At 45.5% G+C, this 143,220-nt stretch overlaps 3 protein-coding genes across 8 annotated transcripts; 1 reads left to right on the top strand and 2 right to left on the bottom strand.

Annotated features, from left to right (window-relative positions):
* Positions 1-36,484: 36,484 nt before the first annotated feature.
* CCDC50 (coiled-coil domain containing 50) lies at positions 36,485-78,494 on the bottom strand. Of its 4 annotated transcripts, none has more exons than XM_030226961.2 (12): positions 78,331-78,494; positions 60,587-60,649; positions 59,136-59,265; positions 55,419-55,509; positions 52,577-52,685; positions 48,314-49,012; positions 46,768-46,874; positions 46,134-46,178; positions 45,523-45,627; positions 44,526-44,605; positions 43,425-43,522; positions 36,485-42,436 (listed from the first exon to the last, which is right to left on the bottom strand). In XM_030226961.2, exons 1-12 carry the CDS (start codon positions 78,377-78,379, stop codon positions 42,417-42,419), a joined length of 1,596 nt encoding a protein of 531 aa, XP_030082821.2. In that variant the 5' UTR covers positions 78,380-78,494; the 3' UTR covers positions 36,485-42,416. The 4 variants fall into 4 exon arrangements, with proteins under 4 accessions (XP_030082821.2, XP_050833786.1, XP_030082822.2 ...); XM_050977829.1 differs by lacking the exon at positions 78,331-78,494 and adding an exon at positions 61,525-61,590; XM_030226962.2 differs by lacking the exon at positions 43,425-43,522.
* Positions 78,495-89,763: 11,269 nt separating this feature from the next.
* UTS2B (urotensin 2B) lies at positions 89,764-98,857 on the top strand. 2 transcript variants are annotated; one of them, XR_001990285.3, is made up of 6 exons: positions 89,764-89,993; positions 92,154-92,255; positions 95,139-95,176; positions 96,475-96,568; positions 98,222-98,302; positions 98,451-98,857. XR_001990285.3 is itself a non-coding variant. In XM_009089147.4 (5 exons), the coding sequence occupies exons 1-5, from the start codon at positions 89,870-89,872 to the stop codon at positions 98,245-98,247; spliced, it is 384 nt and encodes a 127-aa protein (XP_009087395.1). In that variant the 5' UTR covers positions 89,766-89,869; the 3' UTR covers positions 98,248-98,857. The 2 variants fall into 2 exon arrangements, 1 of the variants encoding a protein (XP_009087395.1); XM_009089147.4 differs by having other exon boundaries at positions 89,766-89,993; positions 98,222-98,857.
* A 3,711-nt stretch (positions 98,858-102,568) lies between these two features.
* OSTN (osteocrin) lies at positions 102,569-138,641 on the bottom strand. Of its 2 annotated transcripts, none has more exons than XM_030227183.2 (5): positions 138,571-138,641; positions 110,354-110,452; positions 107,384-107,601; positions 103,534-103,630; positions 102,569-103,266 (listed from the first exon to the last, which is right to left on the bottom strand). In XM_030227183.2, exons 1-4 carry the CDS (start codon positions 138,595-138,597, stop codon positions 103,546-103,548), a joined length of 429 nt encoding a protein of 142 aa, XP_030083043.1. In that variant the 5' UTR covers positions 138,598-138,641; the 3' UTR covers positions 102,569-103,266; positions 103,534-103,545. The 2 variants fall into 2 exon arrangements, with proteins under 2 accessions (XP_030083043.1, XP_009087393.1); XM_009089145.4 differs by lacking the exon at positions 138,571-138,641 and adding an exon at positions 117,283-117,350 and having other exon boundaries at positions 102,571-103,266.
* Positions 138,642-143,220: the final 4,579 nt, after the last annotated feature.

Genomic DNA, 143,220 nt, shown 5'->3' with positions numbered 1-143,220 from the left:
TCCCTCTTCATCTAAATAATTTAAGGGATCTGCATCCCTTATCAAAGACTAATATATCAGGCACTGCCAACAAGGCACCCTCATTGTTCTTCAGTGCCCATTTAAAGTACATTCCCTGCTTTGCAGAAGAGCCATAGTGACTCAAAGATTTCTTCACAGAGCTGTTGCACCATAAAAAGCACCAGCACAAGTCTCCCAACAGAAATAGTTGTGATCACCTGCCCCAACGTGCAGCCCAGCAAAAAGGGAAGATCACCCAGAATAGCCAGACACTGTCTCATAATTGAGCTCATGTAAAACTTCCAGCACTTAAGGCTCCCCTCATCTCCAGATAAATTTTGAATTAGCCTCCCTGATGAGCTTCCATTTTTCATTTAACCAGGAATTTATGTCTTCAGCTTCCAGTCACCAAATATTACATCTGCTCAGATAGTGATGCCTTTGTTCTCAAAAAATCTCTTTCCCATTTGAACTCTGAGAACATCACCTCTGACCTCTTTTTTTGAAAAGTTTTAGCTCAAGGCAGGTTTCTCCTTGCTTGTGTTCCTGCACAAGCTGTCTTTGGAATAGTGCTTCTAAATGCTGGATATCAGAGCAAGAACAAACTCCACCTTCACAGATACACCCCACAGAGCTTTTCTGATGTCTTGCCCTTCTCCTGCAAATGTGACCTCCAGGGCACAGCCTTTTGATCCTCTGTCCTTTCTCTGGTTGTGGATGGACACAGCTCCGCACGACTGCTGCTGTCAGGGGAAGCTGAGATCTGCAGCAGCTTCTGAGGACAAACTTTGAGGCTGGCCCATTGAGGGTAAGAAAAAAAAGCCAGAACTTATGACACAGAGAGCAGACTTTAGATCCAAAGTTTTGAGCCTGGAGTGATGTCCATGACCTCTTTTTAAAGATAAGATTTTCAGAAAGGAGAAGGCATTGGTGGGGATCAGAGCTGTTTACTGTTCACAGAGCTACAAGTGAAGAAAAATGAAATTTCTCCTTTCAGATGCTGGTACCCAGGGTAATACCTCTTACTTATAAAAACAACTTACAAGGTGCTGGGAAAATCTTCCTGTCTCCTCATCATTCCCCCTGCCTGGGTGCACCACATTCACTGTAACAGTATGGAAAAAGAGAACCACGAAACATTATCCTGTCCTTAACAAAAACAAATGTAAGTGCTGAGGAAGGTAGTCAGTACCAATCACTTTAGAAGAAGCATTAATGGAATGAACTGCACTGAAAGCTGGTTTTTCACACATTTGCTGAAGCCCTGAAGCAAAAGGGTATATTTTCTTCCAGAACTACAGGGCTGAAACAAAGTACTTTCAGAAGACAGAGAAGAAGAAGAAGAGAGACAGAACAGCTGAACCAGAAGAATAAGAAAATTTTATGGCATCTTCAGCTCCCACAGCCAATCTGCCCCACCTGAGGCCTTTCATTTCATAATTCTTCCACTGAAACTGAAGCTCTCCCAGTCAATGTCAAGGAAAGAGAGACTGGATGCAGCTTGCATCCTTCTCTTTGCCATGAAGAGGGGGCAGGGAGTGCCTGATGATCCCAACATGTGGAAACATGGCTTTTGGTGAAATTATCTGCTATTAATTGACAGGGAGACTTTCCATCATGACCAGGCAGTGCAAGGACTGTACTACTAATTTCAATCCTTTAATGTTAATGAAAGAGAACTGTTGCTGTCGAAACCAATAAGGGATTTTTTTTCACTATGCCATTTATATAGTAGAAGGAATTGTAAAATAGCTTAATGATAGATAACTGTACTGCTGGAGTTTCCTTAGTTTGTCATTTCATACAAAAGGATCTCAGCCACCATAAAATTAAATTTCTCCACATTGCAATTGTTCAGCAATGAGACAAACCAAATTTTCTGCTAATTGAGTGCAGTGAGGTACTTATATATTCATAGCGAGCTGGTGCTTTCAGCACCATTGCACTCTGACTCTGCAGGAGCCTTCCCAGCAGCAGTGGGGAGCCAGTGGAGCTGCTGTGGAGCTGGCACAGCCACCAAGTCACCCACAGAGCTGTTAGTATTGGCTGGGAGCCCAGGATGCCACCTTGGTCTTGGTAGGGGCATTGCTTTCCTTCCTTGAGAAGCCCCAACCTGTTCTCTTGGGAATATTTTCTGGAGACTCCTTCTCCTTGCTTTGCAGAAACAGGACTAGACAGCCTGAAACACACCCTAATTCCTCCAACTCACCACTGGCTGAAGGTTACATTTTGCTAGATCAGGATCCTCCTGAACTTCAGAGCAAGTTATTCAGGAACCTCTAACTTGTAGGTTTCTAAACACAATTCCTCATTGCCTGGTACTAAATAAAAGGAACAATTTAAGGTAAGACACACTTCATGAATGCCTGTGCTTTGCCTTCCTTGCTGCAGTGGGCATGCTCTCTGGATTGATGTGAGCATTCCACAGAGCACCATCATCCTCTCCCAACAGTCAAAGCAAAACAGCCCTTAAATGCTAAATTTCAACCTCTCTCTCTCTCTCTCTACATACTTGATTTGATTTCTCCAGCATTTGACAGACTCTGATGTTAATTCTAGACACCCTTTCTTTAAAATCCCATCCCTCTCCTTGAGTTCTGTAACCTGTGTTTGTCCAATTTTCCCTGCCTGGTATGTCCAGGGGTCTTTGATATAACGAGGTGTCTGCAGTCAGACCCCAGTGAAATACCAGGGCTTTGGTCCTGTTTTGTTCCAGGTTATCCTGCTTCGTTCACCAGTGAATTACCTTTGCACATGAGTCTTCCAAAAGGAGAAAATGTGCCAGCTTTCATCTTTTCCATTATCTAAGGACTAGAAGGTAATGAACAGAAGAACGAGACATAAGAAATGAAGCCAGCTCGTAGCGGTACAGGGGAATTTGCATCCTGCCAGCTGACAGGTAACCAACAGGGTGACACAACTGCATTCTGCAAATCTGTTTTGTATTCACTGTTGTCAAATTTGCCACATCAGTCTAAGTTCCAAGACTTCTTAATAAGCCACTTACAGCCCCAGCTACTAGAATTATCCTGTTCAAAAATTTCCGGCTTTCATTTTCTGAAAGTACTTTTCTCATCTCCATGGTTGCACAGAGCAGCTTGAAGCAAGTATACATTGAACTCAAAATAACATATGTTTAAAAAAGCCTTATAATTTCAATCCTCTTATGATCTCTGAGTAATAGATTTGATATTTTTCAAAACTTGCATTTGGACAGATTGGATGTTAAATCTGTGTCTGTGAGTCTGTACATACATGTGTACGCGCACATGTGCACATGCCCATCTTTTCAGACACCATCTATCCAAAAGGACATAGATGAAAATGAAAAAAAAAACATAGCAGTGCTTTCAAAGATTAATTTGGGAAGACACCCATTCTAGTTCTATATACTGCAATGTTAAGAACAGAAGCAATTCACAAATGCCTGAAAGCCCCAAAACCCAGGCTGCTAAGAAAGTGCTGTCAGAGACAAGCAGAGCAATTTCCAGTTAACTTATTGTGTGAGGAATCAAAAAGCAAGGGTTAAAGGCTGTCAGAGGCCAAAGCATGAGCTTTCTATCCTCTAAAAACTAACTTGGACAATGCATTTGAGCTAGGTTTCTGCAGGTACTAAGGTATCCTAACTTTTTCTGATGGCAAATTCCCCTGAAAGACTGATATTGCTGTAGATCTACCCCTGCTCTCCCTGTATTGAGGGAACAGGTACCAATATAATGCAGTTCTACTTTCCCTCCTGTTCCAGAAACTATCCTGCTGCTTGGTCAGTGGGTTGCCAGAAGGTGAATTGGATTCCTCAGAATGGAAAGCGTGGGCCAGTTATTAATGATGGAATTAATTTTATGCACAGCATTTCAGGGAAGTGCATTCAGACATTTTTCAGCCCTTCATATCAAGGTCAGTTTTACTCTCCACATACAACAGTGAGCTTTGCTGAGATCCATGTGAGCTGCCAGCAGGACTCTGCTCACACTGGCTGTCCATTAATCCACGGATTAGTTTAGTCACTCACAACATTCTAGTTCCACTTTATACTTTCACTATTGTCTTTTATACTTTCTGTATTCCAGGAGTATTATGGGGATCTTTTATTAACACATACACACAGGGATGAGATTTAATCTCTTTAATTTATTATCTATTGTATTCCTAGTAAACCTTTCTTTCCAATATCCAGGCAGCACCCTGATGGTAAATCACTGCTGAAAGACTATACAGAACTGCAAAGTATTCTTTATTAAATGTTTTATTTTATTACTAAAACTCTTCAAATGTCCTTAATATATTTTTCAAGCTGTTTTCATTTGGCAGTGAAATGGCTGATCCTTGAAAAGCTTTTGTCTTAGTGCTTAAACCAGTGAAATCTGTATTCACTCCTAGGTGAATTTCCCATGGTTTCCATGGCAGAGATTATTGACATTTTCACTGGTTGCTATGGAGAGGGTCACTGCACACATTTAGTAGCCTGGGAATTGAACATGTCCAAAGGGTCTCATGAAGGATGGCTTGGTCTTGCAAAAGGGTTTCCAGCTTTGGCCAGGAGCTGACCTAGAATCTGTCATGGAGGGAGCTGCATCTTCTAAAGGTAAGGAGAAGTGAGAGAATCGAGGCCTTGTGGAGAAAGCCACACATTCCTCGAGCAGTGAAATCTGGGACACCACAACCAGTGAAGGTCTTGGCTCCAGGACTCCAAAGGGGCAAGCCTGGCTCAGTTCAGAGCTTTTCTCCAGGACACAAAGCAAGGCCCAGGAGGGCACCCAGCTGCAGCACAGCTTCACCACAGCCTGACCTGCCATGAGGTGTTCACTGCACCTGCCCACAGCTGCTTGTGCTGTGCAAATCCTCAAGCCCAGTTCTTCCAGAACCATCTCAGGAGCCCTCTGAAAACTGGACCCAGAGCCAAGCTGCCAACTTGTTTATTGATGAGCTGTTCCTCAGAGGGACTAAGTGAAATACCAGTTGGGAAAGACCTCACCAAGCTGAGAGCATTAGCTGGGCTCAGCGTGTTTTTGTCCCTTCTGGTACCCATTCTGACTGTCAGTTTGCCACAATGCAGTATATTAGTGATGCATTTCTATAAAGCAAGCTGAAAAATACTGACATTATTCTACACTGTTCTTGGATTCTTTGGAGTGGAATTGTCTTTTCAAACTGCCTAGACCTTTTAGTTTGATGTAGTACCATTTAGCAACCCTAAGGATCAACCACCTCACAAAGGAAACAAACCTCCATATAAATGTCTTCAGGTATAATATGGCTTTTAGGCCAGGATTTTTTTTTTCATGATATGGCCAATATTTGTCATATATGTACACTTCCAGACTAAGTTTCTCTAACCTTTTCAAGCTCCAGTTTTCAAGATGAACTGCTTACTTAATAGCCACCATCATAATTTCTACTAGGATTTTGTATAATTCATGTATTTAATTTTTAACTAGCAAAAAGTTCCTAAATGTCTCTTTTGAGGCCTAAAGGCAGCCAGATTTTTAGAGGATTTAAACCCAGGAGTCCTGAGTCTTGTTCTGTGTCTTAAGCTCCAAGAGCACAGCAGTGAAACCCAAGAGACTCATTGTGCCATCAGCCTCCCCATGGAGCTGGCAACTGTTCTAGGATGCCACAATTTTAGCAAGCTTTGTTGCCAGCGTGGTGTCTGCAAGGTTTCAGAAGGTTGAGGCCACACGGGGAGTGAAGGGCTCATCTGTCCCAAGGGTGTCTGTGCCACCCCTGCCTCCCTGCAGGCCTCTTCTCAGAGTGGGGCAGAGCAACCTGCAAGCTCTGTGCCTGTGAAATTCAGCAACAAGACTCATTTTCAAGTGACACAACCAGTTCTGAAATGTCAGAACAAACCAGGAAATTAACTTTCAGATCAAGAATAGCAGCTGAGGGTGACCCCCTGCAAGGCTGAAGCAATGGCACACCAGAGCAGGTCATATTCCAGGTCATATTCCAGAGACACTGCCAGGACAGTTTCTCCTTTTCCCCTCCAAAGCTCACAGCCCACATGGCTCAGGCTACCAAGGAGCACTGAGGCACAGAAGGACTCCCTGCTGAGAGCAATGAGCTGACAGCCTTGGTTTCTGCCCTGTGCCTTTGCAGCCCCACCTCCCTGTTCCCTTAGATGAGAATCCAAAAGAACCCATTCATACCCAAAAGAGGGTTCGCCATAGACACTGGGGAATGGCAAGAAGACATTTGCTTTTCCTCACATCTAAATTCTGGTCTCCTAGTTCTTTTTTATGCCTTGGCACCCCTGATACTCCCCACTGCAACCCTGCAGTCCAGTCCACCCACATCCTGCCAGCAAGCAGTGGAGTGGGAGATGGTGCCTGGCTGGGAAAGCACACAGGTGAAGGGCAGGTTCCCCCTGCCTTGGGTGATGGCAGCTGAACACCCCTTTTCCCATTAAGGCTGTGACTTCTTGGTGCCTTCAAGTTACCTGCAAGCTGTCCCTTGCAGTCAGGTCACTGCAGCCATCTCCTCCAGGCTGGAGCTGCAGCCCAGCTGTGACACACGAACAGCAGCTGGTGGGAGGCATAGCTGTCTGACAGCTCCATGAATTGGGCACACCAGGGCTGGGAATAAGGCTCCTTCTCTGTCACCACTCTGAAATGGAAGTCCATTTTTCAAAAAAATCCACAGATGGAGCTGTGGCTATATCAATGCCTTCATTTCCCCCTGCAAAACACACCCTGTGCACACACAGCAGCTCTGCTGCCTGGGGCAGTGCAGACCCCAAGGCCCCTGCAGCTGGGAAGAAAGGTTTATCCAGCCAGGGGGCCCAGTGGGGACTGACCCCCCAGAAAAAAACAGGTCCCTTGGATGTCCTCCTCCTGTGTGAAAAACCTTTTTCTTGAGGTAATTTAAAATATGAACACTGTTTCTGCCTTCCTCTTTCTCCCCACAGAAAATCCCTGCTTTTAACAAAGGCTTGAAAAGGGAGAGAGCAAAGGGCTGGACGTGTCAAAGGCTGCTATTATTACTGCCTCCTTGTGACAGGCACAGAGGAAGGTGGCTGCCTAAATTCCTAAGACAGACAGACAATGATAGGTAGCAGATGGATGGACGGGCTCCTGCTGGGAGCAGACAATGAATTTCATTTTGTTACAGCACATCTACTGCAGAAGGGGGATGATACTGCAGTATGTGTGCCAAGTTCCCTTCGCTGGAATGGATCCTGCACGGACCAGGCTCTCACACAGCAGAGATTTTATATATTAAACAGCAAAGAAAAAGGGCTGACTTACAGCTTTTGTCTTCACAATCCATTCACAGTAAAAACCTAACGGGAAAAGGAAGGCTGTCCCACTTTCTGCAGCGCCAGGAGATGCTTTCGGTATAACCAGTCCCTCAAGACGCCTGACGGGTTTGCACAGCAATCGCTTTTCCTCTCAGCGGAGGAGCACGAGCGCTCCCGGACAGAAAGTTGGGAGCGCCGGGAGCAGCCCCGGCTGATGGCAGGCGGCACGGTGGCACCCCGGCAAGGGACAGCCCGGCTAGGGGACACCCCGGGAGGGACAGCCCTGCCAGCCCCCCCGTCCCCGGCAGCCGGTCCTGCTCCTCTGAGCTGTGCCAGCTCTCAGGAGCCCCGGGGCTGCAGCCCTCCCGTTTTCCAGCGCTGTCCCCTCTCTGTCACAGCCGCCATCCCCTCCCTGCTGTCCCCTTCGCGCCCCCCCGATCCATCACATCCCGCCACCTGCAGTCAAGGTGAGATGTGAGTGACACGGGGGAAGGGGGAGGGAGGGCTTTTGCTTGAGTCATCTCAGGCACTGCAAGGCCTTTTAAATTATGTTGCCGCTTTGGAAATGGGTTTAGAGCCTTTCCGTGGTAAATCTGAGTCTAAGCACGCTGCTTTGGCTGGCTGAAATACGGTGTGTACACACACATAAATATCTCCAGGCTGCAACCAAGCCCATCCATCCCCTTCCCGGGGCTCCCTATTAGCTCCAAAATCCTGGCATGCAGCCTAAAGACCTTTCAAGTGATGCATTTGGGAATGATTGGTTATTATCTATAAGAAAAATAATTCCCTGGGCTGGGGGAGGCAACTCAGCAATGAAGACTAACATAATCCACCTTTGCCTGCTTTTCAGCTTCAGGATGTTCCCTAAATGACATGCCTGCACAGCACAGAGATGGGCAGTGCTCTCCTGGTCTGCAGAGCACCTCATCCTGTCGTGGCCAGCCAGACCATCCTGTTGGGGCTGTTGCTCCTCATAGAAAAGCCCTTTAAGCACTAGAGTTCCTTTTCCACGTGTTTTGTGCTATTAGGATGCAGATCACCTCTGCCTCCCCTCAAAGCTTAGAACCAAATCCATCTCCCACTGCAGCCCTTGCAATGTCACTGATGGCCCCTGGCACTGGAGGCTTTTAGGTCTCACTACGTAGGACCTGCTAATTATCAGATCTGTGGCTCTCACAGTAGTCTGTGTCATTTAAAATATTAAAAAAATAAAATAAAAAAGGAAAGAGCTGGCCTCAATGTAAGCAGTTAACTCCTTTAGCTCTGGAAAGTATTTTAATATTAAGGCAGCTTATTCTAAAAAGCCCAGAAATGCAAAAATGTGTAAGGCTGAAGGCAAGATGTGGGAGGGTACAGAGGTAAGGAAATTAGCTCAGAGCCCCTCCTGAATTCTTTTGCAACCTATTCCAAGCAAGATTGATCCCCTTCCTTCCCAAGAAAGGTCCAGCCCTTCTTTTCAAGTCCCCAGACCAACAAACATGGCAGTATTTAAAATCTGCATCCCAGTCCCCTAACCTGGGAACAGCAGCTCTTGCTCCTGATTCCCACTGGTGAATTAGCAGGGAGTGCCTGAGGGGAATGAGCTTGGAGACACACTGACAGCACTGTCACCCACAGGGTGAGCCAGCAGAGATTGGGCATTCCCTGGAAGGCTCCCCCAGATCCCAGTGAGCGCTGAGCAGCCCAGGGTGACCCTTGAGAGCGTGGCTGGCCCCGTTTGCAGGGAGGGTGGTGCAGGTCTGTGCTCTCAGCTCCCTGCCGAGGCAGTCTCGGCCAGGATGGATCTGGTGACCACCACTGTGATCTGCCCTGCTCCAGTGACAGCCTGCACACCCCACAGTTTAATTACCAGCTGGTATATTGCTCTCCAGAGACCAAAGGCAGCTGCTCAGCTGCCAGTGGCAGGGACAGCTCTGGTTTGCAAGAGAATGGAGTGCTCCACATGCACACCCTTTGAGCACATGTCCTACTTCCCGTGTCTTTGTCCACATTCCTGCAGAAATCTAACAGGCACTGAATGCCAGCATCTAAAACAGCAGAAGGTCCATTGCTGCTCAGAAATTTTTGCTCTTCTTTCCCCTCATACATTGACTGATCATTTGATCCCACTTTTGCTTTGTAATGAAGAGAATAAGGACAACGTTAAAGAAATGAGATGTGACGAGTGACCTTCCCTATAAACTCCATGGGCAGAAAACGAGGTTGAGCAGTAAATTAGAAAGTACCTGTCAGAGCTGCCCTTCCAGATCACTTGGAACCACAAGGGAGGAATTGCAGCTATCACCACGGCAACTCTGCAGACTCTATTTTATATTGACCTTAAGGCACTACTGAGTGGATAGTGCTAGAAGTGAAAATGGGTATGGATGGAGTGGAACCATACCTACTTCTCTGATTATCCTTCCTTAAGAGACTCTGAGATTCAATGGGGGAAAAATTCTGCTTTTTTTAGTGGCAGTGACCCCTAAGGACAGGAGTACCTGGGTCCTCTGAGTATTTCTCATTCTCACTAGAATGACAGAGGAGTTTGGTGCAACCTGGCAAGTAAAATCTTCTCCAAAACATCCATCACCAGCCAGTTTTAGTTGTCAGATTACAATAGATGCCTCACATTTCAATGCACAGCAACTATTTCCATAAAAGAATTAGAAAATATGAACTGAAGTTGCAATACTGCTTGACTTTTGGAAGGTTTTTTTAAATTTTCTTGCTTGGCACAAAGATCTTTTAACTTGCAGGTTGAAGCAATTTATCTTCATGATGCCACCTGCTGACCACAGGGAAAAGGTCACTGCTGTTACCAATGACAGCATCCCAGCAGAACATCCTCTCTTAGCATTTCTCCTCCTCCCTTCTCTCTTTCAAGAGAAGGTCAAGCATCACCTCTCCTCCAAGGAGGAGTGACTTTTAACATTTCCTCTTTGCATTAGGAGCAGTTAATGGAAATGGTAATAAATCACTGTTCATCTTCTCATAAAGACAGTTACAGCGAGCAAAACCCATCTGCCTCTCTGGACTCCCAACAAGAGCCATAAGATAAGGGGAAAAAATCATCTTCACACAAACCTCAATTTTTAATCCACAGCACGATTAAAATTCCTAGACCAAGGCTCTTTCACTCCTGTCCTGGAGGAGATGCTGGTGGAATCTGTTGTGTGGCATTTTTAGCTGCGTCATAGCAGTGTGTCACTGCTCTGGGCAGAGCCACTGCTCTCCATACTCCCCCAGACCCAAACAGGGCTATAAAGAACTTCTGATCTCAGTGTAAAGGACAAGGTGGGAGTGGGAAAACCCACATCAAATGGTTGACTGAAATCCCAGTGTGAGGCCACACCTGAGCTGGACGCAATCACACCAACCCACAGCTGGCCAGCCCCAGGACACACTGCCAGCCCCAGGACACAGACTGCAAAGCTCATCAACTTTCCTGGACTTAGGCCTGTAACAAGGTGTGGGGGGAGTATGGAACAGTCCCTGCCTCTGCCAGAGAAGAGAATTATCTTGTGCAGAATAGGATTATCCTGTTAGTCTACACAAAGATTGTACAGAAACACAGGTCAAGAAGATGGGAAGTGATAAAGATGAGCCACATCCACTCCCTGCTTCCTTTTTCAGACAGATTTTGAACTCAACAGAAAATACAGAAGAGAAATTCAGGTGCCTGGTGAAATGAAGGAGATGTGCAAACATTTAAAGTCTCTGACAAAGAGCAGTAATGGTAGTGCAGTACAGGTGCCAGCTGTGGAGCTCTGTTAATGAATTTCCTTTCTCTCAGATGTTAGTGGGTGCCACAGACTGGCAGTGCAACATATTTGAAACCCCATATGAGTGTTCATTGCATTTTTTAAGCAAAGCTGGTAGTGCTTGTATTTTATCACCTCATTTTTGTTATTATAGGACATTTCATTTACAAGGTATGTGGCAGGAAACAAGATGCACATGGACTTAGGTGAAGGCATATTTAAATAGGTTATGTTTAACTAGCATCTAAGTAGGTGACAGGTTGTGCTTAACATGTTTAAATAGGCTATTTACTTTTTTCAAGTTTAGCACTTAATCAAATGGTTTGCTTGGCAAGTATACAATGAGCATCCCCAAGGCAATAGGAGTCAGACAGAAAGTACAAAGATTGCCTTTTCTGGTGCTAAAATTGCACATGGATTTTTCACACACACATTGGCCATTCAAGCAAATCAGGAATCTCACCTGTCCTCACATGCTTGCTTGCTTGGTTTTTTTATTTATTTTTATGTGGCAAACCATTTGGAAAGCCAGCTTCCAGCTGAGCACATCCATCCCTGGGCCCCTGGAGCCATCCTGCAGCCCTGGGTTGCTGCCTGCTCACAGCCCAGGCACACACAGCCTTACAGAGGGAGCCTGGCCTTCAGCTTTCCACCACCCTCCTGCACTGGGGAATGCACAGCAAACATTAATATTGCTCCTGCATTCCCAATTTACATGTATTTCTGATGAAGGCCATCTCCAGTCAGGAAGAGAAGACTCAAATATTGAAAAGCATCAAGGCTATTAGGATCTGTACATCCCACATCAAACAAGATCCCCAAAATTTCAGCTCCTCAGGAATTGCATCATCCTACCCCTTCTCTGCCAGAAGTGTTCACAGACTTATCAGCACACTGATAAATGTGGGATTTTAGAAAATTAGTTTCTAAGCAACACTAGCAAGTGAACAGTGAACTAGCTTTAAACAGATGGCACATTTGTAGGGTGACAACTAGAAGTGATCACTGACCAGCAAAACAAAAGCCTCTCATATTTCTTTCCTTTTACTGACCATTCCCAGAAATCTTTGAGACTGGACTGGCATATGAAGAGTAAATCAGGGTGGGGGAAGACTAATACAGGTCTGCATTTCAAAAGTATTGGAGTTTGTTTCTGCTGAAGTCTCCTAGATTAGATATTTTACCACCTCCACCTAAGATCAGATGACCTGATGAAGTTACAACTCCTCATTCTGTTATTTTCTAATACTTTTCTGTCCTTAAATACAGAAGAAGGGGGCTGTGGGAAAACTTAAAATATAAAAAAAATTCTTAGAGATTTTCAGTATGTACCACAGAAATATAAAGAACTGGTACAGAAATATAAAGAACACTGATACAGCAGAGGTTGATAATTCCTCTGTTTCCTCTTTCCTTCTAGAATCTCTCTGTCATACTCAAAAAAGGCTGTTGTCCCTGACATCCCATGTTCAGTGGCACAGCTGTGACCTCCAGGCTGAGGAAAAAGGCAGGAAGGATATTTTGACTTACGAACCAAATAGGAAATTTTGCAGTGAAGAGCCTAATTTGTTTCCCTTTGTGCCTGTAAGAAGCCCATGAATAATCTGCTGTGTTCAATTCCATCAAGCTTTGAGGGTTGATGTAGGTTTCCTCTTGCTTTCCTTGAGTTGCTTTGAGGACTTATACTAAAATAATGAGGCATTTTAAAATTTTTCAACCTACCTAAACTCATCCATTTCAGACACTTACCTAACTGTGTCCCTCTGATCCCCTCACACTGGGAGGGGAAGTGAATTTGAAAGACAATAGAACTTTAAAAAAAAAGATTATTTTCTGAGGCCAACTCACTTTATGTCCTACTTTGTGGAGAAACAGCCTCTAAAACAGCACAGAGCAGATAAAAGCCTGAGCTTCCTGTCTTGCTCAGGGAATTCTGGTTTTATGGTTGAATTATAAATAGTTTTTCTTATTTTAAAACATGTGAAAGACATCAAAGAGACACAGCCAGTCCCACTCCCTGTGGCAGAAATACAGTTAGTAAACTGAATCTTTCCATGGACTAAAACAAGAGCTCCACAGCATCTTGGTCACTTGGAGCACTGGGAGGAAACCAAACCCTGGTTCAACACTGCCACGTGCCCCTGGATGAGCCCTTCCTTTTATCCACATTACTGTAATTCTTAGTTTCAGCAGGACACCTATACAATAAATGTATAGAGTATTAACCTCTGATAATGCCTTCAGAGGTTTTCAGAAACACCTTTTGTAAACACCCCTCCCCACAGAGCCTGGCTTTGGGGCTTTGCTTTGCCTTGGGGAAGCTGATCCCTGCTCTTGCTTCCAGGCTTTGATCCCATCATCATTCCTCCTCTGCAGGCTTTGCCTGTCCTTCCTCTTGCACAGAAAGGGCTTAGAAAAAGAGGCAGCTCCTCTCCTGAAGCTGCAGTTCTGGGGCAGAAGGCTGAGTGGCAGCTGCTGAGGACCCCCTGCCCTTCCCCTGCCCAGGACCCCCGTGCAGGAGGGGTGGAGGTGCCACCCCTGCCCTTGCTCCCATCACAGCCCCCCTGCAGGTGGTGCCACCTCTGCCCTGGGCACGGGGGCAGGGGCTGCTGTGCCCCAGGCAGGAGCAGGGCATGGCTTGGCTTTGCTGCTCAGAGCCTGCAGCTCCTCAGAAGTGCACTGGGTAGAGCTGCCCTTGGGAGGTGAGTCAGGCAGAGCTGCTGTTTGCCAGCACCTCTTGAGAGGCACCTGCTTTAGGCTGAATTGTTAGACAGTTTAAGAGCTATTGGACATGGGGCCAGGTTTTGGCAGGGCTGCTGCTGCTCAGGCCATAATCGCTCTGCCTCTCATTTGTTCTCATTTGCTCCAGCCAGCAGCTCCCATGACAACTCTGTGGCAGCACATCCTTCAAAGGCCAGCGGCCAGATAAACAAACTGGACTACCAGGTATTTCAGCAGCAAGTCTCAGCCAAGGAAGGAAAGACCTTGAGTCCTTACAATAGGGCAAGAGAAGGTAAAGCTCCCTTCCTCCCTGCAAAGTTTTGACTCTTGAAGGCAGTTGCTGCCTCAGAGAGGAGTCAGGATATTTGGGATTGCCTGGAGAGGAAGGAGTGGAGTAGGGTGAGCAACAGTCAGCAGCAGGAAAATTAAGGCACTGTAGGAAAACAGGAAAAATATAGAGTTAAGTAGCAGGGGAAATTCTCTTTTCCAGCCCAGCTGTTAGGTCAGTGGGAGGCAAGGAGAGAAGCAGCAGCAGCACTGGAGAGTTAGGTGAACAATCTCTGCATTCCAAGGTGCTGGGGAGCAAACACACCTCGGGATTTATTCTTGCTGCAAGTTCTGCAGTTCAAGTGTGAGGCTTCCCCAGTGAAAGCTGCCAGTGTCACCTGCTGTGATCTAAATCCCAGAGTCTCTCCAGGCAGGTGTGATCAGTGACCGAGGCAAGGCTTTGTTTGCACTCAGTGCCTGCTGCTGCTGCAGGACTCCTCCCTTCCCTGGGCATCTCAGGAACACAGGGCACAAGTGAGAAGATGTGTTATGGTTTTGCACTGTAATGCATGCCTGATGGCCAAGCAAATTTGGCCTTGGTGTTAAGGTAACCAAAGCACTATAAATTCCTTGGTGAAGGATAAGCCCTTTATACTGCAAAGCATGGGTGTTCAAATATATTTATCCCAGTTTAATTAGTTCTCAAAAGTGGCTTTAAATGTGCTTTAAGCCTCCAAACTGCTGGGGAAGCCCAATATTTTATCTCTGGGCAATGTGACAACAAATAACCTTAATGCCTGTTCTTCCACACAATTCCCACCTTCCCAGGGCTGAGCATGCTGTGTATTTTTGTTACTGACTGAAACAAGTTTAGTCCAGCACTCAGTTTTACAAGATCTACCTGAGAGCCATCAGTCCTGGTCAGCTCCATCTCCCAGCCATGGTTTGGACTGCAGTAGGAGAAATTCCAAAAGTATTCTTAATACTTAGCCAAGGCAAAAAAAAATGGAGAAGGACTGGAAATTCTTATGCTTGAGAGATCTGGATGCTCCAGACATAAAAATCTTATATGAACAGTTTAGAAAAGGAACTTTCAGAGGCACAGCAAGGTGAGTCAATCCTGTCTTTAAAGAGAAAGAAAGGCACAGACTTGTGGCCTTTCCAGCCTAATTTTCTCTAACTCCTGTGACTTCTATTGTTAGTACTTGCCCTGCTAAAATGGAGCAGTTTCTCATCTTCCTCAAACATTCTTTGCCAAAGACAGAGCAAGGAAAAAAAAGGAATTTTAATTGGAATCTTCTCCATTCACCTCCGGTACATCTCCCACAAAACAGAAAAACAGTTAAGGCATCTCTTCCTAACCACATTCTCCCATGAGGTTTTTGCAGAGAGGAAAAAACCCAGATCCATTAAAAAAAGCAATATTGCTTTTTTTATTGAAATGAAAAGAACTAAAATAGCTCTTTTCCCCACTGAAAAATGAAGAGGTGAATGGAGAAGCAGCAGAGAGGCTTTGTGGAGGCGTTTATCTCTGAACTCATCAAGATATCAGTGGGGCTAACATTGGGGAAGGACAAGGTCCTGTGTGCTCAACAGCCCAGAGCAGCACTGCAAATTGGGGAAGGCTTTGAAGTACAGCAGACTCCTGTAACCAGTGAAAACTCTGGCAGGGGTGTGGGGGTGGATTCAGCTAAGCAGAAAGCAATTTCCTTCTCAGGTAAATTCAGCCCAGGTATTTCTGAAGGCCACAAGATTGGCTCCAGAAAAAACTCTTCAGTAGCAGCTTCAAATGGATTATTCAAGCATTTTACATTTATTCTACAGCTTGCAACAAGTAAGGGGGTTTAATATGGTAGGTCTTCATTCCAAAAAGAGTTGCCAAATTCAAATTGGGGGCCAGATTTTCCTAGAGGAAACCAAGAGATGAGGCTTTTCTGTGGGATCATGCTGAAGTAATTCTGAAATTTAATCATGCAAACTCTTTGCAGACATTGACTTTGTGTCTCCATTCTGCAGCTGGCCAAGAAGAATGGTTATAAACTCTTGCATACACACATACACACTTACAACTGTGCTTTTTTTTTCTAGCTGATCCCACATAAAATCCCTTTTGGAAATATTAATCTGAGAATTCTGGCAAGAAACAAAAGCACTAAATGAACTATATGGAATGGAATGGAACTATAACAGGAAAAAAAAAATTGGAATAGAACTGAAAGCCACATGAAATTTCATCTGCCATCTCTCTTTTAAACTGCTCCCAACAAAATTCATGACTCTGGAAGATACTGAAAACTCACATGCAAGCACAGTCCACAGTCATCAATCCCAGTATTTTCTGTGCTAGGCAGGGTCTTGGGCTGGAACATTTTTCTCCTCCCACCCATGTTTTGACTGGTGAAGCTATCAAACTTCACCTGGTCTTCTCATTCCTTGGCAAAGCCCAGAAAAAAAGCAGCAGCTCACAGGGAGGTCAGTCACAAAACAGAGCCTGCCTTGGTGCAGACAAATCCAGAGGATTTTCCATCACCCCGAGTTCACTGAGCCCCTCTTTCCAGAGGCTTTTGGTACAAGTGCTGAAGAAGCCTTGTCACTGGTGCTCTATAGACACCCACACAGGCTGGGATCTCACAGCATCCCAGAGAGCAGAACCCAGGGGAATTCCAAGGACCAGAGCACACCAAGCACTCCTCTTGTTCCCCCCTCACTGTTTTCTAATAAAGGTCACAGGGGAAAAAAAGGGCTGCCTCTCAAGAAATAAGTTATTAAGAGGAAAGAAATCCCTTTGCAGGTTCTCCTGAGGACTCTGAGCTGCCAGAGCTGCCCAGATGGGTGAGTGACACCGTGCAGAAAGAGACAAGAGTCCTCAGGGAAGCACTAGAGGAGCCTTATTCAAGAGAGCTGAATAACGTCTGATATAGGAAAACTTGGGATGAACTGATGGATGACAAGGAAGGAGTTCAAACACAATATCCAAGGTTTTTTGTGTGAAGGTAGTGAGACATTGGCACAGTTGCCCAGAGAAGTTGTAGCTGTCCCATCCCTTGCAGGGCCAGATTGAGTGAGGCTTAGAGCAACCTGGTCCAGTGGAAGAAGTCCTTGCCCTAGCCAGGAGGGATGGAACAAGGTGTTCCTTCAGATCCCTTTCAATCCAAACAATTCTAGGGTTCTAGCATCACAGGACAGGCAACAACTCTCTTGGAGGTGGCCAAAAATGTACATCCTCTGAGGCAATGCTTATTCTCTTTGCAACTGCCTTAGGAGATTTTAGTTCAACTTTTTATCCTTTTCACTAGACATGTTCCCAGCTGGAACAAAATAAATTACCCTTAGCTATCCAAATGAAAATTAAAAAGCAGCAGTAAGACTTGACTAACATCTTAACACATTCTAAATTTCTTCCAAACCCGTATTATCATTCTGAACAGGGCAGTGTAATCAATCCCCTCCTACATTCTTTTCACTGTTCTAAGTAGCCTTTTCCTTTACTTATGGCTGTGGTGTTGCACACTTGCAATCTACCAGAAAAACCCTAAAATAGGAAAACTATTTTTGCTCTTTCCCCCATACTCATCAGGCACAAAAAAAAAAAAAAAAAAAAATCTGCAAGGTCACCTTATTCATGTGCCCTCAGACTGGTCTGAACAGTCTGACTCCCTGTTAACCAAAACTTCATTTTCTGAGAGTGGCACTGCTTTCAGTAAACCTATTCCCACAGGTAAGGACAGGCCAGTGAGTTTATTTGAATGATAGCTCCACATACCCATGCCTTCATCCTGAGAAAGCAAAGACAGTTGAAATGGTTCCTAATCTAAAAAGATTAGGTTTCTTCAATCCTGCAAAGAAACTAAGGGAAGTATAAAAATATCCATAAAATCAGGAGTGGCATGGAGACAGGGAGCAGGTACAAGCTGCACTGTCTCCAAATCAGAACTGAGGGCTATCAGACAAAGCCATGAGAACAGCTTCAAAACAATCTAAAGGAGGTGGTTCTACCTTAATGTGTAGTGCAGCCAAGGAGCTCAATGCTCTGGATGTTGTGGATGACAGAAGTTGACACAGGCTAAAAACTGGAACATTTCTCTGAAGAATACAGTCCAAAGACTGGCACTGCCTTTGCTCTACAAAAGCCCTGCACCACAGACTGCTGGAAGCAAGACTGTTTAGAAAACTGCCACTGTTCTTACCTGCATGCTGCTGTAAATGAGACACTGGGCTAGATCCAGCATGTTTATTCTTACATCCTTATGAGATTTTTTTGAACGAGACTTTTAAAAGATTGCTGGGAGTAAAAACAAGGTCAGGAAATAATGTTACTGAATCCTTTCAGTATTCTGCTAAAAACAGGAGAGGAAGAAGTATTACTTTTCCAGAAACTTCAATGGAAAATGGTGCCTACAATGTTTTTTCCAAATTGCAATCATGCTTCTTGTTCCAGTAGTAACCTTGGTGTCATGCCACGTGCTCCTCATTACAGTTTTGAGTGCAGCTTGCTCTGAAGTGTTACTGTGCCATTCAAAATGCACTTGCTCTTTATGTGTGTTCTCACACTGATCTGCTGGCTTGAGCATCAGAACACATTTCTGCTCCTCCTAATTCCTGCTTGCCCTAAAACTGAAGAGCTTTGCCCTCTTCTGTGTGTCACCAAGAGCACTGATCACAAAGACACAGTTGAGTACCCAGGGAAAGCCATCCTGAAAGGGGTCAGATGTTGCATAAGGAGTTTACATTCAGAATTTTGCAAGAATTTTTATTGATAAAGGTAAGTCACAAGAAGGAGGAGACCCAGAACAGCTCCCAGATCCCTGGTATGTCTTTGGGATAACAGGCTAGCACAAAACTTGTAAGGAAATATATTTCTAGTTATAAGATCAGGCATCACTAAGAGATTTTTTTGTGCTTGGAAAGTTCTTATATAAAAGTACGTTCAGATTTGCAATGGCATGTACAAAGGTTATCAAAACTGAAGTGGGCCTGATGCTGCTCTCTGTTCTAGGAGAACAGGTCTCTGTGGGATGAGCAGGATCTCCATCCCTCACCACTCATCGCTGGGGGTCTCAGCCACAGAGTGTGAGCTCTTCATGAGGCATTAAAAACAAAGGGAAATAAAACAAATTACCATTTGGCAACAGAATTTAGGAGAAAGGTCTCTCAATTTCATATTGAGGAAAGGTTCAGTTACACTTGGATATGGCTCTTGGCAGCAAGTCAAAATTCTGGCCTACTATTTCTCCAAGTTATGGGAAGATGGAAAAAGTTAAATAATCCATGAGACTTCAAATGATATTTTTTTATAACTACTGTGGAATTTAGAAGACTTAACCCAAATCTAAGGTGTCCAAATAATATTTCATTTCTAACCACATATCTGCAACATAAATGACATTCACAACCCTATAAAAACCCTCAACTCTTCCTCTTCTGATTTTCAAATTTATTCATAGGAGAACACTTCAGTCATCACTGAGCTGTGATTGCCTCTTGGGTGGCAGGCAGCACTTCAACTGCTCAGTGCTTGAGGATGCAGCCAGATGAGAGAGAGCCAAGAGAATTATCCCTGGGCAAAACAGCCCAGGGGCCCTTTGGCTCTGACTCTCCCTGACCCCCATGGCAGCGTGGCCCTAAAGCCTGCAGGGAGCTGGGAATGTGCAGTTATTCCAAGCAGGGTTTGGTCAGCGTGCAGCAGTGAATGCCCTGCCCTCTCCAGGAGTGGTGCTGGGTCATGGGAAGTTGAGACACTTTCTGTTTCATTCCTCCTGCCAACAGCAGCCTCCAGAGCTGCTGAGACAGTCATGACAGCACCAGCTTCAAGGCAGCTCTGCTGGGTGGGTGACAGTGCAGAAGGCCACCCCAGAGTCCACAGCAAGTCGAAGCATTAGCACTCCCCTGTCTGTGTCAGCACACTCCAGCTCTGGGTAACTCACAGCAAGCTGCCAGCCCAGCTTCTGAGAGCCTGAAAAATTCCACTGACACAACAAAGGGTATAGACAGACATTATGGGAAGCAAATTATCAGGATTACTATGGTAACAACAGGGAGAGAATGATGACTTCAAGGTCACAACAACATATGCATCTTGTAGGAACAGCTAATTGTCTGACTCTACTCACTGACACTCACTGAGACCACAACAGATTTTTCACTAAATACCTTAGTATTTGAAATTTGCTGCCTCCAGCTACTATTAACATATTTTGCATTCATTCTTTGAATAAATCTCCACTAATGTTTCCAGTTAAAGTTCACAAACATATATTCAATTTATATTTAATGAGACAGTGTGAGTTAAGTAAATGAGTGCTAATTAATTGAAGCATATGTATAGTGGGCTGAGAGGATTAATTAGGTAATGTTTGCAGAGAGCTCTGAAAAATGTGAAAAATTATCTAAACATGAACTGTACTTTGGAAGAAAGAAGGAGAGGGAGGAGATGAAGAGATACAGAACATTATATCTAACATTGAATGAACACCTCAAAAAAATGCTTGGCTTGTCATCAGTGTTGTCTGCAATGTGAAACTAGCCACACAGCAGTTAAAATCTGGTTAATCAGTTGGTACTTTCAGTTAAAAGTAAGATGGGCCAAATTCCCCAGCTCTGTCTCCACTGGGACAGTGCCACATAACATGACTAGCCAAAGTTATCCAGAGTCACTGGGCAAGCACCAGGAGGGGACAGCATGGCCCAAGGACAGGAACAGTGTTTGAAGAGCTCCCAGTGCTGGCTTGCTGAGTCCCAGTGGTCTCCAGCTAAATGTAGAACACAAATTTTTCTAACACTCCCACCCACTTCCATGGCACCCAGCAAATCCCTGAGCTGAGCACGGGGGCTCAGCTCCTCTCTGGCTTCAGGGCAGAAATCACCAGTGCTCAAATCTTCTGCTGCACCCCCTACACACATCTTCCCTCTCCTCCTTCCTCCTCTCAGTGATTTCCACTCCTGGGCACTGTCTGTGTACTTGGAGACCTGCCTGGCAGCATGAATGAAGAAAAAGAGCATTTAGAGCTTTCTAGCACAGTCTGCCACTGGCAGGGAGAAGGAAGCTTGGTCAGAGTTACCTCCACTGCTCCCCTGGGCTGTGCTGAGGCAGCTCAGACCCCACAGCCCCAAACCCATCCAAATCCACACAGCCCCAGGGCTGAGAGTCTGCTCTGCAGGCATCATCTCAGGGAATGATGGACCCTTGAGCCAGAGGCAGCCAAACTCCCCAACACTCAAAGGATAAACAGGGAGTATTTGTGGGCAGAGAGCCAGAAAGATTGAGTTTCTTTGGCTTTTGCCACAGCAGTTCATTCTATGCAAAGCTGGAGAGAAGGGGCAGAGCAAAGTGAGTCTTTGGGAAGGCTTCTTGAGACAGTGTCATTGATGAGGGCAGTAGAATTGATGTAGGTTTCTATCAGAAGAGCTTTCCAGGACAGCACAGTGGTAAACCTTATGCTCCTGCTAAACAGCCCTAGAAATCAATTTGGCTGTCTGCAAACATAGACTAAAACAGTCTGCCTGACCTCAAGGTGAGTCTTTCAACCAAAACAGGGCAAGGAATGTGCTTCCCCCTTCACCTCCTGAAAACTTAATAAAATATGATGAAGCAAGAGAGCTTACCTGTGACAGGCTGCTCAGCACCTGGGCTGGGCTGTGTCCTCAGCAGGCACTGAGTGCACAGGAGCCCAAATGTCTTCCCACCTTCACATGAGGCACCAAATAAGAGGGAAAACCAGCAGAGTACCTGTGAGGGGTCCTGCTGGGGCTTCGGTGGCACTTTGGTTCTGTGGCAGCAGCTGAGAGGAGATCAGAGAAAAGAATGATGAACAATTCTTGCCTTATCCTGCTGCACCTGTTATTGTGACCATGTGGAATGTGTTATGGAGATTTGTTTACCAAAGGGTGGTTTCTTATTAGCCAATGGTGATTGTGTTTGAATTTGGTTCACCTATATCGTGACAGCCTGTAAGGGCAATGGGTTTCTTAATGAGTGTAGGATAATAGAGTGATTGATCAGCCTTCTGAGAATCATGGAGCCAGTGCTAATCATTACCCAGCTGGGGGCCTGCAGGGACATGGTATCACGTGTGCCATGCAGGTGAGCTCCATGACCAGCACCCAAAAGCCTAAACCAATCATGTACCTATTGACCCCTGAAGTCAGAGGAAACCTCCCAGCTCTAACTCCCACAGGATGGGACAGTCTATTAAACAGTTTCTGGGCTGCTGTGATCTGCCTCAAACCCCAGACCCAAAGCAACATATCCCTGGAGAGATTTGGTTAGTTACAAACTCCAACAGACGGCAGCCTCACCTCCATAGATGCCTCCAGCCTGTGCAGAGAAAGGCAGCTCAGTGCAGTCTTGGGAGAGATTGTGGCTGTGCCCCAGGCACTGCTCCCCACAGGTCAGGAAAAGCTTCTGCAGCTTGTCTGGATACAATTCTGCAGCAGTACCAAGGAGGAGGAAAGCCCTTGGGTGGCAGGGGCAGAGAAAGCAGAAAGCTCAACAGCCAGATACAAGGATGCCTGGAGAGCAAAGCAGCACAGGACAGCTTCATTTCTAGAATTGTCTGCCACTGGGTTTCATTATCCTCCCAAAAGGGCTGATGACCTGCTTGCATAATGTTTCTGCTGTCCCACCAGCCACCCTGCTAACTTGAGGGGCTCTCTGGGCAGCATCCCCCAAGAAAAAATCCATGTAAGCACATGTAAGCTCCAAGCAGCTGCTGCCAGCATGCCTGGTGCGCTGCTCAGAGGAGAACCATGTCTTCTTCCAGGAGAATAGTCCTCATTTGTACAGTAGACTTAGGAGGGTCTCAGTGGTAAGGAATGCTGCGTGATTTATTCAGCAGTGCCTTTCTCCTGGAAGGACATAAGCCATTCTCTTAGGAGACCCACAAAAATCACATTAACACTAATGTGTTCTTTGATGATTAGAGAGTTTCCCTGGCAACACTCCATCAGTGCAGGCTGGCAAAATATATTGTCATAATTGGAGAAAGACTTTTCCCCCTTTTGCATTACAAAGTAATCCAGCTGAAGGACTTCAACTGGATTCTTGCACATTTGGTGCCTATTTTCAAATGAAACCATCTCCTCTGAGATTATGGAAGAAGCAAGTTTTCAGGAATTTCCCCACACTGTCAGTTGTGTGCCCATGTGGTTTTGTTTAACACAAAGCAAGAACTGGATCTCCCATCTGTTGCTCCTTGCCTATGCATCATTTATCTGTGTTTTGTATTAATGATGGTCACCATTAATAAAAGAGTTTGTAGATTAGGAATTTATACCACCTTTATAATTAAAAGGAACCTCTTGCTAAATCTCCTCTATGGTACTTTCTGTCCTAAATTCTCAAAGCACTTTCTCTTCCTACCTAGATCCCACTGGCAGGCCATAATCTACCATGGGGGACTGGCTCAGCTTCTAATTGGGAAAAAATGGAGACGTGGCAGGGCACCAGCTGGTGCAGCTATTGCAGGAAATCACAGCTATCAGGCTTAATGAGAGAGACCACAGCAGCTATTAGAGAAGCTGTTGCACCACACATCAGTAGAATTTCTATATTCTTCAGTAGATAAGTGCAGTCCAAACCTCAAACACTTGCTAGAAGCGTTGATTAAGTTTGCAAGCACCAGCACCCACTCGGGGATACCAACCTGACCATAATTATCTGTGTGACTAAGTCCTGACAAACACTTCCCTGGGAGGAGATAAGAGGCTTTAGGAACTGATACCTGCCAAGACCTGTTCCATATTCCCAGTCTGGCTACTGAGAAAATTCAAGCAGCTTCAAGCCTCAAAGAAAACTTGAGGCAGTGACTGGTGAAAAGACAAAGCCTTGATCTCTCCCCAGAAGCTGGACTTGAAGTCTAATAATGGGTCCTGAAGAAACAGAAAGCATAAATTATTTCTGTTAAAAGTACAGAATTAAAGTTATGTTAATAGAAGTCATTTAGCCATCTGAGCAGTCTCCTAGCAGTTGCATAAATTACTGACAGAACAAGGAGTTTCAACCAGAGCATTATTTCATGGACAGACCCTGACTGATTTCCAGGCAAGCAATAACAAGCACTCTGGAGGGAGCTGCTCTATCCTCAGATGAATGGAATTAATAAGACACAGAAAGCTGTTTAATAAACAAAGCCCCCTTTTTCTCATGTGAGCTGTACAGGAGCAGAGTCTGTGAACAGGGAAGCCTTTGCTTCTTCTCTGGATTTCCCAGACCGTCTCCTCCTCAAGCCTTTGCCACTCTCTTTAAGCCCATCACTTCTAAGCCCCAACTGCTTTGATCTGCAGCAGAGAGCCCATGGCACTGCTGACACCTCCTGAGAGGGTTTGTCACCTCTGTGAATCCATATGCTCCACTCCAGGCAGTATTTTGACTGGTCTCTCTCTGCCTCCGGGGACAGAATGGCAGGGTTTTGGTTTAAATCTGCTATTCCCCTCTAAGACTCAGCCATTTGTAGCTCGTAAATTGCAGTTTAGCAGATAGATTGAGATGTTCAAGTTTATCTTCCCACACAAGTAACAGCAAATTGTAGTGTGGGCCCTGTGTGCAATTTTGCTCAAGTGCCCTGAGGCTGGGAAGTGGCTCAGGGAAGCTGTTTTGCTGGAGATGAGCACTTTCCCAGGCACCATCTTTCCAACACAAAGCTCTTCTCCCTCTGAAGTGGCTCTGGGAAAAGTGATGGATAGACTGCAGGCAGAAGCTTTGTAAGTGGCCCAGACTGAAAACAGTGAACTAAAACTTCTTTTTTTTTTGAGAAAAACATCTCAGAACTTCTTCCTGAGTTGGAATAAAGGTCATTGGACTTCTTTTAATTGTGCCTGAAAAGGTTCTGTACATTCCTGGGAACAGCAACAGTCCTGCTGAATCACCATGAGGAAAAGCCTGTATCTAGGCAGATCTGGCTTTGCAGACAAGAAGCTTCAAATAGGACTAGAAGGATTTGAAAGAAGAGCCAGCTGTGCACACATTTACCACAGGAGAGCTGGATCCTTCAGCTACTGTCACAGTGAAGTTTATCACCATGGGCAGAAATGATTTTGGGAAGCTTCTTTTCCTGAGGCCCTTCCATGTGGAACCATGGCTGTAACCAGTCAATCTATAAAGTGCCTAAAGCAATCTCAGGCCCATCCATGTCTCCCCAGCTGAAGGCACAGAGATAGCACAGTCTGGCTGACACCACAGCAGGGGTAATCTAGATTTTAATGAGACATAAAGACTTGTGGCAAATGTTGTTTTTAGGGCCGTGGTGGTGTCTGGAAGGAGCGTTTCTGTCCCACCTGAGTTCTCAGTCTGTGCCAGTGTCATGGGTGATCAGTGCCAGAGGACAGACTGGCACACCTGCAAAGCCACAGGAACACTCAGGTCTCCTTATGCCCACTCCCACCCAGAGCTGGGTTTGCTGTGTATGGCAGCACACAGCAATTCCCCCATGCCAGACCCCACCAGGCAAGGGGAGGATTTTGGCCTCATGTCTGCCTAGTCTCATCTTCTGTAGGGACACACCCCAACAGTCTGGCATCTTGGCCCCCTTCTGCCACTGCATTTCTGGGGGAAGGCAGAGAGAGATGGGGCTGGCCAAGACTGCCTGTCCCAGGTTTCTGTGGCAGGTTCCAGACCTACAGCACTGGTGGGGGCAGAGCCTCACCAGCTCCCTGTGGAAACTGGCTAACCAAATCTTCCTGGTTTTCCAACTGCCTGCAAATCTGCAGCTCAGTGACAGGGACAAGCAGGGAAGGGGAATGGCACAGTGCTCTATCAAAGGCTCATCTCTGAGAAGCAAACCCATCACTGCTGCTGCTTCCGTCCAGCTCCAGCACGACCTCTATTATTTACCACAGTTCTCCACAACCCACAGAGACATCAAGTGGCCAAAGAATCCAGCTGCACATACTGAGCAGACTGCAGACTTGCAGAGGAAGGTTTGGGAGGAGAGTGGAACATCTGAGCTTAAGCAAAGTTGGGCCATTCACTGGCCCAATTCACTGGCCCAATTCATTGGCCAATCCAGCAAGGATTATTTTCTCCACATTTTTACTCAACATTATTTCATTTTATTTTTCCGTTCTCTCTTTTGATTATAAGCCTAGTAAAAACATGACAAAAAAAAAAAAAAAAAAAAAAAAAAGAAACCAAATAAAACCACAAGAAAACATGCCAAAAAACCCCATCAAACAAAACAAACAGAAAAGAAACCAGGAGATCCCTGAAGACTGAGTGTACACACCCACCAGTCCAGACAGACACTGCAGGGTGTGTGACAAAGCCCCTCCCTGAGACACACCTTCACTTCTCCTTCTCCCACTGTTGCCTGTGGAGGTTTAATACCCAACTCCAATTCAGCTGCCTGGCTCTGGGGAGCATCAAATATGCATTGCTTCCTGAGCAGCAGAACATGAAAACCTGTTTTCCTTCACAAGCACCACTGTGGATTCTCCTGTTGAGCCCCCACAGCAATGCCTAAGATGCTCTGCCCAGTTTCACTAAAGCTCACCTGTTGTAGGTTCAAAGGGTAGAGGAGCAGTGACAGAGTTTCAGCTCAAGCCAGGCAAGGAAAAAGGTATATCCCAAAAGAGTTTCCACAGAGGAGAGTTCCTCCACAGTAGCTAGGCAATAACTGTGTTTGACAGAGCAAAGCTTGTTTTACTGCGCTTCAGATGTCCTCTCCCCAGGGCTCCCAGCAGTGCCCTTTCATATATGTTTGAAAATAACATCCAGGAAAACTCTTTCCAGCTGGATTTGTCTTTCCAGTTCAGGTTTAGAAGCTGTGCGGTCTGCAAGAACTGACATTGCAGCAGTCTGAGCTGCATGAGGAAATTCCACTTTTAAAACACAAAGTTTGTTTGCCATTACCCTCAGCTCAGCACAGGTTCCAGGAGTGCAGCTGGGATAGACATCACCCAAGGGTGTTCCCTCTCCTGGCAGTGGCACCTCTCTGAAAGTGCCCCTATTGTCTGTAAGCCAGGACAGATCTGCACAGAGCTGCTCCAGCCCCAGGGATGTCAAACAGACAACTCTATGAAACCCAAAGGACAATTGTCCTCTCTGTGTTTCAGATTGGTCTAAAACTGGGCTATAGGGGACAATTAATCTTCAAAATCAATTTTTTGTCAGGAGGCTCCATTTCAGTTGTCTCAGGAATGGTGGTGCTGGGCTGGTAATAACTGTCTGCTGAGGCAGCCTCTGAATGCACTGTCCAGGAGAACACTTCTTATTAATAACTTTTGTCACAAACCACAGGTCCTTTTTTTGACTTTGAGAAAACACGTTGGTTTATTTACTGTGTTAAAAACCTCCCGCTGTCAGGAGTCAGATGATTTGCTTTGGGTTTTCATTGAATTGTGAGACAGGGAGTATTTTAAGTAAGATGTTCCCTTTTCCCCAGGAAGGCAAAGCAAACCCCCCAGTTTCTTCTAGTAAAAACACAATAAAAATGCTCTTTTCCCTTCCTTTGCATTTGTGGCCTTTTCACCCATGCCCACTCCACAGTAATCCTGATTTTCCTGCATCTCCCTCTGAATATTTATCCACACAGTTGTTTGCTGGCTGGCTGAACCATTTGGCCCCCAGGCCCTGTACTTGCCACCATCCCAGAAGATCCTTGGAAGGATCATAAGCACCAACTCCATCCATGTGCTGAAGGTGAGGCTGCCCCAGGACCACTCCTACAGCCAGTGCTGAGCTTGGCTCCCTACAGCCTGGACATGTCAGGAGTTAATCCAGTGACTCTGTCAATGCCTGGATCACTGCAGAGGCAGGACAGAGCCAGGGCTCCCTCCTTCCCAAGGGACACCAAGGCTCCCCCTTGCACCACCTCCCTTGGTCTGGGAGCTCAGCTCATCAGAAAGCAGCAGGGCCTGGAGAGCAGAGTGCTGTCAGAGCAATCCTGAGTAGCCAGCACACTCTCCTGGCTCAGTGGAGACATGGCTTTGCATCTCAGAGTGCAGGCAGAAGAAAGCCCAGCTTTCCAGCTGGCCAGCCACTCCTTTCTGGCTGCAGGATGCTGCTAATGCTGCTGTGCTGATGCAGAGGGTGCTGCCTGGAGCATGTCTGGATCCCCTGGAGCCGTGGGAGCTGATGTCAGCCTGAGCCAGGCACATCCCACACACATTTTCTGGTCAATAGTCCAAGGTGTGTCAATGCACTGACCTCCTAAGTCATGCTTCCAAACCCCAGGATTCCCCAGGAGAGGTCTGCTGTTGGCACTGTGTTCACATACCTTGCTTGGCACCAGGCACCTCTCACTGGTACCCTCAACCTTGCCAACACTGCACTTCCACTGAACTGGAAGATGGCCCCAGATCTCCCATTTTCTGCTCTACTGTCCTTCCTGTGGAGGAATCCCCAGGGCTTCAGGAAATTGGGCTCTTCAGGAACTACTTTTCACTAGCAGAGGGATACTAATGAATTGAATTGCCTTTAAGTCCCTGCATGTTCTTTATTTCCAGCTTACCCAGCTAAAGCTTATTTGATTTCAAAGATAATCCAATAAGCATCAGTTAATAAAATTAACTGTGCAAGGATTGGATTTCCCGAGTGCATGAGACAGATTAAGGGACAGGCCAAAAGGGAAACAGAGCTGAAACTTCTGTTATAAAAAGGCATTTCTGTAAATCCTGGACATTTTCCTTTGTGCAAGTGAGGGTTCAAAGGACTCCTGCCCTGCAGAAGGCCAGGCCAACACTGTCTGTGGGTGAATAAATCCCTCTCAGGTGTTGAAACAGGCACTGCACAAGTCCTGAAGAACTCAGCTTGTCCAGGCTGGTCCTGCAGGCCCTGGGAAGCAGGAATGATGCTGCAGAAGTTACAAACAAGGCAGACCTGCCAGGTGCCACTCCCTGTTGCAGGCTCTGCTGTCCCCAGATTCACTCTGAGCCCTGCCCAGCCCACCCAGGCTGGAGCATCTCCACTTGGGGGCACACCAGGATTATCCTGAGGAATGAAACAAATGGAAGGAAGACTCAGGAGGAGAATGGAATATGCTTCCAAGTGAGGACAGCAGTGTCTGAAAGACCTGTGATAGTGTTCCTTTGCATCCTGTAACATTTGTATTGCTGCTTGTGCTACCTGATCACAGCTGGAAGAACTCCTTCTCTATTAAGACCAAACAGAGCTTTCTATAAGGCTGAAAACAAGGGTTTGGTAAAAGCTGTCAGCTATCCAAATGTGCTTCTGAATGATTAGCACCAGATAAGGTTCTTTCACTTTTAACCACAGAACAATTTTCTTACCACAGCCAGTGTACTTTTGAGACAGTTAACTCCAAATGGCTGGAAGCAAAACCCATCACAAGGACTCTCCTGAGCTGCTGCAGGATTTTCAGAGCAGGTTGGCTCCCGAGCACTGACACAGGAGTAATCCCTTTAGTGACCCCAAACACTTCTCAGGCACAAAACATCCTTTGACACTTCAATTCACATATCATGAAAACACCATTTATGTCAAGGAAAAAAAAAAAAAGGAGCAAGATGCTTACTTACAAGGAAATGCCATTCACCAGTAGTCTGGGGCTGCTGCAAGCCTGAGCTCAGCCCATGAAAAATTAAAGGCAGCAGAGACCTCTAATGCATCACGTATCAGGAGAACCATTAAATAATCAGTCAGCATCCAGTTTTATAGGCATTTTGGGCATAATTCAATCTCCATTCATTTTAGATCATCTCCTTAATGAAGTAATGCACTGGACATAAATATTTCAGTGCAACTCTCCAATGCTCTTTAAGTAGTAAGCAGCTTTCAGTAACACAGAACCCAATTAAGCTGTACAGGATAAAAACTGACATACAAAAAAAGCTAAAGAAGGACTAGATGCAGGAATAGTGATGTGCCTAAGTCCACAAGACATAGATACAGCTGTGCTCCTGAAGAGCCATTAAAGACAATAAACAAAATCAGAACAGAAGAAAAATATGGGGTTATTAAGATGCTATTCTGTATCTAGATTTCCTCTCCCTTACACGTGCACCTCAAGCAATTGGAGGTAAGAATTGCTTTTCTGGTTCAGGTTTGCACAGCACCAGCACAGTGGGATGGGTATTTTGAAGGGAATTTCCCAGTGATGCTTTTCCTGCCTTCATGCTCAGAAAAAGGGAATGGGTGAGTAAGAAACAGTTTTCCTTCAGTGCTTTTTGCTGTCGCTCACAGCACTAAGTGGTAGTTTTGCTACAGAACATGTCTCTTCCACGGGTTATGGTAGCTCAGTAAGACATTGAAAATATTTACTAGGAGGTTACTACAGCAGCCATGTCCCAGCCCATACCCCATCCAGACCCTCCTGCACTGCAGGACAGCCACTCCTGTCCCCTTTGGAGGGGACACTGCCAGGCCAAGTTCTCAGACAGGGTGCTTGGCACATGGGGACCCAGTACAGCCTTACAGAGGTGCCACACATCCAAAAGTCACTGCAAGCTTCACAGCTGCAGCCACAGGTTTCTCTGGGATTCACACCACAGTATGATAAGAGTCTTCAAAACAGAAAGCACTGCAAATCCAAGAAAACCTTTTACTGCCTTTGAACCACAGGCTGAAGTATTTCACACCAAAAGTTACAGCAAACACGGGGGAGGTAAGCTAGGGGATTCATTTGAGCATGTAAGAGTCAATTTTGAATCCTCTGAAGAATAAACCAAAACACTTCGCAACAAAAGGAGAGAAGTTTAAATCCATCAGAAGGATGGGAAAGAGTCTTTCCAAGTGTGAAAAAGCCCATTCCCAGGAGAGCATCTGGGAAGGGCTGGTGATAAAAGGGAGGAGTCACTGGTGGAGACTGGCTCCCAGCTGGAGCTGGGTGTGAGTGGCTCTGTTATTTGTTAAGCAGAACTCCCTGTTCTTTGGGGACTTTTGACTTCATGTAATGCTTTAAAACTTGTCAAATTTTCTTTTTTTTTCCCCCATAATGTCCCAGTAGCTGATGTGTGGTAGTGAGCAGCATTCCTGTGGCTGCCCCCCCAAGTCTGAGGTCATGGCACCTCTACTCACAGCTCATCACACTGTGAGCTTGCCCTGGGCCTGAGGCAGGAGCCCAGGGAAAAGCACTGCCCCTGATCTTCCCTGGGTTACACTGTGTACTGGCCTTTACTGGCCTATTACTTCCATTCTGCTAACTTTTTAAAAGTTTTTGGGTGTTTGGCTTTGCCACGTATTCAACAATACTAAAATCCACTTTTTCCTGCACAGTTTCTGTAATGAAATAAACAGAAGGTGTTCAATACTGCAAATAAGAAAATTGCCCAAATGCTACCCTGCAGGCTCTCAATACTTTAGGTGCCAATGGCTACCACCACCTATGCTGCCAAATGATATATATAAAACAAATTTAAAGCAACACAGGACTCCAAAAACTGCTGGTCAGCCTAGAGGAGGAGCCCTCTCTGCTGTCAGCTCCCAGCTGCAGGGTGTTGAAAGGCAGAGCGGCAGCCCAAACTGAGCTCTGTCTGTGAGCAGCCTGGCACAGCCCAGGAGGGAGCAACTGTCCCCATCCAGCTGCTCAAGGGATGCTCAGCCCAGCAGTGTTCCACATCTGGGGGTTTCAAATGCCTTCATCCAACACAACATCCTTGCAATATTTGTTACCCTGAGGACTTTACAGGACCGGGTTTATTCCTCTCTCTGCACACCCCAAAAGTGTGGGCTGCATTTCCCTGTGCCCCTCTGGTCCCATCAGGAGGCACATCCATGAGAGGGGAGCCTCTGGGGGAGCACACATCTGTGTGCTGGGGCTGTCAGCACCCGAAATCACAGCCCCTAAACCCACACACAGGTGCCTGTCCCTGGGTGCAGGTGCCTGTCCCTAAACCCACACACAGGTGCCTGTCCCCGGGTGCAGGTGCCTGTCCCTGAACCCACACACAGGTGCCTGTCCCCGGGTGCAGGTGCCTGTCCCTAAACCCACACACAGGTGCCTGTCCCCGGGTGCAGGTGCCTGTCCCTAAACCCACACACAGGTGCCTGTCCCCGGGTGCAGGTTCCTGTCCCTAAACCCACACACAGGTGCCTGTCCCCGGGTGCAGGTGCAGCGCTGCCTCTGCTGAGCTCCTGCCCAGCCTTTCCTTTCTGGCCACTAGAGAGAGCCCTGAGATAGAACTGGATGCATCCCGGGCAAAAATAATCACTTAAAAGCAGAATAAAGCATTTTTCTGCCTTCCTGACTCTTTTTTGGTTTTTTTCCCCCCAAAAAACTGGTAAATTTTATATTTATTAATTCAAGTTAATTTTCAAGCCTTTGTTTTTAATTAGCTCTCTATTTCTCAAGGCAGAGCTGGATTAAACTGATGAATATCCCTTGTTAAGGATATTTAGGAGGAAAAAAATCTCACCAGGAAAAACTGGACTGCACGCCATGGCTGGCACAAAAACTGAGTAAAGTTCACTCATGTGAGAAATGCAAAGGTTGCTAATGCACCCAGTAAGTGTGGGGTGGAGGTATCAAAGCCTTTCCATGGGAGTTTGGGAGTGCAGAGGTGTCAGTGTGAGCTCTGGTGGAGCTTTAGCTGAAGGTAAAAGTGGGGCTTTTTGCCACACAATATTTGAGTGTTTGCCTTGCTGCCAGGCTGGGTTGGAATGCTGCAGCCCTGAGCTCTGCTCACACAGCTCCCACTTTGGCACTGACTCCAAACCTGCACAGAGCAGTGCTCTGCACACCTCGAGGTGTTCAGCACTGACTTCAGTCTGGGCTCTGTGGGACCAAGGAATACAATTTAAGGAATAAGGCCTCCAGCTTCTTGCCTGGCTTTGTACTGCATTTAGTAACCCACTAAAATGGTGACCATATGTAGTTAAATTTGTTGTTGTTTTATTTCTGGCAAGAACTGCCAACACTCTGATTTTTAGGTTTAGTAGCTCATTTTGAGTGTTTTCTGTTCAAAATTCAGGTGGGCTGGACTGGGTCACAGGGTTTGGCTGTCCAAATGGTGACATTTTCCCTTGGTCCTGGGGACTTTCTCTCCTTCTCTCCCAGGGAACATGTGCTCCATTAGTACAGCTGAACTGCATGAAATTAGGAGAATATTTAGAGAAACAAAAGTTTTCAGCTGAGCACAAAGGGACTTCTAAATTACAGCTGGTGATGGGGTCCTGTCAAGAAGGACATCCTGACTTCAAGCAGACAGCTTCCCAAACCCAGCTACCCACAGAAAAGAAAACCACCCCTTCTTGTCTTACCTGTTTCCAACAGGAGCCACTGCTATTAGCTTGGGCCCACAGGGGTACTTCCACAGCTAAAAGCAGAAAACAGCAGGGCCAGGAGGGTCAGCTTTGGCTGGCTGTTCCAGCATCCTTGTGGATGAGGCAAGCTGGCATCAATGTGCACCTTTGCACAGCTGGTTTAACTCGTGACATCAGGAGAGCTGGCTTAGCTCCCCAGTGGAGCAGGTACCTGCAGAACCTGGGCTTTTGTTGCTGTTAGGCCATTCCAGCTTTCTTAATCAGACAGATCTGCCCACCCCAGAAGCCTGCGCTGCTGCTCCTGGTCCCTGTTATCCCCTGGGGATGTTAACAGGACACAGCTGCTGTCACATCTGCAGTCATGGCCACCCTGGAGCAGCTGTGGGCCCGCTCTGCCTCAGGTGTGGCAGCAATGCATCCCTCTCCTCCTGTGGGATGCTCTGCACCGACTTGTCCAGGTTCCCTGTGGCAACAGTGACACTCCTGTCTGTGCACAGGACTCCCAGCCTGAGGCTGGGGACTTTTCCAGTAGGACAGTGTGTCTAGGTTTGCTGGCAGCCTGGACAAGTCACTTGGAAACCCTTGTTCTTGGTGCCTCCCTTTGCCCTTGCAGGAGAGGGCACTGCAAGGAGCCCCCTCCTCCAGACCTCCCTGATGGGAGGGAAGTTCCTGGACATTAACTGGCACCTTCAGGCTGGCCTTCAGTGTTTGATCAGTCATCAGCAATTAACAATTAAATAACAATACACAAGTGAGGGTCTTGGGTGGGGTTTATGTGTCCCTTGGCAGGCTGAGCTGAACCTTTTGGGATAATGTGCTGCATGGCCAGGAACTGGTGGCCAGTGCCAGTGGTGGGAATAAACCTTGTGTACATCTCATCCTCTCCCCAAACTCCATCTCTTCTTAGTAAACCTCCTACTTCTGTACCAGCACCTGTTAAAGCTTCTTTTGAGTTTGGCTGGGACAAAGCTCACAGTCCCCAAGCCCCCTCTGGTGTCATGCACATACATGGCCGTGTCATCACTCTCTGGACGCTGTCTGCACCTGGGGAGGATGAAGAGGGGAGGAAGGCAGCACTGTAGAGCACTCTTGGGTCACAACCAGTCCCAGCTCCAAGCTCAGCCCAGGGAAGGGCATGCTGATGCACCTCTACTCACCTGGGTATAAACTCCACCAGTGAGACACACACAGACTCCTCTGGCTCACACTAAACGCTGCATATGTCAAACATGTCTGCAGTAAAATGAGAAACCATTCAAGTCTAAAATAGCCTGGAAAAGCTGGTCCTGTGACGTGGCATGACGCTGTTGACACATCAATAGGAATCATGTGTAGCATGGCCTGGAGCCCTCAGTGCAGCCAGGGGATGGCCACGAGGTGAGTCCCTGAGGTGGAGTTAGGATCTGCCTGGGGGAAAGGGCAGGGTGGGAGCTATTGCTAAGCAAAAGCAGTGCCAGGGGAAAGGAGACTGTGAAAACTGGTGTCAGTACTCAGAGCTGCCACTCACCAGCAACAACATGAAACAGGAGCAGGTTTTGGCAGAGCTGCTTGGGTGCTTGTCTGGGGCTCTCTGGGGTCAGTGAAGCACTGACATTCAACAAATACCCAGCTGCCAGACACAAGTTCTGTGCTTGTTTTAAACTTGGTTTGCAGCCTGATCCTAGGTCTCATTTAGTAAATCTAATTTTTGCCATTATCTGTGGCAGGAATTCTGGCCAGAGTGATTCAGGATCAACTCAGGGCACTGTTCAAGGATCTCTGTCTCTAAAAGAAGAAAACAGAGTGATGGACACATGTACCTCAGACCTGAGATAACTGACTGGTGCCAGGAGCTATCACTTGTGTGCTAGCAGGATAGTGCAAAGAATGTAGGGACTAGCTTTGCTCAATACTGAAATTGAGAAGGAATAGTTTCAGGAATAAACCAGGGTTTCACATTGGCAGAGAGGATGTTGTCCCCCTCCAGCCACGTTGTAACCCACCAGGTCTCTGGAAAATGAACTGGGAAGGGTACATACCTACCACATGTACTACAGCAAGTCATTTGTGCCTCAGATACCTCACCTGGTTTATGTCCTGGGTCTCTGCAGCTGTGATTGCCTTCTGAACAAAAGGAGAATGGGTTCCAGGTAGGGAACCCCTACCAGCATGGAGCTGGGTGGGAGATGAGGACCTGGACATGCACACAGGCAGCAGTCTGCAGCTGCCACCTGCAACTCCTCCTGCAGGGCAGTATGAAGCAGCCAAAGGGGCAGTCAGGCTGCTGGGCACTCAGCAATGCTGACTTTTAGCAGTCTCCACTGACTTAACTATTTTCAGAGATGGGATACATGGAAAGCCTTGATCCATCACCAGTGGCACACTGGATCCACCCACCACAGCACACCCACAGCCTGGGAGGTTGACAACTCAGAAACCAAAGTTGCAACTTGAAAACTCAGAAACCAAATTTTTCTCGTACAGAAAAAAAGTCCCCAGGGGCTCTTCAGTGTTCTTTTTATGGTCCCCACACCCAGTTCCATGTGCACATCACTGCACCAGGTGGAAGATGTTTCTAAGGACTCCAGCTGGCCCTGCTCCCACCACAGCCTAGTGCTTTAACAAGTGCCAAGGCTGGCATGTAAGAAGCCTTTCAGAGAAAACAGGCTGACCCAGTCACTGCAGACAAGAGGCTGCAATAGGTTGTAAGTTGGCAGAGCTCTTGGCACTCCCAAGAGCCCTGTTTTTACAATCAGGCTCTTGCCCTGCCAGCCATGTGTGTTGTGCTGACTCCACTCACTGATAATACCCAAGGGACTCTGAGATGCAGCTGGTGGAAGGTAAGGATGACATCGAGGCACTGGGAAGCACTGGGGTGGTGGTGTGACACAGACCTTAATCCAACCCAAAAGTGAACTCTGTTGGAGTCAGAGCACTCACCTGTGCAGCCCAAGGCCCTGGCCCATAGAAGGAAAGCCTGGTGCACCCTTTGCTGGGGTGCCAAAGGGCTCTCTGCTCCCCTGTGCAATGTTTAATCTTGGCCAGCAGAGAGAAATGAGTAAATAAGCCTTTAACAAAGGCTTACAGTCCAGATGCAAGATCCAGAATTTATATTGTGTAACCCCCTCTCTATTTCAGAATGCTCAGTCACAAACTGAGTTTGTGACATGACAATGGGATCAGGTCTGCTCATGTTTGAGCTGCATGTGGCTGCATCCTCAGCTGATGCCTTTGAAGACAGAGGTCGGTCCCAGGGAATGTGCCATTTTTCCTTCTTACATTCTGTCCCACCACTGTAGGTATGTGTTGTTTGAGGGAATCTTCAAACAGCCTTTTTGCAAACTTAAAAGTTATGCTAATGAAATAAGAAAGAGCATCCTATCCTTGCAAATAATCATACTGCTTTATTTTTCAGTATCACAGTCTCAGGAAATGAAACAGTCCAGATCTTTTCCAAGATATTACATAGCCTTTTTTCCATCTGTCTGTCAACAAAATAATCAAATTAAATACAAATTTGTTTGTTTGCTACATCTATTACAGTGGAAGAACATAATTGTTGATAGAAGCAGCTAGGTTTCAGGAACAAAGGGTGGAACAGAGTCTTATTTTCCCCTGCTTCTGTGTAACCCACTTAGGTTTCCAGAAAAGCACACGGAAGGACAGAAGGAATTGGTGAATAACAAAATACAGTGATTATTGAACAAAATGGGGCAAGGCAATGTTCCCTTTACATTCTATGACAATTCAGGAGTATGAAGCAAAACATGCATACACACACACAGACATGATACTTTGGTTAAATGCCATTCAGAAGTTCTATGCCAAACCTGGTAAAATTATAGTGAACAGTCAAAATAAAACCAAGAATAGGCTTGCATAGACAGATTATTGTCAGTGTGCAATTCATATTTAAGGATTAGCTGTTACAATGCAGGATACACTTGCAGCTCTGAGGAATTTAAGCCTTCTGACTAATCCACCTCATTGCATGGCTAATATTTAGATTCAACAGGCTGAAAGTTTACCCTGAAGAGCTAAATGAGACAACTGCAGTTATTTATCTGAGGCAATTAACTATATTGCAGTGCACAGATGCAGCTGGAGACAGACCATGGAGTCTACTTAGAGTGAACACTGATACAGTGGAACTTGTTTCCCATGAAGTAGAAAAAACTGATTTGTGTGTGCCACTGTCCTCTCTGGGACTCTCCTGAAGAGCCCGAACTGCCCAGGTTAGCCTTGCTCTGTGCTACTGATGGGAAGGAGGTGGTTGATAGTACCTCCAGCCCAGAAACTGAGGCTTGGACATGAAACCCATGTCCCACCACCTGTCCTGGGCAGGGCAGTCCAAGTGGCACCTGTGTGCAGCACAGCCAGTACCTCCCCAGCCATGCTGCACAGCCACAAATGTGCTGGAGTGCAGCAAATGGGGATCTCTGCAGGTTTATGCCTGTCCTCTGCAACAAAAAGAAGACAAGCTACCCATGGTGTGCTCCATGCGAGGGATATGTCCCATAGCCACCTCCCAAAGCAACTGCAAAACTGAGCCCTGAACACCTTGGGAGAGTGGGGCAAAACCAAATGTCCACTGGCTGGGGACAGATATAGAGCAAAGCTCAGCCACCACCACCCTGCTGGGCATTCCTGCCTGGCACAGGGCAGCCCTGAGGACCGGCTGGGAGCTGTGCCCCAGTTCCTATTGCATCCCACACAGTCCTGCAGGGCCAGTCCTGCCAGGAGGGACAGCAGGAGCCATCTGCTCAGGGGACAAACACACAGGAGATTGCTCTCTGAAGGAAACAGTGTGTTTCATGGACTGGCTGTGCTCAATTACAAGAGTGTAAACTAAGTAGGGGAATCCTCACACTGTCTCCAAGTGCTCCCCTTTATACATACATAAATTAGCAATCCACAGTTAGTTTGCATACAGGATAACATGAATTAAAATAAAAACCTTGATAATAAAAATATATAATATACACATTGATGAACAGCAATAAACTGAATGAAAACACTAGAATGTAACAGTGGCTGTAATTTGGCACAAAATAAACACACTGACGTCTAGCACTGTAAAAATAACCCATTTTTTTCCATAAGTAGAGAATGTTATCAATCCTGATTCAAATCCTGATAGATGGGAATGCAGAGATATAAAAATACTGTACATACAAGATCCCTTTTATAGAGAGAGAAGCAGACTGCAGCATCTGTAACTTCTATCCTTCTTCCCCAAGAGGAGAAATTCACTGATGAGAATTCATCTATCCCTTACCAGCTGGTATTTCCTCACCCCACCAAGTTCAAACCTATGAAGTTCTTTAAAAAAAGATGAAATCAACCTGTTGGATCTATCCCTGTGACGAGAACTGCTTCTTGCTGCAGGAAGCTGTACAGTCCACATTAAGACAGTGTTTCATAGCAGGGTGACTCAGGTCAGCCTGCTGAAGACATCGAATATCCCTGCGTGTAAGGCACGATCCCGCCAGGTCACCCGACCTCTCTTCTGCAGACCATTGTGCTTTGGACGGAGGTGAGGAGGTGGTGAGAACTCTTGCTGCTGAGATGAGCCTACCAGGAAGGTCAGAAAGTGCCAGGATTTCAAGGAGGTGAATTTTCCACGTGGTGCTGGATGCCTTGTTAATGCACAGAGTCAGAAAGGGATGCAAGACCCAAAAAACCTGGGCAGGGGTCCCAGCAAGGGCTCTAATATGCTACTAAATCCAGAGCAAACCCACAGGCAAAGCTACTGAAACTTGGCAAGAGTAAACAAGTAAAAAAACCAAGATACTTAAACATTTTTCTGTCATTGGAAAGAAATGTTGCTGAGTGTTTTTTTTTTTTAAGATCAGTTTCATTGTGCCCCTTTCCAGGAACACATGTCCAAGGTGCTGATTTTGCATCTCACCTACACAAGCTGCATCTTCTTGACTCTCAGCAGAAGTGGCTCTTTGCTCATCCATAATCTTAGCTCTTGTTGACTACAGTGGGACCATGGAATCCCTTTTCAAAGTGGTCACTAAAGATGCAAGTCCAGTTGCAATCTCTGCCTCAGGGGGGTCTCTAACCTGCATGGCTGCATGAGAACCCCAATATGCATAAGATGCACAACTGCTCTGCTCTTATCCCATTTACTACCTGCTTTCCTCAGCTGCCATTCCCAGCATTTCTCTCCCTTTTCTAGCAAAGCCTTAGGAACCCCCTTTTCACAAGGACTGTGGAGTAAAACGGGAGGAACACTTACAAGGAACAGCAAATGAATAAAGGTAGACAGAAAGAAAAAAGGATGAGGACTAAGGGAGGATACAGAGCAAAACAGCCCCTAAAGCATTCAGCACCCCTCAAAGGCATCCAAGAAAGCAGCAACTGCTCCTGGGATCCTTCTCTTGGGTTCCTGTCTCTTGGTGTCTTGGCCAGAGAGCTTGACTGGCCACTAAGGAGATCTTACAGCTCCACAGAGGAGGCACTGAGGTGTTCTTCAGACCACCCAGCTTCCAAACTAAATCTACCAGAGTTTCCCTCACATTCCTACTTACTACCATTGACACCAACAGCTTGGATACTCCCAAGCATCCCTCCTGAATTGACAGGTTCTTCAAATCTTCAGGGTCTTCATGACTTCTCTGACTAGGTTAAGACAAAAGCTACACCAGCCAACTGCAGTGCAGGAAAGTCCATCACAGCCAGACACAGAGGCCCTTGGAGGGCTGAATTCCTAGCTGGTGATTTCCCCATGCCTTCTGCAGAGAATCACCAGTTTTCCGCAAGCACAGCCAGTACAAAGCTCAGCCTCTTTCTGATTTGGCAGGACTTTTCTCCATCCAGTTTTCAAAAGTGCACAAGCAGCAGTGCCTGCACTAGGGAGTCTGTAGGAAGTATTAATTCTTACAAACCCACCAGGCATCCATTTCACAACTATGATTACTCTGATGGCAATGGAAGGAAAAAGCCCACAGGAAAAAAAATGGCATTTTCAGCAGCAGAAATTTTGACTGTTACATGAAATACAAAAATAAATTCTTAAAAAATAAAACCTTGGTAGATGAGGTTGCCACACAGGGCCAAGTTACCAAATAAGAAAGAAAAAAAAATAGCATCTGGGTTGGTTTTTTCTGAATCCTTTTAAACAACATGAACACTTCTGAATGGACAGAGACAAAATGAGAAGTGGGAACAAGGCAAGGACAGTAAAATCTAGCTGCTGACTGGGATATTTCCTGAGAAACAGCAGCAAGCAAGACCTTGCAAGTCACTTAGGAGCCCATGCAGGCAAGTAAGCCACAGTCTGGAAGCAAGGGTATGCAGGTAGCAGGATTCTGCCCATACACCAAGTCCTACATGGTAAGGTTAGGGTATCCCTGGAGCAGAGATCCATTGGGGTTATGTGGTTCTTCACAGGTACTGAACTGCTGCCAGTGGGCCAGTGGGAGTAGGAGATGGAAGTCTTTGAGTTATTGGTCAAGGCAAGACATAGCCTTGTTATGTGGTATTAAACCTGCCCCTGCAACTTATGTGAAAAAGGAGTTGCCTTGTCTTCCCAGTGATTTGGCCCAGTAATTATCCTGATCAAGAACAGCCAAGGTTAAAGCCTTACAGCTGCCTTGGGGCTTGAGTTGTGCACTAGAGGAACAGCAGACAGCCAGGCTCTCTTCCTATTTCCTAGAGATGCTCCCTCCCCACAAAGCTCCAGAGAGCTGCCAAGGCCCCTTTCCCAGGCAGATGAGGACAAGTCCATGTTTCCTGCCCTAGACACAGATGTCTCCCCTCCTCTGCAGAACCAGAGGCAGAACTGCAGCTGCCAGAGCCAACAGAGAGAGTGGTGAGACAGACTCAGTGCTGGCACTAAGGCTGGGCTGCAGGGGCAAGGCAGCCAAGCTCTCTGCCATGAACTGGTCTGGCCCATGAATAACCAGCCTGCCCTGGCTGAACACACTCCAAGACAGTGTCTAGATGTTCAGCTTTGTAGATTAAAAATACACCTGAAAATAATGGCAAAAAAATATTAAAAAGACTAAAGAATTGAAATGAGAGGAGGCCAGGGGAAAAGGCTACGTGTTTGTGCAAAAGAAAAATTCTTTTCAAAGAGTGGAGGGAAAACAAGCCAGGACGGAATCACTGCGTGGGAAAATATATACAGACAGCAAACCTGCAGACCCTGCTGTGCCCTAGAGAGCAATGATTTTTTTTATTCCTGACTGGAGCTGGATGGAGCAGTGGAGAGGAAAAGCAGTCAGTACAGACATCGTGTGGACTGATCAGCACTCTGTGTCTGGCTCAGGTTGCCTGTAACTGTAGATTTTGAATTTGATGCTCAGTGCCCATATGGCCCTCTCTCCATCAGCCCCATGTTTACAAGACATATCCAAGTTCAGAAACAAGTTACTCTACTCAAGTGCATCAGCAACTGAGGTAAGAGTTACAAGAGATCTGACTTGGCTTTAATGAAATTCCTTGGCTTCTAAAACACTGAAGCTCAAAGCAGGTGACTACAGAGGTCCCTTCAGACATGTAGATCTGTTTGTATAAGTCTTCCCAAACCACAGTTCACAGCTTCTTGAACTCCCTGGCAAATCCTAAGTCATGCACACAAGGTCTAACTTCAGTTGGAATTGTCTTTCCTTTTAACTGTTCTATCATATATCCTGGAGCTAAATGCCTAACACTCTATTCAGATTGTTGGAAACCCTAGAAAGAAATACAGCAGTTAAAAAATTCTGTTTCATAGGCCATTTCTGCCTCACCAGTTTCAGAGTTTGGCTTTTGCTGGTCTATGTTTGACAAGGCTCTCTCCTTCCTGCAAGCTCATATGACTATCAGGTTGGCTCAGCTGTCCTATCCAACACAGGAAGAAACCCAATTCCTCTTATAGCTCTCTTTGCTAAGTTATCCTAATGTAAAAAGGATAACTTAGCAAAGGATAACTTCTGATGTTTTGCTGCATTGCCATAACCCAACTCATTTCTTCAATTTTCCTCCATTGTACATGCATCTCAATTTGTCCTGTTCATCAGAGCTCCAGCCAAACTTAAAAATAAAAAGAAAGCCTTAAAAGAATGTATGAGGGAGCTGGTGAGCCAGCTGGTTGATTGGCACAGCTCAATGGCAGCTAGATTATACTGCACTGCTCAAGTCATCACAGATGAGTAAGAAATTGAAACAAACAATTTTCCTTAATATGACAACACTTGAAGAGATGATCCTGGGAGTGGAGGGTGGGCCTCCCATCAGGTCAGGGGTCGAGAAAGTTGCCTGGCAATTCCAGTAATGTTTGCTACAGAAGAGTCAGTACCAAAGCAAAGGCTAGCACAGTTTACTGCTTCCTACGGGAACCTGGAAAACAAAACAGAAAGGAAACAGTCTGTGAGGCTAAATCCTGGTGAAAAAATTCCTATCTCCACTCATATTTTACCTGGCCTGCCTTCTTGTCTGTCTGACTTCTGGGGTACTAGTCAAGTCAAAGGCCAAAATGGGAGCTATATGTTACATGACTCAAGCAAAAGGAAGGACAGATCGAGACAGGCAGACATGTGCATTTCTTCTAGGGTGTGAATGGTGCTGCAGCCCCATTGCACAGTCTCGCTAAAGCAAACAGACCCTATAAAGTGCCATCAACCTTCCAGCTTGCTTGATGAAGACAGAACATAAGTTTACCAAACTAAATTTTGGAAAGTGTCCACATTTAAGTCTCACTAGTGGAGTTGGAAGAAATCTAAGACTGAGTTAAACTCAGACTGCCCCCTTCCTTCCCCAGAGGCTCTACAGATAACTCAGACAATGGGCATTCAGATTTAAAACAACTGCAGGGGCAACCCTACTCAAACTGCTCTGGGCCAAGTGATTTTAGGAAACAAGCCAATAAAGCAGTGCTGAAGTGCTACAGGAATAAAACCAGCCTGCTCTCAGGACAAGTTTCTGTCAGAACATCCCATCTGCTCACCAGACAGGTGAGGTTCTGTCTTGTATTGGATTATTTGAGAATAGTGAGTCACCAAAAATCCATCATAATGCTGTCTTCATGACATTTCTTTGTCATTTTCTACCTGGATTTACAGTCATTCATCATTAAGAGATCACAGAGGACATACAGACAGCACCTAGACAAATTCCAGGCAGACCAATTCAGTTTTTCAGTCTCACAGCCTGCAACGTGCTCAGCAAGTCCAACCCAAACACTGCCCAGCATCACCTGCTTGCTGGGGCATTAATTCCCCTTCTTTATTTGCATCACTTTCCATCACTCTGTCCCCTGCAGGCTCCTTGTGTGGGGAAAAGAGCTGACAATAACCCAAGTGCTGGGCAGCCCTGGAGTTGATCCTACCTTTAGGAGAGTGCTCAGGTTTGGGGATCTGGCGCAAGGGGCTGGGCTGGCTCGTGTAATACCGAGAGTGTTCAAAGCCATCGAGGACAGGCTGTGACCTGCCAAGCACAGTGTCAAAGGAGTGTTGGGAAATAACACAAAGTCACAACAGTGCAGCAAGAGCAACATCTCAGCTGTCTGGTCTGTTACTGCTAGTTTGATGCAAACCTTGCCTGGCCCAGACCTTCCGCCTGTAGAACAGCTCCTCTGAGCACAGCTCATTACTGTTTCTGCAGTGAGAAAAGCAGAGTATGTACTGCTTGTCATGGACCTCTTTCATTTAATAATGGTGTCAGTTATCAGGAAATTTCCATTATGAAGTTTACTGCAAACTTCACTCAAAAGGACAGTGTTTTAAAGGGGTTAATGCTTGCACAGTTTTACCTCCCGAGTATTTTAATATAATCTCTCTCAATCTCCACCTGCACCTCCATTTGTTGTTTCTTTTGCAAGTTCAACAAGAATTTCTATGTTAATTTCTGGAATGGAAAACAAAGCCACTGGGGTCACTTTCAGAGTTTAGTACCTCATGAAGAGCATTGAGCCAGAGTATCACGGGATTCAGAAGCAGCACTAGGCTACAGCATGTTCCCAGTTTGGGATGAAATGCCCCAAAGCAGAGTGCTCTTGCTTGCAGGGTGGTGTTCAAATGCAGCAGTGGGAGCTGTGCACAGGGCTCAGCTGGGAGCAAGGACCAAGGGAACAGCTGTGCAAATGCATGGTGATTACTCCTTCCTGCCCAGAGATGACATTTGGTTTCACATCCCCAGAAGATGTTTAACCCTCTCAGTGTTTCTCTGCCATTTAACAAATGTCACTGCACAAGCTCATCAATCTCCGTCAGCACTGGGCACGGGGACCAAGATGGGCAAGTGCCACGAGCACAGTGAGTGACGCACGTCACCAAACACCTCATGAGCTCCGTGCCCCTCATCACCCTGCTCTCCACCGAGACCATTCTGGGTGGGTCAGGCTGGTCATCCCACACCTCCTCCCTGGGACTCAGCTTCTCAGCAGCTCCCCAGCTGCATTCCCCATTCATGCCAGCCAGCTCAAGCTCACCTTGAAGGCCTGTCACTTCTGTGTCGCTGAGTTTCGGGCCCTTCTCTTGACCTTGAGCGTGTGGATTCGCCTGCATCAGACTGATGGGAAGAAGGGAAATTAGTTTGTCTGTGTGCCTTGCTAGACACCAGCCAGGACACTGGGACTGCCACAGTTCCACACAGCCCTTTTGTGTTTGGTTTACACACAAAATTAACTACAGCCAGACATACAAATGGCAGCATCGGGACTCGTTTTCAGTAAAAACCCAGCCTCGCTGAGCCAAACTCAATTTCTGTGCTAAAACATGACAGCAGTAAGGTAACACAGTCTAAGTAAGTGTAATGACAGTGCACAAGGTGTAATGACAGTGCACAAGGCTAGGCTGAGCAGGAAGGACTAGCTGCAGGCAGCTGTACTCCTGCAACCTCTGGAACTCAGGAAGGAGGCTGAAAACACCAGACCTGCTGTTATCTAGCCCCAAGATTAACACCACATCCCCTTTAGCACGTTAGCAGTGCTGACCATATAATCTGTTTCCTATCCCCTCCCATGTTGGCCAGCCAAGTCTCTGGTGTTACTCCTACCAAAACCAGGCATGATAGACTCAAGACTTTCATTACACAGCCAGTTATGAAGCAGAGTGACAACTGAAGCAGCTGCATTGCCCTTATACAAACAGAACCAACCACTGCTTTTAATGCTACAGTCAGGATTTCAGCAAAGGGAAGGTCCTGCACCAGGGACTGACAGTGCTTCAGGGAGGCCACAAGGTGCTGTGAGATCCACTGCCATCCTCCAAGGTCAGAGCCCCAAGGACTACTTTGCTTGAGGCTGAAGCCAAAAGCATCTAAGCAAGGAGGTGGCTCTAAAAGGCTCAAGAAGCAGCTGAGTAACAGACAGCAAGACCCTTTAGATGCATCACCACCTTTTGCTCTCACCATACACTCACATCCCTCTGAAAATAGGAATAATGTTATAGCACCTTATTTGTGGTGCCTCCCAAAGCCTGCCATACCTTCCAATCTTGATCATGCCTCCTCTTTTCAAAGGAAGACTTTTCTCTTTCTTTCTCTTTTCTTAAAGCCTTTTTCTCCTCAGCCATCAAAAGACGAGCAATTTCCTAGAAGGGAAACACAGACTCTGACAGACAATTTTACTGCTCTTGTGGGTTTGAGTCATTCAAACCCTTTCCCATGGACAGCTGCTGAATGGGAAGGATGCAAATCCAGAACTTCATCCATCTGTGATCAGAAATCAAGGGACAGGGCATGTCCAATAGCTCCCTGATTTGCCAGAACTGCATTTGTAAAAACATTCTGCCCTCTATCCCTTCTCCTTAAGTGGGTCAGTGGTTCATCTCACAGCATCTAGGATAGTCTCCCATGGGGCTTAGTTACAAGAAATGCTCTTAGAGAACCATGCATTTCCTGCCTTTGTCATGGTTGCACAACAGGCAGTGCTAATCTCTCTCTCTCACAAAACCCATCTGGGAGAAAATCACATTGGAGCCCTAGGCTTCCCCTACAAGGAGGGAAATTAACATCTAGAGGGTCAGAGAAAACAAGGGCTGTTTAGCAGCCCTTCTGCAAGTAAAGGAATTCCACAAGTATTTGACTTATTGCTCACCTCATCTTGGGCTACTTGAGCTGCCTTCTGATCTGCTTCATTAGCCTGGAGGGGGAAAAAAGTGGGGAAGGAAAGACAGAGACAAAAAATTACCATCTCTGAATTAATCATACTATCAACCTACTGGGCAGGGCAAGTAGGTTCTCATACAAATGCACCATCAACCTCTCCAAAAACACTTAGCTACCTCAATACTTACCTCACAACCCAACTCAAATTTGCCATTTCAACTTTTCAGCTGAATTTTGCCCTCATGTATCTGCCTGGCCACACCAAAATGCATTTCCCACTCTGCTGCTTTCATCTCCAAAGATGGGCAATGGCCTGTCTCACTTGTGAGCTGCTTACACTGACCACATGCCATCTTCACCTGCCTGGAAACATCCATTTCATATCACTCTGCCTCAGTACTTTTATTTTGGGGTGTTTATTTCAAAAAATATGGCTTATTAGTTGGAAGCCAGCTGTCACTCCATATTTGTGTGTATGGAAGACAAAAGTAATTAGCAGAATACACAGGAGCAAGACCTTAGGTCTTACAGTCACTCTTATATATTAAAGGTTTACAAAATAAAGTTATCTCTGCTGGTTGCCTTAGTTCCTTCGAGTTGAGCAGTGCAGCCTCTCTACTTACCAGGAGCTCTTCCTCCTGCAGCTTCCGAGCAATCTCTGCATCAGACAACTCCTGTTCCATCCGGGGGCCATCATACATGGCTTGTGTCCTCCCCCTCAAATTAGTGCCTGCAGTATTGAGAGAAAACAATCAACTCAACCATTCTCCAAATCCTTTGGTAAGGAGATCCCCACCATCTCCTCAGCCACCTGCAAACCCTCCACTCAGGAGAACCAGAGTTCATCACAGTGTACTGCCACACCCTCTCACAGATAACAAATGCAACTCCACGGCAGAACAGGCCATGTCCCTTGAAGCAGTCTTTGGTGACAGCAGTGCTAGCAAAGGAATTATAATTTGTCACTCTCTGCATTGATACAGATACAGTGGCAAAACTGGGCAGCAGAGAGCAGCCCAACATTTGATATGAGCACAGCAGAGTCTGAACGCTCTGCTGAAGCAGCATAGGCTGCAAGGGTAATCCAGGACAGGCTTACATGAGTTTTCAGGCAATTTCTTCCTTGGGATGACCCATGAATTCAATGAGAAAACCGAAAAGTAAGCATTTTTGAAGTTCATATAAATGTTCCATTCTTGTTTTGAGTACAGAGTTCTGTTATTTTAAAGCTAAACCTGATTAACACCTTCTGTTTCCCTAAGGAAAGTGTTTGTATCATGAGGAAGAAGAGTAATTGTCCCAGTATGTCCAGAGACAGACACACATTATGTTCCTCACGTTATTCATGTGAAGATCAGTTAGATGGCTTAAAGCATAAGCTGCCCTACACTTTGACAGATATAGATCTCTAAACTCCTACTTTCACTAGGTCACCCCCTACTCCACTGTGGCTTTAAAAGAAGAAAGATGGATCTGGATCTTTAAAGCCAAGTGCTTGTTGAGCAAGACCCACACAGGTTCAGATTTCCCAGAAAATTCCACTTGCAAAGAATTGGCAAGAATCTTGCAAATAGAACACAGTTGGATGCCCAGTGCCACTAGTGAACTTTGTCCAAAATGAATTCATTAAGTTGCCAGCAGGGTTTTAAATAAGAAGAGGAAGAAAATTGCTGGGGTTTTTTGTGTTTAAGTAAAGTATGCTCACTTACAGTCATGCATCTCAACCAAACAAAATACAACCATAACCTAACATTTATGGTTTTGTTCCTTTTTTTTCTCCTGTACAAGGAGGCCACTGCACAAAATGTATCTCAAAAACAAAAGCTGGGTGTTGGTTGGAGTTTTCTGGGGGGGTCTTTCTTTGGGGATGATGTGGAGGAAGAAATTTGTTTTCTTTAACAAAAGGATATGAAGGGCACCACCTCCAACAATGCCTTCTTACTCATCCTCTCCAATGCCATGATACATCAGGATATAGAGCAAGAACATTAATGGATTAGAATCCTGCTAAATCAGGGAGAAACCTGGGCAAGATTCCCTGTGTACACATTGCAGGTAGATACTGGAGAGAAGCATCTCCAAGGAAGCCAAACATATCTCAGACACCAGTATGGGGCACACATAGGTCCATCCCCACACATATGCGCACCTTCCCCATCACTTGGTTACCTGGGTCTCGCTGGCAGTCTCCAACCTTCCCCTGGCTCACAGCATGAGGGGAGGGGGAGTGTCTCCTGTGTCCTGCCCTTTTGTAGGCTCTTGCCTCACCACTCCTACGGTCATTTCTAGATTCAGCATCATAGAGCTTCTCGTCACGTGCCATCCTGTGTGATGAGTGGCCCTGATGGTGAGATCTGTGTTTCTCAGGGTGCTGTCTGCCACCCCGATGCCAAGTCTCCTGCTCTGCCTCCAGTTCCATCTCAAGGAGAGGAAGGTGCTTTTCTCTGTCTTGCCTTGGTGGCTTTCTGCTGTGCTGTATTTCCTCTGTGAGTCCATGCTCCAATTCCAGGTCAAGACTGAGAAGTCTCCTCTCCTTCTTCCTTCCAGCTGTCCTCCTCTCCTGCAGCTCCCAGCTATTGCTGTGATCATAGGCATGGCGCTCGGTCTCCCTTTCCCGGTCAAGGCTGAGATGTCTCCTGGACCTTCCCTGGCTGGCTGCCTTCTGCTCCTGCTGATGGCCATTGCTGGCCTCTCTCAGCTGTGGAGACCTTCGACAGCCCTCTGAGCTGGAGTGCCCGGGTGTGGCGGCACGGCCGGGCAAAGGCGAGGGGTGTCCTCGGTGCTCTCTCTGCTGGTGCCTGCACCTGCCATGACTGTGTGCTCTGGGAGGTTCAGAAATCTGCTCTCTGGGGTCACCCCAGGGCTGCTCTGAGCAATGGGGGGACAAACAAGGAGGGGGGGTTAGTGGTGCAGGGGTTAATGGAAGTTCGAGGCCAGACTCACAGCAGGGAGAGGAAGGAGCTTGATACAAGGTGCTGAAAATGCAGGCAAAGCATGATGAAAGAAGAATAATAACAGGGACAGACAAGGCTTGCAGGATACAAGAGAGGACACAGTGAAATGGCAGCCTGGCTAGCAGGGCAGCACCGGAGGCAACAAGGTTGGAGCAGAAAGCACGGGTCCAACGCAAAAGTGTCTGAGCATTTCCTAGACAAGAACAAGTCAATACAGAGACAAATGACTTTTAATGATGCCACTGGGGCTGAAAAACTGCCAAGAGAGCAGCTCATCTCCTGATGACACATCACTGCTGTAGGATCCTGAAACCACCTGTGAAAGATTTGCAAAGATGCAGGAAAACTTGGGAGACAATGAGGGGCATTAAGACTAGGAGGGGCCAAGCAGAGTGGTGAGGTTGGACATTGGTTTATAAGCACGGGTGAGCCTTGCCCTGGTTTCAGGCACAAGACCCACATAAAGCAGAAAAAAAGTAAACAGGTAGAATAGGATTTTTCTTTTTCTTTAAAAGCAAGAACAGGATATCTGCAGCATCCAAACATCCTCCACCACAGACTGTCACGTTTCTTTTCCAGACCCACAAGTTTCAGGGCCTGCACTTATTCATTGTTCAAAAAGAAGTTTCAGCTCTGAATGCAAAGACAGTTATGGATAGAAATTTTAGGGCAGATTAAGACTTCAGAAAACCCAGGCTCCTGACCTCAGCTTTGTAGCTAGAAAAGCTGCTTACTTGGCATTTTAGTGGGATTGTTTCCTCTGTGCTTTCCAGAAAGCAGGTAGAATTTTTCTCTGCTTTTAATTTCAGTAATAAACCTGAAACAGCTACGAGGATGCAGCAATCTGCCTGCATACAATCTACTAATTGATTTAATTTTTCAACTAACCTATTTGCTAAGAAAAATCATTGCACTTAGTGAACTATTATCTCTCTACAGCAGCTTTTCAAAATAAAAAAAAAAATGCCTTGAAGTAGAGATTGATTTGAAACAGAACTACACACACAACCCCCCACCATAAAAACCCTGCAGCAGAGACTTTCCTCAACTGTCCAGAGTTTGTTTTACAGTATCTCAAAATATTTAAACCAGATTTCACTGCACATGAATTGCATTCTGTTTTAATGAATAGCTCTGTCTCACTTACAATCTACCTAAATTTCAGAGGGAGAAAAACAAACCTCACTCCAAAACTGAATGTTCCCTTCGAGTCATTCTATTCAGAAAAAACTTTTTCAGAGCCAGCAAAAATAGAGCCTACAGAAAATCCGCCTTCAAAACAAGTCTGTGTGACTTTTATCCAGAACAGGTGTATTTTTAAAAGTCCGAGAACTGTAACAGGAACTGCTGTGGTCGCTCTTTAACTGGTTGGATTTTTTCTGTTCAATTTTAGATCATACATATGGCCTACAGAAAACAAATACCCAATCAAACAATCCAAGTGACTTACTGAACAACAGAGACCAGAGCCGGAAAGCAAGAGTCAGTTTTTGAACAACAGTCACAAGGGTCTAAAAATTAATTCAATTTTGTCATTGAGGAAAGCTCAATAAATACAACAGCAGAGAGCAGGAAAACACAAAAGAACAAAGCCTGGCTGTGCTGAGAAAGGATTTCTGCAGGTAACACAACCATGCCTGACAACCCAAGCAGATGATTTGCTTTTGGGGTATCTCAGGGTGATTTATTCATCAACAGGTGCTGGTTCCTGTGGCACCTTCCATGGGGGCCGTGTAAACACTCCACAGACCCTGGTGTTACTCTCTGAAGCAGCAACTGAATACAAAAATGTTTTTCATGGCACAGGCACTTCTGGGAGGAACTCTGCCTTTTCTCGTGTTTATTTTTCCACTTTTAAAGAGCTCAGGTTGCTTTGGAGCAATAGGCCTAATCCACATTCCTCCTGGATGTGGATAAATTTTACCTCAGTCTCAAACAATAAAGAAAAAACCAAAACAAAGAAACAAAAGAAACTTAAACAAAGCAAGGGCTTTTTGTTTGTTTCAATTCACAACTAATGAGGACAATCCAAACCAAGGCTGCTGAAGCCTAATCAAATGGTGCTCAAGTAATTAAGAGTTCCCAGAACAACAAGCTAGATGATCCAGGCATAAAATCCACTCCAGTCCTTTATAGCTTTTAAGGAGCACAGATCAAGAGCAGCACTGCTATCACTGGTCAGTCAAACACCTCCTGCCTCACATTCAAAATTATGGATTATTGCAAGAAGAAAACTTAGACCCACAAGATATCCTGCCCTCCAAGTCCAAACCACAGTCTTACTTCAGGAAGTCACAGGCTTTGTCAGCTGATTTGTTACAAAATCCACCCTGTCCTGCCATCTCTGCATGCACACTCTTGCCTATGTTGTATTTTTTTCGACATCTCCCATTTAATTCTGAAAACCTGAAGAGTGGGTTGGCCGTAGGACTCCAAGATAAATTTTTCCCAGCTTTGTACATGTAGAAGGACTTGTGATCATGAAGTTTCCACTTGGTTACTGTTTTGCACTTTTGAACTTTGTGCTTTGTACTCTCTTGGCTATCTTTGAACTTCTTCCAAATTGAAACTAAAATACTTTGTGTAAGTTCAAATAAAGGACTTTAAAACTGCCAATGGCATTGATGTTAAAATGAGAAATGAGCTTTGATCTTCATCTTCACAATCTGTTAATCAAAAGCAACCCATCTTCCCCACCACATTTTTGAAGAAAGAACACAGAAACCACCACCAGTGCATAGCAAAGCCATCCCCGGATTGCTCCATAATTAAATACACCCTGATTGTCTCCTCCCAGTTTAAAGAAGGTCTGTATTCAATCACAGAAGCTGACCAAAAGGAAGCAGTAGAGCACTGTGGATCAAATCATTTCCACACTGTACAGTCCCAGATGATAATCACAGCAGAGACATTCTGTGGAGATGACCTTGTTCTTCAGTAAGTCATTCAAGGCAGTTGTGCTAATTTTACAGCTTGGGTACATACCTGCAAGGAGCTATTTTTGAAACACATCTCCATGAACCAGCATTTATTCCTTCATGTAGCCGTGCCAGCATCACAAATGAGCACGTCTCTCTTCAAATGCAAGATGGAATTTCACCAGCATTTCTCCCCCACATCCTTAGTGTCACACAGCAGTAACTACCTTATCAGCCACTTTCTTTTTCCACAAGCACTTCTAAAACATGCATATATGGCTGTACTTGGACATACACAAAATAAACTACCTATCCCTGTCATTAGACCACCTTCAAGGACAATAAAAACTATTCAATTGTCTTTGCCTTTTTTTTTTTCTTTTAACTAAATGTTTCCTGATTACAAAATAATTTGATTCTGACCCCAGAAACTGATGTAATGCTACAGTGCTAAATGCAGGACTGTAGCACAAAGCTGAGTCTGAGGGACAAAGAGTTGTCAGACCACCAAGTTCACCTACACTGCCATGATCCAGACCTTTTATCTTGCAGAAACATACCTCCATTTTCTGCATAATAGCTCTCTTCATAGCCTGTGTGTCCCTGGGACTCTGGGTAGTGCTTCTTGCGCTTTTTTTCTTCCTGCTGTTGTAGGAGACGGGCAATATCCTGCAGAGATGGAAGAAAACAGACATTAAATCACCACTAAAAAGTATCTCCAGATTCTTTTGATCAAATTCTTAATTCAATTATTAAAATCCTCACAAAAAAAAATTAAATTTTTCAGACACAACAGTTACTCAAATTCAACCTCCGGACTGGATGAGGCTTTCAAATTAATGGGTGACCCAAGGTACCATGTCAGCAACCAGTAGTCAACCCCATCAGTAGCCAACCAGTCATCAACTCAGTCCACTACTGATATTCCAACACCATGGCAAACTCCCAGGTTCCTTCTCCTTCTGCACATAAGCCTGCTAAGCCCTAATGGCCAAATCAGGGCAGAAGAGACTGCATGTGCGACCTCAGGCTTTCCACAAGGATTTGGAAGTCACAGAAGTGCACAGCCACTAATGGGAGTGGGCTTGATCTCCTCCCTGCACTCTACCAGGGAAAGAAAAGCACAGAGGAAAGGACTCCAGCTAAAGGTACTTCTGACTGGAAGGAGTTCCCCAAGCAAACTGTGAACTCACTTCACACTGGCTGTAATTTGCAGGGACTACAGGATGCAAGGCAGGGAAATGCATCAGTTTGACAGACAGAGACTTGAAGGAAAAGAAAATCGAAAGGACATTAGGAAGAGCAAACTAGGCATAGGGCAGGAGCACAGTGGGGACTGCAGCCATTTGTCTCCTGTCACGGTTTTGGTAGATATGCCAAAGAGAAGAGCACTCCATTTTCCTAATTGGTTTTCCTTCGAGATGACTAATGGGTCAACAAGGCCTAGGAACCGCAGACAGCTCCCTGGGGCTCGCTCCTCTGAGGCCCACAAGCCTGTGAGTCAGTGAAGCCAGTCTGGAGCTTGGGAGCAAAGCTGGGAGATACCAGCAGGGCGTGCTGCCCCTTTGGATGCTATTCATTTAAGCCTTCCTAATCCTCAGGACCTTTACAGAGCCATGCATGTAAAGTGGACACTGCAGGCAGGAAAGGCATGGCTGAAATGCAAACTACGACTAAACACCCTCCAGAGCCAAGCCAGCACTGGAGGACATTGGATGGCTGCTCAAGTACAAACTATTATTTCAGGATTCAGGTAAGATCTGCTCTGAAACCAGCTTCATGGAAAATCTGGGGATGCCACAGGCTCCTTAAAAAAAAAAAAAAAACAAAAAAACAAAAAACCAAACCAAAACAAAACAAAAAAACCCCACAAAAACAAAAACAAAATTAAAAAAACCCACCAAAATAAAACTTCCACAAACTCCTTCCTCTGACAAGGTTAACCTTTCTAGCAAGTATTGTAAGTCTATAAATATATGAGCTAAAGCACATTATCTCCAGGACTGAAACAGCTCAGGATTTGCAAATCCACACAACCACTTCTTACAAACAGGATTCATAAGCAGGCAGGGCAGGCAGGCTTAGTGTTTCATTTAAAATACCTGCAATCCAGAAAGGCTCTGCCTTGTCCTCAGCTACATTTCAGACACACTCGGGAACTTCCCATGTACCAGCAGGAAGAGAGAGAATATTTATGACTTCTCCTTGCTTTAAGGCACAGTCAGCTGAAGCCTGCTCCCAACTGCACAAGATGGTCAGCAGGAAGGTTTGACAGGCAGCAAGGACCTGTTGTCAGACTGCTGACATCCCTGCAGTTCTCTACATAAAGCAGGAAGGAAAGGTGCAATTCCACAAGTCAACATTAGTTTTGCATCTCCTTCACCTTCCTGATAAAAATATGACAGATTACTACCTTTTAAGCAGAAATCCTGTAGCCAAAGTGTTCCTCCCACCCTGTTAGCACAAGCTCCTCTTGGAAGCCAAGCCCTTCCCATCTGTCTGGGCAGCCTTTCAGTACTTGCTTGGAATTAATGGTAGAATAAGAAAATGAAGACTTGCAAAAAAACCCAATGCATCTGTCAGTTAAGGGCAGATTCTTATTTCAGGCTCTGCCAGGAAATACAACCGTATGTTCAAGCTCTTCCTGATACAGAGAATGCCACCAGGTGCCTCTTGAACATCTCGAGACAACTCAGGCTTCTCAGGAAATCATCTGAAACTCCAGGTTCTCACAGGTGTTCCTCTACTCTGTGGGTTTCTTGAAAACTCAATCTGACAGACTGATCCATTGAGGTGACCAATAAGCAAAACCGTTTGTACACTATGAACAAACCACACACCCACTCTCAAGCAAAAGGAGCAGAGAAACATTCTGAAGTCACAAAAGGAATCTGCTTACAGATTCCTTACAGCAAGAAACTGTAACAGGGTGTTCAGGCTGTGAAATACTAAATTGAAAAATGGAGAAGCCAGAAACAGATGGCTGGGCTGAGAGTCCATCTGAAATCTTTGCATTAAAGACAAAGAAATAATGGCCCAGGATTCTCCCAAGAGCAGTACTTGTCTTCTTGCATTTGAGAAAGCAAGCAGGTCTTAGAGTGTATAAACAATTACAACTTCCTCCAACAGGGCAATAAACACCTCAGCAAGACTTACCTATTACTTGACCTCTTCATTAGCAAGGCCACTGTCATCAACAACCCTTATGACCCTTGAGTGTGAGGACTATGACTGTATCTTGTTCCTGTAACAGGACTCCCCAAAATCTCTCTGCATACAGAGATCTGTCATGACCAGGACTTCCACCATGCAAGCCAACTCCTGTGGCTACTGGCCAAGAAATGTCTGCCCTGAAAAGGCTGCTACAAATAGCCCTGCCATCCCTGCATCTTTAAAGGTTACCTCGTCTTTTTCCTCTTGCCTGCGGCGCTCCTCTGCTTCAAACGCAAGCTTCACTTGGATTTCCTGAGCAATCTCACAGTCCTGGCGTTCCCTAGAAGGCAAGGAGACAGGGATTATAGGCAGCTGCAGTCACAGGCATCAGTCAGCCTGGAGAAAGGGATAAAAGAGCTAAAAAAAAAATCCACCCAATTTACACAAAAGAATTATTACTCAGTGTTAGTGCAGAGCTATGAATCCTCACCAGGGACCAGGACTCCCTGTACTTACTGGCAGCCAAATTTAGAAAATACTTCCCAAAACATCCACAGAGTAAAATGTAAAAGAGATTCATGGGCAGATTGCTAAGAAGGGAGATAAGTACCACAAAATAGGGCAGGCCAAGGTAGTGCTCATGAGTCTGCAAACAGCCTAATTCTGCTGAGTTTTTGTCCATGTGTTATCTAAGGAGAGGTTCAGGGGTATGGTTAATGCAGGCACTTCTGGGAACTGGCTTTCACATGTAAGCCAAGGAGAAGGAAGTACAAGAATATGGTACATAAGCCAAGTGGAGCTGGAGGTGGCATTTCAGTAATGAATGAGAAATGCCACTGAGGTGGGACAACATACAAAAGCAGGACCAGTGCCCAAAGACAAGGGAGCAACATGTGTCAAAACAAGGGGGAAGAAGCCACTGCCACAGTGCCAGGGTGGATGGAGGAACACAAGACTGCATTCACTGGGGACAGGGAGAGATCAGAGCAATTGAGACGTGGGAAGTTTGGCTGGACACAAGTTTCTTTCATCCAGGTAATAAAACCTGGCAATTTTTGTGTGTGCCTGTGTGTGTTTCATTTGACTCTGGGGGACAGATCTGTTCAGAGCCACAAGAGTTCACACAGCAGCAAATCTAGTTCTTGAACTTGCTTTTTAAAAAGAGACTTTGGCAAACCTGACACCAGCAGAGAACGACAGCTCCCAGGAAAACAATAGTTGAATAAGCAAATCCTAGTGAGCAGGCTGTCAGTGAGCCTGGTAGTGGATCCTTTACAACCCCAGGCTCTGAGGACATGAAACTAGGTAGAAAATAAGTTAGAAAGGTCAGACACAGCAAGGCATTGCACGTCTCCAGTTCCCCTGGCACCTGTGAGCAGAGCTAAGGTGCCAAGTTCATCAGCACAAACTGACTTGCTAAATGCTTAAAATACATCCTATTGCAAACAAACAGGACAGAAAAACAACTAATCATCTTTCAGAGCCAAGGCAACAAGGTCATTGCCTCTCTGTTACCAGCAAGGAACACCAGAAGTATTGCAAACACAAAAGCATTTTCTGCTTTCTGATGACACATCTTGGAATACACCATATCAATTCCTAAGAACAGTTATAGAGGATTAGATTTGAAGGTTTATTGCCCAGCAGTAATTAAATACTGAGACTTGATTACTTAGTCAACATAAACTAATGTATTAACTTGTGTGAGCAGAAGAAAATAGGTTCAAGAGCTTTGACAGCTCTTCTTGCCCTTCATGTGAGCTCTAGTGCCAATTAGACCCCAGAAATCAGCCCGAGCAACATAACATCACCATTCCTGAAACCATCCGACTCATGTGTCCTTCACTCCTGGGCAGCCAGGAGTGTTAAGAAAGTCAGGAAAATTCTACATCAGTTTACAAAATAGAGGAAAAAACCTAAAAGTTTGTGTGATCAGAAAGCTCCCTCCCATTCACAGTGACTGCAGATACTAGTTGTTGTCAGATGAGGAGAAAAAAGGAGATTGTTTAAGGGAACTGTTCAAAGGAACTGTTCACATCAGTGCAACAGAACTATCACACACTGAAAGCAAAACAGGGAAAGAACATATTTTCACACTATTTTATTTTAGTAATCTTGCCACTATGCTTAGCAGTGTGCAGGCTGCTCAGCTAGATGCAAGAGATGCTTTTAAAGAAGCATGAAAATCAGGTTTGATGCTTCCCTGAATTCTTAAAAAGAGATGTTTCTGTTCTCTCATTTATCTTCACAAAGTCTTTGAGAGAAATTAGGATTTGAAAGAGAGAAGAAAGCAAATAAATTTGAAGAGCTTTTTTGTTTCCTGTTTCCAAAGACCCCTTAGTTCTGCCCTCCTATTCCTCCCACCACCTTGTAGTATCAAACTATCCTGCTACATGACACAGAAAGCAACAACAGCAGGGATTATTTTGTTGCCGGAACATGCTACACTTGGACAAGGAAGAGATAGTGGGAATGTACAAAGATCCAATTACAAAAGGATACCTCCAAGTTCTTTTACTACTCTTGCAAAAGAGCTCCTGCTCTCAGAAGCAGAACTGCTGCTGACATAACATTTTACATCATCAGTTCTGCCCATGCTTTGGCTCACAAAGTTTGTAAATCCCATTTTGCAGAGTCCTACAACAAGAAAATTGTTTGCAGCTCCCAGCAAGTAACAAAGGAGAATCATGTTTGCCATACAAAATCATTTTTTATGTTGTCATTTACTCACTCACATCTCTAATTGGTAATAAAGAAATAAAACTATTGAAAAAAAGCACTTGAGAGATACATATGTACACAAGGTCTGTCCCAGTGTGCTGGGAACGTTGAAAACAGTGGCTGATCTGTCACGCCCCAGCTTCAAAGCTTTCATGAGCTGCTGCTTTGAAGCCAGTACTGTATCTCCCACATCTGCAACACAGAGCTCTTCTGCTCTGTCACTGGTCCTGTCAGATGAGCCTCCAGGCTCTGTGATCCACCACCAACTGCACCTGATGGGTGGCATTCCAGAACTCAACAAAAGTCAGGAGGCAGCATAGCTGCTGGGAGATGCATCCTGCCTTGCAGACCTTGTATTTGCAGGGACCCCCACCCACCCACCTCTCATAAGTGAGATCTGGCTGAGCCCTGTCCCATGAACCATCTGTTACATCCGGTACCCTGCAAATCCACTCTGGACTGGAAAGCACAGCTGGTTTTGCCCTGCACTGCCATGTTTCACTTCTACACCAGCTCCACAGCTGAGAGCCATGGCACACAGAGAGCCAAACCACAGACCACAGGGTTAAGACGTGATGTGTGGGGACTGAGCAAACCTGCAGAGCAAACTGGATCAGTCATTAAACAGCCTCCCACAGCTACTGCAGAAGTCAGTGACTGCAAGAGAAGGCCTGTCCCCCAACACCCACCCCATCAAGCCACCCTGGAGCAGCAATTCCCCTTCCCAGGTCACTTCATACTGAATAGCTGCAAGCACAAACAGGGGCTGTCAGTGCAGCAGGACACCAAAAGCATCACACCCAGCTCCTCAAAAGCATTCACCAGGCACAGGGCAAACACACCAATATCTGCAATTTCCACAAGAGAGAGATTCCCTGTAGCACTGGGTATTTCTGTGGCACAGTTCCTTCACTCTCAAACTTCAGCCAGGAACATGGTCAACACAAGAGGCCAAGTTACCCCATTTTCACAACAAGAAGTAGAATGGGAAGGCTCTTTCTCATGGACAGGCAACAGTATCTAAGGCAGGATGGGCTGCAGGACCACCTGCTCCCACAGTGCTCTCAATTCTCTGTGCCAGAGCCTGGTATTGCTACTTTTACAGCAGCAGACAGCCAAAGAAAAAAAGAAACAAAAGCAAAAGGCTGATGAACCCAACACACTGACAACTCAAAGCAGCTGATATTAGTGCTCTGACCAAATGGGACTAGCATTCCCATTCCAAGATCTCCAGCACAAACTCACAAGTCTTTTTGGTGTTTCTGGATCTGAGCACGGGCTTTCTTATCCTCCTCTTCTTGCAGTTGCTTGGCCATCTGCAAGTCATGTTGCACCAGACGATTACGCTGAACATTTGTGGCCAAGTGATGCTCAACTGGAAATAAACACAGACAAGAACCCTCAAATCAGGCTGCAGAACTTCACTGAGTGAACAAGATAAACCAAGTGGGAGGGAGATTCTAGCCCAGAAAGGAAGACAGATCTTGGCAGGAAAACACCAAGCAATCTCTCTAAAGGTGGGAAAGTCCTGAACTGAAATTATGCTAGCAGCTTGAGATTGCCTCTTTTCAGCACTGAGGGGGCTGTATACGGGTCTGAGTAAAACAAGTTCTGAGTATCCTAAACACATCCAGGGAATGGTTTTTAGGCTTTGAATTTCATTTTCTGACCACAGAAAATCACCATAGACAAACGAAGTGGGTCTGGGAGGGACCACCAGAGGCCAGTGAGGATGAGCTGAACCTAAATCACTTATTATGGATACTTTTCTAATTTGTTCTCAATAACCTCTACAAAAGAAAATTCCTCTCTCTCTCAGCAGAATCAGTTCCAAAAATCTCCCAACCTTTATATTTAGCAACAGAGCAACTTAGTGCTCCAGTGAGTCCTTTACCATACATGGATATTGCCTGCCAGAAAAAATGGCTACATGAGCTACAGCCCAGAGTCCTCTTTAATTCAATGGTCTCAGGTTCCAGCACCAAGGGCATGAGCAGCTGCACCCTTGGTGAAGCACCAGGAATGGCATTAGCACCTGATACTGGCAGATACCAAATCCGTGAGAAGCTGATTAGAGAGGCCACCACACCTGAAATTGCAACATAAACATACCCAAACTAACAGATGAGCATGTAAAAAAAAAAAAAAATTAAAAAAAAAAGCACCAGTCACTCTGAAGTTTCTGGCTGTCCTTTTTTTCCTCCTTAATAAACTCTTCAAGTGTAAAGCTGCCCTACCTCAAAATGTCTGAAAAGGAAGACTCCTTTCAAAAGGCAGACACTGGTAATTCTGAAATAAGTAAACAAACAGACCTCTCCTGGTTGTACTTTAGGTCAGACTATAAAACTTGAAGCTTCCAAAATTGCTAGTCATTTCTAAAAACCTTGCACAGCAACAAAACCCCAAGTGCACTCCTACATGCAATTTTATCATAAATGGCATAAACAAACTCAACTCTAAAGGAGAGCACAAAATTGAAATACAAAATGCAACTATCTCTGGGGTACAATGTGAGCTGGAGCAGAGTGAAGTGCAGTGTTAGAGGATAGTGAAGACAGCAATAATAAACTGCATTGCATTAAAAGAAAAAAAATTAAATAAAAGCAGGAAGCATTTTTCTTAGCAAAATCAAATAAAGCCAGATATCTGTTGGGACAAGCTTGCTTCAGTTTGCTCTGAAGATTGTTGCTACTTACTCTCTTGTTCCTGTAAATTATGGGCCAAGGTATGATCTTCCAGAATAGCGAAGTCTCGACACACTGAACAGGGAAACAAAGTAAAGAGAATTAGCACCAGAAAAACTAAAAACAAACCAAAAAAGCATCAAACGAGCTATGGCAGTCAGGAGAGCATATGAACTTCTGACAGTTTCTACTAGCCAAGGTCTGGAATTGTGGTTTTTCCCTGACGCCTATCATCATGTCTATTTCTGTGTGCGTTTATTTCTTTGTCCTTGTTGGCATAAAATTCCTTCTCCACTCTCCCCTTGACCTCCACTTCAAGAACACAATAGTCCATGCTACCACTGGATCAGACCTTATGTACAAACCTCTGCATTCCATTCAAACAGAATATATATTATATATTTTTACCAATGCCCATACTGACTGCATTCAGCTAAAACCAAGGGCAACCATTTGTGTTTACTGTGACTTTCTGTGCCAGGTTAGAGTCTGAGAATAGTATTTTCATGGCACAAAGGGTAGGTGCACACTGGCATCTCTCCAAAGCTGAGCAGACTGAGCTCCATGGCTCTCATTGCATTTCGCTCAAGGCATTTCTACCAGCTCAGGTATCATTTTCAGTTGTTTCTTGTAAGCTTCACTGACTGTCTAAAAGCAGATGCTGGATTTGCACCTAGAACCCAGGTATGGGATCAATCACAGCATTATGGGCAGGAATAACTACAGCTTCTTCAAAAGATGCTGAAAATTACCTTGAGACAAGTGAAATGGGAAACAGACAAACTCCCTTTGGCACCAGTTTAAAAGCAGCAGATTTTTGCCAATGCCTATCACTTTCCCACTTGAACTTTCAAAGGAATGCTCTACCTACACTGTAGAAAAACACCAGAGTATATTTTTAACTTGTTATTATAGGCAGTAGGGCAACAAAACACAAGCCACATACATACTGGGACAGGGACAGACACACAGCATCAGGCTCAGCCTTTTGGTGGCAGGTTCACGTCAGCTTCTCTGTGAACAAAAGGCAGACAGTGACCTGTCACCCCAGACTGCAGAATGGGGCCCCTTTTTACAGATCTGCCAGACCTGGGGTTTCTGCCTGCTTTGAGGGGAGTTTTAGGCAGTGGTACCAAAAAATTTGCACTAGAGAGGTCTGCCATTTATTTTTCCCTCAATGTGACAAGCTAAGAATCTTAACAGCGTCCAAAGAGGGGAATATCTCCCACTTGAACCACATCACAAAGCAGAGGACTACAAGGTGCTTCTGAAGCCACAGAGGGAAGTACAAACTCCTCCAGCTGCACTCCACTGGCAAAACCTCTGGGGAAGACCAAGATTTCTCTTTAGCAGATCACAGGCACACCTTAAAAGATAAACTGAAAATAACCCCAAAACCCCCAGAATGCATCAAAAGTACAAGGGGAATTTATGAGGATCCTGTTTGTGAAAGGGTTCAGAGTTAAAAAAGATAAAACATTTCCACTGTCACAAAGGAAATGAGAAAGTAGCTGCATTTCCTAAGCCACAATCCCACAAGCCTTCCCTTTTCTCACAGATGCACATGCTCCACTAGAGAAGCATCAAGACATTACTCCACAACCAGGTATCCTCACAAAATACCTGGAACAGTTTCTAGTTGTCTGTACCAAGAGATCAGATAATGCTTTACCATAGTCAATGGAGTTTTTGGTTCAGTCTCCATTGAAAGGTGTTTTAAGATGACAAAAGCTCTTAACAGCCAGAGCAACACTTCAGTGAAGGACAGTGACACGCAGCAGGGTGGAGATGAGGACAAAGGTTACAGTTATATGATCCCACAGTGGCCCACTTTAAGCATGAATAAATCTGGATGGTGTAATTAAGGTTTTACTGTTGCTTTTTTTCATTGCAACTTCTTTTTAAAAAGGAAAGATGATATGAAACTCAATAGCATTGAAATGCTTCCAGTGGCCATTTCTGTGCAAAGAAAGAAATGTTGCCTTGAGCCACAGATCTGCAAAAGCCACAGCTGAGTAACAGGCAGCAGTACTACTCCCAGGTGACAAACTCAGAGTGCTTGGTGGTCACCAACACTTGCTTTTTACAGGATAGGGCAAGGGAATCTTGCCCTAGAGACTAATTCTGTGATCCCTAATACTGTTTCAGCTTCCTAGAACAATTGTGGAACAGTCACCTTCTGCTCACAAGAAGCATCATCTGGCTTGCTGGAAGAACCATCCAACACATCCATCTCAGAGGTTTGAGCCTTACCATGAGTTCAGAGCTGATCAAAGACACCTCAGCACAGAGCCAGTCTGCCCAAATCTAGGGCTGTTATTAGTGCTGTGTATTCCAGAAGCAGCACTTGCTTGACTGTTTAAAAAACAAGCAAACAAAACAGAGAATGGGAGGATGGGAGGGAGGTGTTGCTTTTAACTGCAATAGGTCTCTGAGGACCAAGGATGAACATTTCAGAGCTACACATTTTTTGTATAAGGATCACTGCTACAAGAAATGCTTTAAAAAGTACATTCTAGCCCTTCCCAAAGCCATCCTGCACAGGCTCACACACTGCTCTGGTCCCTGTGGTATTCAAGAGTTCTGACTTGTTAGTCAGTCACGGTGCTGACGGTGCTAGCAGACCTTTGCTCCATCCTCCCCAGAGAGGCACACAAGCATAGGAGGACTTTAGCTTTGTTTTTGTTTTTTTTTTTTTACTCCATTCTAACCACACCCAGACACACTTCTCTGTTTGCAAAAACACACGTTACAAATACATGCTTGGCACACGTGCAAGAAAGTGGGAGAGCTATGGTAGGATACTGCTCCTTGTCTTTTGACAGTCTTGCACCAACCCCAGAAAAGTCTCACCTCTATCACTGAACTTTATTCCTACAATGCAGCAATGATTGTTTAACCATTTTGGATTGACAGGCCAATAAAGACTTCCTAAAGAAAGCATAGACTCAAAAAGGCAAAGTCCATACAGACTTGTTGCACAGGCCTGCTTCTTCTAGCTGCTCCACCAGAGAAGTGCTGGAAGCAGTCCATGGGTCTCCAAACAAACAAGCAAAACAAACTCCTTAAATTCTCAGTTCTTACAGGCTACAGCTGAAAGCTGCTGGATGTCACAGACATAAAGCAGGGACAAAGGCTCCTGTTTAGAAGCTCAGTGACTGGGCCAAGAAGCACATTTAGGCCAGAGTAGCATCTTCCCTGGTGCAACTTCCAGTTCCTGACCCAAAACCACCTAGGTCCAGTGCTATCCCTAACATGGCCACACAGCACCCAGACCTGGGGCTGTGCCCAGCCACCGCCTGTCCCACATCCACACAACACTGACAAAACAAATAGGAAAAGCTGCTCTGGGATGAGCCACCAAGCTGCAGGGCTTAGACATTAATAAAGGAGCAGGGTCTTAAACCAGTGATATTGACCCACCAGTACAGAAAGAGGGAAGCTGGACAGTTACCAGTGATATGCATACTGGAAACTTCTCAGTGTCTGGGTTCCCTGGTGCTCCCATCTCACAGAGGACAGACACAGCATGGAGCGGACTGGTGGGACAGCAAAAAGCCTTGGCTTTGTTCACACATTTGGAATTATTTGAGCATTGCTGAAGAAGCCTTTTGGCTGCACACACTCTCCTGTTACAAACTCAAGCAGACAGCTTGAGCACACAGCCCTCTCTTTGTGCTGCTGTGGCTGCTGGCAGGGCAGGCAGCACAAGACGACCTTTCGTCACTGTCAGAAACTTGGCTGGGCTGGCTGCCTCCAACTCATCTGAGCACATTATCCTCAAGTCCCGTCAGCCTGAGAACAACGTGCTAAGGCAGATGAGAACATCCCATTACGAACACAACGAAGCACTGTCAGACAGCCAGGTGGCAAAGGATGGGGACACCTGCACCTCCCTAGCAGATTTGGGGCTGATGGCAGTGCAGAACATTCCCTCACAATTAGACCCAGTACCCGTGGCACCGAGCCAAGCATGACAGCAGCTGCAAGTGAGGCCAAGGAAACCAATCCTTGAAGACTCACATCCAACAATGAGGCTAACTATGAAATTACTGGAGATGCGGACTGGCCAGGCATGGTCTGAAATGAAGTTTCATCAGCACTAGTTCTCACTCCCTGCCCAGTCTCAGCAGGGTACAGCACAAACATTACTAGGTACTATGTACACTGGGTTTGTGCTGAGAAATAGGATGGCCCCAAGGACAAAAGACTCAATTTCTCCTCTCTGACAGGCTTTGTATTTAAGGGAAAATAAATCCATTTCCTTGCTCCCTAACTGTATGTCTAAAAAATGAAAGGTGAGATTAACATTACCTTCACTGTTGCAAATTAACTTGACTTCCCATCCCTGGGCCCTGGCTGGGAGCCACCAGGCAGTCAAACAAGGAGCAGGGGTGCAATCAGAGCAGCTGCAATTGGCAAGTCCAGCGAAGCGTGGAACATTCACAACAGGTTTACAAAGTCTGATTGAGCCAATCTACCTTGGCACAGCAGGGAGAAGACCCGGAAAACACTCTGGCACAGCTGTCAATAAAGAAATGCCTGCCCAGGAATCCAAATGGCTGCTATGGCCAGCAGAGGTGCCAGCTGAGGAGGATGAAGGCAGAAGCATCAACCTCACAGTGACAGGATCCAAAATCCATGCATGGAAGAGGGAGCTCACTTGTCTTGAGGAATCCCCGAGAGCCTCTCTGCAAGCTCCAAGCACAGGTCCTCTGGTAGCTCTCACTGGAAATATGCTTTTTGTGCATTGGTGCATCTGAGGCTCTTGGAAACGTGGCTGCAGCCCTGCATTTATGGCTGACATAAGAAAGTCCTTAGGTACAACAGCTCAGCAAAATTTCATTAAATAACCTCTTCCATTTTATATTCTGCCACCCATATAACTAACTTTCTCCAGCATTACCTCAGCTCCACAGCTCAGCGTTTTTAACATCCCAAACTGTTTCAAACAGATTGAGATAATCACAAGAGAGGAGCAAAGGCAGCCTTAGATGTTGCTAGTGATATTCAGGCGTATGACAAAGAGAGAGGTAACACCCAGAAATGGGTGCTGTGGTGCACTTTCTCAACAAGAGGTCAGCCCCTACTGGCTTTTCAAGCAAGGTTCGCAGCAAAACTCCCCCCTCACTTCTGCCTGAAGTCTTAGATCATGTTTTGACATCCACTGTGGGTCCCAAGGGCCCCCTTAGTTCAAGTGGCCCATGTAATGTGTCCAGGACACATGCCAGTTCAATGACCCAGGGACCACAGATGCATGTTCCGAGCATTTCCTTTTGGGTTGTAAAAACCATCTCCCGCTCCCCACCCCCTCCACTCCCAGCATTTTCCCGACAGCACTGTGTGCTGGGTAATTCACAAAACAAACTAGGTGTGAGTCATGCTTAGTTTAGAGCATCTGCAGTTCTTGAATTCTAATCTAAACGACAGGAGGGAGAGGAAAGACAAAAGTAACATGAAAAAGCAGTATCATCAGCTAAAAATCAGTTTTAGGACCTACAGAGCTGATAAATTAATGGCAAGTATCAAATGCAGCCTTTTACAAGCCAGCAGTCTCAGAAGGATGCCTGAGTTATGTAGAATTCTGCAGATTAGAAAGCAAGTTGGGATTTCTTAGAGACTCTTACCAGCAGGGACTGGTCAGGCCACTCCAAGCCAGATAAGCCTTCAAAATCTGGGAATTATTTCCTTGAAACAAAGCCAACCTGACCAAGCAGCCACCCAGCTGGAGGTGAAGGACTGCCCTGGGGGCAGCTTCCAGATAAAACATGCAACTGGGATGTTTTCTTCCCAGTCCCAGCAATGCTGCTCTGTGAGATACACGGCCCAGCCTCAGCAATTCCCATTTCTGCCCTGCCTCTCCCATCGCACCAGGAGCTGCTGCTACCACACATGGGTGCTGACAGAGGCTGGCTAGGACATGTCTGGCTGCTGCAGTTATACAGATGACATTCCTAGGGCCTTGCTCACCAGGGCTCATCATGCCAAGGAAATCAGAAAATCATGCAGGGAGAAAGTGGATCCCAGACCGAGGGCAGGTCTGGGCAGTCTGAGAAAGGGAACAATTTCTGCTTCTGAGCCACAGCACCAGAGCATCACACATAGCTGGGAGCTATGAGGCAGCACAAGGAGACTGGGTGACTCTGTGAGGAACCAAACTGAGGGGTCTCAGCCTATTTCTCAAAAATGTAAACATGCAAAATAATAATAATTAAAAGTAAATGAATCACCAAATCACAATGGTTTTTTACTAGCAGTCTTGGCCTGGAAGCTAAGAACATCTTGGGATTTGGGAAGGTATCCTCTCTGCTCTAAGCTAAATGCCTTGAGGTCAAGGCCATAAGATTTTTGTGCTCTGTCTGCACCATTCTCCAACATTGAGCTCTCACCTGCCTAACAGTGCTTTAAGAAGGAAGACAATGCCTTTTGGAATCAAACCCTCAGAACTTTATTATATTCTTTTAACTTGCCTTGGGACAGAAATCATCAACATTCACAAAGTGCCTTCTCTGAGGCTACTATTTTGGCAGTCTCACTTCTGTAAAGAAGCCTGCACACTGTACCACAGACCAGTCCCAAAGAGAGAGAGTATCTGCTAAAGGCCTCAAAGCAGAAGGTGATGTGCTTGCAGTGTAAACAGGAAGCTGGAGATACTCAAGATAGAGGAAAAATTGCACAAGGCACCTTAAAAGGTTATCCTTTGAGCAAGCCCCAGCTACTAAATTTGATAAGATTTATCATTCTGCTTTTCTACAGAAGGCTGCCATGTTTTTCATCACTGGATAATTCCACCATACCTGGTTCAATCTGCAATGTTCCTAAATAAGAGCAAATCTTATTCCCAAAGCTTAAAACACACCCCACAGGTTGAGAATATAAAGACCATCTCTTTGGCATCCAGAAGAAAATGCTGACTTGGTGCATCTCAATCACAAAATCCTAGAATAACTTAGGTTGAAAAAAACCGTTAAGTCATCAAGTATGACCACTGATCTGGCACTGCCAAGCTCACCACTAAAGCATACCCCTTAGTGCCACATATACACGTCTTTTTAGCATCTCCAAGAATGGTGACCCAAATACTTTCCTGTTTCAACCACTGGTCATCCTTATGCTGAAGATGGTTTTTTTTAACATCCCATATAAACGTCCTCTGACAGAACTTGGGCCAATTCCTCTTGTTCCATCACCTGGTACTTGGAAGAAGAAGCCCATGGCCACCTGGCTGCAACCTCCTGCCAGGGACTTGTAGAGAGCAGTAAGGTCTCTCTTGAGCCTCTTCTTCTCCAGGCTAAACACCCCCAGCTCCTCAAGGACTTGTGCTCCAGACTCTTCCCAGCTTCACTGCCCTCCTCTGCACTCATGCAGCACCTCAGTGTCTGTGTTGTAGTGAGAGACCCAGAACTGAGCACAGGATTCGAGGTGCAGCCTCACCAGTGTCCAGTACAGGGTCATGGTCACTGGCCACACCATTGCTGATCCAGGTCAGGATGGCACTGGCCTTCTTGGCCACATGGGCACACACTGGCTCACGTTTAGCAGGCTACTGACCAGCACCCCCAGGTCCTTTTCCACTGGGCAGTTTTCCAGCTACTCTGTGCCAAGACTTTCAGATGTACCTAAAAATGGCATTGAGCCTTAAGAAGTAATGACACCCATGCTTTGAAAGTTCACCCTTTTCAGACATGTCCAGTTGGGTCCCCAGATACAGAGTACCCTGAGTCACAAGAACTGTCCACTACTTCCAAGTCCTACAGCCAACATTGCTGTTACAGCTGCTGCTTTCTATTGCAGGGGCTCAACACATAGAATATATTAACACTTTAAAGCAGAGAGCAGATATGATATATGTTAATGTCAGCAAGTCATTACCTGCCAGGCTCAGAACACTCATCTCTATAGAAATTTCTTGATTGCCCCAATGTCCATCCACCTGCCCAGGACTGCCTACACCCAAAAGACCACCAGTGACCTCAGCCATTGCATTGTGGACCCACCAGTAACCCCCAGGTGGATCCCTACTACAAAAACTTCAAGGCAGGAATGGCTTGGCTGGTTTGACATCACAGTCAAACAGCAGACCTCAGGCAGCCAAACACTTCACTCACAACATCTGAGATTGTAACTGAGTCTGTGCATGGAAGAAGATAATCTCAACTATCAGTGAGAACAAAAGCTGTTTGTGTAGTTCATCCTGTCCAGCATTTGACACAGCTTCGGTTGACTCAGCTAATACCACATGTGCAAAAGGAACAACCAACAATAAAGGCAGGGAGTTTTCCTAGAAGACAGTTTTAACTACTACCTCCCAGCCATGGACCACAGCAAAACAAACAACACTTGACTCCAACAGCTGTGCTTTACCCTTCACCCCAAAGGCAAACTACCGTTACACATCCCTGGAGAGCAGGGCAGGAGTTGCCTTCACCAGGAGAGGTCAAAATCCTTGGCCCATACAGGCCTCATGAGCACCACTGTAACTGTAAGACACACCTTTAGCTAGCTGTGCCCCATGGATCATGGGATACCCCTTTTCTGGAAGGTTTTTTTGTGTTTCTTTTACAGACTGAATGTCATGGCACCTTTAAACCCAGCTTTAAACCCACCACCACTCATTTAAATTGGTGCAAGGGAGGGGTAATAGAAAAACAGTCTTTTATCAAGTGCAACTCAAAACATCCACCCACTCAGAAAACTGCTGGGGCATGGAGCCTGCATCTCAAGAGATTTGCGCTGTATGTACACTCCCTTACCCCACCCCCATCTCCAATAGCAATCACTGTATTCTGTTGTTTTATCTGTTTAATTCAGCTTTTATTTCAGCATTTTAACTAATTTTACACCACACAAAACTTTTGGAAGGACACATTGAGTTTCCCGGATAATCAAAATTTCTGTTCTCTTACACACACTAAGTTTCCCACATAGGCAAGACTTCCATTCTCTGATGAATGCACAGCTAAACCCCTTGTTCAGTTCAGCAGTTTCTCTCCAGGCTGGCAGGCCCACTTTGTGGTTCAGGATGGCTTTCAGGAGCCATGGCACCCTGGATTGCAGATATTTCACCAGCATTTCTCAGCCCTCAGGCTGTGATGAATAACCTCACATAGCAGCTCCAAAGAGGCAGCTGGGAGCAGAGATAATGCAAAGTATCAGCTCTCACAGGGTTCTCCTCTAGCTTAATCCTGAAAGATAATGTAGAAAAATACAAGGGAGACATGATGCAAAAAGAGAGGTTTGAACGCCCCTCTGGTACAGCTTCATGCCGACTCAGTTTAGTGACTGCTTTACAAAAGGCTGACTGCTGGAAACCTCACACCCACAGAGAAGCTGCCAAGTGCCAAAAAAAGGTTCAAGTTGCCCTCTAAACCCCACAGTGTGCTTTTACATGACAGTGACCTGCAGTTGTACAGAGAAACAATAACCTCTGGAAAAAAGAAGCAGAATAAAGAGTCCCCAGAGATGCCACCTTCTCTTCAGCCTTGGGATGACTAGAGCCAACCCTGAGACTGCTCCAAGGCTTGTAGCTAAACCAGAGCTGCAGCTGAAAGGACACACCACAGTGGCAGTGCGCATTCAAACCAGCCAGGTTTTATTCCTCCAGATCACAAACTAAAAGAAGCAAAGCTCCAGCAGGATGGGCCTCTGAGCAGCCTTCCAGCCTTGATGGAAACCCTACCAGCTGCTTCATTCGAAGCAGAAGGTATCTGAACTAACCCTGCAGTCAGCTCCAATTCTTGCACAGATTCCCATCAGCCTCCTTTTCCCTAGAAAGGTGGCTGCTAGGATGCAAGCAAAGACTCTTGTCTGCCACCCGTTCAGCTGCTGCCAGCACTGCAAAGCTGCTCTGCAAGAACAACTATCCTCTACCCAACCAACCAAGGTTGTTGGTTTGTTTCAAAAGCCTTTTCCTTTGCTCCACTAGCTCCTCACTGGTACTCTCCCCTCTCCCCCCTTGCTTCCTGTGTATAAATTCTCCAGGTTTATTAGTCAGCTCTGGGGAACAAAAAGTACCAAAGCTGGCCCCAGATCAGTCAAAATTCCACATCCAGCTACAAGTCAGAAATCAGTAAAGCTACAGCACCAACAATACATGTTCCCTTTCCTGTCACAACCTTTTGTTGGCACACTGCCCTAAGTGCAACTACAGATTTAAAACCCTGGCATACAAGGGTAAGAATAAGTCTCTGGCTTCTGAGACCAGATGGACAGGGAGGCAGAGCTCCCTGCATCATTTTGAAGCAAACTGCTTTGTGGCATCTGAGCCCACAGTTCATATACATTGCAAAGCATGAGGAAGAAGCAGGCTGGCAGCCTTTTCTCCTCTCTGAGAGCACTAAAGGAACTCCAGGTCAGTAAGGTAATTTTTTTTTGCTTTGGGAACTGTATCACCTTCAGGTGATATTGCATACTCACAGCTTCTTTAAAAAAAAAGAAAAAAAAGAACAGTTAAATCAGGATCAAGTAAAGTTCACCTGTTACACAGCCAGAGTGGGTGCTGTGGGCAATGCCAGCTGCCTGGAATACCAGGTAACTGAGCCCTGAGCTGGACACAAACCTGCTTTTTCCACCTTGCATCAGGGATGTGTGGAATCCAGGCAGGGCTGTGCAGCCCTAGCCAAAGACTCAGTCCTTCCAGCACTGCAATTAAGGTCAGGAGAGCCCAGCCTCTTCCCAACATCAACTTCCTTTGGAAACCTGGCACCAGGCAGATGGCCTGCAGGAGAGCACAGCCCTGCGAACGGCAGAGCTCTCTGCCTGCCATGAAAACAGCCAACACCCTGGTGGCTTGGAAAATTCCCAGGCCTTCTCCGTGCTGTGCTCCACCACCTTACCTCAGCAGCACTGCCAAAGGCTCCAGGAGCTGCTGCTGAATTTAGTTCATAAATCCTTCCCATCCCACCAGCCAGCACCTCAATAATAAAACTAATACCAGAGCAGAAGGAGAGGCCATTTCTTTGCACCAGGATGCTACAAGTAATGCTTGCTGTAACCAGAACAGATAGATATAATAAGCTGCCTTTGCAGTGCAAAGTCATTGTGCCGTGCAGAGATGGAGAAGCACCAGGGAAGGCTTCCCTGAGCCAGACCAGCATTACCCCAACCCATGTGCCAAGTCAGTGGCAACAGTCCCTCTGCAAGGAGCATTTCCAGCCAGAGCACACTCCAGCCTCTTGTCCTGTCTGGATGTAAAGAGACAATGCTACACATATAATTCAGAAAGGAATTAAAACCCCTGCCTTCTCACCACCAGGAAATACTCCTGTTTGCATAAACTTCCTTCCTCCCTTTTGCCCCCTTACTTCTCATGTCACTCGTGTCAGTGTCCTTATGGAACGTCTGTGTCCCACTGTTTTCAAGTATTTCCTCACTTATGTCCTTTTCCCCTTTGTCATCACTTATTGAACACCACATACTGAGCCCACAAAACATTTCCGCTTAGAGCTGACTCCTCTAGCTACCAAGTTCTGGTTCAGCAAAAGGGCTCAGGAAAGGATGAACGAAAATGCACACAGGAACTCAGTTTCACTGCACATGGCTTGTTACGCCTCTTTTGAAAAGGGAAGTGAGAAAAGTGACTCACTCACAAACCCACTTTGACTTTCTGTCCTGAAGAGCACATAATGCAGGGCAGAGCTACCAAGTGCACACAAACCAAACCTCTACCAAGCCAGGCCAAAGTAAAAAGATCTCCCTATTTTAGTTTGGCTGACAGAGCATTGTGGCGGTGACATCGTGGGTTGGTGGGCAATTAAAATAACCATCTGTTGAGCTTCAGGAGCCTGACACAAAATAATTGGGCAGGTGCAGTTGGGCTGTGCTAGGCTCTGAGCAGGCTTTCATCTACACCTTTCTCCCCAGGAAGAGTAACACTTCTGGCAAGCTTAATTGACAGGGTGCCTGGAGTTACAGGGTAAATTTTAAGAGCACTAAGGCCTGACTGATCCCCTTTGCTCAAGGTAAGGTTGACAACAGCACTGCCTGGCACCCCTTACACAGCCAGCCTGATGCTGCACCCTCATGTTCTCTTCCTATCCCAGCTAAAAGTCCATCCCCGCAGCCATACAGTATCAAGGCCACACAACACTCACTCAGTGAGCTGTGTGGTATCTTTTCAAGTACTGAGAAAGAAAACAGCAGGAAGGCTCCAATTTCTACTTCTCAAAAAAAAAAAAGTAGAAATGAAGTGTCAAGGGACGCTCACAAAGTCCTATACATGTTCTGTGGAAAAGCCAGTCCTGTAAGGTGAACAGAGAGCATTGCTGACACACATCAGCCTCCAGGGAGATTGCAGCTTTCCCAGTGGAAATGTCCAGCAAATATGCCTTTTGCTCCCTGCAATGCAGCCAACTAGCAGCAGAACAGCAGCTGTCGTTATCACCTTCTTGGAGAACAGCTGAAGGTCAAGCCAGCAGTGAGTGTCACGCCAGAAAATGGACCTAAAGCTTCTCAAGTTTTAAGGCAGTTTTACCAGCAGACCAACCTCCTCCCTCAGCCCTTCAGCCTTCAAAGCGGCACTACACAGGAGTAGCAGTGAAGGAGCAAGAAGCCAACCAGCTGGGGACATTCTGGAAAGGGGAGAAGGAAGCAGGCAGGGATCTTGCCGCTTTGTCCTATAAATCAGCACATTCATGTGAACTGGATGATTCTGAGCAAGAAAAAGAAAGCTTATTCCAGCAAAACAGAAGTTTCACACAGCTCCAAGGCATATCCCATTGTTTTTCCAAGTGGGATTTTTCTTGCACCAGAGAGAGCAGAACTGGCCTTTCCTGCTCCTTGCAGCAGCCATCTCCAACTCCTGCCTGGCATCCTCTGATGTTTCCCATGGCCACAGGAAAGAAAGATTAGGCAGAGGCCCATGGTGACCGTAAACACACTGCTTAGTTGGGAGCGTTCCTCAGAGACCAGCAATGGGTGATGGACGAAGTCACAATGTTGTATCGTAAACAGGAGAAAACCCCCCGCTGCTATCCCTGTATCCCCAGGAATGAGTGCAAAAATAGGATGTGTCCCCTCTTAACCCCATCCAAAAATCTATCAGGAGCCAAGGAAACATCTCTGCAAAAAGCAGAGATGGAAGTCTTGGGGTGTCTTTCTGCCAAAGCTTTTCGAGCAGTCTTTTTGCCTCAGGACAACCTCCACAGCAGCTCACAGAAGACAAGTGTTAAGGATTTAGGGATGGGAGGAGGCAGACCTGCTTGTTCAGCTGCCTTTCAGAGCCAAGAGCATGAAATATGCTAATCCTGCCCATCTCTGCCAAGCACTGCAGACCCAGAACCACTGAATGCAAAATAAAACTTTCACCAGCTTTAACCAGAAGTGAAACGAATGCCACAGCCTCAGCTACAGAATTCATGCATGCTGGAAAAACAGATCTCCTATTACCCAGAAGAGCTGGATGTGAGCCAGTGACCTGTGTCTATGTCCCATCACTCTCCACCTCTCCACTGCCCTCAAGCCATCCATCTTGCCTGAATTTCTCAGAGCCCTTAAACCTTTAAAGGAAGTCACAAAGCAGAAAATCATGATGCTGCAAGGAAAAACCCCAGCTGGAGCCAAAGGGCATGGGGCAGGTGGCTTCACAATGACCTGGCTGACCCTCAGCTGCTCTCAAAATTGTTGCCCTGATTATACTAATCCAGTTAAAGGCCAATGCTTCCTTCAGATGAATACAGCTGACAGCTCATCCCTCAAAACCATTCCCCTGAAAAACCCCTAAGCAGAATCTTTCCTCATCAGACACTGTGCCAGCCATTCACACTTCCTCAATCCTCTTCCACCTCTAACAGACATAAAATTTCTCCTGTCCACTCTCATGTTGCTGAGAACAGATAGGCACCAAAGGCCTCATTAAAGGCCAATAACCTCAGTCTGCTCCATGGAAACCTGGCACATTGCACCTCAGACCTCATCCCCCTCCCCAGTCACTTGGAGGGTCAGTAGCCAGGAGGTTTTCATTGCAGGGGTTTCAGCAGAGGTCATGTTAAGCTGCAGAGGTCAGCAGAAAGGTCTGTATCTGGGAGGAAAAGGAAGACTGATGCTAACAGCAAACTTTTATTCAATTTATGCTAAGGCAAAAGAGAGCCAGCCAGACTGCTTGCCCCAGAGAACACCTTGCCAAGACCGAAAATATTCAAGCTCTTCCTGTCTCCCCAAGGTCACAATCAGAGCTGTATCTTTTACTACCACATTTAGATACTGGCCTCTCAGGCAGCAGATTACAACCAGGAACATTTGAATGTACAGCTCCCAAAAGTCAAATCAGGTGCTGAACAAAGAGTAGAAAGCCGTGTGAGCATTGTTGTATCTCTCCATGCATAGGTGCCACAATCAGCCTTTGTCAAGGCTGGAGCTCAGACAGTAGTGTGGCAGGGTCAGTTCTACTCATCAGCCCAGACAACTGCCCTTGCATTTCTTTACAGTACTACTAAACATAAATTCAATAAAACCACTTCATCCAGTGCAAATTTCCACAGTTCTCCAGAGCTGCACACTACTGGGGCAGAGTTTAGAGTCCCCCACTGCCCCACCTCTCCCTTTTCTCTCTTCACAGAGAATTCAAACTAGCAGGAAGATGAGGAGCCCTTGGGAGAATGCCTGGACCTGGGTTTTTTCTGCTGCTGCCAACAACTGATGGCTCTTGGAGACTGCAATTGAGCAGGCAGGCATTCCCTTCACAAAGATGTTGCCTCAGACCTTTGGAAAGATAACAGCAGAGAGGACCAGAGGTACATCCTCCAGAGAGGGGTATGGTTTGCACAGCTCCAAAACACCTCCCTTGCAGCTCAGCCTGCCTGCATGGAGCCAGAAGTGCCTCTCAAGTCCAAGGGCTCACTCACAGCAGGCAGCCAAAAGAGGGTGGAGCCCTTCCCAAACACAGCTCCTAGGAATGCATCAGGTCACAAGAGATGAGAGGCAGTTAGAGATCAAGCAGAGCTCAAGACAGTTTTATTTGCTTTATAAGTAGCTAATCAAAATAATGTTCCTAGGATGTTTTTATCACCAAAAGGCTCACAAATGAGACCTCTAGTAAAAAAGATCTACACACACAAAGCTGAGCAATCTCCTGAGGTAGGTCAAAAGAGCAAACAGCAAAGGCTGCTTTGTGAAAAGCAAATATGTCACAGACACTTGGGAGATGAACAGAAACGCAGGCAGAGAAGCACAGGCCACAGATTGCAACTAACACCAAAACAAATAACTTACACGAGGTTTAGTGACCACAGAGCTCAGATCCACTCTATAACTCACAGAAAAATGGGTCTGTAACACCAGGCTGCAGCAGCAAGGTGTAGTTCATACTAGGAAAAGTGTGTTTTGAGGGTGTATTTTACACCAGTAAACCCTTGCCGACAAAATAAACTGGACCAGCTGAAGTGGTTTTCACCAGAATAATGCCATCCACATCAGGCCTTGAGCTGATATAAATTCTTTTAGAGATAAAAGAGGAAAGTAAACACAAGAAGAAAGACTTCCTGCAGCACCTAGCTACAGTTATCAGATCTTCACTGCCATCACTCCCACTTTTAGAAGAGCTCTTGAGATCACTCCCGAAGAGGAGGATGACACTGTCTTTCAGCAGTCCTGGCTACCTGCACACAGGGAGAGCCCGGACATAACACCTCCTCTCCAGAAGCAGAGCTGGTGAAGAACTAAGTACTCAAACCAAAAGGTTCTTCATTGTTAATGAATGACTAAGCCGACCTTTACCCTAGACAAAGAAAGGGAATGCTTTATCCAGAAAGATCAACAGTGATTTCTCTATCAGGAACAATAAATATTTCCCTCGGTATGGCAGGCAATGCTTTTCTTTCCTTGGCTGGCATTGACACAAAGCACGAAAAGACCTAATCCAAACCATAGCTCAGTCTCAACACTTTCCAAAACAAAACCAAGTGATGCCATTAAACTAAAAGCGTGACACATGCCTGAGGCTTTGCAGAACATGGCTCAAACCTCATCTACTTTGCACGTTGCTCTGGCACACTACCTTAATCCCACTGCTATCAAGTAACAACAGATCATAGTAACAGGACACTCTTGAAGCTTAATCCACACTATACCATAGGTGCAAATTTACCCGGGTCTGCTTGAGTTACACTGTAACGCTGTACAGGTACTTTCATTCAGAATGTAAACGAACTCAGCTCAGCCCAGTTAGTTCAATTCAAAAAATTAGTAAAGGCAAATCAAATCCAGCCTACTTAAATTGTGAATATAAGCATCTACACAGGGATTTATTTCACTTTAATCAACCCACTGGAAAGGTTAATTGGATTCATTTTCTTGAGTTACCAACCATGTGTAGACAGACTCTAAGGATGAGATCTTGACCACACTAAAATGGCCAGTAACAGTTCTGCTAATGACTTAGCAAGACGAATATTAACCCCTAAAACATCAGCTCCAGCTTTTGTTCTAGTAACACTGAGTGAAGCATTAAAGGATGACAGGAGGTCAAAAGGAAACCCCAGCTGCCTGCACAGAAATAGGTTTTCTACTCTTGGCCAGCTAAATCATCAAATTCACAACTGCTATTTTGTAAGAATTGAAATTTGAAAAAAAAAAAAAAAAGACCAGTGGCAAGAGAAACAAGTTTAAGGAAGTTTGGATTCTTTTAGGCAGGAAACCATTGCTCTCTATTACTAGAGAGTAAATCTAAACTAACTTCTACTGGTTTATTTCACAAATCACTGTCAGAAAGAACAAACTATCTCCTACAAAGCCTTCTAAACCCAAAGCAGCTCCAGGGCACATTTAATTGGGCTCAAAGGTACACGTGCGAGGCAGACACTGCGCTAACAGGGAAGCCGAGGCTAGTCCAGCCCAGCAGAAGGTGAATCCGTGCTCTGAGCACAGGCCAAGCCAGCGGGACCCCTGAAAGCGAGGAGGGCACGGGGGCTCTGCGGGGCGGGAGCGGCTGCTTGGCGCTCCCAAGCCCAATGCCGGCCAGTCTTCATAAAAACCAGGAGGTTAAGTGTTAGTAACCGGGGCCTCAAAATCACCAGTCCCCCTCAAATCGCCAAATCTGTGGATATTCACAGTTCTGATGCCATTTTTCCAACGGCCCGAGGGAGCCTCCGACCCCGGCCGAGTCGTAACTGACAGGGACGGACAGACAGACAGACATCCCTGTTCGTCTATCTCCCGCAGGATGCCCCAGCTGCCTCAGCCCCCGCGGGAGCGCAGCCCCGGCCGGTGCCCCCAGCCCGGCTGCCCGGGCGCGGCGGGGGGAGCGCGGCGGAGGCGCCGGCGGCAGCCTCGGCCCGGCGCAGACAAAGGGCTGCGCCCTCCCCCAGCGCCGCTCCTCGCTCCTCCCGGGGAGAAGCGGCGCTGCCAGCCCGACCCCCGCCGCTCGCCCAGGGAGGGGAGCCGGAAGCGAGGCCAGCAGAGCGGCCACGGCTCTGTGTCCAGCGACTGCGGCTCTGTCCAGCTACTGCCGCTGCTCCGCCGCCGGCCTCCACCTCTCGTCCCCTCCCGCCACCCGCCGGACACTCCGCACCGGCAGCGGGACAGCCCCGCCAGTCCCGGGAACCCCGGGACCACGGCCGGAGCACGGAGCGCCCCGTCCCCTCCCTCTGACCCGGCTCCCCGCCAGCGCCGCGAACTGCAGCGGCGCCTGGAAACTGTAAAATGATAACGTTTAAGAAAAACCACCCCAAACCAACAGTTTATCTCCTGCCTCGCTCCCATTTCCCCCACACCGCCCCGTCCCGTCCAGCGCACCCTCCTCCCCGCGACGGGGTGAGCCGCACCTTCCTTGACTCCAGGCAGCTTGGAGTGGTCGATGCCGATGCCGGCCATGGCCGGGCCCGCGCCCCGCTGAGGGCGGCCCCGCTGAGGGCAGCGCGGCGGTGCCGCCCGCGCCCCGCACCACAAAGTTGGGAGCGGATGGAGCCGGCGCGGCCGGGCCGTACGGCGCGGGAGAGCGGACAGAAAGCGCCGGGCGGGGCGGAGCGGGGCCGCCTCGCCGCCCCTCGCCCCCCTTCCGGGGAGGCGGACGGGGGCGTCCCGGGCTGCTTCCCCCTCCCCTTCGCCGGCGGGGCTCGGGCAGCCGCTCAGCGGGACGGGCAGCTTCCGAGGACAGTTATTTGTACAATTGGGGTTTTAATTTTATTATTATTAATAATAATATTATTATTGTTTTGTTGTTCGGCGGGGGTTGGGGGTGGTGTTGGCTGCTTTGAGGCTACGGCCGGGAGGCCGGGACGGCTGTCAGACCGCTGGGACAGCTCCGGTCCCCCAGCGCTCTCCCGTACCGGGTCCGGCTGCCTCTGCCCCCTCATCCCCAAACCAGCCCACCCCCTGCTCGCGCTGTTCCGCCGGCCTGGCAGAGGCAGACGTGTCCCGGGGGAGCCTCGGTGCCACGGCCCCGCACCTTGGCCCTCAGGGCGGGGGCGGTGCCGGTGTTGGCCCGGGCACTTCTCGAGGAGAGGCGAGACATTCCCGGCCACGGACGCTGTGAGAGGCCTGCGGACCCCGGCAGTGCTCTGCCACACACGGGTTGTGCCAGCTCTCGGCGGAGACGGGAGGACTTACAGCTGCTGCCCGCCTTGGTTTGCTGGCAGCAAAGAAACAGAACGATATGCTGCTCCGTGGTTAAAAGGGAGAAGATAAGAGGAAGAGGATTTGGGGTTTAGGGATGTCTGAGCTTCTCTGGGCTGTGCTCAGCACAACCAGTCACTCATGTCAGCTGTTATGTTTGATCATAATGCCTGACGCTGAGGACTGTGTGAGCAGAAGTAGTTAATATTGCCACATTCGAAATGAGTTACTCCCAGCATCTGTTCCAATGACCCGTGGCTCCTGTGCCACTGGTGAGTAGGGGATACAGAGGCTGGGCCCATTTCCTGCTCCTCCTCTCCAACAGGCTCTGGGAAGCTCTGACATGTGGGTGACTGGGATGTGAGCTAAATGGGAGACAGAGTAGGATATCAGATGTCAGAAAAAACATCAAAGGGAATAACATTTCCATTTTATTAAAAAGCAAAAACATTGAAGAAGATGACAAAAAAAATTATTTCCAGAAGATTAGCCTTGTGCTACTCCTGAATTTTTTAGTCCTGTTTCCTGAAACACAGGAACTGTCTGTCCCAAATTCTGCCCCTTTCAAACAATACTTCACCAACCCCAATCTGGGTATGCATAGACTGAATTCAATCTGACTGCCTTCACCTTCCCTTCAACATTTTAGCCTCGTGCACAGAAAAAGCCATGGAGTTGTGTGTTTGTGATCCCTTCTCACACTGCACACACCTAGTACACCTCTCCTTTGTGCTGGCACACTCAGAGCTGATGGGCCTCCTGCCTAGAGGGATGTAGGACCCACTTACAGAGAGGTGAGCCATGCACAGCTGAGCCCCACTCCACAGGTTCTCCATATGATCACACGGATGGGGATTAGTCACAGGGTCTTGTCCCTCCAAGGGGCAGCTCACACAGATTATCTCCTGTCACAGTCCCAGCTCTGCCCAGCTCCTCCTTCTAATCCCCCTGCCATCCACACCAGCAGTACAACTGGACTTCTTGCAAATAATCCCCATGGTTTCAGCCAGCTCTCGGCTAATGACAGGTCTAAAATAATTTCTAGTTTCTGAACTCAGATATTCCTCTGGACATCCTTCACCTATTTCATTATCAAGCTTTTGGATCACTTAATAAGATCTTTTATTGGACAAAAGTGAGGACAAAAGAAGAGGCCAAGCAACCAGGACTATACAGCAGAAGTGGCAGTGAATGTACTGATCTGACCCAGGTCACACCTTTCCAAGCCCAGACTATGGTTTTGTCCTGTCCTTCTCTTGTCATAAGGTATTCAAATCAGAGCAGCAGAAGCTGAAATCCTGGAGCATTCACATTTACACAGCAGCTTTAATGCAACGGAGCCACTTTATGGCCCTACATTTATGAACAAAGCTTTAAAGCTGTCCATACCAATGGTCATACACTTTACTCCACACACGCACAGCTCTTTGCTCTAGTCTTCAATAATGAATTTATATCATATTAAGTTGTCTGTCTAGGGCCAAAACCAGCAACATAAATTAGTCATAAATCTGCACTATGTTCAAGAGATTCCATGTTGGGATGATGTGGCTTTGGCTGCTCTTATGAGTGAGCTGTCTTCCTGCATGTGTTTAACTTCATTAAAGTAAGAGCTGGTACCCAGTATTCAAAGTCACAGCAGAGCAGTTCCTGATTTCAGGTTTCTAATACTCAAATTATTGTCTCCTAATGCTTTCCTGTAGCTATATTTATTTATCTGGCAAGGTCTGCTAAAGCTCAAAGATAGCCAGTGGATGGTGAACTCTGCTAGAACCTAAGGAACCTACAGGAACACAAAGTAAATAACATTTTGTTCTTGCTGCTGGAAATGTGGAAATGCAAAGAAATATCTCCAGCTGTCAGAGCACAGAAAGGCTGGAGCAGGCTCCTGGGAAGGGTAATGCAGGCAAATACCCTGTCAACACTGTCAACCTGTTCCCTAAGGCAGTGTATTACACACCAAATATTTTCTTTGCCTTCTTGACATCAGATTTCTCTCATATTTAACTTGATTTTTGAGACATTATTCAGATGAAGTCTCTGAAATTGGAAGATGGCATGTATCACTTGATTACAGAAGATCTAAAAATGACCACAGCAGGACTGAGGGTGAGAAGGAATGAAACAGGAACCAGGGAATGAGTTCCTGATATAATGCTAGCACTGCAGCAGCATCACAGCTTAGGCTCCCCCAAAAGGCTCCTCAGTGTGGTCGATCTCAAAGCACCCTCCCAACTCTCACTTGGGTCTGCAAGCTGCAGCTTCTAGGCAAAAAGCATGAAAGGTGTTTGTTCTCAGAGACTGTCATCAGCTTTTCCTGTGCAAATTGTTCAGCACCTAGCTTGACAAAGTAGTACATGTTGCAGTGGGTAGGTGAATCCCAATAAAGCTGGGAAAAGTAACCACTTCCTTTTATTGAAGATAACAATACAGTGATCCTTCACTCTTTTATTCTCACAGGACCTTCTGTTGGAAGAAAAATCCATATTGTTTCCCATGAAAAAAGCAGAATTCAATCTGATTTTAACTCTTCTCTCATGGAGTTATTTAATTCAGAAGAGATTTTGCAGGGCACTAGTCCAACCTCCTGCTCAAAGCAGGACTGGCTTCAAAATCTGATGAGGTTGCTCAGTGCCTTCCCCAGGTGAGGTTTGAAAATCTCCAAGGCTAAAGATCACACCACCTCCTGCTATGATTTTTCTCCTTGTGTCTGGGTGGACTTCTCCTGGCTGCAGCCTGCAAATCTGGACCCTTGTCCTTGCACTGTGTACCCAGCTTGGCTCTGCTTTCCAGCTGCTCCTCTCCATGGCAGACCACACATACCAGGCACATCTCTGAGGGGTGTGCTTCACCAGAGACCTGGAGCAGGGGCTCAGACATGGCACTGCAGCTAGACTGTGCCACCACACAGGTATTAAATGCCAGGGAGCTCCAGCACTGAGCACTTTGCCTAACTGCATCCAGGCATCTGATCAGCCCCTAAACACTGGAGTAAACCCAGACTGTTATGCTGGTACACCACACAACACTTTCCCAGCTTTCACAGCACTGAAAACACTCCTGAGAGGATGCACAAAGGAGAAGTTGGGATACTTAGAAGAAAAAAAGCAACACAATCTGGACTGGCCCTCAGAAAAGTCACAGTGAGCTTTGATGATCAGGAGCTGCCAGACAGCTTTGGGACTAGGAGCTAGGATTGCTTTATGCTGCTAAGATCTTTCTCCAGGCAGGCAGAGACTGTTTTGTGCTTGCTTCTTAAATAAACTGGGCACCTCTCCAAGTCTCCTGCTGTCATTTTAGGTCAACAGGATAACAACAACTGTGAAATAAATTAAGTCTCATCAAGATGTTCACTTTCGACAGAACAGTCTTTGTTAAAGTCTCCTTAATGACGGCAAAGCTCACTTCCAACTGATGGGGCTGCTGTCCGAATAGACACAGAGAATAATTATCTACAGGCAGGAACTTGTGCATCCATTAATGGCTAATGCAAAGGGACCTAGTTCTAGGTCTCTCATGCTATCAGGCATCGCACAAGCCTATATCCAAAACTAGTATTTCAGAGGTGACTGATGCCGGGGAACTTCCTTCTGGGTACATAGGTTTGGTTTTTGTCTCCAAAGTCAAATTCCTGTATAAAGCTATAAAACCCAGTGCAGGTCTCCATTCAATCTGCAGGAAGCCTGAAGGATGCAACTGCATAGTTTCCCCCCTGTGATAAAAATCAGGAACAGAACCTGCCCCCAGCCCAGAGCAAGGATGCTGCAGGGCCTCCCAGGGAGGGAGGCAGGTGTTGTAGTGATGCAGGGGGGAAAAAACAGGGGGAAAAAAATAACACTTCATACATCAACCTCCCTGCATTTCTAAGCTAAGACACTTCAAGAGAGGTTTGAAGTCCTGTGCCAGAAGGGGTGGAGGAGAGGAAGCTAACATTACAGCATTGGCAAGGAGCGCCAAGAAGCAGGTGTGTAATTTCCGTAGGTAGCTGAATGGTGCCTTTGGGAATTCAGGCTCCCTGAAGAACAAGGAGAGCAGAAGCCTGCAAGGATTAAGGTATTATAAAGCTCACCAGGGGTAATGAATGGGGTGATTGCAAAGAATGAGCAGAGGAAACATAACTTGTGCTTACATGTAACGTAACGAGGAACACTAGGAAAATCATGAGCCATGCCACAACAGAACAAGGGGGTTTTTGACTGTCAAGTTGGAGAGTAAACATGTGCAATCTGAACTGAGATATGCCTTCCAAAAATCTCACTTAGAAGAAAGTATTATTAAAAGTGTTACATAGTGGATGAGAGAAGAAGAAAGTAGCTAAATGTGTCATTATTTACTCTTATGTCAAAAGAACAGAACCCACCAGAATAATACATTATTCCCTTAGTGCACTGCAGGGAGCTGCCTGCAAATCCACACAATCGAGGCATAAGAAGCATAACAAATGTGGCAGCTAGTGATGAAGCACCTTGGTCATTCTCAGATATTTACAGTCATTACTACCTGGATGAAACCTCAACACACTGATGTTGTAAGAGGGAATTTGATGAGGGCTGAAGTCAGTGCAGTTCTTGCCTAGCAGTGACTTTGCTGTATTCCACTAAGAAAAATTTCTAGGTCTACCTAAAAAAAAAAAAAAAAAAAAAAACCACAAAAAAAACCCAAAACCAAAAAACACCAAATATGATTGCACCTGCCCCTCCTCTTCTGGATTAAAAAATAAAATAAAAAATAATCCTGTGCTATCACTTGTGCCAGCTTTGCTTTCCAAGCTGCAGGGTGGTAAGGCATGAATATGTCCTCTAGCTTCGGTTGGAGCGCTCATTTCAAGTTACTTTGTATGTGCAAGTCTACAGCCATAAAATATTGGTGTTCCTTCAACAAAATACCCTTTTGCATGTGCAGAACTCTCACAGAGTCTCAGTAGATCAGGGTGCAAATGAAAAGCTAAGTTAGAAGACAGGCTCTCCAAAAGGCAAAGTTTATGGTTATCTGCACAAGTTTCACCAATACACTACAGCTCTGTGTATGCTCCAAGTCATCCCTTGGGTGACTTGTAGTGACAGTTTTCAAAAAAAAAAAAAAAAAAAAGGGCAACATTTATCAATAAACCAAAACACCAGATGGTAACTGAGCAGGAAGAGAGGGAAAGGGGAATGACAGTGAAAGCTGGCGCTGTTAGCAGATAAACCTTAAAAGTGCCCTTACTGGTATTTTTAGTAGGAAATTACCCAACCTTGTCTTTACTCAAAGTAATACATGCACAAGCTACATTCATCATCCAGGATGAACCTGTGGCTTGGAGAAGGCAAGTCAGAAAAGAGAGGGGTCAAGCTCAAGGTAAATCTGTTGGTTTAACCAGGTCATACCAGATCATGCCTCTTCATGACACTGTCCTGGCATGGAGGTCAGATTAATCAGATTAGATTACACAGGCACACCAATATTTACCATTCAGGAGCATCACTGAAAGTGTCTTTGAGACCAGCAGGTCACAGAACATTTCAAAGCAGAAGATGTTTCCATATTGCCTTCCTCTCCTCCCCAGGAACCTCAGCCAAGTCACCCTAGTCAGAAGGGAGGCTGATTCTGGAGGAGGTGCTTCAGCTCAGGATTAAGAGGCAGAAGTGAGAACTGGGGCATGACTGCCTCTGCTCCCTGTTTTCTCCCTAGGCTGTCTCATCCCACATCCAACACCTTTAGAGTCCTGATTTATTCTTTCAGCCCCTCACTCCAGGGCAACACTTCGGAGCTGCCTTGTTCTCTGAGAAGTTGAATGGTTTCCTGGCAAACCCTGGACTGGAAGCAAAAGTCAGACAGGCAGCCCAGCTTCACTCCTTACTCTTCAGAGCCTAAACCTCAAGGACCTGCTCCTCTTTAGTACAATGCCTGTCAGGTATGAGCTGGTGATGCTTCCCTCTGTGTGTGATCTTTGGTTGCCTGCAGCGAGGTGGCAGCTGAGCTGCTCTACAATGCCTTGGACCTTTCCCTTTTCTTTCTCTAAGCAAGGATACAGTTGAACCACAGCCTCTAATTTTATATCAGTAACAGGCCAAGCAACAGCTGAGCCCCAAAGACAAGCACATAGGAGGGGGAACAAATTGCATGAGTCAGACTAAAAGCTTCATAAATATTGACTGGTTTTAACAGTCCCCTAAGGAATAGAGAATCTCATAGAATCTTTATAACTACATCTCCCTCCCCATTATGCACTCCCTCCTCTCAGGAAGCTGCAAGGGGAGGTAGGCTCCTGGTTTATGAGCACAATATTTTAATTCTTCTCTGCAGTCAAGTTGCTCTGGCTGGGATTTTGTGCCACACATCAGGAGGATATCTGAGCACCTTCCAATGGTGCTTTAAACAACATTCTGGAGAGTGCTTTGTTCTCTCAAGCTTGCTCCAGCATAGAAGTGACTTGGTTAGAGGAGAAATCAGACATTAAATGTGTAAGACATGAAGGCTGAAGAGCACAGGGTGCATTTCAGTATCTGCTCCTCTGATTCCTACCAGATAAAGCACAGCTGGAGACTCAGAGGAGCAGACATGCAATAGGAATGCAGACAGAAGAGATAAATAGTAATAAGTGTACAGTGGTGATACAGGCAAGAAAGGCAGACACCATGGGAGAAAGGACTTGGTTACAGAAGTTGGAAACAGTTTGTTGTGCATGTGAATAGACTGAGGGGATAGAGGCATGTGGTGGGACAGGTGGGAACACTAAGCCACTGCTCAGGATGGAGAGTAGGATAACTCTTGTCTTTCAGACATTGTGCACAAAGCTCACTTCACCTCTCCCATGAGGGCAGCTCTCTTTCCTTGCCTGCTAAATGCTCACCAACTTCTCCCTGATTTGTTGGCACTGTCAATCCCCCATTCTGTTTTTCCCTCTACAAGGCTTCTGACTCACAGCAAAGTCCCACACTTGGTGCAGAGGTTCATATGGCACTGTTCATATGTGCTTTCTTAAGCACATTTGCTAAAGGCACTTCCCTGATAGGTCCTTCGTCAGCAGGTTGTTTGCTTTGGGATGAAACAAGCTATGGTTAGGTGGAGTTCATATGACCATGACAAAGTCTGTGGATGCTCATGAGGTTCAGGTGAAATACATGGTGCATGCGATGTTTTATGTGTTCTCAGGAAGCTCTGAAAAAGAGAGATATTGTAGGGTTTTTCCTTCAAACTCCAAATCTACAGTGTACAAAGTAGTCTGGAAACCTGCCACTCCAAGCTGGCTCTGGGAAGTAGCCCTTTTATGTTGTCCTGTTTTCAGCAGCTCAACACTGCCTCCTGCATCAACTCACTCACCCCCCCCCCCCCCCACTGAATTCCACCTGCCTGAGGCTTGCTGTGGAACAGCAGGGGTTGTTACTGCTTTGGGATTAAACTCAGGTTAGGTTGTTTGTAGGCTGCAGGCCTACCTACATTAGAGACAACTCCAAAGCAAAAGCAACTTCAGAGAGACTGGATTTTTATATAACATACCTGAAAATCTTAATTGCTGCAAGGTTTACCCATCCACCTGGCAGGGAAGAGGAGTCCATGCACAGAGAGAAGCTGAACATTTTGAGGAAGATGATGTCAGAGAGAAGAAAGGGCCAGCTGTTCCCTAAGGAACAGGGAGCCAAGTGCAGTGACAGCAGGACAGGGACTCATCCTGAGAAGGGCAAGCAGGTCAGGATCAGAGACTGCAGCCTGGTTCAGCCAAGAGCCCCAGAAACTCAGGGAAGCCCATGAAGATGAGGCAGATCCCAGGTCAAGATGGAAGTCAATACACTGGTCAGCATCAGGCTTGATAACAGCAGCCAGAGACAAACACAGCTCAGTGAGCACCAGACAGGTCCACAGAGACAGGACATTTCCACAGCCAAACAGGGAAGTCCACTTGCAGGTCTGGGTCCAGATCAATAGGGACCATGGGCAGGCAAAGACAGCTGAGCTCCAGACCAGAATTCCTCCAGCACAGCTCTGGGGAAAACAGGAGACCAGGCTGAGATTGAATGGGTCTCATGAGCTGATGGGCAGAGAGGGGGGTGAGGCCCCACCCGAGGGCACTCAGGACCATTAACACCCTCCAGGCACTGACACTCCTATTCATCTCTCTCACACTGAGAGCAGGTACCGCTGCATTCGGTGGCACTGCTTTAACCAAGTCTTCTCTATTCCTGCCCTCTGGGCTCTTGACCCTTGTCAATTTCCCAGTTTTATCGTGTTGGGTTACCTGAAGTCTGAGTAGCTTTGCGGAAAGAGAAACTTCTACATACTGGGATCCTGGGAGGTAGAGGTGGAGATCACATCTTCATGTAATCCTTTAACTCCAGACTCAAGTAGATGATTATCAATGACATTATCATTTATCAGACATTGTCAATGAGTGAAGTAATAGAAGGACTGTGGAGACTACATTGTTTTCCTATGGAGAATAAAATACATAAGAACAACAAAATGTAATATTATTTCTAGCTCCTGGACTAATGGGGTAAAAGCAAAAGAATTTACCAGGTGGGAGCCTTAGAGAAGCCCAACAGTACACATCAATTATCCCCTAACTTCAAAAAATAAAAAAAAATTCCACTAGTGCCTGGCAGCAACTGCAAGGCTTCTCTCCACCAACCCATCCCCTGAAAGCCTCCTCTCCTCACAGCATCCAGTCATCTTCCTTCTCATACATAAATGTAGCATGGCAGTTCCACACCTTCACCAGAGCCATCACTTGAAAGGTCTGGCACACTCTCTACATGAGTTGCTTTGGGGGATGAACAGTTGCAATGATCCAGAACTGAAGATTCTCTGCAGTGAAAGAGGAAATCTAAGGAATAGCTCAACTTCCTGAAAGAGCCTGCCAATAGCCCATGAGATCTTGTATCCAAAGGTAGGGAAGAACAGTCTGAGATCTGTGGATTTTGCATAAACTTGTATGAGATGGAGAAATTCACCTTCTGTATCCAGGCAAAGTCAATTTCACTGCAAATCTCAAGACAGATTGAGATGAAGCCATTCAGCACTAAATTAAAATAGACTTGACCTTCCCTTAGGGGTATAGTTTTGAGTCAGAGCTGCTGTTTACCAGACTGGACTCCTGTGCAAAGTGGTGCTCATCAGTTATGGCCTCTGCTTCATGAGAGCTGCTCACCTCTGAGCAGTTTGAAACTGGCACCTTAGGGAGATGAAGGTGGCTGGAAAAGTGTTCCAGTAGGACATATGTGTCCCTCAGTCCAAACAGAACTTTTTGAAGAAGGAGAGCATTTCAGATAGCTGTTCACTAGTTCACAAGTCTGAGGGAAACTACAAGTTTGGTTAATTTGTACATATTATATCTCCATGGAAAATTTTGGAATGTTTTGTCAGTAGAGAACTCTTCATTAAAGAAAGCATCGCATTCATTTTAATAGGCATTTCCCACAAAAAAATCTGAGCCTCTCCCACTCCATTTTTGTTAATAATATATTAAATAATAAAATATTACAAGGGTTATTAAAAGGCTTGTCATTCAGTACCTATCCAAGGCACAGAATGAGTTGTAGGGGGAGCTGGGGACTTGAAGCCAAAAGCCCAAACATGGAAATGATACTGTCTTTTAGCTGAGAGGTACCATCAGATGAAGCTATCTTGGGTAATCTGGCATGATGTGGTGTCAAAAAAGCACACACAGTGAGTCACTAGGAGTGTATGTACAAATCAGAGCTTGCCCTGATCCTCTCCCCCATCCCACCACGGGGGGAGCGAGCTGGCAGCTCTGTGGTGCTTAGCTCCTGGCTGGGCTTAAACCACGACAAGTACAGATGATTCAGTTCTGCAGGAAGAGAAGAACAAAGCCTAGCACTGTTACTATTACAATATTTTTCTTGGTAAGGTTGTTGTGGAAAAGTAGTAGCAGGTCCCTGATCAATAGTGATGGATAGGCAACAAATGGAAGTTAAACCAAAATGTAGTCATGGCCTGAGAAGACATGGAATATATGCAGTGTGTCTCAGTACTTTGCTCTAAAATTATAAAACAAGGCTCTGTAGCCAGAACCAGCATCTGACCTTCCACTTCTTTTTTTTTCCCCAAGTAAAAAACTGAAGACTCTTGCCCATCCTTGACGTATTCCATACCTACTGCCAAAGCTGCACTCCCCCACTCAGACATGATCCCAAAATAGGGTGTGATGCCTTTCCCGTTGACAAAGCCATAAGTCACAGTGAGCAAGACACACTCAACATTCTCCAATCAATTAAATGAAAAGAGCTCTCCCCCTCTGTTTCCCACCACTTCAGCACTCATTATATCTCACATTAATTAATATAGGCACTAGGAAGTGAGATGATAAATTACAAAACCCCATTAACCTGATTCTGTCCGAACTGGTAAAATATGGCAGCTTGTACATTAGACAAATCTTCCTTGGTAACGTGGGAGTCCTCATGCCTGAACTCTGTTAAAGCAACAGCCCTGAAAAAGTATTTTTAATGTGTGTATGTATGGAATGTATATCAACGTGCGTGAACAGTGCACGCCTGTGAGAACATCAGAATTCATTAGATCAGTCTGATATGAGATATATTGAACAGGTTCCATCTGACTTATGTTACTGGGCTGTTCTGTCCACTCCCAGCAGAGTGAATCATATTGACAGGTTGAATTATATCTCAAGAGATATTTTTCTCCCCTCCTCCAAAGGCCATTTGCAATCACGGCACATCCACTGCCTCTTAAAAGTGAGCTCATCTGGCGCTGGTTGCATTGAAGTCCTCCACCGTGCCTGAAGGAAGGATGCTTTTGGGCTCTGGGAACGTGGAGAAGATGTGGTCTGCCCAGCTGTGTCTGGGAGTGCTGACCATCCTGACCATGGCTCTGTGTGTCCCATCAACGCATGGAGACCCTTTTTTACTCCAAGGTAAGCTGGAATACAGGCTACATGACACAGGTAGGTGGTTATCTGTTTGCTCTGCTGCTTGCCATGGCCAATGCAACACTCTCTTCTCTGGGAAAGAAAACAAAATGAACCTCGAGCTATACTGTCTGTTAACACGGGTGCTAGCGAGAGGCTTGTTCATGTTATCATGAGCCAAAGCTGTCCTTCTGCTCTGCAGCTGGCTGTATGACACCTTCTGCTAATCAGTGAAAATATCAGATCTGGTGAAATCTGGCAAGGCTAGGTCTTTCTCTCCCATAAGAAAATAAATTAAAAAATAGAATATCAGAGAGTAGCAATTCCAGTATGTACCATACGAGATTTGACAGCTCATAAATGTCAGTAGTACGGCAATGCTGAACTTTTTTTTCTTCACAGAACCTCTTTTTATATGTACTTCTCCCATAATTTAAATTAATCTTGAGTTTATACTGCAGGGAAATGTCAAACATTAGTGTGCTTTCTTAAAGAGGCTTGGCAGTGGAAAAAAAGAAAGAGCCGCTAAGTATAGGCTTGAAAATAACATCGCTTTTCAAATGATTTTTCCTCTAATATCACCTATTTATTTTTGGAATTACAACCAAAACATTCCCCAGGCCACTCTTCCTAAATCCTGCTTCTGTTTAGCTTTCACTGGAGTGTTTATAGCGTTGGGTTTTTTTCCCCTGTAGCAAATCCCCCAAAAAACTTAAAGTAGCTATTTTAAAATTATAACTGTCCTTCATACTTAGGAATGAGGTTTATGGCACTCCATGCTAACTGCAGGTCGCTCTGCTCGTTCCCCTGGGTTTATTTTCCAGAGATCACATTCGGGACCAGCAGCTTCAGCCGCAGCGGGAGGCAGGCTTGAGTCTGGCCAAATACTTGGAGCATCCCTTTGGCCAGCATCCCTGAGCTTCTGCAGGTTTATGTGACATTAGCTAATGGAGCTGATTCCCACATGCTCTTGAGCATCCTTCAGGCTCGTCTGGTACAACATTTTGTTTCATGTGTACCAATAATTGCAGTCATCCCCCAGAGGAGCTGATAGCCATATGAAACTGCATTGAGGAGAAGTCCTAAAGATCCTGGAAGAAGAGAAAAAAAAGACTTTCTATATAATTTCTTAGTATTTTCCATGGAATTCTGTAGGCATCTTCTACAGCTTTGTAGGGTCTGGGTGTGGGATGGGGCTGTTCAGACAAGATTTTTTTGAATGTTCAGTCTCCCTATAAAGTCTGGCTCTTATTCTGTCATTCTCAAAAATTAGTACAACATTTAGTTCAGATGACTCTGGAAATCTGTTGAGCAGAGCTGGGAGGGTCTCAGAGCCTTCAGGGCACTGAGCAGCCTGATCCCCTGTGTCTGTTGGTTTCTGCTGAACCCTTAACCTTCACAACCATTCATTTGAGGGCACAGCCACAACCACTAAAGTAAAACCACTGAGAAAGTGCCCTTCAGGGGCCTCTTAGAGAGCTCCAAATTGCTTTAGGACTGCAGCTTGGGGAGTTTTTCCTGGAAAAATTCTTCGTGGTCTTGCTTTAAGTTCCTCCACACTTGAACTCTGTTCAGGAAGAATCCTTCAGTACCACTGGCAATCAGAGCAGCCCCAAGGCTGAGTGAGCTCAAGAAAGGGCTGTGGGGCTGCAGGGATTATTAGCAGTGGTACCCACACCTCAGTCCTGTGAGGAGGGACATCCCACCTGTGTCAGCCCTGGGAAGGTGCATGGAGTGAGTGGGGGAACTCCTGCACTTCTGAGAGGAAAGGATGTTGTGGGCTCCTGTCTGGCTTTGCAGAGGCGCCCACTCCACCCGCCTTGCAGAAGAGCTCAGGACTGTGTAAATCCTGGTGATGGCTCCAGCTCTCTGCAGCCTGTCGTGCTGATGAGGCTGCAGTGGAACTGGCCAGCAGCCCAGGGCTGGCAGGGAGGGCTCCCCATCCCACACCCTTCCCCTGCACAGCCCTCACTGCCTGGACATTTTGTTCTGTGCTCACACACCTTCCTTTTCCACCGAGCTCCTTCCACCCTGATGAGTGCTGACAGGAGACATTTTCCTTCCACTTCTCATCCTTCTTAATTTGATTAAGAGATTAATTGCATCAATTGATTAATTGATTCTTAATTTGATGAGATTGAGAAAGATGTGTTTTATGTGCTGCAGAGAACCGAGTGCTTCCAGAGAGAGAAGACACAAATCATGAGAACACATTGCTGACTCTGCTTCTTAATAAGAAATTCGCATGGCGGAGGCCAGAAAATATTGGTAAGTGAAGGGGAGGGGAGATCTCTGCTTCTTGAATCTGTGTTTGCATGAATGCAAGGAACCTGCTTCTCAGGTTCTTCAGAAATACCAACTGCTCAGAAAGTGGAAGCAGCACCCAGTATGATGCCTACATGTGATTAATGTCAGATGCTCTCCATCATGGAGCTATGGGACCTGCTTTTGCAATGCAAAGTAAAGCCTCCAAAACCATGTACCCTAGATCCTCAGACACTCAGGACTTTGCTGGGAACATATGTGTGTACATAAGTGAAACCAAGAAAATTTTCTGCTGAGTCCCTGTGGCCCTACTATCCTTTAGATGTTGTGTGCATTGCCTGGGGCATGGACCAGCTTTGGGAGTCACCTCTCTGCCCACACCCCACACAGCCCCGTGTGCTTTTGAGACAGGAGCATCTTGTTATCATTTGGGGCAGGGGGATTTCACCAAGATTTTCCAGTGAGACCCATTGGGGTCAAGTTTGGAACAAAGGCGGGGGGGGTCCTGCCTGGGCCTAAGCCCCTGCTGCTGCTGGAGGAGGTTGAGACAACTGGCTTTTCCCACACAGCCACCAAAGATGGGCCAGGGAGAGGCTCTTCCTGTCTGTGCTCTGTGAACAGACACCAGATTTAAAAGTCACCCATCTGGGGCTAAACTCAGACCTGCTGAAGAGAAACTTGGTCTTTCCCTGACATGAGGCACAGTGATCACAAGCACCAAATGGATTACAGAGGTCAGCTATTCCCACGGCCACTGCGGCCAGGGGAGGGTTTGGGCTGGATGTGGTGGTCTCAGAGCAGGAAACTTCCCTTCCCTGTGAAAACAGCTGAGAGGGGGCCCAGCAAAATCCTTGTTATGAAAATCTATCAAACTCACTCGGTGCTCTTCCCCAGACCCTTGTTAATGCAGCAAGGCAGTGGTTAAACAAGCTTGGGACAAATTAATAAACATAAATAAATCAAGCCCTTATACTAACAAAGGCATTCTTCTTGCAAAGGGGATGCATTCAAGAAATAACATTTTTATGATAAGTTTATGGATTATTGCACTTATTAGTCCTAGAGGAAAGGCTGCATTTTATGCTAGACAATCGAATATAATGAATCTCTGAGCAGAGCACAGACAGAGGATTTACAGCAGGCAGTTTCTCAAAGCTTCATCCATAAATTAACTTCCTTCTCCCCATCTGAGATAATCTGTTCCAAATTTCAACTGCTGTTCATTTTGTATTCATAGCAGCCATTGGCCAAACTTACAGTTTGCAGAAAATTGAGCCAAAACAGGCACTTGAAACTCTGAAAGAGGTAAAAATGTTAATAATAATAGTTTTTAAGTGACACTTTTGACTTATAGATATGCCAGGGTCTGTCTGTCTCTACCTTATGGGCACGTAAAGATATACTTAGGAGGAGGAGTCTGCCTGAGGTCATTGCTGATAGTACCAGGAACAGAACCTACACCTTTTGATTCCATCCCCATCTCATCTCTCAAATTGAATCCTGATGTAATGGATTTGCTTAGGAACTGCTGCTTTTATTGTTGGATGAATATCAGAAAATATTCAGGTTGTTTCAACAAAACTGTTCCTTTCTTGAAGGAGGAACCAAGAAGGCAGTCAGCTCTTTCTTGGCACCCTCCTGCTCAGTTTTAAACGTTCAAAAAAAAAAAACCCAGAAAACCCCAAAGCCCAAGTCTGGCAATGTGTCTGTGTGCTGAAGTCTTATCTGAAATCAAGGGGAATTATGTCCTAAATCCCCCTGATATCCAGACCAATGCCTGCTGCCACACTAGGAACAGAGAAAAGAGGCAGCCCCAGGGCTGTTTTTTGGTTTGCTTGTGGGGCCCAGCAAAAACATTCTTTAGCTCTTTCCTGGCTCTTCTTCTTATTTTACTGCATTTTTTCCCCAAACTAGCACTAGCACTTAAAACCAGCTCAGCACTTAGCACTCACTTACCCAGGAGAACTACAGTATCCAGTCACTCAGCTTTGACTGGACTCATCTGTCTTATTAAAAAATTAACTGGTTTTGGCATCAGTTTGGGTCTGGAATAAGGTACCTCAGCCCTCAAAAGCAGTGAGACTGAAATTCCTCACCCCTGCAGCTTTCCCTGTTGCTATTCCAGGCTCTTCTCAGTTCAGCTGGATGTTTCAAATCCTGTTCTTAGACACTTAACTCTCCCCTCTTTCTGCATGGGCAGTTCATTTATCCACCTGCATGGTTTCTTGACAGCAGTACAGTACTGACTAGCCTTGAGATCTCTAAGTCTGATCTCTGAGACTGGGCCCCAGGTTCTCATGCTTCCCTAAGGTTTAGAAGTCTGGAATCTGTGCACTTCCTGCTATGTGACTTTTCCTGTTGCTCTACTCTGCCAGCCTGGATCTTTGCTGACTTATAAATCACTAAGTTATGCTAGGCTAAATTTGTATCTTCTGACTTCTGCCTGCATGGGTGATGTGAGGATAAACAAGCCTTAAAGGAAGCAGTGGGATTTCATATAAAAGCCAGTGACAAAAAAAGCCATCATTAGAGATTTGCAGTTAGCAGGATAAAAATTAAAAAGCAGCAAAGAGTTTCACCTGAATTGGTATCACACCTGAATTTGTAAGTGACCTCATTGGGCCAATTCCCCTGTGGCCTGGTGAGCAGTAAAGAAGCTTCCCTCATAATGGAGAATTAGGATAAGGTCCCATAAGATTCAGCAGAGAAAACCAGCTTTTCTCTCTGTTTCTGCTGTCATTCATTTGCAGATCACTAACAGGAGTTAAATGATAACTAGGTCTTTGCTTGTTGTTGACCTCTGGAGAGGGCACATGAAGAAATGTTTTTTAATTTGAGCTTCAGGAGGCAATGCAGATACTGATGTTACTCTTTTCCTTCTTGCAGACTGGGAGCTGGCAAAGAAATTTGAAGAGCTTGAAGAGGTGAGAGGAGCAAATGCACAGACACATAGATGCATATTCTTGCATGGGTAGTTAAACAATTGTGTAAGCTGTCTTTATGCCCTATCCTTCCATCTTGGCATGCTGGCACCCTTCCACCTGCTGCTGCAATGTAAGCATGGATGGAGAAAAGGGAAAAGCAGAACCTGGCTAAACAGCTGCACAAGCTGGAAAAGGTAAAAAGAGAACAGGGCTATAGACTGGGCAATAAAAGCTGAGCAGTTCCTGCCTCTGTCACCAGTGAAAGGCCAGCAAAGACCAAGCCAGGAAAGAGTTAAGCACCAAAGGAAATCTCCATAGCAGAAGAGTAGGAAGAGGAGGTCATGCTGCCTTGTATGAGCTGGCTGCATCTCCTTGTAAGAGTGGCCCTACTCAAGTTCAGAGCCCTGCTGAGCTGATCAGAGTACACAAATACAAATAGAGCCCCCATCCTAACCCTAACCCTAACCCTAACCCTAACCCACTGCCCAGGAACAGGGAAAGGTCTGCAGCAACCTTGGCATGGCTCCCATTGTGCCCCAAGCCTTACAAGCAGTGGAAGTGCCTTTTTCCCCTTCTCAGGCCAGGTCCAGCTGCTCCAGCTGTTTGCATGGGTGCTGGAGGTCCTGCAAAGTTCCACATGGCACTTTCATTTCAGACTGAAAAATCCCAGTGTATAATGCCAGACAGGAGGCTGCCAGGTCCTCCACTAGCCTCTCGCTCCCGTGCTGAGGGACGTAAGCTGTGACTTTTGAGAACAGCTCTGCCAGAGCAAAAGTCAGGATGGGGGGCTGTAGATGTTCCCAGTCCACAAGAAGAGAGTAGCTAAAGATGAAGAAGTGCAGCAGACTGTCCACATTATTACCAAGGGAAGGTAGCAAGAGCTGTGAGGGAGAGAGAGAGGAGGGACAGCCCAGGGAAATGGAGAAGCAATGTCCTCTGCTGCAGTGTCTGGATGCCTGGAGACTTCCTGTCCCAGCACTGTCCTGACTCTTAGTGCTGCAGCATCCTTCCACACAGCCTCCCTTCCACAGGGACTTACACCTAGGCTGGAAGGAAAGAGCATGGAATGCCCACACCACTGCCACCAAACAAGCAGCTTCAGGAAGGAGGGCATCAGGAGGTTTGGGTGCTCCAAAGGCAGATCCTCTGGGAAAGGTCCTGCTCCAGGGAGCGCTCTATCCTTCCCAGTGAGGCTGCCAGCCAGTCTACATGTAGCTCTCTTGCCCTGCATTTCCCAGCACTCTGTGGAGCTCCTCAGGATGGGGCCCTTGTTTACTGCTGTGTTTCTGTTTGAACAGCTGGAGAAGTTGAAGGATCAGCTCTCAGCAGAGGATGGGTCAGAGGTGGCCTATGCCTTGGAAAGTCTCTCAGCATCCCAGCCCAAAAAACGCGGTAGGTTTTGAGCTTGAGCCTTGCAGCCATCCTGTCCACCCTCATTTCCAGGGCCTCCTTTGTGCCACAAAGACAATCACAGTAAACATGCCCCAATATGCAGAAAAGCAGCTGGTTGGCAGCTTTTCAGGCAGTCCTGGCCCTCTCTTATGGCTGGCTGGTTTAGCAGCTGCTGAGAAGGATTGCGTCCCCCAGCCCTGTCTGCTCTGGAGGCAGATACACCAGGTCTGCACACCCAGGACCTCACGGAGGCAGGCAGTGTCACATCCTGCTTTTCACAGAGGAGTGTGGGGTTACATCAACCATGAGTGCCTGCCCTGAAGGGGGGAGTTCTGTATGAACACGTCCCCACAGTGCACCCCTCCTTTGCTCTGGCCTCAAAGCAACTGCTGGAGGCATAATGAGGCATGTGGACTGCAGGCATTCCCCTCTGCCAAGGTCAGTGCCTCCCCACAGAGAAAAAAGGAGCACTTGTCTGCTGCTGAAAAAACGGCTAAAAAGGATGTGGAAATCAACCAAGAATGCAGGGAACTAAGATCTGGTATGTCCCTCAGTTGGTCTCCCAGCTTTGTTTGTCCAGTCTGTATCCAGTGGCTTAGGAGCATTTTGCACGAGTGCTCTTGTGAAGCTGCTCGTGACAAGCACATGGACAATGCTGCTCATGCTGGCTTTCAATGGATTCCTCCACAAAGCTGTAGCAGCTGTGAACCAGAAGTCACTGATGGCAGATCTGGCCTAAAACCAAAAGAGCTGGTTCTGCCCTTAGCCCACATGCTCTGTGCACGTGGAAGCTGACAACTGCCAGAGAGCCAAGAGAAAATCCCTTTGTGCAAGGCTTGCATTGATGCTTAGGTGATCCTTGGGCAATATGCAATTTGTAAGCACCCCTGGAGGCTGTAATTAATTTGGCTAATGTAATTCATGCCCCCACCAGTCTGGAGGGTTTAATGTAGATAAAGCTACTTCCCGGTGCCAGGTTTAAATCAGATTCCAACAGAAATGAAAGCAGGGAATCTTTGTCTTCATCTAAAGTCCTTCCAGTCTGGGAGGAGCTCGTGTCTCAGCATGAGCACTGCTGATTCAGTTGGAGTTTTCTTCCGAGATCCTGCTTTCAAAAACCAGGTGTAAATCTCTTCTCATACTTCAGGAAACAGGAAACTCACATGGGATTCATGCTGGTTGTGATAGAGTTACTTTTTCCAACACCAAAATATACATCCTTCCCTAATTTAGTCTTAGAAGATTCTACAGAAATCCACATTGTTTGTAAGATGGTTGATAGCAGAGTGGTAGTTTAAAAAAAGTAAGAACCAGATCTAATCTCTCCAAGTCAGTATCCTGCTCTTCCATCAGCCACAGGTGCAAAGCCCTGCACACACCTCTGAAGCAGCAAAACTGCTGACCAGTAGACAGGAAAGAAAAAGCTAGCTCCTGACATTTCTGAAGTAGAAGAAAAGGAAACCTTTTAAATCAATCAACATGAAGACAACTTTTAGATCCCATGTTTACACTGTGAGCAGCTAAAAGAAACACCTAAAAGTATATGAACTCAGGGTTGGTTATTGAGATGTTGGTGACCTTCTCCAGGGCTAGAGTGCGAAGCTGGAAAAAGTCCCTTGTATGCTGATATCTTTCTTTCGTATCCCTCCACAGCCTGCTTCTGGAAATACTGCATCTGAAGGCTTGTCAGGACTGGAGGATGAAGATGAGCCCTTCCCCAAACTGCCTTGCTGGGTATTAACATGTTAGGAGTTTGTTCTGTTCCCTCATCGTGCTGCTAATCTGGAAGGCATCCTCCATGACTGCACCACTGCCGAGTCTAACAGGGGCCGTGGCAGGAGCTGGCAGCCCACTGCCACTCTCTGCTGTTCCTTTCTTCCAGGTTTAACCTGCCATGATCTTCTACTCAGAAGATGCTTCCCAACTTTCTGTGCTGTCCTGTGTGTGCCATTCAGGCTGCTGTCACTGTACACTCTCCCCCTGCTCACCAGGTCCCCTGAGGCACTGAGCGCTAACTCAGCTTCCCCGGGCTTGGGGCTCTGCCCACACCTGCAGACGCTGCTCTCAGCGGTGTCTGGGTTTCCTGTCGCCTCCTGAGCAGCTCTGTGCTGCCCTGGTGGCCGCTGCTGGGACAAGAAGGCAGGCTGGGTGTGATGGGGAGGGCTCAGGGCTGCATTGCTGAGCCAGGGCTGCTCCTCGCCGTGTCCCACATTGTGCACAGGGGAGGGCAGGCAGTGGGCTCTGGATCCTTTGGATACCATTCCAATAAAGATTTTCTGTTGCACAGAAGCATGTGTTTCTCAGTGTTTGCTTTCTCAGCCCCTGCAGGAACCCAAAGGGCAGCACATTTCCCTTGATGTTGGCTCCTGTAACCTTAATGGTTCATGTGGAGTTCACAATGGAAGAAAGGCTCCCATTAAACACTTAGTGTTTTAATGTGCCTGAGAAACAGACCCTTCCTTTTGGCCAGGATCAGGAATGAGACCTGGGTCTTTTTCATAGCTATTTATGGGATACTGTCCTCATTGGTCTGGACCAGACCCAATGGTCTCTACCTACTCACCCCAAAGAGATGTTTTGAGCAGAGATTTTTGGTTAATCTGGCTGGTCATGCAGGTGCTATCTGGCCTTTTCTACTGCAGAATTATATCTGGCCCTGTCCAAAAGGAAAAGATCACAATCCATTAGTGATTCCTACATATATTCATCTCAAGTCACATTACCCGTATTTATTTGCAAAAGCAAGGGACCTCATGCCTGAAAATGTAAATTCAAAATAACTCCCAATGTTAACTTTGAGGTTTCCAACAACCTAAATGAGAGCAGGACCTGGTAGCCACTGTGAATGTGTGGAATGATTTTGACTAGCATTGAACTGTCTCTCCAGCTCTGTTGAGCCATGTGATTTACCTGCAGCTTGCATATTACATATTCTTCCAAAGTTACCTCTCCCAAAGCTGTAATTGCCATCCTACGCTCACTGCCTTGGGCTCTGGCAAGAAGCACATGCTTACCACAGCAGTACCTTGCATGTACTCCATTAACAGGAGACTTATTCATCCTGCTGCAGGCCTAAGCCAGCATCTAGGGAATAAGGCCAGCTTGCTTGATTTTATCAGTGAAGTCTAATGACATGCAAAACACAGTTTCCTGTTACCATTAGCTGTTTTTTATTTCTCTGGTGGTGATTCAGAACCCATTTCCCATTTGTTCTTTGTTGCTTTTGTGTGAATGAAAAGATATGTGGGAACACGCTTTCACATACCCTCACACTGGCACCAAATCCAGGAAAAAATTATAACCTATGGACAAGAATAGTCTCTCTCTTTCTTTACAAGTTTGGTGCTCCAGCTGAAAGGGAGGTGTGTTCCAAGAGTTGCACTGAGTGCCCCAAGGTGGCGTTGAGCTCAGACGATTTCAGCTTGCAGGAAATCCCAGTGTAAGGAAAGGCCAGAGCAGCAGGCTCCATCTGCCACCTGCTTGCTGTAGCCATGCCTTCCTGAGCCAGTGTGACAGCTCAACAGCAAGTCAGGAAAATGAATACTGTGTCTGCAGATATTTAACAGCTTGCTCTGACCCTAGACAGGAGTTCCCTGGAGTGCAATGCATCATGCTGCTTAGTAGTGATTTTCTGCTACATCCCATCAGCGTGGTTATTTAAGTGCTTGTGGTGCCCAAACCACCCCCTATTTCCTGACAGGCACTCTATGCTGCTGTATTAGCTGCTTGTGCTGCAGACATCAGCATGTATTGAATGCAATTTATTAACTAATTAGAAGCTGAGGTGGTGTTCCCCCCAGGCTTACCCTCTACATGGCAGTGTGAGGGTCCTGTCCTTTCTCCTAAACACACAGAGCAGAAACCCTTCTCCTCCACAGAGTGGCTGCTCACACCCTACCCATGCTTGGGCAGTCACTCTTGCTAAAGTTAATGACCCACAGGCAATAATTAAAGGGATTTCCCTGAGACATTCTAGTAGATCATGTGGATTTATTAGGAGAAAATCCTCACAGACATCTGAATGGATTTGCAAATCCAGGCAGCACAGGGCAAGTCTAGTGTGCAACGGATGCTGCAATTAATCCTCATTTCACATTTGCTGATCTCCATGCTGTGCACTAGGGCTGGAGCCATCCAACACTGTCTAGAAAACCAAATTGTGGTGTTTGGCCTTTCAGACATCATCGTATTTGAAACAGCAGTTGCCAATTTAGAGATTTTAAAGAGTGCTTCTTGAGCCACAGGAAGTCTCAGTGTGCTCAGTGATAGATGAGGCAAAAGAACAGAAAGACTGTTGCTTTCTCCCAGGTAATCCACACAGTGGGGTGGGAGCAGGACTGAAGATTCCAGCTCCCAGTTCTACCAACACCACCAGAGACCCCTCTGTCCTGGTTTGCTTTCACATTTCCCTTCAGATGAAGGCCATTTCTGCACACAACTTTCAGCCTTTAAAACTCTGCTTTTCTTTGGAAGCCCTGGCTAATACCTGCCAATTATTAAATACTTCTATGGTCCAGCAGTGTCTTTGCACAGCTGCTGCGTTTGCACTAGATTCCTCTGCTCTGAGTCTCTAGAAATATGTCAGGCACTGACTCTGTCCATGGTTCTTTTGACTGTCAGCTGTTTGAGTGGTCAGGTCACCACTTCCATAATCTGCCCATGCCCCATACATATGGCTGCCCTGCAAGCTGATTATCTGCAGCCTGTCTGGATGAGCTCAGTGCAAGAAGATAAATGCTCCCTAAACTGCAAGGCAGGCTCAGGATGGATGGTGGCATGCACTGCAGAGGACTGCCTGGGACTGCATTTGCAGGCTTGCTTCTAGCATGGGCTGAAACTCTTGAGTCAGTCAGTGTACATGCACCCATCGAGCCCAGCTCTCAGACCCTTCACCTGGAAGCTTAAAGGCAGAAAATTAGCAGCGTGACCAGGAGAAAAGCAGAGAGCAAAAACCCAAAATCATAATATATGGACTGACCTTTTATTCACTGACCTTTGAGAGCTTGGTCTGGAAAGCATCTGCAGGGCTTCAGCTCACACACAAGCACGGACAGCTCACCCACCAAAGGGGGAATGATCTCCTAACTCAGCTGCAGTGCTCTGGCAGATGGCAAAGATAGGGACACCTCTGGATGTGAGTCACTGGTTTGTGCTGCTGCTCCCAGCAGCATCAGGCTGTATTAGAAATATCAATAAAAGGGAAGTTTCTCGCAAATTTTCTATGCCTGGGCCAGTCTTGGTCTCTGGGCATGGCTTTAGACAAGGAGGAAAATGGAAAAGGCTCCTGCCATGTCTGAGCACATGAATTAGATGTTATCTGCCCTTCTGAGTGGGAGCTTCATCTCTCACCATGGCTGAACCAGGGCATTTGTCCCAAAGTCCCAACCCTCACAATAGCTTTTAAGTCTCATTGATTTCCCAAATACTTTTTCTAGGTTTTTTTGGGGTTTTTTTGTTTGTTTGTTTTTTGGGGTTTTTTTTTGCTAGCTGATGGCCAGGTGCTTTATGCTTCATACAAGATCAGGAAATTAACACTTAATTCCCATCTCCAGCATTGCTTCCTGCCTAACACAGGCTGTTTGGCAAGAATAACTTTTTTTTTTCTTAATCCTGCATAATCTCTTTCTCAATGGATCTTCTTTTGCAATGCTAAGGATGATTTATACCCCAGAATAGCAATCCAAGGAATTTAGCTGATATGGACCAAAGTCCAAGAAGGAGAGAGAATGTGAAGTTTAGAAAACATCAACCGGGGATCTGAGCATTGAGATGTCAGCAGAGAGCTCTTCTCAGCTGTATTTTATAATCTGGAAAGAAGTGAAAAGGATGAAAGAGGATTTAAGATAACCTGTTTTACTCTGAAATGAAGTGGAGATGACATGTTTACATTTTAGCAGAGTGAGAAATACTTGAACTTTTAGAGCTGGATTCTGACCATGCCCTGTGCACACATCAAGAGGCTAAAATAAGGCATATGATGCAGATGGCCTTGGAAGTGGATGACCTCATATTTGGACACTATCCTATGTAATCCATAGGGAGGAGGGAAATGTATTCATCACATGAAAGTCTCACTACATTTCAGGATCTGCCATAGGATGAAAACATGTCTAAATATGTTGCAGAGATAAGAAAGAGACTACTCAAAACACTAGGACAAATACTAAGGTCTTGTCACTGCTCTTATTCAGAGTAACTCCCAGTGAAGGCAGAAAACATCTCCTCCCAAACACAGTTCAAAAGCATTCTAGCTTTGTCCCATAACTGCTATATCCTCCCTTCATCTACTGATCAGCTCTCCTCCAGAAAGAAATGTGCAAAGCAAACTCTCTGCTTTTCATGGACTGCTGTTGGCATCTCTGGAAGTTTTATTTTCAATCCAAAAAAACCTCAGTCCTGCTTAGGATATTAAAATTCTGCAAGTTTAACAGATAAATGCCATGCAATACAAATATATACATATTCTCTGTTCCCTCCTACCAGTGACACTGTGCACAGCTGTGAGCATTCTGACCTGATGAACTGAACATGTTATTATTTGTAAATGCAATTTTGTAAAATGCAGCTTGAAATAGATTTTGCAGGAGTTCAATTCCTTGAGTGCTGTATCATTAGGCAACGACAAGGCATGCTGTGAGGCATCTTCCAAAACTCTGTAGTGTTTCCAATACAGCACCACTCATTCAGAATAGAAGCATCTGTAGGCAAAAGAAAAGCAGTAAACATTACATTTTCCAATGCCAGAAATGCAAGGCTTGGGCAAACACACTGTAAGGTAGAGTGACGGAGATTCAAATGTTGGGAATACTTGTTTGCTTGTAGAGAGGAGCTCAGTGGGAAATTAGGGCTTTCCATGTTGTAAGAAGCCATCCTTCCCCAAGCCTGCTGACATGACTGAATACCTCCAGCAACAGAAAACACCTGGGTTCTCCAAGCCTGCCCACAGCTGGAATGCTTTGGCTTACCTGCAGGAGCTGCTAACCCCTGGTGTCACCGAGGTGGCTCACTCCAATCCGGTCCAGAGGAACTCCAAACCTTCTCTTAGGCAGCTCCAGCACTTTCCTGCACAAGGAAATCAAGCAGAGAGGGAGGGAAACAAATAGGAAAAGACATCTATGAATAACCAAGATGTTATTACATGTTTGATTCCTGCATTCATCCCACTAACAGCCACTTATGGCTCTGGTAGAGCAGTGTGCCGGAGCAGCCAGAGATGTGAGGGTTTAAAAATAAGATGCTGCACTTGTCTTACAAAAGGCTGCAGTTGCAGCTGTTTTACAGACTGGCTGAGTTTGATCTACTATCCCTATTTTTATTTGGCAGCAAACTAACCTCACAAGTTAACTGCTATTCATAAAAGAAAGGTGAGACACTGCATTTATAGAGGGGAATTGTTTCCTGCATGGTATCACACACTGCAGGTGACCCATTACCGGGGTCTTTGAAAACTCCAGGGGCAGCTGGGGTTAAGATTAGCAAGGGGGTAGAAAGTACTGCACAGTAATAGAGGGGACGAGTCAGAGATGCTCTTACAGGGTTTTTCTGTAGGTTCTTTGGCAATGCAATGTTCATGAAAATTGTATAGCTGCAGTCCTTTGATGAGATTGAAAATGGGAAGATTTGGGGGTTGACTTTTTTTTCCCTGTATATGGTAAATTTCCTGACAATTTGATGAATGAGGGCATAAGGAATGTGTGAAAGAATTTCTACACAGCTATATTTTTTGCAGTTCTTTTTATATAAAATAGTAAATTTTCCTGTCTTAATTCAGCATTTTTGGAGCATTTTTTCCACCAGCAGAAGTTTTATTTTAATTAGCTGTGGAAATGGCAAGAATTCCTGCAGCTGAGAACGACCTCAACTTTTGCCCTCAGAAATACTTGTCAGTGAAATGCAAGTCCAAGAGAAGCCCTGGAAGATTAATTCTTTATTGGTCCTTGTTGAGGAACATAAATAAAACCGAATTTTGTTCTCTTTGGCGACTGCAAAGTAACGAGCAGGAGAGAATGCTCGAGGCTAACTGTGCCAGCAGTGTTGAACTGCCTCACCCTGGGGCTTTGGGGCTGTGCACACCCACCCAGAGCCGTGCAGCCCTTGGCTCACCGAGCAGGCTCCTTCCCTCACACCTCCCCGGCACGGGCTGCATCCAGTGCATCATCCCAGCATCCACAGCCCTGCTGGCTCTGTCCCAGCTGCTTTCCACATGAGCTCAGCCCTGGGAATCCGTGGTGTATCCCGTGTGAGGGGAGCACCACATCAGTGCTGGAGTACTTAGAGAACATCACAGAGGAAGGGGAGCTTTTGGTTGGCCTGTCCCTTCTTCAGGCATCCAGCACTGCTCCCCGAGCCCTAAGGAAGGCAAAGAGAAGGAAAGCCAGCATGCTCAGCCTGTCACCTCGAGGGGAGCGCTGCTTTCCCCGCAGGTGGGGAGGCACAGGCAGGACACCTGATGTGTCAGAGCCATCCTGAGCCTGCCTGGAGAAAGGGGGAGTGTACTCCCCGGAATGGAAGGGGATGGCGAGGGTGGGGCGGGACGGGGTGGTGTTTCTGCCCGGTGAGCTGTACCAGGGCCCTGCTCGGTGCCCAGAGCAGTGGTGGGGAGCTGTGCCTGTGAACTGTACCAGTGTTGAGAGCAGGGATGGAGCTGTAGCAGTGTTGAGAGCAGGGATGGAGCTGTAGCAGTGTTGAGAGCAGGGATGGAGCTGTAGCAGTGCTCAGAGCAGGGATGAGGAGCTGTAGCAGTGCTCAGAGCAGGGATGGAGCTGTACCAGTGTTCAGAGCAGGGATGGAGCTGTAGCAGTGCTCAGAGCAGGGATGAGGAGCTGTAGCAGTGCTCAGAGCAGGGATGAGGAGCTGTAGCAGTGCTCAGAGCAGGGATGGAGCTGTACCAGTGTTCAGAGCAGGGATGGAGCTGTAGCAGTGCTCAGAGCAAGGATGAGGAGCTGTAGCAGTGCTCAGAGCAGGGATGAGGAGCTGTAGCAGTGCTCAGAGCAGGGATGAGGAGCTGTAGCAGTGCTCAGAGCAGGGATGAGGAGCTGTAGCAGTGCTCGGAGCAGGGATGAGGAGCTGTAGCAGTGCTCAGAGCAGGGATGGAGCTGTAGCAGTGCTCAGAGCAGGGATGGAGCTGTAGCAGTGCAGCCGCAGCGCAGCCCATCGTCCCCTCTTGCGGCCGCCCCGCGCCACGGCAGCCCCGCCACCCCCGGCTCCGCAGCGTCCCCGCGCCGCCGCGGACGAGGGACAAAGTGGCTTTTTCCGCTTCGAGCCTGCGTGAATCCTAGACAAGGATGTTTTTTCTCTATGTCTGCCTGTGGATCTTTCTCTCTCTCCTGCCTCCTGCACGCTTTTCCCGTGCTTTTCAAAGCGCTACAAATCCAGACCAGGATCTGGGCTCTCCTGTCATCGGTGGGCGTCAGGACAAGCTGTGAAGGGGACTTGGAGCTGCTCTTTTCCAAAAGTTTCTGCTTTGTGCCCGGCACTGCACACACTGCATTGTTTCGGGGGGCTCAATCTCTTTGTCAGCTCTCACGAATTAGTTTTCCTGGTCTGCAAAGGTGACTGGCTCGGCTCGTTCAGGAATGAGCTGTTATCTGCGGACTGAGCCACTGGGACAGGGTGCTCGGTCCTTCTTGGCTTTTGTTTGTTTGCTTTTTGCTGTTGTTTTGGGGAAATTTTTGTTTGTTTCTTTGTTTAGTTTTTCCCTTGTACTGCATACAGAATGAAAGATTTCCATCCAAAAACAAAAAAAAAAAAAAAAAAAAAAGAGAAAATTTGAGAACACCATTTACCTTTGCAAAAAATTACAGCTTCAAAAATTACCTTTTTTTTTCTTTGTCTGGAAAGAGAAAACATGCTAAAAAGCAAATGAAGAGTGAGCTGATTTTGATATCCTGAAGAGGCAGACAGAACAGAATAATTCTACTTAAGGTTTTAAGATTTTTGTATTTTATCACTTTTGGCTGCAGCCAAACAGTCCTAGTGGCAGACTGGGTGGATAAATGGAAAAACAACAAGAAAATATTGCAAAACTTTGTTTGAAAAAATACTTGTAATATTGACTGGCTCTCATGAATACTTTCCATTTCCAGATTAAGCTTTAAGCACGTTATTAAATACTCTGTGGCATTAGGGATTCCATCCAAGACAAGACGGTTACCAGAAGAGCAGAACAAGACAGGCAAGCTCTCTCAGATACAGGGAACAGCCCCTAAAGCTGTGCCCCAAACTCTGTCTCATCCCAGCCACATCGAGCATCATTCTTTGCTTAGCCCTGTTATAAACAAGTTTATCTTCAAGCACACATTGCTGCATTGTTTAAACCCTGACTTATTCAAAGCTAATGGAGGTCTTGAAGCTCATTCTACTGTCTGCCTGCCCATTTTCATGATGTGTCCTTCATCCTTCTGTTCAAAACATCCACTCCACCACACCTTTATTCCATCCCAGTCTCAGGAGCACCCAGCCCTGCCCCTCTGCTTGTGAACCTCAGGCCCATTTCTTGCTTTAGCAAAGCTCATGATCAGAAATGTAGTTTTAAACTGAATGTTAGCTCACACCAGTGGAAAGAAGTGTACTGGAAAATCACACGTGCTGGAATGTTGAATGGTAGCTGTGCAGCACTGTAGGGATAAGTGAACTAGTGCATGTACTGTGCATCTCACCTGAAGGATGACACACTGTCTGAAAGGTTTCTGATCAGAGGCACCTCACAACTGACCAGCAAACCTGCTGGGGGCTAAAGCTAACCCATCAGTGTCCAGAGCACCTAGCAACAGCCTTCCTCCAACTGGATCACTGCAGGAGCATTCAAGAGTTTACCTCTGTTTGCCTTTAGTATCCAGAGAGGATGAAGAAATTCTGTCAATGGGGGAGCCAAATCCTGGGAAGCTTCTTTTCTTCTTGGTCTCAGTCACCTCGTTCTCCAGAGACACCAAGTCATTGAGAAGGAACAGTTTGGCTGCCAGGTTGGTGGCTGACTTCTCTTCACTGGCAATGGGATGGTCTCCCACATCCAGAGCAGCAGAAGGCTCCAGAGGCTGCAGAAGAAAGCAGTAAAATTTCAGTTTGCTGGCTGCTCAAGTCCCAGGAAAAAAAAAAGGAATTCAACAAGTGTCATAGGAGCAGTCCTGTAAATACAGAACTACCAGGACACTCACTGAAATTGGGACAGTGTTTCAAAACTAAATTCCTTCTCTGAAATGTGGCCTGTTTCCTCAGTAGGATTTTGCTCTCAAAGTCTGGAATTTTTTAAAATAGAACTGAACTTGCTTTCATTATTATTGCAAGAAATATTAAAATTTGTTACTTCACAAAGCCGATTTCTGCAAGTCAACCCACTATCCATATCTCAGCACTGTGATTAGTATCATTTATGGCATGAGCTGAGTAATTTACTCCTTCTGAAAAATGCAATCGCCATTGCCCAACTCCAACATATATTCTGAGAGTCTTCAGGAAACTGATTTTTGTTTATTTAATGAATGCTAATAAGTAGCAATGAAAACTTCTACAGGAGTTTCCATCCATATCTGAAATTAATTAATTGCCATGCAAAAAATGCCCCAAAAAATACTTACTCAGCCCTGGCATTCAAAGAAATTGTGCAGTAACACCTACATGGGGAGCAGGAAAGGAAAGAACATGCTCTTGAAGTGACACAGCAGTTTGAACCTGAATTACAACATTAGGCTTAACATCATTTCAAAACCAAACTTTGCTATAAGAATACTGGGAATAGCTGAGAATACTGGGGTCTACGGAGAAAGAAATGAAACTAACCAAAGTGAAACAGTTGCTTTGCATGTGGCAGAAAAATACAGGGCAGCAGTTAGCCTACAAAAGCGAGCTCAGATCATTGTCTCTTTGAATGAAATGCACCTTCTTGTTCACTTGATCTTCACAGAATTAGAAACATTACAGCTTACAGCATCAAACAGGTTTTGTTCTCTTTAGCAGCACACCACTATTGTTGTTATTCACGTGTGGTGGGTTTAGCACACTGAGAAGGAAGGCAGCACATGGATGATGCAATATCCTTGTCTATTCCAGTTGTGGTGGGGATGTTCCCCACTGCTGATGGGTGGGAGACAGGGATGGAGTGCATAAAATTGTGACCTTCATACAAGGAGGAGCACAGGACCACAATGAGCACAGCAATGGTGTAACACTGTGGAAACCTTTATAAAGGATCTCACATTGTCCCCTGACTCTGCTTTTTGTAAGCCTCAAGTACACAGAACAGTCCTTTCTGTTCTCTTTTAGGGTTATAAAACTTTCATAGAGGTTTGCAGCCAAATGATGCATTCAAAAAAAGACTGAACCCTTCCATTAGTGGGGGTAAATATCTACAATAACAGTTGAAAGTAGAAGGGCAAAAAGAACCTCTGCTCTTGAATACCTTGCAACTCCACTTACTTTGTCTTCAGAAGATATAATGGAATTGTAAGAAGTAAAGTGACAGCTAAAATGATAATCAGAAGTAGAAAACAGTTTTCTTCTGGTAAACCACTGAACAGAGTACAATTTCACAGATTAGCAGAGATGAGAGTGGGTGTAGGTGGTATAGTGGAGGGTTTGCAAACTTAAGAACAGCAATGAAATGAATAAAAACTGGTAACTTTTTTCCTCAAGAGAAAGAGCTTCCCAGTCCACCCAGTGAAGTCACCAGATGGTGGATTTAAAATAAAGAGTTACTTTTTAAACACAGCACACAGATGAAGGGAATGCACTGGCAAAGAATGTTGTGGATACTGAGATTTTTAACTGGTTCAAAGACAGATTCTGGCTCATCAGCAGCTAAAACATGCCCTGGCCCAGTGCAGGGCTCTAGATCTAGAATTCTGCAAAGATATTCTGTTCTTCTATTCTTTTCACAAAAATCTGTCACTGATGGAGGCAGGATACCAGGTGCCTGTGGCACCAGAACAGCAGCTGCTGCAGCACTTCTGGAGAATCAGGTCATGCTTATGTGAAGACAGAGAGCAAGGTAGAGGGATCCATCAGCATTCTTCAGCAGCCATCTAATGTTTAAGGTAGTCTTAAAATCCATGTAAAAACCCTTGAGGCAAACAGTGCTACTTTGAGTTAACTTTTAGATACTTGAATTTTTTTTTTTTTTTTATGGCATGAAACCATTACATAAATACCTTTTCTGCCAAATCTGCCTTATGTCAAAATGACATAAAAATAGGGAATGCAGTAGAAGTATTTTCAGGTGCAACCCCTACATATCATCCTGGGTGAAATATGAGACAATTCATCCATTTTATCTGCTGCTTTCCTTTGCAAGCTTAGGCAAGTGACTTTGCTCCCTCCCCCTCCTGGTCTAGTCCATCTCCTTTAATTTGTAATTTTTGTGCAGGTGATTTTCTTCCAGGGATCTCCTTATGGCTTCTGAAAGCTTCAGCTTTCTCATGCTATTATTTGTCTGTAGGAAGAAGAATTAAACTTTCTCTCTAGTGTTGGAGAAGTTTGCTTTCCCCCTTCCATCACCTCCTTTCCCTCTTCAGGAAGTTCTCTATCCACTGGACAATGTTTTAACACACAGGAAATCCCCAGGTATTTGGGAGAGGCTGTGAGAATTTGGGTGAGGTCTCATTCAGCCTGCTCCCCTAGAGCCATGCAATTTGCATCTCTCTCCCCTTGAGGCTCCTCCTTGGCCCTTACAGAGTCAGTTCTGATCCTACACCTTCCAACAGTGTTTGGTTACTCCAGTGTCCTCCTCACTCTGTGGCTAAGAATGCCCAAGGAAGAGCAGTTGTGTGACAACCACCAGAAACCTTCACCTACCTCTGGAGCTGCCTGTGCAAGGAGCACAGAGCTGGAGTTCCACCACAGCAGGGCAATCACAAGGGCCAAATGCACCACCACCAGCTGGAACTGCAGCATCTGCAAAGGAGAACAATCTATAAATTACTCCACAGCTGCATCCCCTGAGGAGTCTTGCTCCACAGGTCTTAAAGAAGTTAAAAAAAATGGGAGACTCTCCCCATGTCTGTTGATAAGTTTTATCTGTCAGAGTCGCTGCATAAAGATAATGCCAGCTGAGTGCTCTTCACCCTTGCATGCAGAATCAGCTCCCTCCTCTGCTCCTTCCTACACAGCCCTGCCCATCTTTTGATTCCTTTCTGCACAGAGGTGCAATCCTTGCAGCAGCAACAGCAGCAGTGAGGAATGCAAACCTGCCTTGAAACCAGATGAACTGCATCCTCTCTTGTCAGCAGGGAGCCTTTGGCTTTGTATCCCAGGCTGCCCCGACCTCCCCACATGCTGGAGAGGTGCTTGAAGCTGTGACAGAAGGCATGTACCCCTCCAGTGGTATTTTGAAGGCAAGGCTGAGTTTTGCTAGTTCCCAACATGATCTAGTGGGAGCCACAACCTCCAATGGCATCCTGCAATAAAATTATTCACAATAAGCTTGCAGAGGGAAGGGCTGCTGAGACTGCTGGTGTTCTGACCATGTGTCACAGCTGCAGGACTGCAGGTGCCCAGCAAGCCTTTAAATAAAGCAGGGAGTTTTGGGAGGCTCAGGATGGGGAAGGTGCTTGGTTACCTCTGGACATGAGTTTAGCCTACATAGTTTAAGTCCTTGTCTGGATCCAGATCTTAAAACCTGATGTGCCTTCAATTCCCCAGGTGGGAATGTTTCAGATGATGTTAGGAAGAGCTGGGCTGGGACCTTTTGCCAAAGGCATCTGCTAATTTGCTGTTTTCTCTGTCTCCAGGTCCTGCCCCAGAGTATAATTCCAGTCTGATTCTGCAGGTCTTTGCTGAGTCTCCACTTGGCAAAGCAGAAACACAAAGAGTATATGAATATATATACACACAGAAATTATTCTTATTATTATTGTCCATAGGGGATGGGCAGTTAGGAAGAAAGTTGCTGGTTTCTCTGCAGGGGTAAGGCAGACAGATTCACTGGAATCAAAGGACAAAGTCCAAGCACTAAGCCACCTGGTACCACTGTCTCTCAGCCCCACAGCAACAGCTATTGCTTGACATAAACACAGAGGTCTGCCTGGGTGTTTTTAAAGCTGGAACCCTCTACAATGTATATTTTTGTATGTGGGTGTGCATTGAAATTTGAAGTAGCAGTCTACTACCTTCACAGATAACCACATCCTGATTATTTGGATAAAGAGATGTAAAAATAAAGGGCAAGGTTAAAAACATATGTTTATTATGGTTTAAGATCTGTGCTGGTATTCATTCAAGCCAAAGACTAAAGAGCTAAAAATAGCAACTGGTACACCAATGAAAATAAACAGTGAGGCACCTGCAGCACCAAAGACATTCGATTAACTGGTCAGAACTCGATGCCAGTGAAATTAGAAGCGGAGGAAATTTTAAGGACTTAAAGCTTGGCTCTACTTCCCAAAGAAATAAGCAGCTAAAGAGGTGGTGTCACTGGCTGAAAAGGGAGCAAAACTTGAGTCCAGCAAGACTCTCTTGTACTGATTTTCATGCAGCAATGAGACCAAGGCAGGAGAAAAAGGCAGGGTTATTGTAGTGGAACAGTTTGGCTTTAGAAAAGCATTTGTAGAACTAATAATGCAGTGAGGATTATGTAAATACAATTAAAATCACATTTCTTCTGCCCGTCTGGGACTCAGTTTTACCACCTTCACCCATGTCAAAGGACCTTAGTTATTAAAAGAAGTTATTGGTATTTCTCCTTGAGCTTATTTGTTGCAATTGGCCAAGCAGAGCCCTCTGGCCAAAAAGGGGCTTTCCCAGCCAGGCACTGGCTATTGCTTCACCCCATCCATATTTTACCTTGACACATTCCAAGGGAGGCCTTGAGAGAGGCTGGACAGTATTTGTTCCTGAAGGAGAATAAGCAAAGCTCTGACAAGCTTCTCAAGATGCACCCTTAATTGAATTTGAAATTGATTGTATTGAAATTGCATCCTTCCAGAAAATTCTTCACCGCCAACTTCACAGACCTAGGTCAAGGGATTGGTGCATAATTCCATGTCTGTAATATCTCAGGGTCTTGTGTTATCTGACATAAAATATGGTTTTCCCTTCTCTAAATGTAATTGCAAGTCTGAAATTCAGACATATTTATGTGTCTTAGTGATACTTTAGCTTGAAATGTGTCAAAACTAAAATTCCTTATATGTGTAGGTATCTTTGTTGCGGTCCAATTAAAATAAAATTAAAGATAAAAGAAAGAACAGTATTCTACCTTATCAAAACAGGATAAACATACAAAACTTTTACTTAGGAACCAGTGCAGAGCCATTTTCCAAGAAAATATCACAAGAAAGCAAAACGCTTAACCCAACAGAAACTGTTAAGTCTCCGACATCAAACCAAAGGACTTAAAAGATGTTTTTCTTGCAGACAGAAAAACAAAACCCAAAATGACATCCTGAAGATAAGTGGGCTGAACAAACCTCAGACAGAATGCAATTCATCACCAAGCTCCAAACCCATTGCCTGTCAAAAACGGTAACAGCCATCATTGTTCTTACCCATTTGAACCACGATATTTCACATTACTGTGGAGATTACTCTGCAAGCATAAATCACAAGGGACTTATTTTTCTTACTGGCCTGTTAGCAAGAGAACCGAGGCAAGACATCATGCCTTGCTCTGCAATCCTTCACTCCAGCTGCCAGTGTGTCCTGATGGCTCTGCTCTGCTCGCGGCTGTGCCACCAGCACGGGACATGCCCAGGTCACCTGTAATCCAGGACCTTGCTCTTGCAACAAGCACCTTGTGGCCAAGCCTGGAGGTTTTGCCTGGGTGCCACCAAAGTGACCTGATGCAGAGCCAAGGCTTGGCTGTCCCACAGGCATTGGGAAGCTCCTGCAGTGCCTCTTTGGCCTCCAGTGCTCCTCTCAATACTGGGACAGCACTGGGAAGTGATGAACTTTATCACCTGCTAGCCAGGAAGGTCTCTGGGACTGTGCAGATCCTGGCCAGCTGGGGGAAATCACGTCTGCAAACCAGTTACTGCTCCAGCACCACAAAATAGAATATTAACTGCTGCTACCTGTCTTAATTTAATCGATTAATCAAATTGAGTACTCACACTGGCCTTGCTATGCTTGCATTGCACTCCCAATAGGAATATACCTTGGCCAAAAAAATTATGATGGATGATTATTTTACCAAAAGAACAAAAAAAAAACGGCTTGTGCGAAGCTCTAAGGAGTCTGCTCCTGCTGGAACAAATTTTCCTTACTTTTAAAAACTGTAAAAGGTATCCTCTGATCATAGATATATCACCACAAAGCAAAAAATACTGCCCCTATCACCAGTCCTAGTGATTTCAGAACTGCTGAAGGACTCTGTGTGTCTCAGGTGCAATCTTGTGGTTATGTAAATGTTAAGGAAAAAGGATAAAAATCAAAACAAATCCCTCCCTCAGAAAAAAATCAGATCTCAAAAAGAGGTTAGAGTGGTGTTTCTGTTGTCATCCCACAGATGAGATATGGAGCATTTCTCATATATTGCTTTCTAAAAGATACTGAAGCCACACATTGAAACATGGGGCTTTGGTGACAAAATGAAATGTAAGCTGCCAGTGTCAGGCTCTTTATGTTATTAATAATGTGTTTTCTGGAGTAGGCATAGATTTTTAAACAATGCCATATATTTTGTTATACATGGTACAGACACTGACAACTTCTACAATGTATTTTCCTTCTATTTTCAGTTTCATGACTACATAGATATATATAGAGGCAGATAGGTTTCATCTAGTGGAACCAGACGGAACTTAAAATTCATAGATTTATGCAAGAGGCTTATGATTAGTTATTTTGAGATAACTAGGCACTTTTGTGTCCCAAAAGAAACTTTTTGTCAGACAGTATCTCAAGGCCAAGCATGCTTCACTTCCTGAAAATGAAGTTCCTTCAAGGTTTCTCAAGGTAGTCAAGATTCGTTGGTTGATTTCTAAAGCCTTCATTTCAATAACTGCACTCCCTGTACCATGATTTCTGGTGTTCAGTCCTGACATGTTCTCACATCACCACCTTAGTCACCTGTGCCTGTTTGACAGCTGTGCTTTGGCTCAGAAGTTGCTCGAGCGCACAGCTGTCCCTACCACCTTATCTGTACTCAGACAAAACAGAGTTTTATGCCATGGTTTCAGTGGTTTAGCCACTGCAGGGCTGGCATGGATCCTGCCCACAGAGGACACAGGAGCTGTGGGAGCAGCACTGGCAGAAAGGATGGAAAGGAGACCCTAAAGGGGACCCTCTAATTCCCATGAGGAGTTCAGGAAGTGCATAAATGAACCCAGCCCCTCCAGGGCACCTTGGCTGAACAGACACAAGCATGATTCAGGAGCAAATTAACTGACAGAGGTGGGCAAACACTTGTGAAAAGACTAATCACTCCTTGTTCTCATCTCTTCCCTTGAACACAGGGCATGAAACCAAACGGCCGTACAGAAAAAATGAGGACAATTTTCTTTAGAATGGGCAGGAAGGACACAGGTTGGACATTCTGCAAAGCTGGCTACACATTTACACTTTTACATTGTGTAATAAATCAATTTTTAGCAACAGATTTCAAAAATTAAAATCCCCAAACTCATATATATACCATAAAAGTAGGAGACCATGAAGCAGCAGACAAACAGAAGTGATGAAGCCCATCTAGAAGGGGCTTAGTAAAAAAAAAAAGGATGCTATGAAGTGCAAAAAAACATCTCTTAGTGGGAAAATTCTATTTGCACCTTTCCTCAAAAGATAATTGAGTGAGCTGCAGTATTCCTGGTATGCATAATGGAATACAAAACATTATTAGATTATTCTTCATTGCCAAGAAACTCTCAACCCTACACTCTTTATATATGTACTGACTAAACATGCCAACTTTTCTTAACATTTCAACCACTTGACATTCAGCTTTCTTTCTTCTTATCCACAAGAGCCAAAACCTTTTCATTGATAGAGTACCATCTTCAGAATTTAAAGCAAAAATAAGAAAGCTTTCCATCAAGAAAAATCAAGAAATAGATTGTGGCTTTCTATATTAGGAACAAAATTATTCCTAACAGCATTGAAGTGATAAGTAGATCTTCACACCAGGTATAAAGAGTATGTTAGCAAAATAGGTTATCAATAGAAAAACAGATCATTTAAAATATAATAAAAGTATCCCTCAAGATAAGCTTTTCAGAGACGAGAATGGCATTGGAATTTCTCAACAAGATTCAAACACTGATACTGATTTACTCAAAAACCACTTCAACATTCTGATCAAGGGTATTACTTGAAGAAGAAAAGTCTTGGGGGAGATGCATGGCAAATGTAAATTAGAGAGTAGCCCTCTCTGAGTTCAGTAAGAAGAGAAGGAGAGCTGCAAGCACTTGCAATCCTTGTCAGAGTCTGACAATAGAGCTCTTACAACTGTTGGGTCTTTTAATGAATGACAAGTGCCAGAAAGGTACTTGTCATTCATTCCAAGAGTGAAAACAAAGTCCTAATATGCTGAAGTCAGATTGGCAGGTGTTTATAAAAAATGAAGAATGCCTGGTCCAGTCAGATATATTTTGCAGTTTTCTCATCATTTACACCATAGATTTGCTTGGTTTGAGCTGGGGTTTTTTGTCTGTTATTCATCATAATGTTCAAAGTATTTTACAGGAAAAGTAGGTTGAGCTTCATTTTGAATACAGGTGAGCAGAGACAGATAAATGCAATAATAAATTTCCTGAGTTAAGCAGTGGGCAGAGGCACAAAATGTCCTCTCAGCTCCTCAGGTTTCAGCTCTGCATTCCCCACGAGAGAACAATCATTGCACGTTGAAAGACCAAGTAAGGAAAGCTAAGGGCACTGCATGTTACTGCTTCAAAAGTTAGTGGATTCTGAACTTTATTGTAGCCTCTGGACATCTAAACCAAACGTTATTTGCATGTATTTACTTGTACACCTCCAGTGTGGGAGGAAAAAAAAACCCAGTGAAATAGTTTTGAACTCAGAATGGAGAAATTACAATGACTATCACAGAATCAGAGTCTGCCTTGAGTTACAGGGGGACAAAGCTGAACTAGCCAGATCACTGGATAATGGTAATTACTCTGTTAGTGTAGGAATGTTTTTGCAGTTATTCTATTATTGCAGGAATGCAGCAGAATCTGGATCAACATTTGTCTAAATGGGAGATGGTAAAACCCTTTTGCAGATCCATAAATTAAAGACTTTTCCTACATAACTTATCTCATGTTGTCCAATATATTAGATGTAGCAAACTTGTCTACCACATAAGATATTTAGCAATGCAAAAGAATTATTCTGTCACAGCTCTTCAGCTTATTTTAAGAAGTAATATGCATTTGACAATAACTTACACAAAAGGAAAATCCATAACAACATGAACAGACAGCAGTTTACTGCAAAGCACTGCAACAGCATAGAAGCAATTTGTCACTGTTGCAAAATGCACTGACACATTCTGTTTAAATATTGGTTGATTAACTGAAGGAAATAAATTTCCACTGAATATTTGTAGCTCAGTTTTACTACCCAAAATCCTAGGTGATAGGCACCTTATTATCTTAATTCTAAAGTAAAAAGTACTGGAAAAAGTACTTGTGCTTTTCCCATCAGATCTTTATACCTTTTACAAGCCTGTTAATTAAAAAAAAAAGAAGAAAACATCTAAAAGAGGAAAATACAGAAGGGAAGAATGCTTCTGTAAAGAGAGCAGAAGACAAATCATCCCCAACACATTCTGCCCTCACTCCTCTTACCTTGCATTGGATGCAAGCAATTCCAACTTTAATGGTCCTGCTATTTTCTTCCTCCCAACTTATCCTTAATGTTCAGCTTTCTTTCAGAGTTTTTATAGTGCCTGGTGTAGGCTACAAACTCCAATCACTGCCTTTGCTTCCTCTTACATCATTTCTAAAGATTTTCCACTGATCCTTGCCCTAAACCTTTCTCTGTCCTGCACTCTCACACACATACTTTCCTCATATTTGCTATATTTGTTGCTGTGATCAAAACGATCAGGTTATAATTAAAGGTCTAGAGATTTGTTCTGTTTTTTTTTTCACCTTTTTAAAATTTAATTTCAAGATTCAGACTGTCATGGGAGTAGAAAGATTTTCAGCAGCATCACCATTCCTCTGAACTCTCACTTTTGTAAACTGAAGTACAGAAACACAATGTCCTGAGTCATTACTGAGGGGGTTTTTTAAGCTTTGTTTCTTGAGGATATCAGAAGAACTGTATCAGCTTCAGAAAGAAATTAGCATGTTTTTAGTAGACCAGACAGCACTGTAGGTTAAGCATTAGAAAAGGATTGTGCTTTGTAAAGCAAGTGACAAGAACTTAAGTCTTAAGTGTCTGAAAGACACCTAATTTCTGTTATTGAACTGTTAAGTTATTGAATTGTAAAGCAGGAGCTGTGGAGATGCCTATCTTTCCTAGGCAATACCAGGGGTCTTATTTCTTTCCCTGTTTGCCTCCCTAGAATAAGTCTATCTTCCTTTTTGCCCCTTTTTTAAAATCTCAGATTTAATAGATTTGCAGAGTATTTTAGACCTGTTTTGAGGTTTAAAATTCTAACCAGTGCAAGCTCCTTAAGAGTTAATTCACAGTAATTTTATTCCCTAAATAGAAAGGCACAGTACTTTGAAAGTAGTATTTACTCTGACTTGCCAAAAGCTGTTCCTACAAGCCATGGACAGTGAAAGGAAATTTGCAGTATGGGGGAAAAAATTGCCAGCCAGGAAGCAAACACTTTGATTTAATTTATCTTGATCAAAGTGATCAGGGAAAAATAAGAGTTTGGTCATATTGAGGCAAAGCAAAGACTTCTGCCCCATATCAGGACATGTTCCAGGCCAGGCTGGATGGGGCTCTGAGCACCCTGCTCTAGGGGAAGGTGTCCCTGCCCAGGGCAGGGGTGCTGGCACTGGATGATTTTTAAGGTCCCTTCCAACCCAAGGTGTTCTGTGTTTCTACAGCACCTCTCAGCACAGGCCAATATGGGAATGTGGCCAGAGCAGATGTGCAGAAATCCTGCAGAAACACACAGATGAGCTGGCTACAGGAGCAGCCACACCAGGGTCAGGCAGGTTGAGACTCTTCTCCACTGCAGGCTGTAACAGGGCAGTGATGGCAGCTGAAGAAGCCCAAATGGGCTCTGTGGGTACTGGAGGAGCAAGAGAATCAAAAGAGCAGAGCCAAGCACCACCAGACTGCTGAAACACAGCTGAAAATGCTGCTGCACAAAGAGAACTGGACTGAGGCCCATTTTACTGCATTTAGGTGGTGGTTTGCTGCTGGAAGTCCAAGGACACAGCAGTACTTGACCAATGTGTCTAAAACAAGCAAGCAGGATCTCAGGGAAAAAAAATAATAAAGATCATGAAAATCTAACAATGAGGAATGATCAGTTTATGGGCTACCTTAGTGACATATGACCACAAGGTGCTGCTGAGCAGCTACTGCAGTTCCAGGCACTGAGTTTCTTCTTTCTTCTGTTGGAAGGACACAAGGTGGCACTCACAGGCATTTACTCCTCTTGGGAGTTCTTACAGGGTCTGTCTTAAGGTCTCCAAGCAGAATCTCTGCAGTAATCCATTCTGCCACCATGCCTGGTGTTGATGTGGCTGGTGGGAGACCTGGACTGTGACACTGGGAGTAAGCTGATGACAGAGAGCTGAGCTGGCAGTGAAGGCATTTGGGCATTTCACAACACAGGGGAAAGCCTGGAGAACAGCTGAGACTCAGCCATCTACAACTCAGCGCCTCACAAGAGTGAAGGACAGGGGGGAGGGACTGCAGAAAAAACAGCAGAAGTGCAGCCATAGTGTCACCTCCTTTGGCTCCAAGAGGATGGCAAAGAATTGGCATCAAAATTTTCTTTTATCCTCTCCATGGATCAGTGATGCTATGGCAAAGATCCAGCCACTTTTGGACCTACTCTGAGGTTGAGGGTCTTCCTTTAAGAAAAGTTATCTTCTATTTCACAATTTATCACTGTATCCTTCCTACAAAATCTAAAAGATTTCAGAAATGGTTGCTGATACACACAATTATCATCAATTCTGACTAGGAGGTGTGAAACACTCAGATTTAGGTAATTTGTCATCTTCACGGGCTGCTTCTGGCCTTAGCAAAAGACATTCTGCCAGCACACATGTGGGTTTTCTCTCTGGGGAAAAAGAAACCCCAACAAGCCAACCAACAAACAAAACAAGCAAAGAAGCAAACAAACAAAACAAAAGAAAAAATACTACTAATAAAAATGAATAGCACGGTAAAGTGTTAACATTTAATTTCCTGCTCTAAATTGACTGTGATTCATTAACACTTTTTTGACACCTTCTAGTGAAGACTGCCAAGGAATGAAAAGGTATGTGGTGGTTACTCTGCTGGCAGAACATCTAAGGAACAGATATCCTCAGCAACACTGTGGTTTAATTATACTTACACCATAATTAAGTTAGGGCAACCAAGAGCTTGGAAGGGCTTGTTATTGTCTTAAAAATGAATGAATAAACAAATGTAATGTGATGTTTCTCAACTATGAAAACAAAAAAAGGGGAAAATTGGAGGAGGTAAAGATAAAAGACATGAAGCTCTTTTTATTGCCATCCAAGAGAAAGACAAACTTACTTCCCTCCTGCCCTCACAGTCCCACAGGAATTTCCGTAAATCTTTCAAAACTCATTTGCAAATCAGTTGAGCTGGCTGTTTTCCTTAAGTAGACAAGTTTAGATTCAGAGTGCAGGAGTTAGCAGGGGCTCACTTGTGTAAGTGTTGAGCAATCTGGCTCTTCAGCACCCTTGCCTGTGGAAACTATATTTGGGGTTGTCAGACCTCGTCTGTAAAGGCATGGGAATGGCACACGAATACAATGCTTGATATTTCTGCACTTTCAGTCCTTCCCTTCTCCCACTAAAACATGCAGCAGTGCTGTTACATCCCTGGATCTGAGCCACAGGAGCCTCCTTGTTCTATCACTAAGTTGTCTCATGGGAATTTCACCTTCCAGCCTCTTCAGAGGTTGCAACCCTTTCCAGCAGCCACTGGTTCCTCACACAACATCACAGCCCATAAATCAGTGTGAGCACTGAGGGTCCAGCAGGTGCCATGGCCAAAGCACAAGACCTGTCCTCAGGAATTGTTGATTGATCTGGCATGGCGTAAAGGCTCGTGACCTGAGGCATTCTGTTTACTTATGATTATACATATTTTACATATTTTCACTAAACACTGAGTGTGTCATCAGGAAGAGTCCCGTTCTCAGTTTAACATGGAAAAACAACACCACACTGAAGTTAGCAGAAGTAGACATCTTTCCAGGTGTGCAAGGTTTGCCCCAAAATTCTAAGAAATAATCCAAGTGCTTTTTTTCCTTTTCAGATTCAAAACTATATTCTTTAAAATAAAGACCTGATTTTCATGAGCCAGGTGCTCAGCTGGTACTGATTCATATAGGTCTGAGATAAAAAACTGAGATATTCCAAATTACAGTGACTTCAATTTATTTTTACTTCTTGAGACAATAAACTCTTCAGATAAAATTGGCCCAATTCTGACACCAGTCTAAAAAAGGAATAGCATTCCACCAGATTATTAAAAACACAGCATTTTACAGCTACATTATTGGTACAGGGAGAACATCCAACATTACTTTTGTTGCATTTACATTCATATCTTGTCTGGAGAATGGGAAATATTTAAAAATAACCACCCCAGATTTTTAGTCAGTACAAAAGAGAGAATTTCAGAAACCAAGCTAATTCCCACCTATTTGCATGTTGATACAGAGAGCCAGAGAGCAGATGACTCACTGCAAGACAGACTATGGAAAAGAGACCCTGCATTAACAATGTGCATGAATGTTTTCCAATAGAAGGTACATTCTACCTTGGAAGGAAAACCTATGTTAAGGCAGCTATTTTTAAATCTGCAAACTATCAAAGTAGGCTTTGCTGTGTCACTTCCATTTAAGATGAATCCTTGCAGCTAGATAGAGTTGGAGAAACAAAACCCACAAAGTGAAGGTAGAAAACAGCACTGAAGACAGTAACATTCTTTAGGAATGTTAGGCTTCCTGCCAGCAGTTTCTATATATGTACTTTTAAAAAAAGTCCATTGTGCTGGAATTATGTGCTAGCAATAGGTGCTGGGTCATGACATGTATGAATTAATGAAAAGCTCTCAAAAAACAAGGCAAAAGTCCCCAAAAGGACAGCTTCTTCAAAGGCAAGGCATGCTCTGATGCAGAAGGTTGTGTTTGGGAATAAAAGATGTTTTATCTCTGGTGCCCATGCCATTGGCTCCCAGCCCAAGAGGGACGAGAGGAGTGAAGATGGCCAAGAGAAGCAACAGGACCTTCTGTGCTATGGACACAGTGGTCCATGAGCTAATGGACAAGGGGTAACAAAAACACACACTTGTCTCAGTGTGCCAAGCAAACAGTAATAGTTCTGGGACAGCGTCAGCCTGGTCCTGACTCAACTGGCAACACAGAAATGAAAATGAGCAGATTGTGTTTCCATCCCTTCTAACTATGCTCCTTGGAGTCAATGCTAAACATAAAGACAACAAACTGGGAACCAGCCCCATCTTTCTGTGCTAGGAGGGAAAAGTGCTGTTTACACACTGCCTGGCTTGCCAAAGACGTGTGTGCTGATGGCCACTGAAACAAGCTCTTTGTGGCCCATGAACCCTGGTGCCACAGCACACAAAGCACAGGACAGCAAATTGTGCACCTGCACAGCACACACTGCAGCTCCAGAGCCAGCTACAAACGTGGCCATGCAGCACAGACCTGAATGTGCAGCAGCAGCTCAGGTTTAGGTATGCTCAAAGAAGAAAAAAATGTATCTGCCTTGAAGCTGTCCTCACCTCTAACTTGATTTCAAACAACTTTTCATCATTTTCTTGCAGAACTGAGAAGTGCGGTGGAGTTTTGTTTATTGGCACCAGGTCAAGAGGTGCAGAAGAAGTAAAGAAATCAGCTACCCAGCAAAATGATGACAGCAGATGGGGGAAAAGAGGAAGGATAGATATTCTTCAGTCAGATGCAGAGGTGTGGAAGCTGGGCAGAGACATGTGGACCACTCACAGCATCACAGGATGCTGCAGGAAATCTCACCACCCGCTTCCTACCTGACATGCAGGAGGAAGGAAGTCATGTGAAAGGTGAGGCTGGGAAGCCGTTTCTCCATGGAAACAGTTCCTGCACCAAATTGTATCAACAAGGAAGGTTCTGTCCCCTCATTCCTGGTAAGTCCACCCCTGGAATGGTGGCTCACACAGCAGGGCTGTGCTGTGCTGGAGTCCGAACACAGCATGCTGTCAGTGTAAACCAAGGAGTTCAGAGCAATTTGTGCTGGCCGATTTGATGTTTTTCCTGCTTCACTCTAGTATATAAATGTGCTTACAGATTGGTTCTTTCAAGGGAACCAAGAAACAAAGGAAATAGAAACCCTTCATTACAGAAATGAAGGTCTCTGGTATTTCTCAGAATTAACCATCTCACTCACAACAGTTTGTAAATTTATCTTAACACTTGAGCCAAATTCTGGTACATTACTTGTCCACTTCAGCTGGACAGAGACCTGACTCTGCCCCTTTCTGCAGGCGAGCTGCAGCTCCCGGGACAGCGGCAGTCCCGCAGCTGGACCAGCCCGGGATGCGCCAGGAGCCGTCCCGATCCCGCAGAGCGTTCGCCAGTCCATCACCGCCATCTAGGGGTGGCCACGCCGTGCGTGGGACCGGGCTGGCTGTGCTGCCACCGGGCCACCCCACAGCCCCAGCGCTCCTGCAAGGAGCAGGAGGGAGGTGTTGGCCGGTTTGAATAGATCCAGGTACTGCTATGGGTACAAAGGACTGAGCCCCAATTCCTCCCCTCTCCAGCTCCGAGCTCACCCCACTGGCAGCGTTTTCCCTTCGTGCATTTTGCAGCTGTGCCACGCAGAGAGGAGTGAAACACACAGGAACCATAACACACAGCTACAATAAAAAGCAGTACAAGTAACTGCCAGACTAAACTCTTGTTACAGCTTATTTTTTTCACGAGCAATGTGCATAAACTAAACCAGTGGAATTTGCACGAATTGACTGTGCCCACATGAGCTCGATGTGCAGTATGAGAAAAGCAGCAAGCCCTTCTCTACAACTATACACTCACATTACTTCCCCTTCTCTGGAATAGCTTGGGAGCTTTAAAGAGAAGAATAAAAAGAGTCATGAATAGTAAGTAACCTACCACATAATCAAGTGATGGATCTACTGTTCCTGGTGAGCAAAGGCCCTCTTTGATTAGGTGAGCGTTAAGGAGAAGCTGCTCAGTACAGAGACTTAACATAAGATCCTGGAGGCAGGAATAGCACATGGCCAGGTTTTCCCAGACACATCCTTCCTCTTTATTTTATTTTTCCCCAGCTGGAAATTCTGTCGAGTTGGAATTTAGCAATCTTTTACATTTTCTTCTGACAGGCTGGCTGGATGTGCTGGTTTGCCTGCATATGGAGGGACTCTGCAGGTACCGATGCATATGCACAGACCACCTGTGCATGTGCAGCCTGATCACACACTGCTGTTGGCAGCATTTAATCAAAGCAGAGCAGATGCCCAGCATCCAGTAAACATTACATTTGAAACCTTTCCCTGGGATTCGGGAGAGCTGTGTTCTGTTACAGAGCCACAGCATGGTGGAGCTTGGCAGGGACCTCTGGAGATGGATTAGTCCAAGACCCCTCTTCAGAGAAGGGTCAACAGAAGCACCTTTTTGCCAGTGCTCTCCTCAACCTCTCTGGGCAGCCTGTTCGTTTGTCAGTCACTGCCACAGTAAGCCATGTTAACCAGCTGCATAAATCACCAGAGATTCATGTGAGCCGTGGAATCCTCTGGGCTTCAGTTACTCACACCAAGCTGGGCGGTGTCCCAAAGCCACACTCTGCCCTCCCTGCAACGTGGCTGCTCTCTGGAGCCTGTTTGGTGCCTCTCCCTACCTGTCCCTTGTCTTCTCCACAGGAGGCCTCCACATCTGATACAAGGACCTTAGAAGAGGGGACAAACCCACCTCCCTTGCACTTGCTTCCCTCATTAATTAATCCCAGGTGTGAATCCACAGAATTGGGGGTGGAAGGAGGTTTGCCCTCTACCTCCACAAAGGGAGGCACGCTGCATTTGTGCTTACTTTACAATTACACTTGGAAGCAGGGAGCAGGAATATAATACAGTTCCTTGTGTAACCATATATTTATTTTGGTTACGTGCGGCTTCAAGACAAATCTGAAATGGTGCTGGACCATGCTGCTGCCCTCAAAAGAAGTTTGTCAGCAGATTAACAATAATATTCTGCTCCTGAAAATGATGTGCTGGGCTTTATGGTCAGCTTTTAAGTTTGAATGCTTTTTTTCCACTTTGATATTTGAGCCCTCCCCTCAAAGCAATCCCTCTGAGTGCATACACAGCTCTCCAAGCAATGGTCACGGGAGGACAGAGACAAAGCACAACAAAAAGATGCTGACAGCATCTGAAAATGATTTGCAATCTCAGCCACAGGAGCTCAGTCTCATTAACACAGTCCTTTATATACTGGGGATGGTTTTCCTGATGTTCTTCTAGAAATCTGGTTTGGAATTATTAGGTATCCAAAATACATTTGGAGCTAACCAACTGGAGGAGTGAGATGGAACAGATAATGCTGACTAAGTGCCCCAATCCCTGCCTCACAGCCCCAAACCAAGCACATTGCCACCAAGCACACAACTGCAGTGACCAGTCAGAGAGGACCTGGAGTTGGGTTCTGCACTAAATCATGTAACACAAGCTGGGATGTTGCATCACAAGAGGATCCTTCTGGGATTTGAAGCATCTACACTTGTACAGGCAGCCTTGCCACAGCAATGCCTGAATGTCTTTGAGAAAAAAAATGGCATTGGGAGAGTATGGAAGCTTTGAACATCAGATGTGCATAAGGTAAACATAGAAGAAGTGGCTGATCTTTTTTGCAAAATCTATGATAAAATAACAGATAATAAAAGTACATGATAAATAACACAAGGAGCATATTAAATAAAACAACAACAACAAGTGAGGCAGGCTACTAAAGCTGCTACTGAAGGAGTGACAGACCTGGCACACTGCCACAGATAACTCTGCTCATCCCTTGGGGCAGAGACCCTGCCCTGGGTGCTGCCATGTCTGGCTGCACACAGACATTCCTGGGCACACGGCAGTGCCACTGGTGTCAGTCCTGCCCATACAAAACACTCAGAGGGCTCCCATGCTCCAGGAGCAGGGGGTGCCTGATTCGTGGAGAGATGAATTTAGTTCTCAGTAGACCAAAGAAACAACCAACAGGGAGAAAAACCAGCCAGCCACCAGCCATCCCTGGTTCTTCCCAGCCCAGACAAGGGACTGGTTTCTATTGTGGGATGTCAGCAGTGGAATAACTTTTCTCAAGTCGGTGCCTTGATAGCAGAGAATGCTGCTATGGCACTGAGTCAGCAGTGGCTCTGTGACTGACACCTGCACAAACAAGGCCAGAGCCTGGCTGCAGAGACTGAATGGAGAGCAAGTCCAACCCCTTTTCTTCAAGGCATTTATCACACACAGCCACTGTCAGAAGCCCCTCAATCCTGCCCTTCCATCTCTTTTTTCCACCTGGCCCTGTAAGCTCCATGGAGCAAAGGGGATTCCCCCCTCCCCTCCATCTCCCAGCACACAGATAACTCGGTATGAGCAGCATCATCCTGAGGAGCAGCCAGGGTTAATGACCTGAAGCCTCTCCCTCCTCCTGCTGCCTGCCCAGGCTCTGAAGCCTCTGGGCAGGCAGGCACATCACCCAGAGACTCTGCAGGCTGTTTTCTGGGGCCATGGGAAGCAGTGTCAGAAAGAGCTGTCTGAGCCCACGGTGAGGGAGGAGAAACCCCAGCCCATGGCCGGCAGTGACTGATGGCTGGAGGTGCTGGGAGAATTCAGATGTCAGGGGGTAACAGTGACATTATTAAAGCACCACAAGAGTGCAGAGATCTGTGTAAACTGAGAGGATAATCACCATGCAGGCAGAGCAGAAGCTGTTTGACAGTGTTGGAATGATGTTCCTTGGTAGCCCTCTGATTTGTCACGTGACTTGATACACTAAAAACACCCATATTGTGGTTTTATGTCCATGGCAATTGCTTTTCCTGCAGCAGACAATGATTTGTAAAATGACTTTTCTTATTCCCAAACCACTCAAAATTTTGCAAATCATTTTCCACAAACTAAAAGTGGTTTAGAAATACCCTTGGCTCAGGGAATGGCTCTGTTATGGGGCTTTTGCTGCCACGACAGCCAGCTGGGAGAAGGCAGTTATTTCTAAATTACTCTATTTCTCACCTAATATCTCTTTTAGAGCAAAACAGCAGCAGAAGCAGCATTATTTCCATTGTGTGCTCTGAAATAGGACTGGCTCCTAGGAACCACAACTTATTATCATCCCATCACAGGCATCCCTGGCCATTCCATATGGCAGTACCCCCACTGAATCCCCAGTCCCAAGCCCTGAGATCACTGTGGGGCTACAGAGGCAGCTCCTTTTCTCCCCTCTACTGGGAACTGCCATCAGAAACACAGATCCCACCTTACAACAGACAGCCTTGTGTGGACAAAACCCTGCAGTCCAATATCATAGAATGGCTTGGGTTGAGCTGGGCCTTAAAGGTGATCTAATTCCAACCCTCCTGACAGGGGCAGAGGAAAGGAAAAACCCATCTATGCATGGGCTCAAACCTCAGCTTTTCAGCATGCTGATGGATTGCACCACAGAGACTCCCTTGTTACAACTCTCTTCACAACAAAAAATAACTTTCCTACCTAAAGGAAAACTACTTTCTGAAAAACATTGATTCCAAGTAGCAGAAATACCTCATGGACCAAGGTGGGCTTTATCATGACATTAACAGTGGTTCAAAACTACAAGGCCAGGAGTTCTCCTTTCCCAGAGCCCCATCAGCAGCTTCCCGATCTGCAAACTGACCAGCTCAGAGTGACAGCTATGGCACCTTACAGGATTAGATCCCACATTCTCAAAGCTCTTGTTCCAGTAACAAGGACAGAAATTTGGTGTCTCCTGAGCACACTGAGGACTGAAGCACCAAATGCCTCCATCATTTCACTGGGCTCTTCACATTGCAAGAGATCAAATGTGCAATCTTAAAGATTCCCAGAGAAATTAAAGAAGTGATTTAATGGATCGCTGAAAATTTTAAAATATTTATCATCTAAAGAAAAAGCCAACATCTTATTAAGGTGGGAGCAGAAAGAGGGGAAGGGAAAAAGGAAACAAATGAGGAGAGGCACCAAACTGTATTCCAAGTACACACAGTGGAAAATGCAGGTCAGTGCCAGCAGCCTAATAATCCAAATTCTCTTTCTATGCACTGACCTCTTCTGAGTAAAGGAAAGAATTTAAAGGCACATAAATGATAACTGTACATACTCTGGAAGCAAACCTAAGAGTGCTGCCAGGAAAAATCATCCTTCTCCACACAGAGCCTCTAGCACATCCCCTTCCACTGGGGCAGCAAAGGTCAAACCTGCTCTGGAGGCAGGGGACAGAGGGGATGCTCCTTACCTGCCACACACAGCCAGTCCTCAGCACAGCAGAGGGAGCAGCATCAAATCTGAGTGCAGAGGTGGATTTCAGGGCTGGCAAGACCCAAGCACACACTGAGCATTGGCACCCAGGCAGGCCCTGCAGCTTTCTGGAGAGCCCAGGAATGGAACCAGCCCTGCACCTGCAGGAGTCCCCAGCAGACACAGTGCAGGTCACTTGCCCCTTCCCCTCCCTCGGTGAATGACAAGAACTGCTTTGGTACTGCCCTCCAAAGAGCTGACAACTAAGAAAATTGTCCTAAATGCTTTTTTTTTACAAGAAAATTACAAGTTTCATCCCTTTTACATGCTCCAGATGGCTGTAATAGCAACAATAATTCATCAAATACCAGCAGCTAGATCCACCAATAGCATAATTCTGTACAGGGCTTTATTTTCCCTTGTTCTTCATGCAGCTAAATGCCCACACACATCTCTGCATTATATTTCTCCTTTTATGCTGTTCAATGCCTCCCCTTGGCCCAGTGAAATGGAAGTCCCACTCATTTTGCACACCCACTTCATACCAGCTTTGTTTAGATACTTTTCCTGGCCAGCTGAGACACTGGCTGGGTCAAACTTGCACAGAGAGGATTGCAAAATCTGCCCCCAGCATTTCCAATGGAGGATACTCTTGCCTAGCCCAACTGTGCCCTTGGCCCATCTGCCAGAGTTGTTGCAGGGTTGAGGTCGTGTCAGTACTGCAAGCAATGAACTAAATGTTCTTTAGAGGGGATGAAAACCCTGAGAAATCCACGAAAATCAATGGAGATATTCCAGATGAGGGAGGTACACGGCTCAACAAAAATAAAGGAGCAGGAAACACACACACATGCAGGAGATGATGTCCAGACAGTTAAGCTACCCTGGCTCAGTCTGCCAGGAGCACACCAAGCAAAAACCTTCTGCACTGCAGCTTCACCCTGACACTTCTCTCCCTGTCAGTGGCCCCAGACTGCTCACTTTGCTGGCTCCTGCTGACTTGCACTGGGGGAAAGCTTAGCCCCTGAAATGGCCTTAAAAACACATTTGGGGGTGTTCAGGAGGGGTGCCCTGAGTGCCCTGGGGGTGACTGCAGAGCAAACCCTTGTCAGGCTGAGAGGGTTCACTGCCAGGGGAGGCTCGGGGCAGGAACACCAGGGAGATCCTGCTGGGCAGGGTGAGGGGCACTCAAGGACACAAGCACAGGGTGAAGAATAAACTAGCAGAATGAGTGTAAGGTTTCTTGTATCTCTCAGTATTATTTTGGTGCTGTAGCTCCTCTTTCCTCAGTAGCATTTACTTTGGTGTAACTACAATGAAAACGTGGCTCAGGAGGATTGGAAGCCTCTGAGACCAGCTGCAAACAGAGAAAACACCACTTTACTCCAGCAGCTTAAGCAGCTTCCCATGGGGCACACATCCTGAAAGGGGAAACAATTCACTCTACAGAGCTGCAGAGATTTCCACAATGACTCTTAACCAACTAAACCTGCCAACAGCTGAGATTTTGGGCTACAAACTTGGCTGGAGCTGAGCCAGCCTCTGTCAGGCTGGGATCCTGCCCTGCAGGCTCCTGAGCAGCGTGCAAGACCCAGGTGTGCTGAGTGTGACAGGGGAGGTGCCCAGGGGACAGGGGCTGGAATAGAGCCAACAGCTCCAAACAGAGCACAGATCTGGCTGCAGCTGCAAAAGCAAGGAGACCCAGAGGAGGGCAAGACAGGGCTCTGCTCTTTGGACAAGAGCACCTGGGCTGGAGAGGGGAGCTGGGTGCTCACATCTCCTCAGGGAACAAACAGCTGAGTTTCAGGCACACACTTCGCTCAGGTGTGAGAACATTAATCCAGCACAACAAAAACAAGAGAAGTCACCAGCTGTGTGCTGAGGAAACCAGAGCCTTTGGCTACCTCAGGGAGCTTACTAGGTGTGCATAAATAAACATGGAATACTTCACTGCAGAGTTTAACCAAGTGCTAGAATCCCTTCGGAAATCTTTATGAGGTGAAAATTGGTAAGCAACCTCTGCAAAACCAACTGACATTTTTCAATTTATGAGGCTTCCCATGTCACAATGCCTATTATTTTACACAAATATTTTAGTTTAAAAACCCCCTCTCTGAGCTATGCTGAGATGAGAAGGCTGCTGAGATCCTGGGCTGACATCTCAGGAACCTCAGCAGAGTGTCTGCTTTTCACAGTTGAATTTTCTAATAAGGTGGAGCACATTTCCAAAATATCACTGTCCAAGTGTCCATTGGTGGAGTTATTTTAAGGCAGTGGTTCAGGAAGGCACTTCTTGTGCACGTTCCAGACATGCCTGCCTTGAACTTGCCTAAGACCCTGCTGTGAAGAGAGACTTTAATGGCAAAGACAGCTCCAGGATCACTTACTGGAAGAGATTTTTATCACTTGATTTTCTTCTCTTTGTACGGGTGTCAATTAGAAAAACAAAAATTTCTGAAATTCAAGAAGCTAGCCCTGGATAAAAGAAAACTGAAGCCTGAGCCATATAAAGCAGCTTCTACCTCACAGCAGTGGTATTTTCCACAGATAAGTTGCACTAGAATAGATGGAAACAACCATTTTCTGTCTCCTTTTCCAGCATTACCTTGTCAGGGACAGCTCTGAGGCAGTTCTGTTAGGAGTGGCTGGCTGGTTGTGGGGTATCACAGTCAGTGATCTGAAAGCCGTGTCCAAAGAATCTCTTCTGATCCTCACTTCAAGGCTCTGAGAGGCCTTCATACCTTCATCCCACCATCCCTCACATCCTCTCTCTGGGAATCTGACTCATTTCCTTGGTTTTGTCTTTATCTCTGCTCCCTGAACATCTTTGAAGTTAGAATAAATGCTCATGAAGTTGCTGCTGAGGGGGATTGATTTTGTTTCCCCTTCTAGAACTGCAAAATCCTTCAACCACTGCTGGTAAGTCCTTCACAAAGATGCTCATGAAGATCAAAATATTTATGCTCCCTAAGTGCAAGGTAGAAAATCCAGGGAGCCTTAAGGTATCTGCTGATGGTCCTTAAGACACACTGGAAATAATTTTATTTCTATTTTTCTCCATTAGCCAGTGTTTCATCATTCCTTCCTCACTGCTCAGCTTCTGTAAGAGCATTTTGTGATGGACTTTGTCACAGACTAAGGGGACTGCAAACAGATCAGACCAGCTCAGCCCCCTTTAATTATTATTTTCCAGCACAGAAAAAGCCAATCATTTTCACTTGGGAAAGAAAGTGCTTTAAAAGTTGCTCTGGTGCCTTTGTCATCTGTATAAGTGTGAACTTTAACTGCCCTCTTCTATGGAAAACAAACAAACAAACAAATCAGAAACAGTGAAATTGTAGCTTTTACGTATTCTCCTACTTGTGGAAATGCGTACAGGAGATGCACTTTGGAGAATGAGGAGCAGTGTCCCACCCACACTCAAATCCTGCTCATGCAGAGTCACAACTGGGGTGGGAAGGACGTGGCAGCAGAGGAGCAGAACTCCTTCAGGATCTCCCTCACACTCCCTGCCCCTGCCTTGCCCCAGACACATTTCCTAGATGATTTAAATTCTACCTTTTTTATACATAAAATGAGCTTCCTGCCTCCCCTCATCTCTGTTTCTGCTGCATTCCAGTGAAATGTTATGTAGTCATATTCCCACAGAAAATTTAACAGAGGAGTCTGGAGAGTGGACAGCAGAAATAATACCCTGAAAGGCAAAACATAATCAGCAGGGACAATGTAAAGGGAGACACTAGAATGATTTTAATTCCTTTTCTACTGACTATTGAAACCTCCTGCTTCTGTTGTTATTTATTTTCTTTTATGCTGGGGAAAGACCATCATGGGAAGAAGGAGCAATGCCTCCGGGCACACTTCAAAATTCCCTCTTACTGGCAGGCTAGGATTGAAAATTCCTTGTAAAAGCTGCCAAGAGGTGACAGCTGCCCTGCTCAGAACTTTTGCGATCCCATCTCTAACAAAGATACTCACCTCCTTTAGAGCTGGAGAGGTTAAACTGACTCAGCAGAGGAGCCAACGCTCTGGGACAGATTCCACAGAGCATTGGGGGGCAGGAGGCTTGGGAGTCCCCAGTGCCAATGCAAGGGCAGGGTGGTGGCTCTGTTCCTTACAATTCCTTCTCCCCCATTCAGGTATCCTACCCTGCCTGACAATCCTACACAAGGAAGGCACAGAAGCCACACAGACACTTTCATGAAGAACTGTCTGGAAAAGGGAATTTCTGATCTGTGGGAAGTTCCAACATTCTGAAATTTGCTTTTCTTCCACGTATAAATGAGAGGCCAAAATTCCATGGTCTGTGTGGAATGGATCTCCTGGAGAGGAACAGGGGGAAGGAATGGAGAAGATTAAGAAACTTCCTTTTGAAGGAAAAAAACAAAATCCTGTTGATGCTGTTTTGGTGAACTTTGCCACTTTTTAACTTCCATGGGGACCAAAGCAGACCCCTGAGAACACTCTCAAAGTTTGCAGCTCACAGGGAATCTGGGAGAGATGCATGAAAAACAAACAAATAACTAATGATCAGTCAGAAGCCCCCTGATAAAGAAGTTATTTTCAAATTGGTTTTACATTTCAAACAATTGACATAAATTCAGTATTTTCAGACAGCTATACAACTCCTCAGAGTCCAGCAAAGGCTTTAGGTATGGTTTGCAATTTCAAAATATGTGTCCCCACTGAAAATATTTACTCAAGCATGTACACTTGAAGGTTCATTTAACTTTTTCCTGGACTAGTTTCTATTCATTTTTAACCCTGGAACATTATTTTTACATTTGATACAACATCTTACTGATTTCTAAGCAAGTTTCAGTTTCAGTCAGCTCTGGGTCTGCTATTTAATTTTTTTAACCAAAATCTATTTGCCTTTGGTATGTCAAGTCAGCCCTTTAAAGTTACATTAATAAAAGGTACTTATCTTTCATTGAAACAGAAAATCTGCAGTTTTCCTTAATCATTGCTGTCAGGAATCTGCAGCATTCCCTTTTACATGACTCATGAAATTTTGGGATGCTCATGGGCATAGCAATATGCACATTCCTGACAGTCCTGACTCCCACCTTCCTCTTTTTTATCATATGAAGTGGCTAAAGCTGCTCAAAAATAAATCTCTTGACTTGAGAAAAAAAAATAAATCTTTTGACTTGAGAAAAAACAAGCTTTGTGCAATGATCTAGCAAAGACAGAAAACAGTTAGAAGAGAGTTTGCTGCCAATAATTAGGTATTCCAAAGCATTAAGGAATGATTATGGAATACTTTAGGTGAAGGTGACAAGATGGTTTGTCTGGCCCAGAAAATGGACAGATGACATTGGGTGTCAATAAATGGGAAGTGCTGCACACAGGAAGAAACAATCCTAAATCCTTCTACTTTGTCTGCATAGCCGAGGGCTTTGAGCTGACTGCTCCTGATCCAAAGTGGGGACCAAGAGGGGGTTTGGCAGGGCTGGCTCTCAAAATTATTGGTTCCATTGTAACAGCTTGGGATCTTGAATTGAAAATGACAGGAAATATGCTTAAAAACCAGAAAGGACCTCTTTTTAACCAGAGTGTATTTTAACAGTGGAACTTCTCACCAAATTACGTTCTAGGTGCCAAAAGCTTGCACAGATTGAAAAACAAAGTCACCAAAGGAAAATCCCTCAAGGATTATTAAGCACAAAATATTGTGTCTGGTTCTAAAATCCCTCAGCCACAAATTGTTGGAGGTTGGGAGAATATTTGAAGGAAGTGACAAATATGCTTGCAGGATTGGCACTGTCAGAGTGAGTATCCTGAGCAAGAGAGACGCCTGGGCTGACCTGGGCTGACTGTTCTTGCACTTTTATATCACATTTTCCTGTTGCCTTGTTCTCAGAAAAACCTAAAAAAGAAATCACTTAAAAAATTATCATTTGCATTCACACAGGCCCCATATTTTGTTCAATAGGCAGAGTTGGCATGGAAAATTTAAACACAAAGACCTAAAGTTTAGTAAATTCAATAAGCAATCAAAGGAAGGGAAATACTAAATGTTTACAAGTTAAATAAGAGACAGCTATCTGCCCTACCTTTAATTTTAAAAAAATATTTAGAATTCTAGTGGGTAGCACATATCAACAATTTAGGGTAACAAAATACAGCAATTATAAAACTGCTCATGAAGTGAGCTAAAGAAATTCAGAGAAAATCTTAAAAATTAAAGGAACTCAAATATACAAACACATGAAAATAAATACATATTGTGGTGACATTTGCAATGTTTCCCCACAGCCTAAAAGACTCTAGTGGTTTTAGAGATATCCTTTGCAGTAAAATTTCAGAATCCTAGTAAACCTAATACTTGTTCCTCCATTTGGTTGGAATTTCTTGTGCACACATATAAATGCAATGTCTTTGTTTGAGAGGCCAATGCCAATTAAATATAACTGCTTCCCCTGTGGACTTAAATCATGGCTGGATGCTAAATTAATGTACTTCTATATATAGTCTGTTTATAAGTAATTCCTCTTCAGCAGTTGCACCTTTTCCATGTAGTTTAGAACAGAAGCTGCCCTTGTTCTCTAGCACAACCTCTACCATGAAAGCACCAGGAGAAAGTCATTACATTTAGCAGGCACCTCCCTTATTTAATGGTGTGTAAATGTCTTGGTGCCAGTCCTGTGCTTGGCACACAGGGAGAGGTTAAATAAATTCGAGATCTGCAGCCCAGCTAGTGAAACCAACACCAAGCACCAGTGAAATGCTGCAGGACACGTGATAACCACAGAGAAGCACAGGAGAAATGGAAACACTAATGATGGAAGGGCACTGTTTAGGATAATTTGTAGTCATAGAATATGCTTTAAAAGTAAGTGCAGGGAAAATGACGCTGGAAATATTTCCTAATGGGGAGACCTGATAGGCTGTGGAATAATCACCCAAGGGAGAGGAAGGAAGTCCTTTTGACTGAGTCATTTCTTTCTGGACTGGGCAAAGCAGGGAAAAAAAGTGCTGGCAGACAGAAAGACTACCAGCTCTGCTGTTCAGAAGCCTAAGACATTTCTGTTCTCAACAGTAGCAGTTTTATTCAGAGCAAAACCAAGCTCATGAAAACTTTTTAAATTGCGCATGAAGAGATGAGTGACTTCTGTAATCTCTCCCTTCGCTTCCTCATATTTAATTCATTTACATACATTTATGGCTCCTTCTTAAACTGCATCTACAGAAGAGAGTTTCCAGGGCTGCAGTCCATCTGACATGAGTGGCAAGAACAGATGCAGCTTTATCAGGAACTCGTCCTGCTCAGGCTCTGGCCAAGCGTGACTAGTTTAATGTGACAGATTATAGAATGAAAGGAGAGTGAGCAGGGAGGAATAACAAGAGCCAGGGAAAGATTAGATTCTCCACATTTCTGCATTTATTGACCTTTTCTTCTTCAATATGCCATTAGTTACCCAGATTTACAGCTGGAGATGGCAGGCAAGCTGTCAGGTGCACTGCTTAGGTCATTGATGATGTTATGAACTCTACTGGAAACTGATTTCATTAAACAAAGCTATGTGGCTTGGCATTTGATATAGCAAATATCTAACTGACATTTTTAATTGCTCTTCATACAATTCCTTTTGTAATTAGTGAGGTCATTTTAATAACCTTTTAGGGACTTAAAAATTTTAAAAATTGCATGTTGGGTACCAACAACTGGTATGCAGCATCCATCCCTGATGAACAGTCAGTGTATGTGAGTGCAGTCTGGCATCACTGTACATAAATCTGTGGACCAATCTGTAGAGAAGCAGTATTTTATACTGAAGTTTCTTGAAGGATCACTTCTTTGGTTTTCTTTCAGCACCCTCTACATCAAGTATTCTGTCATAAATTGGACTTGAGTTGCAATTTACTCGTTAATAAAATACTACCTCTGGGACTTAATCCAGAGAGAAAGTAAAGAACCTAACTGCTGCTGGCCAGCAGAGAGAGTTCAACATGCAGGACACCAGTCTGAAATGATGCAATAGTCTACAGCAGTGCAAGCAGGGTTTTCTAACCTTTAGCCCCACATTTCTGAAGGAAAATTCTACCCTTTGTTTAAAGCACATGTAGGTCTGTGTCTTTATTCTGAGCCCAGGCTGTTAGTGTGTGTTCACTTTACTCATTGCTGTCCTGGTTTAACCCAGCCAGGAACAAAGCACCACAGCCACTCACTCCCCAGCAGGGGGAAAAGGAACTTCCAAGGGTAAAAGTAAAAAAATTGGTGAGCTAAGATCAATTTTATAATTGAAATAGGATAACACTAATAAATTTTAATGAAAAGGAAATTAACAAAATGAGAGAAACAATCCTCAGAAAGGACAAGTGATAGAAATGAGAACAATAGCTTACCATCAACTGACAGATGCCCAGCCACTCCCTGAGCAGCCTTGCCTGACTCTGACCTTCTCTCCAGCTTCTTGCTGAGCATAATGTCAGATGGCCTGGAATATCCCTTGGGTCAGCTGGGGTCACCTGTCCCAGCTGTGTCCCCTTCCAGTTTCCGTGCAGCCCCAGTCCCATCACTGCTGGGGTGAGGTGAGACACAAAAGGCCTTGGCTAAGTGTAAGTGCTGCTCAGCAACAGGGCTCTAAAACATCCCTGGAATTCTCAGAACTTCCCAGCACAGATCCAAAACAGCCCCAGCCCAGCTACTGCGGAGAAAATGAACAATACTTTAGCCCAAACCTGCTCAATTACAGTTGAAACAATGGAGTTAGAGATGCACAAAATCCCCACCACTGGATCTGGGTTAGAGTCTGATCACAGCTCAAGTGCAGCATGCTGGAGCCATCCACAGATCCATCTTGTAAGAACATTTCAGACTGCAGCACACCTCCTAACCCTAAGCAGGACAGAACAGGGAATGGATCCCTACTGCAGCTGAGACTGTCTTGGATGGAGCAGATGAATGAACCTGTTGCATGTGCTGTCTCCTGCTTCCACAGGTCAGCACATTGCCTGGGTCTGCTCCACAAGTTAGGTACAAACAGCACTCTCCCCATCACCTTTCTGCTCCTGAACACATTTGAGGGCACCACAAGCAACTCCACCTGGACCAAGCTGATAGTGTCACCATGCCATGAGTGTAGTACATGTTTTATTGCCCCTGCAAAGGAGCCAGGGCACTGTAGGTCAGCAGGGTGGGGCTGGCACAAAGCAAAGGGGGGGACTTGTCACCTTAAAAGTTCTTCCACAAAAAGTGCCTCATCATCCCCCAGTTCCTGGGTTCTCAGAGTGAGAACAGGTGGGCACATCCTCCCTCTCCCCCAGGGCAGAAGGTTTCAGTCCTTGCATAGCTCAGGTCTCAGCAAAGCAGGGTGTACATGTGCAAACACACTCACACAACATTAATGTCCAAATACTCCCAAACCCAAATGATATCAAGATTTTCTTTAATTATTGTACTTTTAAACCATTGATTTTCTCGTGGTGGAGGCCTGAGAGCTGTTGTAGACCTTGGGGGGTGGAGGGGTGCCAAAGACAATTGAGGCCTGGGAACATTTCGCAGTTGGACCATGAGATTTATTTTTTGTTCTCAGTTTTTGTTTCCCCTGTTCTCCTTTCAGATCCTCCATTCTGGCTTGCTGGGGTCTGCAAATGCCCTGATCTAGAAACTGCAAACCCAGACTGCATTGCTGCATCAGTCCCTGCAACTGAGAGCCAATGCAACAGTGAGCAGCAATCAGAGATACCAGGAATCCTACCTTTAGCAGCCTGCACTCACTAGCCCCAATTCCCACTGAATTTTGAAGGCCCAGGTTTGCTCCTGTTTGCACCCTTGCAGCTTTAACTGCTACTCCTGGTTTATATGAGGAATACAGTTTGGAATATGGGATTTATTTCCTTTTCTAAAGAAAGAAAAAGGAAAGAAAAAATACAGTTTGGATCCAGCTATCTTGCAGGCTCCTACACCTGTCGAGCTTCCACGTACACAGTTTCATTTGTAGGAGTTTTTAGCTCATCCATCTGGGTCACACATCTTTGGGTGATACCAGTACTTAAATACTTAAACAAACTGTAGGTTCACACTGCATTCCTGTCCAGAGCAAAGCTCCTGATGGCATGCAGGCTCCACCAGCAGCCATACACCCTACAAACTGCCCAGGCATAGAAAGCAGATTTCTTTGCCATCTTCTGGGGCTTTTTCTTTTCCTCACCAGATCTGTTGTCAGAGGAAGGGAGTTCAGAGCTTATTTCCTTCCACCAGTGGACTGGTTTCACTTTGCTGCATTAATGGGAATTGCAGGTGCACTTCAGCCCAAATGTTCATTTCTTCAAACAGCAGAAAAGGCTACATGCACATGGGGAGAAAAAATATCCATCCGTTCATGCAATCTTAGCTTTCAAGGGGAAATGTGCAGTGGAAAAAGAAGGAGTGATAGGGGAAATTAAATTAAAATGCAGGAAAAAGAATATTAGTAACAGAAGGGAACTTTTACCTGTGGTGCTTGCCAAAATGCTTTCATGCTGCTCAGTGAGAATACACAGGTGTGCAGGAAGCCCAGCAGACTCTCCAAATCCAGTGCCAAGTTGCCAAGTTCCAGGAAGGTTGTCCTGCAACTGCAGCCTCAGAGAACTCAGCAGCTCAGTCAGCTCTGAGCTGGGTGGCTCTCTTGTCCCTTATTTTCCTAGGCAGGCAGGACAGCCCCTGGGGCATTCCTGCAGTATCTCCTGGTTCTCCTGCCAAAGGTTCTGTGGCACTTTCAAAGGCAGCGCTCACTGCACGCACAGGCTGTTCTGGTAAGGGCTTCACAGGCACTTTGTGACAAACAACATGGCAGGCTGACAGTCCAAATTACTTGCTCAGACCTGCAGAACTGCCCAAACATTGCAAGCCTACACTCAAATAATTTGCAGAGTTTTACTGCTGTGCACTACAGTTCCATTTCCAGATATTTCACCATTTCCTTGTACAGGAGCATGAAAACAACCCAATCTCCACAGGTCACCTGCCTAATATACCTGCATTGTACTTACATTGGCAGAGAACAGCCAATGCTTCATCACCCAAGGCTGCAGTGCTGGTGTTTCAGTTCATATAAAAAACCAGAGAATTTGCTAAAGCACCAATCACACAAATATTGTATAAAAATTGTTTTCCCTCCTTTTTCACTCCTACCCATAAGATCACTGGAGTGGCAAGGTTTCTGATACAGACACCAGCCCTTAGAATAAAACTTGGCAAGTTCCACATCACTCATTTCATGCAGCACAGTGCTGCATGACATTAACAGCTTCCAACCATACCATTGACAAGAGGAAAATAATTCCTTCTGTTAGCAGTGACCTTCCAAAGTAGTGTGCTAACAGTCTTTCTTTATTTAATTGATTTTCCCAAGTCATCAACAGAATTTCTGGTAATAGGTTCATTAGTCTCACAGCAAAGAGATCAATAATACATCCACCAAGACAAGATCAGGAGAGTGTTTTTCTCCCCTCTGTGCTGTTATGAACTGGGGCACAGTCAGGATCACTCCCATCTGACCCAACTGACCATTCCCCAGTCTGCCATGGTCCTTGCCCAGTTCTGGGCTCTGGGCACACAATTTGTTCTTGAAGACCTCATGGTTTTACCACTTAGCTCCACACAGCTCAGCTCAGCACGTGCTGATGAGCAGCACCCAAACAAGCCCAGTTACTGTCACTGCCCACACTCACTCTGCTGGCCAATCTCCCTTCCACCACTCCTCCACATCAGAGAGAGCAATGCTCATGTGTGGGGCTGACAGTCCCACAGCAGATGGATGTGGAATAACACATCAGGGAATCAGTAGTGCTGAAAGACATGGAGAAACCACTTGTGCCAGGCCAGGTTAATGTGGCAGAACCCCTGTGTGCTCTGTGTGACACTGTGCTGTGTGACACAGGTGCAGCAGTTTGTTCAGAGCCAGCTCAGGTCTCATACTTGGTACTCAGCATGGTTCACACTAGCCCATCCAACTCCTTGGCAGCATCCTCCAACACTGAAGGTTGTTTGATAAGGATTTTTTATGGGAATGATCTGTTTTGTCCCAAATTCCCTAAGGTCTCTCTTGTTCTCTAATCACCTTGAAATAGACAGAAATGCATCTGAAAACTTACCAGCCTTGGCATTACCTGAAATCCCTATTTTCACATTTTTGCCAACTCCACGTCATTCCCCCATCTGTAAGTGGCTATACGAGAAATAATATCTCTTGATAAAGTCTCCTGATTGGTTTGCTTAGAATGTAAACCAACAAAAATTTAAAAATTGATAAAAATTGTATTGAAATAACAATTGCTGATATTGTGGTATTGTAACCTCTTTAAGACTTAGACCAACACCGTCTCTCCATGCTATCATTCCTACATATTTCTACTTTCACTCTACTTTACCTATGTCCTACCAGACTGTGGACTCCCAGAGTGTTTTTTTTCTATTTCTCTTGCAGGGTGGGATGGTAGAGAACGAGTATCACAACAAACTCCTCTGTGCATCTCTGAACCTCGAGGAGACAGGAGTACACCCAGAGCAAGGGGCCCCAGGCTCAGGGGCCTCAGCAGCAGCAGGACCATCTGTGCTGCTCTCCTGCCATGGTCATGTCTAATGCTTTCCTGGAGCTACACCTGCATGCCAGACTGGACAGATTCACACCCTCGGGACTGGAGAGAAGCAGTTTTAATGCTCTCAAGCAATCTTCTTTGGTCTGCTTTTGCTGTTTGTAGCATCACTACGGAAACCAAACGTGGCACTGGTGATCTTTATTCAACATGTGCCTGCCCCAGACATGATCTCAGCAAACTTGTGTATCACTTAAGCCCAGCCCATTCTCTCCCATACAAATACCCAGGAAATCAGGTTGAACTGGAAGGCAGGTGATGATGGCTTGAGGATAATTTTTGTGTCCTGTCCATGAAGGGCTCCAGGCCTTTGGAGCTGCAGCAGCTGTGATGCTAACACAGGACATGGTATGTTTGTCATAGAGGTAATAATAACACCTCTTGCTGGAAGGTCTTACTGCACTTTACAGCAGGGGGATGTAATTACCCACCAGAAATGGAGACAAAGGGATGGGATGTGCCTCCTCTAAGGTCATGTACCTGATCTGGAACAGCCACCTTACAGTTCAGGACTTCCATGTCCCTACCCAAGGCTTCCTCCAAGGGAGCCTGACAATAAAACACACTGGACTAGATGAAAATACAGCCAATTCTTCCTTAAATCCAGGCTCTGCTCTACCCTTCCATAGCAGCCGACACTTTCTTTTTAAAGCACTCACCTTAATTTGTGAATAAGATGAGCAATGTGGGCCAGAGCTTGGTGTTGGTTACTGTCTGTGGAAAAGCAGGGTTTTACTTTTGTAAAATCTGAGGGGGAGGCAAACCAACAAACCAACCAAATCAGAACTCTACTTTTGATTCAAATTCCTCCAGAAATTATTCTGGCCTGCTTCTTAGCCTGTGAGCCAACAATGGGTAAGGGATGAATTTTTCACAATAACATTAAAGTACAATTAGCATTTTCTGAGCTTCATATTTTCTGCACCTTTCCTCACAATTAACCTCTTTGCTGGGGATATGTGACCTTTCCCAATGCAGAGGTGGATTCACACCAAGGCCAAGCTCTGTGATCACCCCCATAGCTCCAACTCACAGTTAACTGATTCCCACAAGAAACACCAGCCATGCAGGGCAGACTCTTGGCTTATGCTCAGGATGGCCCTCCTGCACTGGATCCAGCCACAGGGAGGCAAATGTGAATTTATGTCACTCTTTACACAGAGTGGCCACAGTAAGGCACCGTGCAGCACCCAGTCTGGAGGAGCCACCCCACGAAGGCTCTCACCTCTCTGCCCGTGCAGATCTGTCAGACCCAGCCTAGCAGGCAATAAGGGAAGCCTCACCAAGGCAACAAGACCTTACACGAAGGGAGAGCTGAGCACCTGCACCAAGACACTGATCATGACTCAGTGATCTGTAATAATTTGTCAAGTCACAGCAATGTATCTATCCAAATTCTAGTGATTTCCCAATACTTACAAAAGAAGCCCAAAGCACAACAGAATGAAAAGCTTCTCTCTTTCCCAGAATCTCAAATACCAAGCCCAGGTTCCCCTCCCTCCCCTAATAATAAAAAATAGCATTCGGGTGTATCCTTTAATCAGAAATCCAGTACTTCTCTAATTGCTCTACCATAAGAGTTTTAAAAGTGTCATTCATTTAAACAGCTCCCAAAAGCACTGAATCTGCACTAATGAAGATTAATAGCAGATTTGCAATAACAAAGCTTGGAAAGGATACTTTTAGAAATGAACATCTCACCAAAAATACATTTTCAGCTGTACATTACTAATTCCACCCATCCAGGGTTTCCTGGACTTCAGAAATAAAGGCATTGCAGGCTGTGGTGTATAGGACTAGATGGGACCTCAGTGTGGCAATTTATGTGCAAGACAAGACTTCCCTGTTACAGGATTTGCCATGTTATCAAAGCACTTATGCAAACTCTTGAAAGGGAAATATAGTAGAGTTTTACACAACTGAGAATCATTATTCCACCTTGCAGCATGAAGCTGTTCTGCACAGCTAAGTGATCAATGGGAAGAAAATTCTGCCATTTCTGGTGACATCTGGGTTCACAGTGCTCATTTCCTACACACATATCTAAGGGTGAGACCCTGAGATGGAGCTCTGTTAGGCACTGAGAGAACTGTGAATTATATTAGTCAGAAGTCAGATGCTTTCATCACACCCCAGTTATGTGAGGCCATTAAGTGTCAGGTGCCACTCTAAAGGGTTTGCTACACCTCATTATTCACACAAATTCCTTAGGGGTTACAAGAACTTAGTTTTTAAGAGCTCCCAGTGAAATCCAGCCCCACTGCACAGAAACAAGCATAGGCATCAATATGGAGTTGCCCAGAAATCTGAACCTAAAAGTTTTCACAGGCTTTGCAGAAAGTAAAAAGAGGGGGGGTAGGATGCCCAGCAGTTGCCAGTCCCAGCACACACCAGTTTTGCTCTCCAGTTTGCTCTGGCCCAGGCCAGCAAATGCACAAATGTAGGGTGCAGAGGGGTTTGAGTCAGCCTTTGCTGGGAAGGAGCAGCACCACTGACACAATAACGCC

Source organism: Serinus canaria, chromosome 9 (genome assembly GCF_022539315.1).
Source record: "Serinus canaria isolate serCan28SL12 chromosome 9, serCan2020, whole genome shotgun sequence".
Classification (NCBI taxonomy): domain Eukaryota; kingdom Metazoa; phylum Chordata; class Aves; order Passeriformes; family Fringillidae; genus Serinus; species Serinus canaria.
The sequence above is the reverse complement of the archived record's forward strand: the minus strand, read 5'-3'. Positions and strand labels throughout refer to the sequence as shown.

Coding starts and splice junctions, on each gene's coding strand:
- UTS2B (XM_009089147.4), top strand. CDS start 89,870: ATGCTTTTGGGCTCTGGGAACGTGGAGAAGATGTGGTCTGCCCAGCTG. Junction 92,256..95,138: donor GCGGAGGCCAGAAAATATTG/GTAAGTGAAGGG, acceptor TCCTTCTTGCAG/ACTGGGAGCTGGCAAAGAAA. Junction 95,177..96,474: donor AATTTGAAGAGCTTGAAGAG/GTGAGAGGAGCA, acceptor CTGTTTGAACAG/CTGGAGAAGTTGAAGGATCA.
- CCDC50 (XM_030226961.2), bottom strand. CDS start 78,379: ATGGCCGGCATCGGCATCGACCACTCCAAGCTGCCTGGAGTCAAGGAA. Junction 60,650..78,330: donor GCTGCCTGGAGTCAAGGAAG/GTGCGGCTCACC, acceptor TTCCCTGTTCAG/TGTGTCGAGACTTCGCTATT. Junction 59,266..60,586: donor TAATTTACAGGAACAAGAGA/GTAAGTAGCAAC, acceptor GTTTATTTCCAG/TTGAGCATCACTTGGCCACA.
- OSTN (XM_030227183.2), bottom strand. CDS start 138,597: ATGAAAGCATTTTGGCAAGCACCACAG. Junction 110,453..138,570: donor CATTTTGGCAAGCACCACAG/GTAAAAGTTCCC, acceptor TCTCCTTTGCAG/ATGCTGCAGTTCCAGCTGGT. Junction 103,631..107,383: donor GATACTAAAGGCAAACAGAG/GTAAACTCTTGA, acceptor TTCCTTGTGCAG/GAAAGTGCTGGAGCTGCCTA.